The sequence below is a fragment of the Dasypus novemcinctus genome, chromosome 8, assembly GCF_030445035.2.
Source record: "Dasypus novemcinctus isolate mDasNov1 chromosome 8, mDasNov1.1.hap2, whole genome shotgun sequence".
In the NCBI taxonomy this organism is placed as follows: Eukaryota; Metazoa; Chordata; class Mammalia; order Cingulata; family Dasypodidae; genus Dasypus; species Dasypus novemcinctus.
In genome coordinates this window covers 30,595,913-30,740,091 of record NC_080680.1, presented here as the reverse complement: position 1 = coordinate 30,740,091, position 144,179 = coordinate 30,595,913, and the positions used below count along the sequence as shown (strand labels likewise).

General features: G+C 39.4%; 1 protein-coding gene, 2 non-coding genes and 1 pseudogene across 14 annotated transcripts; 2 read left to right on the top strand and 2 right to left on the bottom strand.

Annotated features, from left to right (window-relative positions):
* Window positions 1–66,973: 66,973 nt before the first annotated feature.
* On the bottom strand, window positions 66,974–67,080 carry LOC111760266 (U6 spliceosomal RNA). Its single transcript, XR_002794012.1, has one exon. It is a non-coding gene; the product is annotated as a U6 spliceosomal RNA (small nuclear RNA).
* A 4,090-nt stretch (window positions 67,081–71,170) lies between these two features.
* CEP78 (centrosomal protein 78) lies at window positions 71,171–118,230 on the top strand. 12 transcript variants are annotated; one of them, XM_058301623.2, is made up of 18 exons: window positions 71,212–71,722; window positions 74,937–75,109; window positions 75,199–75,271; window positions 76,214–76,317; window positions 78,556–78,730; window positions 80,438–80,551; window positions 82,091–82,155; window positions 82,450–82,561; window positions 92,216–92,233; window positions 93,503–93,638; window positions 95,177–95,222; window positions 96,697–96,825; window positions 106,955–107,032; window positions 109,090–109,256; window positions 110,562–110,733; window positions 111,051–111,098; window positions 111,583–111,844; window positions 116,424–118,230. In XM_058301623.2, exons 1-18 carry the CDS (start codon window positions 71,431–71,433, stop codon window positions 116,432–116,434), a joined length of 2,175 nt encoding a protein of 724 aa, XP_058157606.1. In that variant the 5' UTR covers window positions 71,212–71,430; the 3' UTR covers window positions 116,435–118,230. The 12 variants fall into 12 exon arrangements, with proteins under 12 accessions (XP_058157608.1, XP_023440162.1, XP_004477571.1 ...); XM_023584394.3 differs by lacking the exon at window positions 92,216–92,233 and having other exon boundaries at window positions 71,199–71,722; XM_071216667.1 differs by lacking the exon at window positions 116,424–118,230 and having other exon boundaries at window positions 71,206–71,658; window positions 111,583–112,212.
* On the bottom strand, window positions 72,664–72,791 carry LOC111760267 (small nucleolar RNA SNORA20). The gene has a single exon (XR_002794013.1). It is a non-coding gene; the product is annotated as a small nucleolar RNA SNORA20 (small nucleolar RNA).
* Window positions 118,231–123,431: 5,201 nt separating the features above from the next.
* On the top strand, window positions 123,432–124,358 carry LOC101417721 (homer protein homolog 2 pseudogene; annotated as a pseudogene).
* Window positions 124,359–144,179: the final 19,821 nt, after the last annotated feature.

Sequence of the window (144,179 nt, the reverse complement as noted above, 5' to 3'; positions counted from 1 at the left end):
ATTTAATCATGCCCAGGTACAGACAAGTTTACAAACATAATCCCGTATCTAATTTGGAATTCATGAACCATATCAAACTGCTACAGACTCAACCAAGTTCCAGGACCATCAAACCCTGCAAGCTTCATTTCTGCTCTAAGGGACAATAATACCACAGCCTTATTGTTTCAAGAGAAGTGTCCCATCCCCCAGTGCTGGGGCAGCTGTTGCCTTGAACTGGCTGAATGAGTACACCAGAAGGGAAACAGTTTGGCAGTTCCTCCAAAAGTTAAACATAGAATTACCATGTGACCCAGCAATCCCTCTTCTTACCCCAAAGAATTGAATGAAAGGACTCAAAAAACTTGTGTGTCAATGTTCACAGCTACATTATTCACAACAGCCAAAAGGTGGAAACAACCCAAGCGTCTATCAACTGATGCCTACACAAAGAAAATGTGGTATATACATACAATGGAATATTATTAAACTGTAAAAAAGGAATGAAGTTCTGATACATGAAGCAACATGGATGAACCCTGACAACATTATTCTATATGAAAAAAGACAGTCACAAAAGGACGAATATTGCTTGATTCCACTTATAAGAGATATCTAGAATAGGCAAAGTCATTGAGATGGAAAATAGATTACAGGTTACCACAGGCTGGGGAGGGATAAGAGTTATTACTTAATGGCTACAGAGTTCTGTTTGGGATGATGAAAATATTCTGAAAATAGATAGTGGTGATGATTACACAACACTGAGAACGTACTTAATGCCACTGAACTGTAAACTTAAAAATGACTAAAATGATGATTTTTATGTTCTGTATATTTTACCACAATAAAAAATGTCTGAAAATGGTGAGAGTGGAGAGGGGACAAGCCCTCTGATCAGTATGGTAGATGCCTTCATCCCTGAACACAATCCTGCAGAGTGGGAAATAAGCCCTCTACAATTCCTTAGCACCACTGCTGCTCATGAGTGCAGGATTTCACTGCAGCTTCCGCACCTCCTGCCCAAAACTAGTGCCTAGTGAGCAATGGTCCTGCCACAGGGGCAGCACACCAAGGTCCTTAGAACTCATCTAAGGATTTCTTCCTCAAGTCACTTGTAAAGCTTGTTATCCCTGGTGTATGAAGAGAAGCTTGGGTATTTGGAGGGAGGCATTTTAGAACTCCTGACTGCTGCCATTACTGGTACTTGAGGGGTCGTCAGTTTCACTCTGAAAACTAAGTGGTGAAGTCATTCTCCAAAAGTGGTGCTGAGAGGACTAAGAAATGCTGGCCTCTTATGTTCCTCTCTCAGGCAGGATTTCTCCATGTCAGCACTACTGACCCTTCGGACTGGATGATTCTTTGTTGTGGGGGAGGAGAGGGGAACAGTCCATGCATTGTAGGAGGTTTATCAGCTTCCCTTACTTACACCCACTAGATGACAGTAGCAGCCCCCTACAGTTGTGACAACCAAAAATGTCATCAGAGACTGCCAAATGTCCCAACTGGGGTGCAAAATTGCCCCAAGTTGAACATCTCTGCTCTAAGGTGAAAACCTGGTTATTTTGCTTTGTTGAAGATAAATTTGGTATGGTGCATCTAGGCTTCATTCAGGAAGACCCTAGTTTTAAACAATCCTTTTTAAAGCTAATTGAGAAACACTAATGGGAAGGAGGGAAAAAAGTCATATAAATAGAGGGTGGAAATAGAGTTGCAAGGCATCTTTCTTATGGGAAGAGGAAGAAGGCTCTTGAGCTGAGAAGCTGTGGAAAGACAAAGAGTGGGTGGAGTGTGAAAATGGAGTATGAAAATTCGAAATGAACTTTGTGCTCCTCTCACGGCTGTGGAAGACTTGAGGCTTTCAGTAAAAAAAAAAACCGCATGAGATTACAAAGCTCTGGTTCTTAACCTTGGGTTCATAGAGTTTATGGGCCTTCCTTAATCCTACAACTTCCTAGAATCTGTGGTTGTACTGAGTTTGAATGACTATTTTGGGGGGAAAGGACTTGGAAGAGTTAAGTAGATTTTCAAGGAGGGTCTTAACCTCACTGTTTCAGACCCAGCTTTTTGAAAGTATGTTCCAAGAATCACCCACATTGGAAACACCATTGGTGTTTATTAAAATGCAGGTTCTGGGAGTGGAGGTGGCTCAAGCAATTAGGTGCCTCCCTCCCAAATTGGATGTCCCAGGTTCAGTTTCCAGTGCCTCCTGACAAGACCAGCACACAACAAGCAGACATAGCAGATGCAAACAATGAGGGGGTGGGGAGAAATAAATAAAAATAAATCTTTTTTAAAAAATGTAGGTTCTAAGTTCTAAGTTTCTGAATTCAAGTCTACTACTAATTCAGATACACAAGGAATATATATATGTTTTTTAGTATAAGTAAGTCCCAAATACTATATGGGTCATACTTAGAATAAAAAATTATTCAGTGTTCATCCAAATTCAAATTGAAGTGGGCATCCTGCATTTGCTAACTCTGGCAATTCTATCTAGTAATGGAGTGGGAAGAAAATCCCTTTTTAAAAAAGAACCTTCAGTAATTTTAAGGCACATCATATACCATGCTAGAGCTCTTTTGTCACAAATGAAATTAACATTATACCACCAATTACTGGACAAGCAGATATCACTGGTTCTCCAGAGTCTGGATTAGATTCTAGTCTCTGCCTTGAGTGGATTTTTTACAGTTACTAGAAATAACTGTATATTTTTGACTGTAGGCTGGTCAGTTTTAAACTGTACAGTGGCTAGTAGAAAGTAATGTTTGTTTTTGATCATTCTAGACTCACAATTTTAGACATTGCTGGTGGTCTCTTTGTGAGCTGAAAATGGGAAATCTGTTTAAAAAGTTCCTAATGGAGAGGCAATAAGGCAGTGTCTGCCTTCTGTTTCAGCTTGAGACCGGTAGCCGCCAAGAACCTTCCTTTTACTAAAGGAACACTGCCACCTAGCAATAGTATTGAGTACTGTGCTCAGGCTCTAGACAAAGGATTGACTCCTGCTACCCATTTTCAAGTATTTAGATTTGCTTGTTCAGGTTCTGGTTGCTTTTCACTTAGCATTCAAGGTCTGTGAGCTTTCCATGGAATATAGGGAGAAAAAGCCCTTTACTGGTAGAGACCAGGTTTGTAAAATGCAAGGATCTTAAAAAAGGGATAGCAATATTAATATGGCCTGTGCATAAAATCAAACTTACTCTATATTCAAGTATACCTAGTTCCCAGAAAGCCAATTGAGAGGTTTAAGTTCTATAGGCTTTGGATATTCAGGGAGGATGCAAACTAAATGTGTTAATTCCAGCTTACCTAGAATATGTGCAGTATGTGTTAATTCAAGCTTACATAGAGGATATGTGTTAATTCAAAACCTTTCTGGTACTCAGATAAAACACTTGAAACTCTAAGAAACTAACAAAAAAAAAAGGTCCTTTTGCATATAAGCACCATTTGACTCCCCACTCCTACATCCTCTGTATAAAAGGTACCCACTGAGGGCTCAGTTTTTTTATTAGGACAGGAGTCCACTGAGACTGGCTGGCTGTTAATAAATCTTCCTTCTCAACTTCTCGTATTTTGGCCTTCAATACTGCGCATACCTGACTTCTCTCTGTTACATCTCTGGGGCTCATCTGGGATACACTGAGACAGCCAGAGGCAGTAACAGTTGATTGCCCCTCCCGGACTTCTCCAAGAGGTCCAGGAGGGCCCAGGCAAACCCCAGCCCTGGGCACCCCTGGACTCCCTTTAGTCCAGAAAGAGGTTGTGGACTCTGCCAGAGCCCTCCTGGAGAAACCGGAGGCCCTGGAGGGTTCAAGAGACCCTGAGAATGAAGCAAGGAGCTTTGCATGCCAGATGGGGCACAGCACAGGCAAAGCCTAAAAAATAAGGAGGGGAGCCTGATCAGTTCTCAAAGAAGACCCCAGTATTCCTGAGGAGAAGAAGAGAGGAAGCTGTCTTCTCTAGGTCCGAGAAAGGAAAGGAAAGGAAAGAGGATGGTTGTGTGTGTGTGACTGTGGAAACTGAGTGAGACTCAGAGACACACCTTTGGGGGGCAAGTACAGAGTCCCAATCCACAGTTCCGTGGTGACCTCATCTGGTCAAGGGCAGTTTGGAGGGTCTCCCTACAAAGGAACCCTCTTTCGAGTTGGGGGCAGCTTATAGTGACCTGCTAAGGCTAAGAGGTGCCATAAGCTCCCACAAGGGATGCAGCCGGAAACAGACAAAGCAAAAGGCCGAGCGAGGGTTGTACAGTGTTGACACAGGGTGGAAACATGGGAAACACATGAAGTAGGACCCCGTTAGGTTGAATGCTGAAAACCTTTCCCCAAGTGTTCCATGGAAATGTATACACCATAAAGTTCCAGCCAGGAAAGGTTAGAATGCTTTGTGAATTAGAATGGCCAACTTTCAGCATGGGCTGGCCCCAGGAGGGCACCTTTGACCTCTAGATCATCCATAAAGTCCACAATGTAGTAACCAGAAAACCAGGGCACCCTGACCAGTTCCCCTAAATTGATGCCTGACAGGATGCTGTGCGTCAAAGTCCGCCCTGGTTAGGGAAATGTACAACTAAAGAAGCCAGGATTTGCCTAATACAAAAGCCTAGACGTGCTGTCCCGGGAACCAAGTAAAACAAGCACTGTGTAATAGGTCCAGAAGAAGTGAGCCCCAAGTCTAGTGTCAACCCACCCACTCTAGAAGGGCCAGACAAAAATGGGCCTCCCACCACCTTATGTGATTACCTCCTACTGTGCCAGTGCCGAGAAATGGGGATGAGCCAATTTCCCTGAGCAGCACTCCTCCGTCACCATCACATGTAGGAAGTGTATCCACACCATCCCAGCAGCTGTCCTTGTCATTATCTGCACTGAGGAGTGCATCCACACCATCCCAGCAGCTGTCTTTGCTGCCATCCCCCCTGGGGAGTGCATCCACACCATCCCAGCAGCTATCTTTGCTACCATCCCCCTGGGAAGTGCATCCACACTGTCCAGCAGCTGTCTTTGCCACCATCTGTGCTGGGAAGTGTCCACACTGTCCCAGCAGCTGTCTTTGCCACCATTCACACTGGAAAGTACATCCCAGCTGCCCCCACAGCCATTTGCCCCTGGCAGCATAGTGCCAACCATCAGTCAGGAAGGACTCCCTCAAAGACTACAACTAAGACCATGGGGAGCACCAGGGGCAGGGGGAGCAGGGAGAAGGGTCTCAGAGTTACCTCTCTGACAAGCCCAAGGTCCAATTTATTATGAGGCAGATGGCCAAATCCAAGGAGGAAACCAAACATCCGTATACCAGCCCTTCACTACCACTGACTTCTTTAACTGGAAAAGCCACATACCACCATACTCTGACAAGCCTCAGACCATGATGGACCTCTTCCAGTCCATCATACAGATGCACAAACCCAACTGGGCTGATTATAAACAACTCCTCAAGACCGTACTCAACTTCAATGAGAGAATGTGAGTCACACAAGGGGCTCTAACCTAGCTCACAGGGCACCCACCTGAGGGAATCCTGGACAGTGACCAATACGTGCACACACAGTTCCCAGATGAGGACCCCCAATGGGATCCCAATGACATGACCAGGCTCAACTGACTAGAAACTTTCCATAGGGTCTTAGTTGAACGGTTCAGAGCTGGGAGCCAAAAAGCAGTAAACATGGCAAAGACCACCCAAGTCCTACAGACTCTCGATGAAAGTCTGGCTCAATTCTATGAGAGACTGTGTGAGGCATTTTGTGTATACACAACCTTTAACCAAGACGCTCCTGAAAGCCAAACCATGGTGGACATCTGAAGAAAGCTGCAGAAGTTAGCTGAGTTCGCTGGTATGAATATTTCCCAGCTCATGGAGGTAGCCACCAAGGTTTCAGTCAACTGAACGTAGAAACCAGGAGAGAAGAAAACCAGAAAATGAAAAAGAAAGCAGACCTTCTTGCAGCAGCAATAGTTGAAAGAAGCAGTCTATGTCAAGGAAAATAAACTGCAAAGCCCCTGCCCCAAGGAGCAGGCCCACCCCTAGGGCGAAATCAGTGTGCATACTGCAAGGAGGAGGGGCACTGGAAGCAGGAGTGCCCCAACAGGCCACTGGACCACATCGCCCCCAAGAAAGTGGCCAAAGCATTAGCCAGGAGAGTAGGCAGAGTGTTGCAAACTAAACCCTAGGTTTGCAAAAATTCAGAAGGAAAACGTGCAAATATGCTCATCAGACTTGAGGGAATAGAGGACTCTGATGGAGATTATTAGGACAGACCGGGCTCTATTCACTCAGCCCTGTAGAGCTTACAGTCAGTCCAAACTGGGGGCTGCACCATACATATGATGGTCAACAATGGGGCTCAACACTCTGTAATGACTAAGCCAGTTGGGCCTCTATCAAAAAGACAAGCCACTATTGTGGGGGCAACTGGTAAAAGCACCCAGTGGCCCTTCCTCCAAGCCAGGACCTGTGACATTTGGGGTAAAGAAGTCACTCATGAGTTCCTGTATCTCCCAGAATGGCCAGTCCCCCTCCTGGGTCAGGACCTGCTGTCTAAACTACAGGCTCAAATTACCTTTGATGTCCCACGGGGCAATCCTCATTAACACTGGGACCACCAAACCCTCCGAAAATAACACTAACCCTCCCTCTGCAGGAGGAATGGAGACTGTTCTCCCTTAGAGAAGCTGGCCAATCTACGGCCGCACAGTTCCCCTTTGAAGATATACCCAAAGTATGGGCAGAGGGCAACCCAACAGGGATGGCCCATGACATTCCTCCATTTATTGTTGAAATAAAGCCCAGAGCCAGCCCAGTGAGCATAAAGCAATATCTAGTTGCCCATGAAGTGCAAGAAAAAATCTGGCTACATATTCAGAGATTGCTGAATGAAGGCATACTAAAGCCATGCCAGTCCCCATGGAATACCCCACTCTTACCAGTTAAAAAGGCTGATGGGGATTACCTCCTGGTCCAGGGCTTACGAGCAGTCAACTCAGCAGTAATAACCCTACATCTGGTGGTCCCCAACCCTTACACCCTCCTCAGCTTAATACCCTCATTGGCAGTCTACTTTTCATGGCTGGATCTTAAAAACACCTTCTTCTGCATTCGGATAGCACCCCAGAGTCAACTGATTTTCGCCTTTATGCGGGACAATCCGAGCTCCGGTAAAAAGTAACAGCTAACCTAGACACAGCTCCCTCAGGGATTTAAAAATGTGTCCACTATTTTTGGACAAGCCCTAGCCAGTGATCTCAAATCCTTTAAACCAGAAAGCCATAGTTATTTTCTCCTCCAATATGTAGATGACCTCATCCTCGGAAGTCCCACCCACCAAGATTGTGCTAGCAGAACGCATGCTCTCTTAAAACATCTGCAACAAAAGGGGTATCGTGTGTCCAAGAGAAAAGTCCAAATCTGCCTACCTCAAGTCAAATATCTAGGTTATAAAATAGCACAGGGGCTCCATGAATTGGAACTTGAAAGAAAGGAGGCAATATGCAGCCTCCCTGAACCCAGCACTGGCTGGAAGTTGCAAGAATTCCTCAGAGCGGCTGGATTCTGCCATATTTGGACCCCCAATTTTGGGGTCCTCATGCGCCCTTTGTATAAAGCCACAAAGTGGGGAGATCGTGATTCCCTCCTGTGGGAAAGCCCACAGAAAGATGCTTTCACCACTCTCAAGCAGGCTCAGATGGAAGCACCGAGCCTCAGGCTTCTAGATCTCAGTAAACCATTCTACCTATACATCCATAATCACCAAGGCATAGCAGTAGGAGTACTCACTCAGTACCTGGGTTCCTGGCAAATACCTGTAGCCTATCTATCCAAACAACTGGACACTGTAGCCCGGGGATGGCCCTCATGCCTGCAAGCTGTAGCAGCTACAGCAATGCTAACACTAGAAGCCATAAAATTAACTCCTGGGCAGCCTAAAATTGTTCAGGTTCCGCATGCAGGAATTGCAATCTTAGAAGCCAAAGGAACACAACAACAGCTACCTGGTTAAATATCAAACCGTATTATATAAAAATCCATCCATACAACTGGAACTCATAAAAACACTGAATCCTGCTACCCTGCTACCTGTTGAGCCAGGGTTCCAACTCATAACTGCCTGGAAACATTGCAAGAAGTGTATTCCAGCCAGCCAGACCTCCAAAACCAGCCACTACCAAATCCTGACATGGAGTTTTTCACAGATTCAGGGCAGTGACCAACAAGCAGGATACACTGTAGTAACCTCCAAAACCACAGTGGAGGCCCACCGCCTCCCAGATAAAACCTCAGCACAGAAAGCTGAACTAATTGCCCTCACTCGAGCCCTATAATTTGCAGCTGGGCCAAAGGTAACATCTACACAGACTCCAAATATGCCTTCCTTATCTTGCATGCTCATGGAGACTTATATGAAAAAAAGAACTCATTAACTCAGGAGGAAAGAGCATTAAATATTGCACACAGATTCTGGAGCTACAAGGAGCAGTTCAGGAGCCCATCAAAGTGGCTGTGATACACTGCAAGGGACACCAGACAAGTCATAGCCCCGTCACTCAAGGAAATCGGAGGGCAGATGCTGAAGCAAAAAAGTGCGGCACAGGAAGGATTCCTATCTGAAAACCTAGCCACTGCCCTCATTCCTCAACCTCTTAGTCATCAGAAACTCCAGTATACACTGCTTGCTCTCATCCCACAACCTCTCAATCATGGGGAACTGCAATATACCCAAGCCGCGAGAGAATGGATATTCTCTGAGAGTGGGACACAAGGAACAAATGGGTGGTGGACATTGCCCAATCACAGAACAGTCATGCCTCAGATATTAGCTGCAACCATAGTTCAAGACTACCACAAAAACACACTTGGGAAAAACCCATCTAAAAGAAGTGTTAGAAAGATTCTTCTGCATCCCAAGTCTAGCCGCTATCACCCATGCTGTATGCCAGAGGTGCATGACATGTGCAAAGAATAACCCTTGTAAGGGACCAACAGGAGCCCCAGGAGTCCAAAGAATCAGCAATATGCCTCTTGAAGATCTAGTAGTTGATTTCACCGAAATGCCTCCATCTGGAAACTACAAATACTTCCTAGTCCTCATTTGCACCTTTTCTAGTTGGGCAGAAACCTTCCCCACTCGAACCAAAAAGGCTGAAGAAGTAGCCAAAGTTCTCCTCAGGGAAATCATTCCTCGATATGGGCTACCCCTGTCAATTGGCTCCAACAATGGACCTGCCTTTGTCTCCGAAATCACTCAAAAAATTGCCAAAGCACTGTGCATCCAATGGAAATGGCACATCACTAACTGTCCTCAAAGCTCAGGGAAAGTAGAGCAAATGAACCATACAATAAAAACTTACATTGCCACGATTTGCCAAGAAACTGGACTAACATGGGTGCAAGTACTCCCGAGTGCCCTCCTCCAAGTTTGGGACAGCCCAAGCTGAAAGCTAAGCCTAACCCCTTATGAAATCCTCTTCGGGAGGCCTTCTCACCCCAAATCTGAAATATTGAAGGGGATCTCAGAGAAAGAGGAAGTTTATCAATAGCTCCACAAATGATCAGCTTAGGAAAAACCCTACAAAACCTGCATCATTGGGTCCACAAAAGGGCCCCCATTAGTTTAAGCAGCTCCATACACCTGTACCAGCTGGGAGATGCAGTCTGGGTCAAAGATTGAAAATCAGCTCCACTAACCCCTTAATGGTGAGGACCCTATCTTGTCATTTTATCCACCCTCAGTGCAGTTAAAGTAGCTGAAATCACCCCATGATACACTATAGCCAGGTCAAGTGAGCTTCCCCAGAGTCCTGGACCTATATTCCGGATACCCACAACTCAACCAAACTCATCTTGCGAAAGAACAAAACACCAATCCCTGAATCCCTGCTCCAGTCACACCCCGGAAGCTGACTGGTCCATGCATGGCCGAAGGTTGAGGATGGAACACCAAGCTCTGTTCCAATCACACCCAGAAGCTGATTGGTCTATTCATAGCCGAAAAGTAGGAATCCAGTTTAATCCCAGTTACAATGCCCCTGCAGGTATTTTCCCTACTCTTAGCCCTGACCCTCTCCTGGTCCCAGGTCGGCACCACAGAGTGTAAGTCATGTATCCAAGAAGTGCAAACAAGGACCCAAGTAAATACCACATTAATATATCATAGCCATTACACCTGCAAGGGCCATATAACCACCTGCCAGTTTCAGGGAATCTCCTATAGTGTCTGTAACGTATCTGGCCAAATAACCTGCTACGACCCCAAGCCCCCAACAGTCTCCTATAAATGGGAAATAAGAGTGTTTAATAGAAATGGGGAGCTACTTAACTCCACCCCAGTCACTAGCCAGAACCAATGAGTGTCCCTCCTATTTGACACATGTCAAGTTATATACTCCAGGATACCAGGGAACATCAAATGTGGAGGGCTCAGCTGGGAGCAGAAATACATTCATAACAATAAGTATTTGTGTGCTCCAGAAATGAAAAGTGCAGCCCACAGAGGGGGCTTCTGGTGCAAATACATAGGTGCATACTACTGCCCCTACCGGTCCTGTGTCACCTGGGACACCTGGAATACAGACACAACTAAACAAACAGCTGTTCTCAGCAAAGAAATGGCCCCGACTAACTGTCCACACGGTCAATATAACCCCTTAAACCTCACCATCCTTAAACCTGAATATTGGCAGACTCAGGGAGTCCAAATGGGCCTCTGCACTGATGGTAAAGGAATAGACCCAGGAGCCTATATCTAAGTTGGGTATCAGGAACACCTACTCTCAAGTAAAGCCCACTCTGTGTTCCACTCCTTTTATGAAGAAATGGAAAAGCCCTATTCATTACACAAGTAGCAAAAAACCTCTTTATAAACCTACCTAAAGTAGTAGTGGCAGCCTTAAATGTCTCCTTATGCTATGTATGTGGAGTTACTAATATGGGAGAGCAATGGCCTTGGGAAACTAAAGAATACAATTACAGCCAACCATACACCGAAATTGGTGACCCGGCCATCCCCCAAGATAATATGTGGCCCTTTCAAACTTCTATCATAGGAAAATATTGTGCTTCAAGGGCCTGCCTAAACTCCTCTCTATCTGTTAGAAACCTAAAATGTATGGGGGAAAAAATTCTAAAATTACACCACCAATATAACAGAACCTTGGAGAACATGGAGTGAATCTGACCTCATACTCATAAATCATACTTTCCCCAAATTAATCACAGTGTGGAACTCTACCGCAAAGGGTCCCTATACTGCCCCAAAACAGTCTGTACTGGATTTGTGGAAAAGTTGCATTCTGAGAACTTCCCCAAAACTGGTGTGGTACTTGTATGCTTAGTACAATAAGACCCTCCTTCCTTCTCATTCCCTTAGCAGAACGGAAAGAGCTAAGCCAACTAGTATATCAAAACATAAGAGAAAAAGGAGCTGTCATTACCTGGGAAGGTGAAGAATGGTCCCCTCAGCAGATAATCCAGTACTATGGGCCAGCAACTTGGGCAGAGGATGGCATGTGGGGTTATCAAACCCCTATTTATATGCTAAACTGAATCATCTGCTTACAAGCCATGGTAGAAATAATAACTAATGAAACTAGTCATGCTCTAAACTTACTAGCCCAACTGCAAACTAAATTCAGAAATGCTATCTGTCAAAACTGTCTCACCCTAGACTATCTCTGGGCAGCTGAAGGGGGAGTTTGCGGAAAATTCAATCTCTCTAATTGCTGCCTTGAACTAGATAGCATTGGAAAGATTATCGATGAAATGACAAACAAAATGGTAAAAATTTCTCGTGTTCCAGTGCAGACCGGGAATGATTGGAATTTAGGTAATCCCTTTGAAAACTGGCAGTCAATAGCAGGCAATTTCAAGCTTCTAGTGGGAATAATTGCCTTCCTCATAGGAGGAAGCACCCTGCATCCTTGCCTCCTCCCTTTCATCTTAAACAGGATATGCGCCCGAATAAATGGTATAGTAAAAACGCAGACAGCTGCCCATCTCATGGCTCTGCATACATACCAGTCAGTCCAGAGAGACTCTGAAAATAGTGATATTGAAGCTTAATAACTTCAAGCATGCATCAAAGGGGGGAAGTAATATAGCCTGCGCATAAAATCAAACTTATTCTATATTCAAGTATGCCTAGTTCCTGGAAGGCCAACTGAGAGGTATAAGCTCTATAGGCTTTGAATATTCAGGGAGGATGCAAACTAAATATGTTAACTCAAGCTTACCTGGAATGTATGGGGTATGTGTTAATTCAAGCTTACCTGGAGGATATGTGTTAATTCAAGACCTATCTGGTACTTGAAACTCTAAGGAACTAACAACAACAAAAAAAGGTCCTTTTGCATGTAAGCACTGCTTAACTCCCCACTCCTACATCCTCTGTATAAAAGGGACCCAAAAATCCTTTTTGGGGCTCAGTTTTTTTATTAGGACAGGAGTCCACCTAGCCCAGCTGACTGTTAATAAATCTTCCTTCTCAGCTTCTCATGTCCTGGCCTTCAATACCACATACACCCGACTTCTCTCTGCTACAACAATATAAAAGCAAACAAAGGTATACAAATGGACTTTATTTAAAGGAATCTTCTCTTCCAAAGCTGAGTGGGTGAAATTCACATTTTTTTGCAGTTCATAAAATGTCTAACTTTTTTTTTTAATCTATGAACAAGCTGACTTTTTAAAAAATGAGTAAATAATACATAAGCTCTTATACATAAAAACAGTATTACTCAAAACATTAAGCTTGGCTCTGAGTTGAGATCTCAGGATCAACTAAGCATGCCTCAAGTGCAGCTAATTAACTCTGTAGTCTTCAAATCTAACCCAGCTAAATTTATGTCCCACGTGTTTGTCTAATATCAGGAATAATTCTTGCCATCAGAGAAGAGAAACTAGTTTGAAATTTCCCAAGTGTTTCACATAGATTCTTTTTGGTCTTCTTCTACTTTGAAAGGGGGCTGTCTTTAGTTAAAAAACGAAAACTCTTCCAACTTGTTAATTTAACTGTACTTCCTGGCTTAGTACTGCTATGTTAGTAAATATGTCCTTGAGAGCTGTGGCAATAAGAATTATGTTGCTGTTATAAACACTGTCCATTTTTTGGTGCTGAAGAATCTAGATTCCAATGTAGCATACTAAGCTACATGGTTACTAAGTATGGGTAAGTTTTACAAATTTGTACAACCTCCATCAGCAAGTATATTTTGTGTAGAAAAAAAACGGAACAATTTAATTTCCAGTCAAAACAGTTAGCTCTTACTTATTGAGCACTTACAATGGACCAGACATTGAGCTACCTGCTTACTCTAGTGACATAGGTATCATCCCCATTTTACAGATGAGGAGACTGAAGCTTGTAGAGTTCAAATAATTTGGTTCAGCTCATGCAGCTTGTTTATGTGTTAGAGCCACACTTCAATGCAGTTCCAACCATGTAACTGCAGAAAGTGGGAGAGATGCATCACTAGCAAAGGCAGTAATTCAAAACTTTAAAATCATTGGCCACATCTTCATTTAAGCCAAGTCAAATAACATAATACCCATGTTTCTGGCCAACCTGCTTCATGCTGTGTCCTGAGAGAAAAATGATTGACCCTAAAAGAAACCCACAGGCAGAACTCAAGGCTGTGTTCTCATTACAGAGGGTAATAATGCCAAAGAAGATTTCAGATGGTTCAAGTGCAACAGTGGAAATCAGGTAATGTTCCAGTTATCAAGTATCGTGTAACAAACTATCCCTAAACTTAATTGGTTTAAAAGAACAATAATTGAAAGCATGAACCCAAACAGATATTTGCACACCAAAATGTCCATAGCAGCATCATTCATGATCATCAAAAAGTGAAGCAATCCATGTCCATCAACAGATGAAAGGGTAAACAAAATGTGGTACATACCTACAATAGAAAATTATTTAGCTATAAAAAGGAATGAAGTTCAGATGCATGCTACAAGATGGATGAAACTTGAAGATACCATGTTGAGTGAAATAAGCCAGACACAAAGGGACAAATACTGCATAATCTCATTTATGTGAAATAAGCAAAACAGGCATATTTATGATGTCAGAAACAAGAACACAGGTTACCAGGGACAAAGAAGGAAAGAGGAGTGGAGAATTAATGTTTAATTGGTTTTGCATTTTGTTTGGGGTGATGGAAAAGTTTTGGCAATGGGCAACTGGGATGGAGACATAACCTAATGTATGTAATTGACATCACTGAATTGTGTATTTAAAGAAGAAAAAAATGGAAATTTTAGGTTATGTATGTTAACACACATACAAATCCATAAAACTCTACAATACAATGCAAACATTGCACTAAGGTTAATAATTATAATAATTTTTCATGAATTGTTAAAGGTACCAATAAGGAAAACTGTGTGTGGGAGGGGTTATATGGGAACTCTGTACTTCATGCATGACGTTTCTATAAACCCACAACTGTGCTAAGAAAATATTTTTAATTTTAAAAATTAAAAAATAATAGGATGTAGGAGGGCAAGGGACCAAGGAAGTATGGACTTGGTTTTGTGTTTTTTTTGGTACTGGGGTCAAGGATTGAACCTGGGATCTCTTATGTGGAAAGCTGCATGCAACCACTGAGCCACACTGGCTCCCCTGTTTTGGTTTTATTGCTTATTTGCTTGTTTTTTGTTTTTTGTTTTTAAGGAGGTATCAGGAACCGAACCTGGGACTTTCCATGTGGGAAACAGGCACCCAACCAATTGAGCCACATCCACTCCCATGATGATTCTTAATAACCGTTTTTAAATACTTAAGTCATAGCTAAGGGTGTTGACAAGAGTTGACACCATGAGAAAACAATCAGATAAATCTAAGATGTAAGAGATATCACAAGATAAATATTTTGTCATCATCTTTTCTCCATCATCTTGCTTTAAAGTTTCTTCCTAGGAACTTGACAACCTCAGGTATAGAGAGGGCCCAGGTAACACAGGTGACTGAGGAAGGAGAGGCAGACTGGGGAAGGGCCCAGGATGGGGCCTATAGCAGATTGAATTATATATCCCAGAAAAACACGTTCTTAATCCATTTCTGTGGGTGTGAACCCATTGTATATAGGGTACTTTGATGAGGTTCTTTTTAGTTAAGGTATGGACAACTGAATCAGGATGGGTCTTAATCCTGTTACTGGAGGACTATGGAGAAAACCACAGGAAGCATGCCGAAGCTGGAAGTTCATAGAACCCAGAAGAGAAAGATGCTGCTGCCATGTTCATTGCCATGTAGCTGAAGCACCCCAAAGATTGCCAGTCACAAATAAGATTCTGACCATGGGAAGAGGTAAGCCTTCTAGACTCTAGTACCATCAGCCAATAAATTCCTGTTGTTAAGCCTTCCCGTTGAATGTTACTTGTTTTAGCAGCCAGGAAACTAATACAGGGCCTGTTTCGACCTAAACAGTTTTATGGATTCAAGGACAGTGACTGGTTTTTTATAACTCTATCATACCCAAAACTGGATAAAATGAACTTCTAGTATCTTTCTTTTTTTTTTTTTAAGATTTATTTTTTTATTTATCTGCCCCCGTTGTCTGCTCTCTGTGTACATTCACTGTGTGTTCTGCGACTGCTTCTATCCTTATCAGCGGCACCAGGAATCTGTTTCTTTTTGTTGCATCATCTTGCTGTGTCAGCTCTCTGTGTGTATGGTGCCATTCTTGGGGGCTGCACTTTCTTTTGCGCTGGGCAGCTCTCCTTACAGGGTGCACCCCTTGCGCATGGGGCTCCCCTATGCGGGGGACACCCTGCGTGGCACGGCACTCCTTGCACACATCAGCACTGCGCATGGACCAACTCCACACGGGTCAAGGAGGCCCAGGGTTTGAACCACAGGCCTCCCATGTGTTAGGCGGATGCCCTATCCATTGAGCCAAGTCCATTTCCCTCTAGTATCTTTCAAAGACCTAGAACAAGAAAGGAAACATGTTAAAGTCATGTTCCTAATCCATGTAGGGCATCAAATTTTTAATTTTCTAGTGGTTATGGGGCTACCCTGAAGAGGCCAAAGTAGAGGGAGTAGAGTGGGATCATAGGGTTCTGGTCCCAATAGATCTGCTCAACCTATTCCCATGTGCACCTCTTGGGTGCTGCCCAGTTGCTTCTGGTCTAGGGTCTCCCTTTGCCCCTTTCTAATCTCTGAGTCTTTCCATAATTGACTTATGCAGTGACTTTTTGACTCCTTCTCAGAGCAGCCCCAGACTCTTCACTAGGTAGCATTTTAGCCCTTTGTGTTACCTTTTGGGCCTCTCCCCAAGCTATGTCCAGGACCCTTCCCCATGTTCCTTCTTAGCTGAAACTGGCCCCTCACATGAAAGCTTCCTAATTCAATTCAGTCTTCCCTATATTCTTTCTGCTCTGGCTCTTAAACTCAGATGACCAAGAAGGTCAATGTCTACCCTTGGCTGAGATGTCCCTGATAATTTGCCCTGAAGATATATCAGTGTAACTCTCAGACCTTGCAGGCCAAGTCCCACCAGTGTTGGTTGTACCTCTTCTGAAAGTAGTATGCTTATGTCTTTCCAGTGCTTCATGAGAAGCAATGCTTTTATATTGGTATCTTGAAATGGGCATTTATGGGGGTATTTACATCATAGAAATCAGCAAATGCTACAACTCAGGCCTTTTGTAAATAGCTGGTTTACCTCCACTGTATAAACTTATAATGCCAACAGTTTCATTAATGAGATGACACAATGCTGAATTCAATCATCTTATCATTTGCTCACTTTGATTCCTTCAATTCTGCTGCCAATGCTAACGAATAAGCCACACTCCAGAACACCTAAACCTTTTCCTCCCATATGATGAAACCTTATCAGAATTTTCTTTTTTTTTTTTTGCCTGTTTTCTACTGCAACAGCTTCTTCTGCATTGTCCTCTTTCTTTAAAGGACTTACATTTCAATACTTCCCTTCTCTCTACTCTCCCTTCACCACAAGGTTGACTCTCTGCTCAGCAGAGTCCCTCCATACATCCTAGTATCTCTGGCTTTAGCATTTATGGCCCTGAGTGACCCTAAAAACCCATCCCACATTGAAAAATTCCTTCCAAACATTTAAGCAGAGATAAACTCTAGAAAGAAAATTTCCTGAGAAGCGGCTATAAAATGGTCCATGGACTGTATTCCTCAAAAATATCAATGTTCTAAAAAACAAAGGTTGGGAAATTTTAAATCTCATGGGAGACTACTGTCCTATTAGGCTGCTATGCCACACAATGGATTGTCCTACCAACAGGAATTTAATGGCTCATGATTTCAGAGGCTAGAAGTTCAAAGCAAGGCATTGGCAAGGAAATGCTTTCTTCCCAAAGTAAGTGGCGTTTCAGTGCTGGCTTGTTACAGTCCTTGTGGTTCCTCAGTTTGCCTCCTGACATGTGGAGGTCTCTCACAGTTTCCCCTAGCTTCAGATTTATGGTTCCCCACTATGGCTTTCTTTGACTTCTGGCTTCTGGTTTTTCCTCTATAAGTGCCTGGTAAAATGGCTTAAGACCCATCTGATTCAATTGGCCTCACTTTAAGTAAAAACAACATCTTCAAAAGATGCAATTTACCCACAAGTCTGCATCCACAGGAACACAGATTAAGATTAAGAAGATGTGTTTTTTTGGGTATATAATTCAAATTACCAGAGAGACTTGTCATATAAATATAATACGCTTTTATGCAGGATCCTGTACTCAAGGAAAAACAACGCTGTAAAGGACATTACTGGTATTTTAGTTTTCTGGCTGTTAAAACAAATATCACACAATATTTGGCTTAAACAATGGGAATCTGCTGGAAAACAGTTTTTTGTTTTCTTTTTTTAGTAATAAAGTTTATTTTTAGAGAATTTCAAGATTTACAGAAAAATTACACCTACAGTAGAGCTAGGAAAAGTCCAAAATCAAGGTATCCTCAAGGTGATGCTTTCCTGAAGACTGTGGCATTCTGGGGCTGGCTGCCAGGATCCTTGGTCCTTGGCTTTTCTATCACATGGCAGTGCTTATGGCTGCCTTTCTCAGCTTCTCTGGGTTCTGATGACTTCTGGCTTTTCCCATGACTTTTTCTCTCTCTGTCTGCCTGAATTTCATTCTGCTTATAAGGGCTTCGGTAATAGGATTAAGACTCATCATAATTCAGTTAGACCACACATTAACTGAAGTAACCTCATCAAAAGGTCTTATTTACAATGGGTTTACACCCATAGGAATGGATTAAGTTTAAGAACATGTTTTTCTGGGGTACATAGTTCCAAGCCACCACACTAGCTAAAAAGAAAGAATTGAAATACAGAATTGAAATGAATTTTATGTATTAATATTAGATTTATCGACATTGCTAAGGAAAATGTGGGAATATACTATGAAGTAGTTAGGGAACTAAGTACTTATTCTCAATCACTCAGGAAAAAGATTAATAATTCTATGTATATATAAAGAGTAAGTAAATGTGACAAATGTTTTTTAAAACATACAGGAATTATTGCAGCATTTCTGTAAGTTTTCAATTATTTCCAAATAAGATATATTTTTTAAATTGTCCGCAAAACTCCTAGGAGTTTTAGGCCTTGTAGACACCAAATAAAAAAATAAAGTGGGAGTGAGGCATGGGACTGAGCAGGAGACTGGTTACAAATTTGGTCATCAGACCTCCTTCCTAGGTTCCCAGCCATATACTGAGCAGCTACATTAGCCTGTTTCTTTCTCCCTTCTCCCCATGCTTATATCCCTGCCTCAATGGAATGCAGAGTTAATGATTAATCTCTACAACTCCAGAGGCTCTGAGCACAGAAATCCAGGTAAAACAGAGGGTGGTGGAGGTACAGGGACTACCTGAAAGTGCATTCAGAACTAGAGTGCCATTCTTAACCACCCACCCTCAAGCACAAACCATTGTGTCAAAAATTCCAGCAGCCAGCTACATAAGCCAAGACAGGGGATACCTGGGTGCCTCTTCGTGGAAATTTCAGAGTTCATATTCCAAATATGAATATTTTAGTGCTCTCCCAAAAACATTCACCACAAAATCCCTGAAGTTAAATAAACATGCTACCACACAGAGTCTCCAAATATTTAAGGTCTTACTATTGAAGATGAACAGAAACCCAAAGATCACCATACATTTGAGAAACTCCTCCGTGTGAAAGACTAAGACTCAAACAAACAAAGAAAAGAACTCGGGAAACAAAGACAAAATGAAGCTGAAGAAAACTCTAAAAGGAAACTACAACTATTACCCTCAGAAGTAATAAAATGGACTGTATATTTGAAACATGAATAAACTATCACAAAAATTAAAGAACAAAACATAAGAAAGCATTCAAAATTTAAAAATCATTTCCAAAAGTAAAACTTTTATAGATAGCATGGCAAATAAACTTTAAAAAAATTTTCACAAAGACATGAACTAAATAAACAAAAAAGAGAGAAGACTAGAAGTTTAGGGGCTTGGTCCAAGAAGTCAAGCATCATACTAACTAGGTTGACATTTTAGAAACAGAGAAGGGAGAAACATTATTTTATAAACATATCCTATAGTGTGGTCAAAACTGAGGGGCTGAGCTCCAAATTTTAAAGGGGCCACTAAATACCATGAAAAATAAATTTAAAAATCCACAGCAAGACATGCCCACAGGAAACTTCAGAGAACCAAGAACAGAGAGAACACTTATAGTGTTAGGAGGAAAATCATATATAACCAATAATAGGGAAACCAAAATTGCACTGGATTTCTCAAAAATACCCATGGAAGCCAGGGTCCAGTGAAGAATGCTGTCAAAATTCTAACTGAAAATTATTTCCAACCTAGTATTCTCTACTTTGACAAACTGTGAGTTTCAGATAGTCAGGTCTCAGAAATTTTGCTTTTTTTGCACTCTTCATCAGGAAGCTTCTGGAAGATATGTCACTCCTAAAATTAGAGGAAAAAACAAACAAGAAAAAGGAAAACTTGGCATCCAGGAAATGGAATCCTAGTACAAGAGTACATGGAGCAAAAGTTCTGGGTGTCAGCTCTGAAGCAGGTCTAGAAAACAAGTACGCGATATTGAATAGGAGGATGAAAGACTCTAAGAGAGGCATTTTCAAGGATAAAGGGCTCTGAGTGCATGAGCACAGAGATGGAAATTCCTAATACACTGCAGGAAGTGGTATAGGTGGGAGTATTTGGAGCATGGGAGCACATGGCAGAGTGGAGGAAGTACAAGGAGGAGGAAGCAAGAATGGAGAAAGTGACCAGGTCACAGAGGGCCTTGCAGACTTATGTGGAATTTTGGACTTGATCTTGGGATGTCATGGAAGGAATTTTAGGAGATGGTGACATGGGCACATAGCCTTGTCAGAAAGACCACATTGCCAAAAAGGAGAGAATAGATTAGAGGAGGCAAAAACTGATAAAAGTAGGAAATTGTCACATCCAAGTATCAGTCAAGACAATGGCCTGAAGTAGAACAATGCAGTAGAGATGGAGAGAAGGAAAGACTACTAAAATGTAGAATCCATAGGACTAGAGGAGTAATTGGTTGTGGGGTACAGTGGTGAGAGGATGTTAACACAACTACAGCTTCTATTTCGGGCATTTGAGTGTCTGGTGGTGCCCCTTGCTGAGACTGGGACTGCAGAAGGAAGATCAATTTTGAAGGTGAAAAGGAGGGTCCAAATTCTGTCATATACCAGTGGTATATGAAAGCAGAGGTGACTACAGACAATGTAAGCACAGAGCTCAGAAGAACAATCTGGGCTAAGCATATAGAATGGGAAGTCATCAGCATATCCATATGCAGATTATTAGGGAAGAATGTGGGGGAGGGAAGAGAGGAGATGATTAAGGCTGGAACATGGAGAAACTCATGTTTAAGGAATGGACAAAAGAACTTGAAATAGACTCTGAGAATTAAATGCCAAAGGCTTGAGGTAGATGGACATCTAAGAGGATTTGCTCACTGTGCAAACTCAGTGAGCAACAATGTTTGAAAAAGAAGCTATGAGGGGAAGCAGACTTGGCCCAATGGCTAGGGTGTCTTCCGACCACATGAGAGGTCCACGGTTCAAACCCCAGGCCTCCTTGACCCGTGTGGAGCTGGCCCACGCGCAGTGCTGATGCTCGCAAGGAGTGCAGTGCTACACAGGGGTGTCCCTCGCATAGGGGAGCCCCATGCGCAAGAAGTGCACCCCATAAGGAGAGCCGCCCAGCACGAAAGAAAGTACAGTCTGCCCAAGAACGGCGCTACACACACAGAGAGCTGACACAACAAGATGATGCAACAAAAAAGAAACACGGATTCTCGGTGCCGCTGATAAGGATAGAAGAAGTCACAGAAGAACACACAGCTAATGGACACAGAGAGCAGACAACTGGGGGGGAAGGTGGGGAGGAGAAGAGAAATAAATTAAAAATATAAAAATCTTAAAAAAAAAACAACTATGAGGACTTTGGATGGATGGTACAAGGCAGGAGACTGTATAACACAGTGAAACCTATGGTGAATGATTAACAGCTTTTGCAGTACAAATATGACAACATTCTCTCATGAATTATAACAACATACAATATTAATACATGGTGTTAATAATGGTAGATTTTGGGGGAAAAATACACGAAATATAAACTATAGAGTATAGATAGCAGTAAAAACAAAAACAAACTAAACTAAACAAACAAAAAGATGCTGTGAAGGGGAGTTAAGAGTGGAGAATGGCTGACGAGAACAGGAGAGTGCAGTGGTTGGAGGTGAGCATGCTGAGCACTTGCTAGGTGCCAGGGTTCCATAAATTATGGAGCCATTTCTGACATTTCTTCACATAAATTTAGAAACTTGTAGGCTGAAAAATTCTGACAGGTTATCCTCCAACAAGCACAGATTGTTTTTCTTATTTTTTAATTATGCAATTGACTCAGATTGGGTCCCCAGAGGCAGACCCTGAGAGAGGAACTGTTCCAAGAAAAGCCAGGAGACCGAGAATGGAAGGAGGCCAGAAAAAGAGTATAATTTCAAGAAAAGCCCCTTGAAGTCAAATAAAGTAATTCAGGCTGTGCCTTAGTTTACCCCATGCTGCAATCACAAATAACACCATAAAAATAAATAAATAAATAAATAAATAAATAAATAAGTAAGTAAATAAATAAATAAATAAATAAATAAAATAACACCATGGGTTGGCTTAAGAATGGGAATTAATTGGCTCATGGTTTTGGAGGCTGAAAGGCTTGCTTCCTCCCGGTTGGGTGGCATTCTGGCTGACTGGCAATCCTTCAATTACTTGGCTTTCCTGTCACATGGTAATATCTTCTTCCTCTTCTGGGTTCCACTGACTTATGGCTTCTAGCTCCTCACTATGGCTTTCTCTCTATTTCTAAATTTCTTCAGCTTGTAAGCTTGTAAAGGACTCTAGCAATCAGATCAAAGATGACCCTCATTCAGTTAGGCCACACCCTAACTAAAACAACATCTCCAAAGATCCCATTTACAATGGGCTTATACTGTCAAGAAATGCAGACACAGACAAATAATGTGTTTTGTTTTGTTATGTTTAAAGATATTTTTATCACACCAATATAAATGTCATATAGCCTGCTACACTGTGTTGTATTTTTAGGAGTTAACAGTAGGTGACAAACTAGAATTTTAGGTATACATATAATTTATTATAAAATTGGGATTTTTATAGATAAATATACATGTAAAAAAGAAAAAGAAAATCCTTTTGTTTACCAAGGACTCAGCAAATGTGTCCACTGTCTGGCGCCCATGGTGACTTCAGAGGTGGTGTGCAGCTTCAAAACAATCATTTACTCAATGAATTCAACACAGAAGGTAAGCATTGCCTACAGGCAGGGAAAAAGTCTACATTTGGGTTTCCAAGTGGTTTGTCTTTCTTTGTGTGTTAGTCTTGCTTCAGAACACAGTGGTTTCCTTGTTCATCATCCTTTAAATTCCATTGATTGTGCATCAAAGGAAAGGAGGCCTGGACTAGGATGGTGAGAATGACATTTCCCTCCTCTTGAAGTGGAGGCCCTGATGAGTTTCACAGCATGTGGAGCAGAAACTGAAAATCTTCCTTTCTGGGGGGTGGTAAGAGTGGTAGAGAGCCATGCTCCTGTGGATCGTGATTCAGAAAAGGGTGTAAGTTTTACTGTAAATCTGTTGTTGGCAGATGTTGATTTAAAGTGAGGATGTTATGACTATAGCATACCCAGACCAGTGTGTTCATTGTGATCCTGGCATTTCCCTCAGTATGGGGCCAGAAAGAAATCTGAGTATCTACATACTATCCCCTACTTGGAGATAGTACTGTTGTCAAGTGATTCATTAGTGTCAGAAGTGAATTGAGAGTTCTCTCCTGCCTGCACAGTCTGGGTGAGCCAGACTCTCACAATCCCCAAAGGGATCCCCAGGAATAAAGGATATGTAGAACAGAAGGCAAGAATTTTGGTTGATGCTGAAAGAATTGGAGGGAGGAAAATTATGGGACCTGTTTGGGATGGCAGGAATGGTCATTCTGGTGCTGCTGAACAGTCAGCTCTTGACTCAGCTTTGGGGCATCTGCCAAGGAATTCACAGGTTCCCTTCTGCTCTGCCTTTGGTGCCGAGCTCACAGATTCTGAAACTGTATCTGAATTCCTGATTCTGGAATGCCTATATCTTTGGCCAGTTCTTCTCTTGTAGCAATACAGGGAATCAATTCTACTTGATGGCTTGAATGAGGATACTGATTCGAGATATTGTCATGTGTACCCAGTTTTGTCTGTATCCTGCTCCTAAATATTCTTGAGTCCTAAGTAAATGCTTAGGACTGAACCTGGGTTTGATCTCCTCCTAAGGTGCCTCCAGACTTCAGTTGTTGTACCTTTAATTGTCTTGCTCTGTAGTTTTGAAACCAAACCTGAATTCTAGATTCCAGAATATCAGTTTCTTTGGTTAGCTATTCCCTGGTAGATATGTCAGGGTAAGGGTTCCATATTACCGGCACCCACGACCCCACCAAGTTTCACCACAATCCTGACTTCTATCACCGTGAGTTTATTTTGCCTATTTCTGAACTTCAAAAATGGAATCTTATCATGTAGTAGGCAATTCCTAAATGACTCCCAGTGACCTCACCTCCTGGTGCTTGTGTCCTTGTGTAATCTCCTCCCTTTCCATGTGAACTGATTCTTTATTTCTAAAGAATCAGAAGTGGCAAAAGTGATGTTATTTTTAAGATTAGCTAACAAATAGCCTTCTTTCACTCTCTTGCTTGCTCTCTCTGATGGAACCTGCAGCGCTGTGAGCTGCCCTATGCAAAGATCCAAAAGGCAAGGAACTGAGGGAGGCAACTGGCCAACAATCAGTTAGGAATTGACGCCCTCAGTCCCATAGCCTGAGAGGAACTGAATTGTGCTGAAACCAAATTAATCAACTTGGAAGCAGGTCATCCCTCAGCTGAGTCTACAGATGAGACCGCGGCTCTAGCCAACAACTTGATTACAGCCTTGTGAGAGAACCTGAGATTGTTTTAGTTTCCTGGGCTGCTCAAGAAAATACCATGTAATGGGTTGGTTTAAATAATGGAAATTTATTAGCTTAAGGTTTTGAGGCTAAGAGAAAGTCCAAATCAAGTTGTCATCAAAGCTTTCTTCCTGAAGACTGGCATTCTGGTGCTGGCTGCCAACCAATCCTTGGTCCTTGGCTCCTGTTACATAGCAATGCACACGGTAGCCTCTCCTGGCCTCTCTGTTCTCTTCCAGGTCAGCTCTTGTCAATTTCTGCTTCTTGTTTCCCATGGCTTTTTATCTCTATCTGATTTCAACCTGTCAATAAAGGTCTCCAATAATGGGATTAAGACTCATACTGACTGATGTAGGCCACACCTTAACTGAATTAACTGCAACAAAGAGTCCTACTTACAATGGATTCACACCCAAAGGAATGGCTTAAGTTTAAGAACATATTTTAATGGGGCACATACAACTCCAAACCACCATACAGAGACATCAGCTAAGCCACACTTGGATCCTGACCTATTGAATTGTGATATAACAAATGTCTGTTGTTTTAAGTTACTAAGTTTTGTAGCAATTTTGTTTTGCAGCACTAGATAACATATTGCATGTACTCTTTTGTATCTTGCTTCTTTCACTCAACACTACATTTGTCATTCCATCATATTTCTGCATATAGCAAGAGTTCACTCACTCTTATTGTATAACATTTTATGCACTTATTACAATCTATTCCCTTCTTGGTAGACATTTGGATTGTTTCTAGTTTGGGGCTATTGTAAATAGTGCTGCTTTGAACATTCTTCAGCATGCTCCTTGGGACACATAAGTACACACATATGCTGAGTATAGACTAGCAGTACTATTGCCAGGTCATAGGCTATACCTATGTTTAGCTTTAAATGGTACTCCCAAATAGTTTTCTAAAGTGCTCAATTTCCTCTCTCACCAGCAGTGCATGAGTGTTAGAGTTGCTCCATTCTCCTCATTTTAGCCATTTTAATGGGTATGTAGTGGCATCACATTAGGGTTTAAATTTGTATTTCCCTCATGACTAATGAGGAAGAACACCCTTCCATATTTTTGGTTATTTTGGATATTCTCTTCTGTGAAAAGCCTATTCAAGCTTTTGCCCATTTTTCTGTTGGGGTGTTCTGTCTTTTTATTATTGAGTTCTTATATAACTGGAATTGAGTTTTTGTCAGAAACAGGTATAGAAAATATTTTGCCAATTAGTTTGCCTTTTCATTTAATAGTGTTTTCAATTTCTTTTTAATGTACTACAATTTATATATTTTTCCATTACATTTAGGGCTTGCTTTCTGTTCACAAAATCTTTGCCTAAAACACAGGTCATAAAAACAGTCTTACATGGGGAGTGGGTAAAACTCAGTGGTTTGAGTGCCTGCTTCCCATAACGAGGTTCCGGGTTCAATCCCTGGTACCCCCAAAACAAAAACAAAAACAAAAACAAAAACAAAACCTGTCTTACATGTGTTCTTCTAGAAGCTTTACTTTTACCTTTTACATTTAGATCAATATATATTTGAAATTTAAAAAAATTTCTTTTTATTGTGGTAAAACATATATACGCCATAAAATTTGCCATTTTAAACATTTTACATATACAATTTAGTGGAATTAATAACATTCACAATCTTGTGCTACCATCACCACCATCCATTACCAAACCCTTTTTCATTACCCCAAACAGAAACTCTATATTAAGCAATAATTCCCCATTCTGCACACTCCCACCTCAGCCCCTGGTAACCTCATCTACTTTTTGTCTCTATGAATTTGTATATCCTCGGTATTTCATAAAAGTGATATCATACAATATCTATCCTTTTGTGTCTGGCTTAGTTCATTCAAGGTATTTTCAAGGTTTATTCATGCTGTCACATGTATCAGAATATCATTTCTTTTTATGGCTGAATAACATTCCATTGTATGTATATACCACATTTTGCTTATCCATTCATCTACTGATGAACTCTAGGGTTACTTTCACTTTTTAGCTATTGTGAATAATGCTGTGTGAATATTGGTGCACAAGTATCTGTTCAGGTTCTTGTTTTTCAATTCTTTTGAGCATATACCTAGAAGTAGAATTAATTAGTCATATGGTAATTCTATATTTAACTTTCTGAGGAACCAACAAATTTTCCACAGCTGCTATATATCATTGTACATTCCCACTAGGAATATATGAAGGTGCAATTTCTCCACGTCCTCTCCAATACTTATTTAAAAATTTTTAATAGTAGCCATTCTAGGAGGTGTGAAATGGTATCTCACTGTGTTTTTTAAATTATTTTTTAAAACAGCAGGTTTAAAACCAGCCAGAAAGTCCAGAGTTCAATGTACTCCTCCCCATACACACAGTTTCACTATTATTAACATTTTGCATTAGTGCAGTATATTTGTCATAATTGAAGAACCAATATTGTTATAATTAGGTTAACTATCATTCATAGTTTACATTAGGATTCATTCTTTGTGTTGTAAAATTCTATGAATTTTTAAAAAATATTTTCATTGTGGTAACATATACAAAATTGAAAATTTTCCATTTTAACCACTAACAAAACATACAATTCAGTGGTATTAATTACATTCACAATGGTGTGCTACCATCAACAAAATCCATTACTGGAGCTTTTCCATCACCCAAACAGAAACTCTATACCAATTAAGCATTAACTCCCTAGCTCATTGATTTGCATCTCCCTATTGGTGAACAATGTTGAAGATCTTTTCACGTGCTTATTAGCCAACTGTTTATCTTCTTTAGAGAAATATCTACTCAAGCCTTGGTCCATTTTTTTTTTTTAAGATTTATTTATTTCTCCCTATCCCTTTGTAGTTTACATTTGTTGCGACTGTTCCAATGACATAATTGCGGTTGTCTTCCTTTTTTTTAGGAGGCACCAGGAATGGAACCTGGGACCTCTCGTTGGAGAGGAAGGCACCTAATCACTTGCACCACCTCCACTCCCTGCTACGTTGTTCTCTCATTATATTTTCCTCCTTGTGCCTCTTGTTGCATCATCTTATTGCATCAGTTCGCCACGTCCTGTTGTGTCAGCTTATTGTTTCGCTTGTCTTTTTTAGGAGGCACCAAGAACCAAACCCAGACCCCCCATGTGGCAGTGGGAGCTCAATTGCTTGAGCCACATTCACTTCTCCCTTTGCCCATTTTTTAACTGGGTTATTTGTCCTTTTGATGCTGAGTTGTAGGAGTTTTTTATATATACTAAATACTAAACCCAAATCGATACACTATTTTTTACCATTCATCTTGTACAAATGCTCCAGAGATTTAAAATTTCAAGACCACAACCTGGACTTTTAATTATACATACATATATACTATATTTGACTACACTTACAATATATTTATAAATGAAATACCTCATGAGTTTATATAGATAACCACAATTCAAATTCAGCACTTCAGGGTTTTTACTTAATCGCTTCTAAATTACCTCTGCATTCCTTTTCTTCCATTTTGAGAAGGCTGGTTCTTAAGTTCATAGAGGATGTTATAATTAGAATATTCCATAATCAATCATTTGTTCTATCCCACATTTTTCACAAAACAGACTGCTAACAGCAATTCCAATATTACTAAGACCAATGTGTTTACCAAAAACAGTTAAAACTTCTTTTGGCATTTGTTCATTCCTTTCCCCCTTATTTATAAGTGTGACACCTACATTTCCAGAGCATTTAATAATTACATACCACACACTCTCCCTTTAACCTTCATCTAGACCTAATTCTATAACTACACATGAATGCTCACCATGAGTACTTACACTGATTTCTCTTGTCATTTTGAAGCTTACTCAAAATGTGTGAAGCTTATTCTTTAGTAGATTTCTCAGGAAGGGTTAATAGGATCAAGATACCTTAGAATATGAAAGTGTTTATCTTGTCATAGTGTGTTAACTCAGTGAGTGAAGACCCACACAATAAACAAGAAAATATTAAACTCCCATCCTGGGGGGGAGGGAATAGACAGTTCATATTTTTCCTTGATAAAACTTAAATGTTTCTCCATTTCCTTCTGTTATAAAGCATTATGGTTGAAAATTCTGCTGAAATTTTTTTTCTTTCTTTTATTAGTCACTTGTTCCTTGTATCCAGATGCCTGAAGATTTTTTTTTTCTCTTTAAAATCTAACAATTTTACCATAATACATTTTGGTGCTGGTTATCCTGGCTTAATATTCTTGGGTACATGAGGATCTCTTTCAATATGTATTATAACCTATATATTCTAATCTTATTATTTCAGAAAAAATTTGTTTGAATTATACTATAAATATTTTTTTGTTTCCTTGCCTTAATTTTGCTCTTCAGGAACTCCTATAATTTGTATATTTGATCTTCTTTGCTGTTTTTGTTATTTGTCACTTTCTCTTGAATCTTTTCTTTTGTTTTAAAATTGTTTCTTGTTTTCATCGGTTTTTCATAAGGTATTATCTGTTGTGTTATTCATGCTCTTGTTTCTTCTAGTTAAGCATTCTTTTCTAAATCTTTTTTTTTAATTAATTCCTGAGATCCTTTTTATTTTTGAACCATTACATCAACCTTGAAATACTGGAATAAATTTAGTAACAATAAGTTATTATTCTATTTACCATGGATAATTTATAAGTTTATTTAGAGTTTTTGCATGCATATTCAGAAGAGAGACTGGCCTGTGATTTTCTTCTTGCAATATTATTTTCAGGATTGGTATGAAGTTTTCCTGGCTTCATAAAAAAGACATGAACAATGTATTCTCTTCTGTTTTCTGAATGATTTTTATTTAAGATTGCAGGAGTTTCTTCCCTAAATATTTGAAAGAATTTACTAGGGAAGCCACCTGTCCTGGGAAATCATTTTCTGGAGAGGTTTGTAATTATAGAAACAACTTTTGAATAGATATAGGAATTAGATACTTTTTTTTTTACTATATTCATAGAATTATGCATCCATTGCCACACAATTCAATTTCAGAACATTTTTATCACCCTCAAAAGAAACCCATTAAATTTTAGTAGTCACCTTCCCAGCCATAGGCAATCACTAATCTATTTTGTCTCTATAGATTCTATACACTTTAAACAAATAGAATCATACAATAGATTGTCTTTTGTAAGTGGCTTCTTTTATTTAGCATTATGTTCAATGTTCATCCATGTTATAGTATGTATTGCTACTTTATTCCTTTCCATAGCCAAATAATAGTTCATTGTATGGATATGCAATATCGTGTTTATCCATTCATCAATAGATTGACTATTTTCACTTAAATGTATTTTTTATTAAAATATATCATTCATACATGAACACGCATAAACAAGTATGTAGCAAAGACTGTGAACTTACAAAATAAACATGGGGTCATACCGGGTCTCATTTATCACCCCTCCACCAACATTTTGCATTGCTGTGAAACATTTGTTACAAACTATTCAAGAGCATCATCAAAATATTACTACCAACTATAGTCCTTATCTTACATTTGGTGTATTTTTCCTCCAACCCACGCTATTTTTTAAAAAATATATATTTTTGTTACAGATGTTGTGAACTTGCAAAACAATCATACAATGTGTAGATGTAGCAGTTTGATGTTATTGATCAATTCCACAAAGAAATATTGGATTATCTTTGTAATCTGGTCTGTACCTGGGCATGACTGAGTTATGATTAGGGCTTTAATTGGGCCACATCATTAGTGCATTGAGATAAAAGGCATGGCAATGGATAGAGTTGAGGGTTTCTGATGTTGGAGTTTTGATGCTGGAGTTTGATGCTGAAGCCTTAAGCTAAAGCCCCAGGAAGTAAGCTCACAGAGGAAAGAAAAGCCAGCCCAGGAAGAGAGGAATCCTAAGAGAAGAAACAAGCCCTGGGAAGAAAGGAACCTTGAATCCAGAAAGAAGCAAGACCCTAGAAGGGAGGAACCCAGGAAGCCTGAACCCTCGCAGTCGTCGGCAGCCATCTTGCTCCAAAACATGAAAAGAGACTTTGGTGAGGGGAGTAACTTATGCTTTGTGGCCTGGTATCTATAAGCTCCTATCCCAAATAAATACCCTTTATAAAAACCAATTTCTGTTATTTTGCATCAGCACCCTTTTGGCTGACTAATACAGTAGATTTCCCATACAACACCTCACCACAGTGGAACATTTGTTACAGATTATGAGATAATATCATCAGACTATTACCACCAATCATGGCCCATAGCATACATTTGGTACACTTTTTCCATACAGCTCATTATCAACACAGTACAGCTTTGGCATTGATGCAAGAATATTATAGTATTGCTGTTAACCACAGTCTACAGGTCACACCATTTGTAGTTTTCCCATGCTTCTTCAAATTCCCATCACCCTGCAATAGTGATGTACATCTACACTAGCTCACAGAAGGACTCCCTTGCATTTGTACCCTCAACCATTACCCTCATCCACCTCTTGGTTAACTATGTTATTCAGTCCCTAGATTATCTTTCTATTGACATTTACTTCCCCAGACTACGTTTTTCAGCCACAATTCCATTCATAAATCAGTTGCTACTCACTATAATGTGCTACCATCAACTCTATCCATTTCCACACTTTTATTGTCAAGTTAATTAAAACGTCTACATACATTAAGCATCAATAGTTCTCCTCAACCCTCCTCTTATTTCCTAATAACCTCTACTCTAGGTTTTAATTCCATGTGTTTATTATTCATATTTAGTTCATATTAATGAGACCATGCAATATTTGTCCTTTTGTGTCTGGCTTACTTCACTTAGTACAGTGTCTTCAAGTTTCATCCATGTTATCATGTGTCCCAATTTCATTTCTTCCTACTGCAACATAGTATTCCATCATGTGCATATACCACATTTTGTTTATCCATTCACTGGTGAATGGGCACTTGCATTGTTTCTATCTTTTGGCAATTGTGGATAACGCCGCTATGAACATCAGTGTGCAGATGTCTGTTCGTGTCATAGTTTGTAGTTCTTCTGGATAAATTCCTAGTAGACGAATTGCTGGATCATATCACAGTTCTATATTTAGTTTCCTGAGGAACTGCCAAACTGTCTTCCACAGAGGCTGCGCCATTTTACACTCCCACCAACAGTGAAGGAGTGTTCCTGTTTCTCCACATTCTATCCAGCACATATTGTTGTCTTTTAATTACGGCCATTCTATGTGGTGTTAGATGATATCTCATTGTTGTTTTAATTTACATTTCGCTAACAGCTTTTTCATGTGGTTTTTGGCCAATTTGTATTCCTCTTTAGAGAAATGACTATTTAAATCTTTAGCCCATTTTTTTTTTTTATTGGATTGCTTGCTCTTTTATTGTTGAGTTGTATGATTTCTTTATATAGAATGGGAATCTAACCTTTATCGGATAAGTGGTTTCCAAACATTTTCTTCCATTGACGGGGCTGTCTTTTCACCATCTTGATGAAGTCCTTTGAATCACAGAAGTGTTTAAGTTTGAGGAGGCCCCTTTTTCCATGTTTTCTTTCATTGCTCATGCTTTCAGTCTACGGCTTAAGAATCCAACACCGACCACCGGGTTTTGAAGATGTTCCCCTACATTTTCTTCTGGGAGTTTTATTGTACTTCCTTTTATATTTAGGTCTTTGATCTATGTTGAGTTAATTTTTTTATAAGGTGTGAGATAGGAGTCTTCTTTCTTTCTTTTGGCTATGGATATCTTGTTCTCCCAACACCATTTATTGAATAAACTGTTCTGCCCAACTGGGTGGGCTTGATAGGCTTGTCAAAAATCACTACGCCATAGATGTGAGGGTCTGTTTCTGAACAATCATTTTGGTTCCATTGGTCTATGCGTCTATCTTTATGCCAATACCATGCTGTTTTTACCACAGTAGCTAGGTAATATGTTTAAAGTCTGGAAGTGAGAGTCCTCCAACTTCACTTTTCCTTTTTAAGATGTTTCTGGCTATTCAGGGCCTCTTACCTTTTGAAATAAATTTAATAATTGTGTTTCCCACTTGCTTAAAAAATGCTGGCAGAACTTTTATTGTGGTTGCATTGAATTTGTATATCAATTTGGGTAGAATTGACATCTTAATGATATTTAGTCTTCCAACCCATGAGCATGGAAAATTCTTCCAATTATTTAGGTCTTTTTTATTTCTTTTAGCAGTGTATTATAGTTTTCTGAATACAAGTGCTTTGCATCATTGGTTAAGTTTTTTCCTAAGTATTTGATTCTTTTAGTTGCTACTATAAATGGAATTTTTTTCCTGACTTCCTGCTCAGATTGTGCATTATTGGTGTATAGAAACACCACTTACTTCTGTATCCTGAAACTCTACTGAACTCATTTATTAGCTCTAGCAGCTTTGTGTGGATTTTACGGGACTTTCTAGATATACAATCATATCATCTGTAAATACTGAAAGTTTTAATTCTTCCTTTCCAATTTAGATACCTTTTATTTCTTTTTCTTACCTGACTGCTCTAGCTAGAACCTCTAGCACTATATTGAACAGTGAGCATCCTTGTCTTGTCCCTGATCTCAACAGGAAAGCTTTCAGTCTTTCACCATTGAGTACAATGTTAGCTGTGGGTTTTTCATATATGGCCTTTATCATGTTGAAAAAATTTCCTTCAATTCCTACTTTTTGTAGCATTTTTTATCAAGAAAGTATTTGTCAAATGCCTTTTTTGCATCAATTGATAAGACTGATTTTTCTTCTTTGATTTATTAATGTGGTGTATTATGCTGACTGGTTTTCTTATGTTGAACCAGACTTGCATGCTTAGTATAAAACCCACTTGGTCATGAGGGATAATTCTTTTAATGTGTTGTTGGACTTGATTAGCAAGTATTTTATTGAGGATTTTTGCTCCTGTATTCATTAGAGAAATGGGTCTATAATTTTCTTTTTTTTTTTTTTTTTTGTAATATCTTTATCTGACTTTGGTATTAGGTTGATATTGGATTCATATTGTTCAATTTTTTGGAAGAGCTTGAGTAAAATTGGTATTAAGTCTTCTTTGAATGCTTGGTAGAACTACCTGTGAAACCATCTGGTCCTGGGATTTTCATTTTGGGGAGCGTTTGATGACTGTTTCAGTCTCCTGTGATTGGTTTGTTGAGGTCTTCTAGTTCTTCTAGCATCAGTATAGGTTGTTCGTACATTCCTAGGAATTTTCCATTTCATCTACATTGTCTAGTTTTTTAGCATAAAGTTGTTCATAGTATCCTCTTATGATTGCTCTTATTTCTTTGGGGTCAGTAGTAATGTACCCCTTCATTTTTTATTTCATTTATTTGCATCTTTTCTCTTTTTTTCTTAGTATGTCTAGCTAAGGGTTTGTCACTTTTCTTAACCTTCTCGAAGAACCAACTTTTGATTTCATTAATTCTCTCTACTGTTTTTTGTTCTCAATTTCATTTATTTCTGCTCTGATCTTTATTATTTCATTCCTTCTGCCTGCTTTGGGATTGTTTGCCATTCTTTTTCTAGTTCCTCCAGTAGTTAGGCCACTGATTTTAGCTCTTTCTTCTTTTTTAATGTAAGTCTTGAGAGCTATAAATTTTCCTCTCAACACTGCCCTCACAGCATCCCATAGGTTCTGTTACATTGTATTCTCATTGTCATTCATCTTGAGATATTTATTGATTTCTCATGAAATTTCTTCTTTGACCAACCGATTATTTAAGTGTCTTGTTTAATCTCCAAATATATATGAATTTTCCTGTTTGCCATTTGTGGATTTCCAACTTTATTCCATTACGGTCAGAGAAAGTGCTATGTATAATTTCAATTTTGTTGAATTTATTGAGATCTGCTTTTGACCCAACCTATGGTCTGGTCTATACTGGAGAAAGACCTATGATCATTTTAAAAGAATGTATATACTCCTGTTTTGGGGTGCAATGTTCTGTATATGCCTATTAGGTTCAGTCCATTTATCATATTATTCAAGTTCTCTGTTTCTTTATTGACTTTCTGCCCAGATGGTCTAACCAATGCTGAGAGTGGTGTACTGAAGTCTCCAACTATTATTGGAGAGATGCCCATTTCTTCCTTCAGTTTTGCCAGTGTTGGCCTCATGTATCTGGGGGCATCTGGATTGTGTATATATATTCATGATTGTCATTTCTTCTTGGCGAATCATCCCTTTTATTAATATGTAATGTCCTTCCTTGTCCCTAATAACAGTTTTGTTTTTAAAGTCTATATCATTTGATATATGCCGTCGGGCTGGAGGGCTTAGCCTCGCTCAGGCCCAAGAGTCGGGGGGGGGGCTCGCTCCTGCCAAACCGCCGGCGGGGGGTACTCCCGAAGGGAGCACCGGTTCTCCAGGCGTGGGGGACGCGCGGTTTGGGAAAAAACCACGGAGACCGCTTGAGCGCAAGAACAGGTCTGCTTTATTATGGAAGTGCACTAGGTTATATAGGGTTGAGAGGGAGGAGTAAGATGGAGGGAGGGCTAGCTACGGGGCAGTAGTGGACAGGCTGAAGCTGATGGACAGCCCCGAGGTAAGCAGTTACCAGGGAAGAGGGCAGATTGTACGTTGGCAATATGGGCGGGATTGGCGGGAAAGATAGCGACGGCTGGAAAGGGGAGGAGGGGTGGCGAGAGGCAGCAACAGATATAAGTATAGCTACTCCAGCTTTTTTTGGTTACTGCATGTGTAGAATATCTTTTTCTAACCTTTCACTTTCAATTTATCGGTATGCTTGGGTTTAAGGTGAGTCTCTTGCAGACAACATATAGATGGTTTATATTTTCTTATCCATTCTCCCATCTGTGTCTTTTGATTAGGGGGATAATCCATTAACATTCAATGTTATTACTGTAAAGGTAGTTCTAGTTTCATCCATTTTGACCTTTGCATTTTATCCCTCATTTTATTTTTGACACTTTTAGTTACTGTTACTGTTATAGATGTCATTTCTAGACTCTCTTCCAGGCCTCTCTCTCTTGTCTTTTCTTTTCAGGCTGTAACACTCTCTTTAGTATTTCCTCAAAGCTGGTCTTTTGTTATAAACTCTCTCAGTTTCTGTTTATCTGTGAATATTCTAATCTCACCCTCATTTTTAAAAGATAATCTTGCTGGGTATAAAATTCTTGGCTGCCAGCAGTATCTTAAATATACCACTGCCTTCTTGCCTCCATGGTTTCTGATGAGAAATTGACACTTAATCTTATTGGGTAACTCTTATATGTTATGCATTGCTTTTCTATTGCTGTTCTCAGAGTTCTTTTTGTCTTTGACATTTGACATTCTGATTAGTATGTGTCTCAGAGCTGGTCTATTTGGATTTAGTTGGATGGGAGTATGTTGTGCTTCTTGGATATGGGTATCTATGGGAAATTTTCCATTATTTCTTCAAATATTTCTTCTGCCCCTTTTCCCTTCTCTTCTCCTTCTGGGACACCCATGACACATATGTTTGCACATCTCTTAATGTCATTTAGTTACCTCAGACCCTGTTCAATTTTTTCCATTCTTCATCTGTTCTTTTTCTTTGTTTGCTTTCAGAGGCCATGTCTTTGAGCTCACTGATCCTTTCTTTTGCTTCCTCAAATCTGCTGTTATATGCCTCCACTGTATTTTTAATTTCATTTATTGCACTTTTATTACCATAAATTTTGGTATTTTTCTATGTATGCTTTCAAATTCTTTTTGCTCATCCAGTGTCTTAATATCCTTAATCTCTTTAGCCATCTCATTGAATTTATTAAGGATATTTGTTTGAACATGTAAGATTAGTTGCCTCAACTCCTTTATGTCATCTGCAGACTTATTTTGTTCCTTTAATTGGGCCATCTCTTCCCATTTCTTGGGATGGATTGTAATTTTTTGTTGGTGTTTCTGCATCAGGCTTGCTAGATGTATTTATTCTGGGTGCAGTTTCTCCCTTTAGTTTAGGGATTTCTTATCTTTTCTCCCTTGCTGGTTGTGTAGTAGGAGCCAAAGATGTAGTTGGTTCTGTAAGCTATGGAGGCTGAAGCTGCCCACATTACCCCAGGAATTGATGAAACTTCCCCCACCTTTCTCCTCTGTCAGAGGGATGGACAGAGCTGCAGCTGTGTATAATAATACAAGTTGGGCATAACAAGACTGTCTGTCATTGCCTGGAGACACTGATGAAGCTTCACACCCCTTCCTCCCCTACCTTAGGCAGGGATGGAGGTGTAGTTATGGTTAGCAATCTATGCTGTGTGGATCCAAAATGACCACAGTTGCTCAGGTAAACTGATATAGCACTAAACCCTCTTCCTACCAGGGGTGGAACTGGACTCTCTGGAGTGCCCAACAATCTAATCTCTTTGGGCCAAATATGCCTGAGGTTGTCCTGAGAGGCTGAGGGAGTACTGTCCATTCTGCCCTTTAGGAGGTGGGAACAGAACCACTAATGCTCAACAGTTCAGTCCCTGTAGGCTGAAAGTACCTGCCATTGCCCAGAGGGGCTGAGGAAGCACCAGCCCCCTCCTATCCTATTGGGTGGTGGGGGTGGTTCTATAGGTGCTCAACAGTTCAGTTCCTTTAGGTCAAGAATATCTGCTGTTGCCTGGAGAGGATGAGGAAACACCAGCCCCCTCCTATCCTATTAAGGCATGGGGTTGGACCCACAGGCACCCAATAGTTCAGTCCCTGTTGGCCAAAAGTACCCACCATTGTCCAGAGAGGCTGTGGAGACACCAGACTCCTCCTATCCTAATGGGGGTAGGGGTGGAATCATAGGCATCCAATAGTCCAGTCCATGCAGGCTGAAGGTCTGCCATTGCTCAAAAAGGCTGTGGAAACACCAGTCCCCTTATTTCCTATTGGGGGTGAGGGTGGGTCCACAAGTACCCACCAGCCCAGGCCATATGGGCCAAAAGCATCTGCAGTTACCCAGAGAGGCTGGGCAAACACAGTCCATCTCTTGTCCTATTGGGGATGGAGGTGGAGCCATAGGTGCCCAACAGTAAGGCTTGGGCAAGCCAAAACTGCCTAAAGTTGTCCTGAGAGGTTGAGAGAACATCATCCCCCTCCTATCCTATGGGGGGGGGGGGGGAAGGACAGAGGTGGAGATAGGATCAAAGGCACTCAACAAATCTGTTTGTTGAAAATTCTTGCCATTGTCTGGAGAGGCCAAGGATATCCAGCTCCCCTCCTATTCTCTTGCGGTACGGGGATGCAGCCCCAGGTGTCCAATTATTCAGCCTGTGCCAGTGGAGAACACTTGCAGTTGCCTGGAGAGCCTGGTGCAGGTCCCACCAGCTACCTCTCTGCTGGAGGTGGGGTTGGAGCCTAAGCTAGGGCTGCAGTAAGATCTTGGTGGATAAAAGCCGGTCCCTAACTTTATTGGATTTTCAGTCAGCCAGTCTTCCACTCATGCCAGGGCGTGGAGTCAAAATGGCGGCTCCCAGACTCTTTCCCGCTAGGACAGGCTCAGACTCTAGCTGTCTCGAGGACTGTACTTTAGCCAGCCAAGTCCACTAAACCATAGCTGAGGTCAGTGGACAACTGTCTCTTCCTCCACTGTTTATGGGAAATGGAGCTTCTAACTCCAGCCATGGTATAGCTCCTGAGGTGGCTAGTGCCCCTAGAGTAGGATGGGCACTAGCCTCTGCAGCATGGTTTGCAGCTTCCCAGAGAGGTGATGCAGGTCCCCACAGCTTTCTCCCTGCCAGAGGTTGGAACGAGGTTTAGCTAGACCTGCAATCCAACCTGGGTAGAAAGCAGCCGATCTTTACAAGCACTGAATTTCAGTCAGCCCCGCTTCCCCTCATACCCAGGGTGGAGTCAAATGGTGGCCATTGGCTTCCCTCTGACCTGGACAGGAGTTTAGCTGTTCCTAGTATTCTCCTTTAGCCCACTGAATCCACTAATCAGTAGCTGAAGGCAGTGCCACACAATGTCTTCCTCCCATTTGGGGGGGAGGGGCAGGAATGGAGCTTCCAACTCCAACCACAGAATAGGTCCTGAGGCGGCTTGCATGCCACAGGCACTGACCTCCATGGTGTGGAGGGCTCTACTCATGAATCCTCTGTGCAGATGAGCAGTCTCCTCCTTCTGCACTCTCAAGGATGTTGCAGGATACTCCTCTGGTCTCCTAGGTCCTCCAAACAGGTACTTTAGGAAGCTCTGGGTGACCACCAACTGCCCTGAATCACAAACTGACTCCAGGAGCTCCTTACTCTGCTGCCATCTTGGCTTCCCCCTATTTCCACTTTTTTACTATCATAAAGATGCTGCTATGAACACTTGTGCACAAGTTCATGTGTAGCCATATATTTCATTTCTCTTGGGAATTACCTAGTAGTTGAATTACTGAGTCATAGAGTAACTATATATTTAACATTTTGAGGTACTATCAAACTGTTTTCCAAGATTAGTGGACAATTTTACATTCCCATCAGCAATGTATGATGTTTTTGGTTTCTTGTCTTATGGTCTAGCATATGCTTTATCCAGAGACTATTTCGTATGAACCATAAAGACTATGTATTTTGCTGTTGTTGAGTAGAATGTTCTATGGATGTCTATTAGGTCTAATTAGTTTATAGTATGCTTTGAGCTTCAAGTTGTATCTGCCTAGTTGCTCAACCCATTACTGACAGTGAAGTATTAAAGTCTTCAGCAAATATTACTGAATTATCATCAATAATCCCTTCAATTTTCTGTGTTTACTTAATGTATTTTGTAACTTCTTACTTGGTGCTTATATGTTTGCTTATTGTGTCTTCCTAGTGAATTGACCCTCTTCTCATTGTGAAATGTCTTTTTTGTATCTAATAAATTTTGTTGTTGTTTTAAAGTCTATTTGGTCTGATATTACAAATATCTATTTGTATTATATCTTTTTTCATCCTTTTATATTCAATTTATTTGTAACTTCAAATCTCAAACCTACCTCCTGCAGACAGAATATATTTTCATCTTCTTTATTTTATCCAGTCCAACAATCTGACTTTGGATTGGGTTGTTTAATGTATTCACAATTTAATTTTATTATTAATATGGCTGGATTTATGTCTGTCACTTTGCCTTTCATTTTCAATTTCTCATGTCTTTAATGTTTCTCTATTCCTCCTGCACTGCCTTCTTTCATATGAAGTGTGTGTTAGTCAGCCAAAAGGGGTGCTGATGCAAAGTATCAGAAATCTGTTGGCTTTTATAAAGGGTATTTATTTGGGGTAGATACTTACAGTCATAAGGCCCAAAAGAGTCCAACTCACACTACCTTAAGAGGTACTTTCTCACCCAAAGTCTGTTGCCACGTGTTGAAGCAAGATGGTGGGCAATATCTGTGACGGTTCAGCCTTCCCCTTTCCTCTTAAAGATCCATGGTCCCAGCTTCTTCTGATCTCAGCTGTAGGCTGGCATAAGGCTCATCTCTCTTCCCAGGGCCTCTTTCAGGGCTCAGCTGCTCTGGTCTCTTTACAAGGTTAGCTGTAGACTATCAAGTTCATCTTTCTTCCTGGGGCCAGAGCTGTCTCTCTTCCTCTATGTTCTTCTTTTCTGTGTCTACTTCCATGTGAATGTCTGTTTTATCAGCCCAAGAGGGCTGGGAATAAACACTGAATCTCACTCTAATGACATAGCAGGATCAAAGCCTTAATCTTAATTTAATTAGACCTCTCAGCTGAATCTAATACAATCAAAAAGTATTATGCCCAGAGAAACAGACCAGTTTACAAACATAATCATTATCTCTTTTTGGAATTCATAAATAATATGAAACTGCCACAAAGTGGATATTTTCTAGAGCACCATTTTAATTAATGTAATGATTTTTAACCTATATATTTTTTGAGTTAATGTTTTATCTAGGGCTTGCCATATACATCTTATCAGAAACTACTTCAGATTTATAATTTCATTCCAATGAAATATAAAAACTTCTCTTATATAGTCACTTCCCTCCTCTACTTTTTTGTGCTACTATTGTGATATATATTTATATATGCTATATACTCAATAGTACATCACCATAACTATTACTTTATACGGTCTGATGCCTTTTAAAGAAGCTGAGGGAAGCCCATATGGCTCAAGCAACTGGGCTCCCATCTACCATATAGGAGGTCCAGGGTTTGATACCTGGGGCCTCCTGGTGAAGGCAGGCTGGCCCATGTGGAGAGCTGGCCCACATGGAGTGCAACCCCATGCAGGAGTGCTGGTCCACATTGCTAGCCCAAGCAGAGAGCTGGTGCAGCAAGATGATGCAACAAAAAGACACACAGAGAAGAGACAGTAAGAGATGCAGCAGACCAGGGAGTTGGGGTGGTGCAAGAGAAAGAGTGCCCCTCTCCCTCTCTGCAAGGTACTAGGATTGGTTTCCAGAGCCACCTAATGAGAATACAAGCATACACTGAAGAACACACAGCAAATGGACACAGAGAGCAGATGGGGAGAGGGATAAATAAAATCTTAAAAAAAAAAAATAAAGAAGCTGAGAGAGAAATGAGAGCAAATATATATTTCTAGAGTTTGATAGGTTAATCTAAAAAATTACTCTTTCTGGTTCCCCTCCTTTCTTTCTGTTGGTTCAAATTACAATCTGATGTCATTCTTACTCTAATATAGTTTTGTTCCCACAAACTCCTTTGTGCTATTATTGTTAAATATATTATATTTCTATATAATATACGGAAACAACCCAAATATAAACATATTGTTTTATGTATTTAAATTTTAATCCCATTAAGAGAAGAAGAACTAGAAATTATACTGTCGTTTATAATTATCTACATACTTACTTTAACTGGCACTCTTTTGCACATGGGAAGGGGCATAACTTGCTTTTAATCTGAAAAGCTTTATTTGATATTACTTATGAAAGAGGTACTGTCTGCTAGCAACAAATTCCTTCAGTTTGTGTTTATACGGGAATGGCTTTACTTAGCCTTCATTTCTACAGATTGCATTATTGGATGTAAGATTCTTAATTGACAGTTTTTCCCCCTTCAGCACTTTGCATACGCCATTGTACTGCCTTCTGTGCTCCATTGGTTTATTATTAGAGGAACTGTAGATTTACAGAAAATAAAGAGTTCCTGTATACACCCCCACCCCCACCACCAAACACCATTTTCCCCATTATAATACTTTTCATTAGTGTTGTACCTTTGTTACAATTGATGAAACAATGTATATTAATTATATTATTAACTATAGTCCATAGTTTACATAAAGGTTCACTGTGTTGTACAATCCTATTTTTCCCCGTCATTGTTTTTGATAAGTTTGTTGTTAATCTTATACTTTCTTTGGATATGAGTAATTTGTCTCCTGCTGCTTTAAAGATTTTTCTCTTTGTCCTTGGCTTGGTGTATCTATTTGCATTTTTCCTAGTTAGATTTCATTGAGCTGTTTGGATGCATGTGCTGGTTAATGTTTTTCAACATATTTAGAAAGTTTTCAGTCATTTCTTCTTCATATATGTTTTATGCTCCTTTCTCTCTTCTCCTTTTTTAGTCCCATTACCATTTGTTGGTGCACTTAACGGTGTCCCACATTCTTTGAGATTGTTCATTTTCCTTCATTCTTTTTTTCTCTATATTTAAAAAAAGCAAAAATTTATCTATTGATTTAAATTCGAGTTTGGTTATTATTTCTTCTGCTAGAGCCAACCTACTGTTGAGACCCTCTAGTCTGTTTTTCATTTCAATTACTATACTTTCCAAAACACAGGGCCAGGGGAGACAAGAAACATCACAGTCCTCCTACTTCTGGTGAGAAACTGTAGCCCTATACTGGGAGAAAGATACAGCAGGAATCCCATCTTCTTGGTTGCATCCATTTGGCATAAAGCTTCCTTTCTACTGAGCTAGGGGAATAGGGGAATGTTAGGAGCAGTTTGTGGCTCAAATGTCACAGACTATTGTTCTTATTGAGATTAAGGAGATTTTCTTTAATAAATGCTTTTGTGTATGCCCTTAGGACAATTTCCAGAGAAGTTAAAGGGTTCTTGGTTGTTCAGTTTTTTTCACCAGTTGAATGGCTGTTTCATGGGAGAGAGTATCCACCAAGTTCTTTACATTCCATTTTGGTACCTGAGCCCACCTGTTATAATTTTTAAATTTTTATAAAATCTCTAGTTGTATTCCCTTAAACCAGATAGGAATAATTGGTACCTTTTTATTTTTCAATTATCTTTTAGCCTTTATATAGGTCTCTCCCTTTTCTAAGTCTCTTCAAAAACTAGTTTTCTGCTTTTGTCATTTTCCACTAATATATGCTCTTATCTTTATTATTGCAATTATATACTTTCTTCATATTTAATTTGCTATTTCTCCTCTAACTTCATGAGCTGGATACTGTGATCACTGGAATTCAGCCTTTCTTATTTCCTAATATATGCATTCAAAGCTGAAAATTTCTCTTTGAGGTCACCATTATTTGAGAACCACAAGTTTGATATGTAGTTAATAATATCTTACAATTTCCACATAATTATTCTTTGCTTTGTAAGTTATTTAAACATGCACTGCTAGGGAAGCGGACATGGCTCAACTGACAGAGCATCCACCTACCATATAGAAGGTTCAGGGTTCAAGCCCTGGGCCTCCTGGCCCATGTGGTGAGCTGGCCCACATGCAGTACTGCTGCATGCAAGGACTGCCATGCCACACAGGGGTGTCCCTCACATAGGGGAGCCCCATGCACAAGGAGAGCTGCCCCGCACAAAAAAAAAAAAAAAAAAAAAAGTGCGGCCATCCAGGAGTGGCACCACACACATGGAGAGCTGATGCAGCAAGATGATGCAACAAAAAGAGACACAGATTCTTGGTGCTGCCAAGAATGCAAGCAGACACAGAAGAACACAGCAAATGGACACAAGAGAGCATACTAGAGGGGCAGGGGAAGAGGAGAGAAATAAATAAAAATATATCTTTTAAAAAAAAGTATACTGCTTAACTCACAAATATTTGGGGATTTTCACATATTTACTAGTTATTAAATGCTATCTCGATTACATTGTGTCATTTATTCTACAGTATTTTAATTCTTTGAAATTTGCTTAGATTTTCTTTATGGCTCCACATATTATCAACGTTGGTATATCATCACATGTACATCAAGTAAGAATATTCTGTCATAGATCCAAGAAAACAGGTTTTTTTTTTGTTTTTGTCACTGAGTTTTGGGGTGGTTTACTTCACAGTATTATTGCGGCAGAGTTGACTAATACAACATCATGCACATCACTTTCATAGATGGCTTTCCACTATGACCATATGTGACACAACTCTATACTCAGGAATTTTGAGAAGTTTTAAACTCTTGGTGCCTACTCAACACATTTCACATGGTTAAAGTCTCTCCAAATTAATGTGGCAATGTGCTGCTGCAAAACCATCTCCTTAAACTTTTAAATATGATATGCAAAATTGTTTCTCTTGCTCTCTGCACTTGAGAGGGAGAAAAAGCTGTCCTAAATGGGTGAAAGGATGCTCTTAGTAGCTTTTTGCAACTGTGTAATCTTGGGTATCATGTTACTATGAAGCAGCATATTGATTAAACACAGTCCAAACTACAGAACCTTGAAAGTGGAAAAAGAGAGAAAAGTCAGAGAACACATTCTCACATGACTTATTCATTTATTCATTCATTCACCAAATATTTATTGATCAAGTTGACTATGTGTATAACACTGTGCTGAGGACTGCACTGATCACAGAGGTGTATCCCAGTTCTCATATGTATGGAAAAGGATAATAAGGGTATGAGATAATGGTGGAAGGAATATAAAGTTGGATCAGGCTGAATTTATTGATATGAGCCCACTATGCAGAGATTCTGGATTCGGTGTTGTAGCTCAGAGAGTTAGAATGGAGTCTAACAGTTTATTTGAGTGGCAGGCTGAAACATGGGCCAAAAGATGACCTACAATGCCTGAGGTTGGGATGTCCAATTTACCCTGGTATACTGCAGATGAGGGGATCCAAAGACTTAGAGACTGGAATGGAATAACCATTCAAGACCTGCCCACTTACCCCAGGAATGTCCAGAGTACATACCTTTAACCAGGACTGTGAGTAATAAATTTGTGAGACTAACTCCATCTTCCCTGAAGAGCTTTGTGGTTGCTCTTCTCTGTAGTACAGATATTACTGTGGGAACTGCTCTCATGGAACTAGAATCCTTAAACACTATGGGCTTGATCAGATTGCAGACTGGCAGAAGCCAAGTAGCAGCACTTAATCTCCAAAGACAAGGTAAACGTGGCTCCACAATGAAAGGCAGACGCAGCAGCAATCAAAAGAACCTATGTCGCTGGCTAATAGATCACGGGGTACCTAGAAGTGAAATAGATGCCTTACTTGATCTGCATGAGGAGAGTTCTAGGTCAAGTGAACAAAACCCTAACTTGAATTACAGAAGAGAGATCATGGCCTCTTAATCAATTCCCAGACATGAGACAGTTTACAGACCCAGAGCCCCTTGAATGAGGGGAGGCCAGGTCCCCTTGGGGAAGGATCCTTTTACACTGCCAAAAATTTATATGTTAATCTTTCTCCCAATCTTCCTCGAAGAGTCCTTTTACCAGGGTAACTGTGCATTGGGGAAAGGGAAATGATCAAATATTTTGGGGATTATTAGACACTGGCTTAGAAGTGACATTAATTCCAGGAAACCCAAAACATCACAGTGATCTACCAGCCAGAGGAGGGGCTTTTGGAGGTCAGGTGATCTATATCCATCTCACAGTGGGTCCATGGGATCCCTGGACCCATTCTGCAGTTATTTCCTCAGTGCCATAATGTGTAACAGGAACAAACACACTCAGCAACTAGCAGACTCCCCACATTGGTTCCCTGATTGTGAAGTGAGGGCAATTATGGTAGGAAAGGCCAAGTGGAAGCCACTAGAACTGCTCCTTCTTAGCAAAATAGTAAATTAAAAGTAATACCAGATTACTGGAGGGATTGCAGAGATAATTGCCATCACTAAGAACTTGAAGGATGCAGGGGTGGTGAATCTCATCACATTCCCATTCAACTTTCGTATTTGGCCTGTGCAGAAAACAGATGGATTTTGGAGGATGACAGTGAATTATCATAAACTTAACCAGGTGGTGACTCCAATTGCAGCTGCTGTTACAGATAAGGTATCACTGCTTGAGCAAATAAACACACCTCCTGATATCTGGTACGCATCTATTGATCTGGCAAGTGCTTTTTTCTCAATTGCCTTTATTAAGGACCACCAGAAAGTTTGCTTTCACCTGAAAAGGCCAGCAATTTACTTTCACTGTCTTATTGCAGGGGTATATCAACTCTCCAAACCTATGTCATAGCATTGCCCACAGGGACCTTGATCATCTCTCCCTCCCACAAGCTATCACAATGGTCCATTATATTGATGATATCATGTTGACTGGACCTAGCGAGCAAGAATTAGCAACTACTCTAGACTTATTGGTAAGGTATTTGCATGTCAGATAATGGGAAATAAATCCAACAAAAATACAGGGGTCTTGCACATTGGAAAAATTTCCAGGTATCCAATGGTGTGGGACACGTCAAGGTAGCCCTTCTAAAGTGAAGGATAAGCTGATGCATCTGGTTCCTCCTACAATCAAAAGAGGCATAACACCTAGTTGGGTGTGCTGTTTAAGAATACATACATGCACGGCAGAAATATAAATACATACATTGTAATAATGAGTGCCAAGTTCAGAACTGTGGTTTTGTCAGGGTCAGTTAGAGAATGGATGTGACTGGGTGGGTGGTGGCAGAGGGTGTTTCTTAACAATAATGGTGTCATGTCTTGATTTTATTGTTAAGCATAAGAGAATTCATTATAATTTTGTCATTTGTATGGAAAAGTCATTGTTGACCAAACCTGGAGAATTTTAGTGGATTCTATGTGTGCATGTATGTGTGTGGTGTGTTTGCATGTGTATTTGGCAGTGGGGTGGGGTATCTAGAAGGCAGTGGGTAGAAGTTAAATGCTATAAATGTAATGCCTAAGGCATGGCCAGAAGACTGTCATTGTTCTATAGAGTGGCTACAAATACAGGTTCTGGGATCAATTATCTGGGTTCTTCAACTTACTTAAGCAGTATTTTACTTAATTTCTTGTGCTTCATGCTCACCATTTTAAAGTGGAGATAATAACAGTATAGTAAATATAGAGTTAAAGAGATTAAATTAGTTCATAATTTAACAGTGTTTAAAATAATGCCCAGGAGGAAGGACTTCTGCCATGTCAGTGTAAGAAGCTCTTAAGGTTAAGATGATTCTAAAATTCATATGGAACCCAGAATACATGGTTAATAGAATAGTCCAAACAATCTGAGAAAAGAAGAACAAAGTAGGATTCACACTTCCTGATTTCAGAACTTACTACAGAGCAACTCTTACTACAAAGTACTCATGACAGTGTGGTATCAGTACAATGACAGACATATAGAACAATGGAAAAGAAGTGAGAGTGCAGAAATAAACCCATGTGTCTACAGTCAAATGATTTTTGACAAGAGTACCAAAAAGAGCAATTGGGAGAAAGAACGTCTTTTCAACAAATGTTCTGGGAAAACCAGATTACCTCATGCAAAAGAATGAAGTTGTACCCACCTCCAACCATATAAAAAATTACCTCAAAATGGATCAATGATTAAAATATATAACCTAACACTATACAAACATAGGGGTAAATCCTTATGACATCAGATTTGGCAATGGAATCTTACATACAACACCAAAAGCACAAGCAACAACCAATAAAATTAATTGGTCTTCATCAAGTTAAATATTTATTTTTCACCTAAAAGGACATTATGAAGAAAGCAAAAAGAAAACTCATATAATGGCAGAGAATATTTGCATATCCTGTATCTGTTAAGTGATATGCAACATATGTGGAATTCTTAAAATTCTGTACTAAAAATAAAAATATAAGCAAAGGACTGGAATAAAAATTTCTCCCAGGAAGATCTACAAATAACCAGTATGCACATAAAAGATGTTGAATTTCATTAGTTATTGGGGAAATGCAAATCAAATTCACTGTGGAATACCACTTAAGTCACTAGAATGTCTGGAATCAAAAGGACAGATAATGCAAGCAGGAGAACTGCATCCATCATCCATGTGGAATCTAAGCCCCTCTTGAGATAGAGGAGAAGTGGACATAACAATCCCAGGGGGCAGTGGACTTGGCCCAGTGGTTAGGGCATCCATCTACCACATAGGAGGTCCGTGGTTCAAACCCCTTGACCCTTGTGGAGCTGGCCCATGCGCAGTGCTGATGCATGCAAGGAGTGCCCTGCCACACTGGGGTGTGCCCTGTGTAGGGGAGCCCCACGCGCAAGAAGTGCGCCTTGTAAGGATAGCCGCCCAGCGTGAAAGAAAGTGCAGCCTGCCCAGGAATGGTGACACACATGTGGAGGGCTGACACGACAAGATGACGCAACAAAAAGAAACACAGATTCCCATGCCGCTGACAACAATAGAAGCAGACAGAGAAGACGCAGCAAAATAGACACAGAGAACAGACAACTGGGGTGGGGGCGGTGGGGACGGTGGGGGCAGTGGGGGGAAAAGGGAGAGAAATAAGTAAATCTTAAAAAAAAAAAAGCAACCCGAGGGTCCACAGGCTGGAGGAATAGAGTATGGATTAGAGTGGACTTACTGATATTCTACTATGGAACTATTGTGATTGTAATGGAAGAAATTGTAGCACTGATGTGGAAAAAGTGGCCACGGTAATTGCTGAGGGTAGGAGAGGGAAGAAGAGATATGATGTGGGGGCATTTTCAGGACTTGGAGTTGTTCTGCGTAGTACTGCAGGGACAGATGCTGGACACTGTATGTCCTGCTATGGCCCACTGGGTGGACTGGGGAAGAGTGTAAACTACAACGTAAACCACTATCCATGTAGTGCAGCAGTGCTCCAAAATGTATTCACCAAATGCAATTAATGTGCCACGATGATGAAAGAGGTTGTTGATGTGGGAGGAGTGAGGTGAGGGCTGTGGGGGGTATATGGAGACCTCATATTTTTTTTAATGTAACATTTAAAAAAATAATAAAGAAGAAAAGAAGAAAAAAAGGACAGATAAGGGTTGGTGAGGATGTGAAGAAATCAGACCCTCCTATACTGCTGGTAGGAAGGTAAAATGCTTCAGCTGCTTGGGAAATAGTCTGCCAGTTCCTGAAAAGATTAAAAGTTATCATTTGACCTAGTAATTCCACCGTTAGGTAAATAATCCAAAAGAAATGAAAACATATGCCCACATAAAAACTTAATATATGAATATAGCAGCAAATATTCATCAACTGATGAATGGTTAAACAAAAGATATTATACATATAGTGAAATATTACTCAACCATAACAAATAATGACACTCTGATACATGCTACAACATGGATAAACCTCCAAAACATTACGCTAAGTGAAATAACCAGACACAAAGGTCAAATATTATATGATTACGATTCTACTAAATGCTTAGTACATGCAAATCTATAGAAAAAGAATATCGATTAGTAGTGGCCTAGGGCTGGTGAAAATACTAAATAGGTAAAAACTTATTTTGGGGATTATGAAAAAATTCTAAAATTCCTTGGGCTAATGGTTGCGTACATAATGGTATGATGGTTCTCAACATACTGAAAACTACTGAACTGTACACTTTACGTGACTGAACTGTAGGTATGTGGTTTATATTTCAATAAGGCTGTTTTTAAAAATTGTCCAGCATATAGAAATTTCTAGTCTACTGGGTAGGTAGCCGTAATTATTAACAGTACAAAACAAAGTGATTATTATTAATCACGGTAACACTCTATAGTTTGGAAGCAAACATGTGAGGTAGGCAGAAACTACAGAAATTGAGATTTATTTGTAGAAGTTAACAGAAATATTTAATGGACAGTGGACTGTCCCATTCGTTCATATATACCTTATTTCTTGAATGAACTATTTGTTCAGAGAGCTGCAAACACAAAAACACAAATCTCAGGATTTAGATTAAAATCACTCTGTTACTCGACATCTCTGTGATATGATGTAGAGGAATAAACCCTTCACGCAAACTCAAATTCCACACCGACCTCCCTCACCGAAAACCACTTCGCCTCTGCAGGGCCCGTTCCTCCAAAAGAGCGGGGCCTACGTGCCGACGCAGTGGCGAACGCGCCCACGCAGTGGCGAACGCGCCCACGCAGTGGCGAACGCGCCGACGTCTCCTGGCGCAGAGAGCGGCGGGCCTCCTGCCTGAGGCGTGAGCTCAAAGGACTACGAGGCAGGCAGTAGCCCGGTCGCGGGGCGAGTGGCGGCGTGGGAGCGTGGCGTCAGGGACTGGCCTAGCCTGGGCTGGGGCCTTGCGTCTTTGGGCAGAGCGTGGCGCCGCAGCTGGTCGGACCTTGGGCACCCGAGGGCGGCGAGCACGGGGCTCCTAGGTGGGTGCAGGGCGTCGCCTCCGCGGCAGTTGCCACGCTCTTCCCACTCACAGAGTTGCGTTGCTCGTGTGGGTGCTGCGGTGCTCTTCCTGGACTAGCCGCAAAGCGGGTTGTTAAGCGCACCCGTCCTGTGTGCAGGAGACAAGTTCTGCAGCCCAGAGCCCTTCCCAGTTGGAGGACCTGGGCGATCAAGATGTCAGTACCCAGGGATTCACCAACTGAATTCATGTTGGTACAGCCTTTAGCACAGAGTTTGGGACATGATTAAGCATTGCCCATTTTATTGAATGATGTAGCAGTTTGATATAGTTATGAATTTCAAAAATAAATATTGGATTATGTTGTTAACTGGTATGTACCTGGGCTGATTCAATTATGATAAGGCTTTGATTGGGCCACAGTAGTAGGGTGTTGAGTCCCTGTCCAGGAGGACTCACAGATAAAAGGCATGGCAAAGGTCAGAGTTGGAGCTTTTTGATGCTGGAAGTTCTTGAGGTTGGCATTCTGATGTTAGAGTTTGATGCTGAAGTCTTAAGCTGGAGTCCTGAAAGTATAAACACACAGAGGCAAGAGAAGCAAGCCCTGGGAAAAGAGGAACCCTGAACCAGAGAGAAGCAAGACCTGGGAAGAGAGGAACCCTGGAAGCCTGAACCCTGGCAGACATCAGCAGCATCTTGCTCCATTAAGTGGAAATAGACTTTGGTGGGAGAAGTAACTTATGCTTTATGGCCTGGTATCTGTAAGCTCCTACCCCAAATAAATACCCTTTATAAAAGCCAACAGGCTTCTGGTATTTTGCATCAGCACCCCTTTGGCTGACTGATACAAATGACTTTGCCTTAAAACAACAAAGCAATTAGGAAATTATACATCCCAGCTTTTTTTTTTTTTATCAAGACAGATTTATGTTAAATTTTTTAAAATTAGTGACATGATGTAGTGGAAAGAGCATAGGTGTTGGAGAGAGGCTGGATTGAATTTTCCAGGATTTACCCTCTATATAACCTGGGCAAGTTTCTTAATCTTTGAACTGCAATTTCCACACTTGTTTTTGGCATGAAAATTCTTCCCATGTGTCCTTTAGGATTAAAGGCCATTATGTGTGCAAATTATTCTAGTACTAGGGTGCGCTCACCTAGCCCTGCACTGGAGACACAACCTCTGACCTAAAGGATCTCTTCTTCTCTTGGGGGAGGCAGCAAGTAAATACTTACTGGTCAGTGCTGTGTAGAGGTGAGCTCCTGTGCTCTAAAATCATAGAGAGTGGAGGGGAGAGGTTCAGGGAAGACTTTTTGGAGGAGGTGCCATCTGAGCTATTTTTGAAGGATGTGCAGAAACCCTGATGAGAACAGAGAGAAACTTGTGTAAAAGTCATGAAAGTAAGAGAAATTATGGCAAGAGTGAGAAAATGGACTGAAACTTAGGGTTTGAGTAAGAACAGAGAGAACTGAGTATTGAAACCTGTTGGGGGTCAAAACAGTGAGAGGCCTTATTTGACTTGTCATGGACTTAGTATTTTATCCTGAAGACTGTGGGAAACCCCTGAGGGATTTTTAAGCCAGGGGAGTGATGAGATTGACTTCTGATTTAGCAGCTCACACTGACCTCCATGTGGACAACAGTGGATGGAAGCAGGCTGGATTCTTTCATCTAAGGGCCCTAGTTAGGATGTGGGGATGGTGAAGAAGGACTGGATTTCAGAAAAAAGACTGGGTGGGTCCTGTTGAGTAAGAAGGGGGAGGTCAGACATGAGGTAGAATTCCCAAGTTTCTTACTTGTATGACACTTTAGAGCAGCTCCTTTCCCTGAGATAGAGAGCAAACAAAATGGATTGGTGATGGGGAGAGAATATTAGTTCATCTTAAAAGTTTTTCATAGGGCCTTGTGGGGCATGCAAACTTGTCTGCTAGGCAGATCTGGAGCTTGGAAGGAATCTGCTCAGGATACCGATTGGGGTCTTATGAGGGGCAGTTGTTCAAAGACCTGGGCAGTTACCCATAAAGAAGATCTGGAAAGTGATTCATAGAAAAGATTATTTTGAGTCAATGAACTTGAGTGTGTTTATAAGGTACGGGAAAGGAGTCAGCCAAGAGGAAGGGTATGAAGATCTAGGAGAGGATATCTTGGTGATTTATTCAACAAAAACTGAACCTACTTCAGAGGTTCAGTTTTACTAATTGCACTCAGTTTGAATTGGCCTGCCAGGAGTCTGGAATATTTTTCTAGCATGCCAGGGGCATCCCTGATCCTTGTCACCTGTGAGATAAAAGCCATCCTCCCTCCTAGTCTGGCTTCAGCCTACCTCTTCATCTTAATTCCAGCTCTCCCCCATGTTGCACCCTGAGCTTTAGCTATACCCAACTTCAGCATTTACAGTGCCCAGCAGGGTCAGGCCTGGGTACCATTGCACGAATTGGTCTCCTATTGATATATGCTCCCCTCCTGCTCCACGTGGTCATCCTTAGGTTTCTAGGTTCAATTTCAGTGTTATATTGAAGCCATCAATTGAATATTTCACTTCCATAAGAACCTTTATGTAAATAATTTGTATTTACATATTGTATTGTTGAAGTTTTGAGTTACCTATGTACTTCTTTACAGAAAATGTTAAGGATCTGCTATGCTTAACACAGAGTAGATGTTTTTTATGTTGAACAAATGTATGAATGAAATCACTGATTTTTAAAAAAATGTATTGAAGTATATCATTCACACAGGAACATACATAAACAATAAGTATATAGTAAAACTTGTGAACTTGTAAAGCAAACATGCTTATCATTATATAGGGGTCCCCATCACCCTACCACCAACACCTTGCATTGTTGTGAAACATTTGTTACAAATTATAAAAGAAAATTGTCAAAATATTATTACTAACTTTAGTCCATATCTTACATTTGGTGTATTTTCCCCCAACCTATCCTATTATTGTTTTTAAAATATATTTTTATTACAGAGTTGTGAACTTACAAAACAATCATGCACATGTGTAGAATTCCCATATAACACCCCTTCACTAACACACCACACCATGGTAGAATATTTGTTACACATTATGAGATAATATCATCAGACTATTACTCACCAACCATAGCATATGTTTGGCACACTTTTTCTATGCCCCCCCCCCCCCATTATCAACACAGCACATCTTTGGCATTGATGCAAGATTATTACAATATTACTATTAACCACAGTATATAGGTCACATCTATTGTATTTTTCCTGTACTTCTCCACATTCCCACCACCCTACAATAGTGATGTACATCTGCTCTAGCTCACAGAAGAACACTCTTTCATCTGTACCCTCAACCACAATTCTCATCCACCTCTGGTTCACTGTGTTATTCAGTCCCTAAATTATTCTCCAGCTTTCTTTCAATTGGCATTTAAATCCCTTGACTACCCTTTTCAGTCACAATCTCATTTATAAACCAGCTGCTACTCACTATAATGTGTTAACCATCAACTCTATCCATTTCCACAATTTTACAATCAAGTTAATTAAAATATACTTACATTAAGCATCAGTAGTCCTTCTCACCCCTCTTCTTATCTCCTAATAACCCATACTCTAGGTTTCAACTCCATGCATTTATCCTTTGTATTTATTTCATGTTATGAGACCATGCAATATTTGTCCTTCTGTGTGTGGCTTACTCCACTTAACATAATGTCTTCAAGACTCATCCATGTTATTATGTGTCCCAATTTCATTTCTTCTTACTATTGCACAGTATTCTGTCATATGTATATACCACATTTTGTTTATCCATTCATTGGTTGATGGGCACTTGGGTTGTTTCCATCTTTTGGCAATTGTGAATAATGCTGCTATGAATATCAGTGTGCAGATGTCTGTTTGTGTCACAGTTTTCAGTTCTTCTGGATATATCCTAGTAGAGGAATTGCTGGATCATATGATGGTTCTATATTTAGCTTTCTGAGGAATCACCAAACTGTCTTCCACAGAGGCTGTATCATTTTATACTCCCACCAACTATGAAGGAGTGTTCCTATTTCTCCATGTCCTCTCCAGCACTTACTCTTTTCTATTTTTTTTTTCAAATAATGGCCATTCTATGCAGTGTGAGATGATATCTCATTGTAGTTTTGTTTTGCATTTCCCTAATAGCTAGTGATATGTAACATTTTTTTCATGTGCTTTTCGGCCATTTGTATTTCCTCTTTGGAAAAATGTCTAGTTAAATCTTCTGCCCACTTTTTAATTGGATTGCTTGCTCTTTTATTGTTGAGTTGTATATCTCTTTATGTAGAATGGAAATCAAACCCTTATCAGATATGTAGTTTCCAAATATTTTCTCCCTTTGAGTGGGCTGCCTTTTCACCTTCTTGGCAAAGTCATCTGAGTCACAAATGTGTTTAAGTTTGAGCAGGTCCCATTTATGCATGTTTTCTTTTGTTACTTGTGCTTTCAGTGTAAGTTTTAAGAATCCACCACCCACCACCAGGTCTTGAAGATCTTTTCCTACATTTTCTCTAGGAGCTTTATGGTTCTTGCTTTTATATTTAGGTCTTTGATCCATTTTGAGTTTATTTTTGTAAAAGGTGTGATATAGGGATCCTCTTTCTTTCTTTTGGATATGGATATTGAAATCACTAGTTTTATAAAGAACATATTGCTTTGGGATCTGACAGAAATAAAGTTTGCAGATGTTATGTTCCTTCAGTAAGATCCAAACATGTGACCTTCCAGTTATGGGAAAGCTCTTAAATCCTATTAAAATCCATCAGGTATTTTAAAGAAACTGGAGTTAAATGGGCTACTTCTGGGAGAAAAATTTAACTACTTTAACCAAAGTTAAAGATGTCTTTCAAACATTTGGGAATTGCTTTGGGGAAGGAAAAAGCTCATTAAATTTTTAACTTTTTCCAACCTGTTATATGGAATTGAATAACTCAGCTTCTTTGGTGTGCCTGTTTCTTTCAAATTGTCCAATCAGAGATGGAGGTTTAGAAAGTCAGTTTAAATTTTAACTCTTGTACCATCAAACTGGTCTCATAATTTCCTATGTGCTAAGCTACTTCTTATCTATAAATTTCTTGCTATTGCTTTTGTTTAGATTGTCTCTGGAACTGCAAACATTTTTCCATTTTATTATTCCTACAAAGATAGCTTAGATTTTCTTGATATTTTTTGTTATAAAGCCCTAGTGACATTTTAAATGTCACATCTTCCCATGCTAATTTTTTTTAAGATTTATTTTTATTTATTTCTCTCCCCTTCCCCCACCCTACCCCAGTTGTCTGCTCTCTGTGTTCATTTGCTCTGTGTTCTTTTTGTCCGCTTCTGTTATCATCAGCAGCACGGGAATCTGTGTTTCTTTTTGTTGCATCATCTTGCTGCTGCAGCTCTCTGTGTGCACAGTGCCACTCCTGGCAGGCTGCATTTTTTTTTCACGCTGGGCGGCTCTCCTTACAGGGTGCACTTCTTGCACGTGGGGCTCCCCTATGTGGGGAACACCCCTGCGTGGCACAGCACTCCTTGCACACATCAGCACTGCGTGTGGGCCAGTTCCACATGGGTCAAGGAGGCCTGGGATTTGAACCGCGGACCTCCCATGTGGTAGACAGATGCCCTATTGACTGGGCCAAGTTCACTTCCCTTCCCATGCTAATTTAATAAAATTTGCTGTCCAAAACACAGGGCTGTGGGGATTCTCGATCCTCTCCATACCCAAGGTGCCAGCCAATTCGTGCAATATGTTGCTCTGACATTAGATGTGTATGTGAGGTTCCATGTTGGTAATTTGAGGGAGTCCCATCATATTCAGTTTAGGTGACACCTGCTAAAGCACAAGTCTATATGAGACGAATGATGGCCCTGTGGAATCCCCACACAGTGAGCCCTGGGGATGGACATAAAACATTTGAACTTGTTTTCTACTTAAAACTATGTTCGGGAAGTGGACTTGGCCCAGTGGTTGGGGCATCCGTCTACCACATGGGAGGTCCGCGGTTCAGACCCCGGGCCTCCTTGACCTGTGTGGAGCTGGCCCATGTGCAGTGCTGATGCATGCAAGGAGTGCCATGCCATGCAGGTGTGTCCCCGCTTAGAGGAACCCCATGCGCAGGGAGTGCGCTCCGTGAGGAGAGCCGCCCAGCGCGAAAGAAAGTGCAGCCTGCCCAGGAATGGTGCTGCACACACGGGGAGCTGACGCAGCAAGATGACACAACAAAGAAACACAGATTCCCCTGCTGCTGGCAACAACAGAAGCGGAAAAAGAACATGCAGCGAATGGACACAGAGAGCAGACAACTGGGGGGGTGGGGAGGGGAAAGAAAGAAATAAAAAATAATAAAAATCCTTAAAAAAAAAACAACTATGTTCATCTCCCCTTCCTTTATTTACCTTTCCTCCTTGATGAAGATTCAGAAAGGGGATTGGGAAACACTGATGAAGCATGGCAAGACTAGGTCATACACCCCCCCATCCTTTTTGGACAGGTCTTGTACTAGAGCCTGTAAGTATGGAAATCTTGTCTGAATACTTAATCAACATTGAGTCTGAGGAGATACGCAAAGAAATGGGAGCCAGGAGTGACTTCCTGTGTGACCCAAGGCCATCTCTGAGCTCAATCAAGCCACATACTCTTCCTGAGTGAGAATTCCTTGAGCCTCAGGTACATGAAAAAGGTCACCAGCATGGTAATCCCAATCTCTGAATTCTCAAATTCTGGTTTTTCTACCTAATGAGTGATCGAGGATCTCTGAATTTCAGGTTGGAAAAATCAAATACAATGATGGATGTGTAGTATTATTAAACAGATATTAAAATTGAAATTAATCTTCTCAGACTCTGGGCTTTGCTTGCTCTCAAGCCTGCCCCACTCTGTAGAAGCTAAAGATTGCTTTCCTTGGACCATGATTTAGGATCTAGGGCAGGGTTAACAGCCTGGGAGAGTCAGGATGAACCACTCTGATTCTAGCTTCTCTAACCATGTAAGAGTAAAGAAGAGTGTTGGAAAAAACGTTAGTTCCAGTATCTTCTTTCATTATTCATTATACATACTAGGTCACCTTTGCCTTGTTCTTTGGTGTCTTTACCCTCTTAGAAATTTTTTGTCCTAGCTGACACAGATGTGGATGAGGATGATGCACTATTGAGTGCCTTGTCCAATCTGACTTCAGTCTGAGTAGGTGTCCATGAACCCTCAGCAAAAGGGGTGGGGCCCATGTTAGCTGTGGGTGTCCCTGGAGAACACCTATCTTGGTTCGTGAAGACCACAAGGTGACAACCCAATCTTGCTGGGTGAATAATTAGCACCAAGGGCAAGACTTAACTTATTATCCTCCAGCATGGCTGGAAAAGCACCAAGATCACTTTCTCCAGATAGACCAATGCCTTGTCTAACAACATCCATGTGTTCAGATATTGTTCTTATTTTCAAAGATAAAGTCATTCACATCCCTGCTGGGATGACACCCAAGTGCTACACATTGACCCCTATCAGGCACACATACATGGGGATCAGTGTTTGCGAGGAGTAGGGACAGAAAGAAGAGAGGTGGGATGGAGGCCATGATTATAAATATGATGGGGACATTCCCAATCCTTCCCCTATGCTTCCTCATTCTTTCTACTTCATTCCTCTTCTGCCTTTTTTACTCAAACAACTGTCAAGTTTTATGCATTCTCTCATTTATCCCCAGGCACTATGTGACTGCACCATGAACACTCCTACCATTGATTGACAGGTGATTCCTTTTTCCTGCATGAAGTCACAAGCTAGGTATCATGGAAAGACTCAGTGAGAAGGGTCTCCCCTGGGAGAAGATGCCCACCAATGGGGAAACTTCATGGGTGAGTTCAACTGGGTCCCCAGACACAATAGATCCTTTTCTTAGACTTTCCTGTGGTCCTCCCAGCCCAGATTTTTGGGCTATAAGGAGTAAACCCCACAAATTTTCTAGCTATTTTTGTAGCAGGCACCATTTAAAGTGTTCAGTGTCAGTCCGGTTGACAGCACCTTATTCAGTGCCCTGGAAAAGGGTACTCCATAAGCCCTAATTTGCGATGGAGGAGAAGTTGGGAGGAGTGAGCCTGAGGATTGAAGCTGGGCCTGGGTCCCATGTAGGGGTTGTAATAGGCAGGTTGTGACAGAGCTGTGGTGTGACTGTGGGGTGAGGCAGGCCCTGAGACAGGGACGCTGGAATGATGGGGATCCCTTAGCCTGCATCAGAAGTAAGGGGGCATAGGCTATCCCCTGATTAAGACAAAGAGTGACTCTAGTGGGGAAGAGCTAGGAGAGATGATGACAATTGCCACACAATTCTCTGTATGGACAGATGGCATCCTGGTAGAGCTGGCCCCATGTCTGCTGCACCTGGTGTCTCGTGGCCATGGGATTTGTGGGCTGCCATGGCCGATACTGCTGTTCTGGTTTGCCTTCCATGCTCCTGAAGGTTTGGAAAGTTGTGGTGTCCTGCTTTTCTACAAGTGACTCTTAAGTTGTCTCAGATTTCTCCAGGTAGCCTGATCTCAGGAGTTTTGGAAATGATCCCTCATCCTTCTTGTTCTCTTCCCCAATTCAGAAATCCCCTCTGTTGGTGACTTTTTTCTCTACATGCTTCTGGAAATCAAGGAGGAGGAAGAAGAATCTGGCAGCCTCCACATGCCTGCCTGCAAGGCCTCCGTAGAGAAAGGCCCCTGGTGAAGGTATAGAAACAACCTCTTGCAGGAGAACATGGGAAGGAGGAGTGTGGAGCAGGTACGTGTGAGGTGCCACCACTGGGAGAAGGCCGAGATAGGCAGGAATGAGGGGCCATTGCCTGAGATTGTAGGGACATAAGAGGTCAACCACCTGGGCACCTGGAGATGAGCTCATGAGATTGGAATTAAGTCAGATGGAGTCAAAGTTAAAGAGGAGACTGCCTGAGGTGAAGTGGATAGGGTGGGTGGAGGCAGATGGCAGTCAAATGAATCAGTGGACTTTCTTGGGGTGGGTCAAATTAGGTGAGAAATTGATATCCTGATAGGTGAGGAGATTTGGTCTAGGTACCAAATGAGGTTTGGTTGGGTGATAGCATCCAATGTCTGAGTGTGCTTTGGGGCTAGAGAGGAAATGTCAAATCATTGGGTGTAAAATGAGCTCTAGTGGTAAAATTGTGCTGTGGTTACATTGAAGTACCACATGGTAAGAAGAAAAGGACAGGTGGGGGTGTGGGAAGACCTGTGAGAAGGTAGAGGCCAGAGATGAAGAGTTCAAGGATAGAGAAGACTCCAGAAAGGGAGCTGGAGAAGGTGGGCAGGGGAGGGGAGACACAGGGAACAGCATCCTTCACTGGCTCCCATAACAGCAAGTGCTCAGTTTCTCTGGTCATCCTCTGGCACCCTTGTCTGCAGTGAACTTGATGGAAGGTTTGCTGAAAGCTGCAAACATTCAAGGGGTACCTTCTCTAGGTGTGCCAAGAGACAGGTGGTACACACTGTAGCTAGGAGCAGAGCAGGAGGACCTGGCAAAGTTCACATCATCAGCATCCATGACTTCAGAGTTTTCATTTATCCCAAAGCTTTCTTTCCCTTTTCCTACCCTATTGGTTTCTCCTCCCCTTTGAATCCAGACTGTACTGGATTGCATGTGGCCCTGGAGTTGCAAAGTCCATGCTAGGAAGGATAAAGGAGAAATGACAAATTAATCGTCATTTCTGAAGAGACGGTAGGTCCTGACTCAGCTCAGCTCTTTTCAGGCAAGTGTCCCAAGCTGGGGAAATAGAAGCCAAGGTTACATTTGTTGAAGGTAAGATCACTGGAATCTTAAAATAAGAGGCCCTTTAGAGAAAGATTCTTGCAAAATTAGACTCTGAGAGCCCCAGAAATTAGGATACAAGGTGAATTGATCAATGATAATAATAGTGGGGCTCATGTATATAAAGTGATTTATGATTTACATATTGGATTTATACATTATCCCAAGTGAGCCTCACAACTACCCTGTGGGTTATGCAGCCCAAAGGGGCTGCCTCAGAGAGGAATCTGAGACTTGAGAGATTTACACAACTTGTCCAAAGATGCTACAGAGAAGTTCTGTTTCCTGAACCAACTCGTAGTACTTCTGCTACATCTCACACAGTCATCTTTTAGGGCACCCATTGCCCAGGTCCATGATTAGTTCTCATGGATGGGCAGAAGGAGGATCTAAGGTGTATTCCAGGCTCTGAGGGTCTTGTTTTGTTTTGTTGAGAGAGACTTGTTCCAGCAACTGCTGCCCTCCAACACTCTGGACCTAGAACTCCATGGAAGGAGAGATGATGTATCACCCTTGGAGAGTCTAGGGATGAAGAGGCCTAAACTGACCTCTCAATTATTAACTTTTTTTCTGCTTCCTACCTCTGTCTTGATTCTCAGAGACAAGAAAAGAATGAAGGGTCTAGGCCCAAATCTCCTCTCTCTGGGCAAATGCAGACAGACATTCTTTATTCATGACTTTCTATATTATATTAATGGAGCTCTGTGCTCTTGAGCTGTTACTCATTTATAAGGGGAATAAAAATATCTTTCTATTTATGCTTCATTGAAAAGCTCAGAGTTTCTTCTCTACATGATCTTCAATGGCTATTTCAGCCAGGAGTCCCCTGCTTAAGAGGTACAGAACCTCGCAGTCCTATAGGTCAGAGTGCAGACTCCAGCCTTGGCCTGGTGGCCTTCAGATCAGCACTGCCCTCCGCATCAGCCTGAACAAAATGTATTGGCCCAGGGACCCCTAAGGTAGGAAGGAGAACACTTGGTTCTCCAGAATGTAACCTGAACCCATTTAATAATTACTGAATCACTGCATTTAGAATTTTATCCCAGAGACCTCACTACCTGGATAAGTGATCTCTGAGCTTCTTCTAGAAACACTTGACCCCACTTAAACCCATGTCGCACATTACCTGTTGCCCTTAACAGATGACATTTTCATCTGGCCTGAAAGTTGTTTCTCTTTGTGCCAACTTAACTGATTTAAGGAAGTGGGAAGAGGAACAGGAGAAATAATGGTCCAGCTCCTCTGGGTCTGGGCTAAGCACTCCCTTAATCACACTGGTCTATTTTTCCAAAGTATTGGTGAAAATGGATTCCATTTGAGAAGGTGGAGAGGAATAAACAGAAAATGGTACTAAGAACCCCACACCACATAAATAACTTGGCTTTCAAAAAGAAGAGATACTTCTCCATCAACTCAGTGCACTGCTGCCCCAGACAACTGGGCCTTGTGAAACTGAGCTCTGGACTAGAACTCCAGGCACGTGTGACAAAGCTCTGGCTCTGGGACAGTCACAAAGGGTTCCCAAGGATGGGGAAGGGGAAATTGGGTAAGTGGTCCTTCTGGCCCTACCCAACATTTGAGCCTAGTAGATATCTATACCCATCCTGGGGCTACAGCATCCCTCCACCTTTCTCTTGGTCTTCATATTTTCTAACTCATCCTTTCATCATTTCTGTTTATCTTAGTACCACTTTCTGTTTATTCCTTATATAATCAGCTTATATTGGAGTCCAGCTTGGCGATCATTGGTGATCTCAGTTCCACCAATTCAACAACTCTGAAAGTCGTGTTTTCTAGAGAATTTTTGCTAATTCCCAGGGAATTACACCCAGGCCCTCCTCTGTTCTCAACAGCAGCATCCCCATATAATTCATTTGGTCCTTACATCAGTCTAGACCGAACTTGGGAGCCTCCTTCCGGTTTACTCAAAAGAATCCACTTTCACAAAGACGCATCAGGGAAACGGACTTGGCCCAGTGGTTGGGGCCTCCGTCTACCACATGGGAGGTCCGCGGTTCAAACCCCGGGCCTCCTTGACCCGTGTGGAGCTGGCCCATGCACAGTGCTGATGCACGCAGGGAGTGCCATGCCATGCAGGGGTGTCCCCCGCGTAGGGGAGCCCCATGCGCAAGGAGTATGCCTGTAAGGAGAGCCGCCCAGCGCGAAAGAAAGAGCAGCCTGCCCAGGAATGGTGCCGCCCACACTTCCCGTGCCACTGACGACAGAAGCGGACAAAGAAACAAGATGCTGCAAATAGACACAGAGAATAGACAACCAGCGGGGGGCAGGGTGTGTGTGTGTGGGGGGAATTAAATAAATAAATAAATCTTTAAAAAAAACAAACAAAGAAGCATCAGTAGACAAAGTATCCTTTATTAAAGATACCATCAGGGTGACAGAGAGGGGGAGATGTCGTAGCACACCTGATGGCCAAAACTTTAAATCCACTCTTAGTGATTTTTCTCCTTCAAGATTCCCTGCTTGAGCTATTCTTTCCCCGAAGGATCCCAACTCTCGCCCCTCTGCCCCTGTGGGTTCCCACCCTGCTGGTCCTTCTCTTTACCAGTGACCTCCCCATAACAATTTAAATTCTCCCATTTTCATAGAGGACAATTTTTTTTTTTAAATCACACAATGGTTAATCCATCTATAAAGGGTTTCCTGTTTCTTCCCTCCTATTTTCTAATTTTTCACCAGAGTCCCTATAGGCCTTTCATTATTTTAAAATGTAATTAATGGAATCATTTATTGCATATGATATATACATGCATGTAAAAATGTGTTTTCTTATGGTAAACATATATGATGTATTTGCACCATAGAAATCAGCAAATGGTACAAATCTGAGGGGTTTTTCTTTTTTAATATATTTTTATTGAAGTATATTATTCATATACGAACATACATAAACAATAAGTGTATAGTAAATGTTGTGAACTTACAAAATAAACATGCATAATATCTTACTAGGGTCCCAAACATCATCCCTCCACCAACACTGCATTGTTGTGATACACTGGTTACAAACTATGCAAGAGTATCATCAAAATATTCCTACTAACTATAGTCCATATCTTACATTTGGTGTATTTTTCCCCCAACCCACTGTATTTTTTAAAATACATTTTTATTACAGAGGTTGAAAACTCATAAAACAATTGTGCACATGTGTAGAATTCCCATACAATACCCCATCACCAAAACACAACACACTGTGTTACAGTTTATGCAATAATATCATCAGACTATTACCACCAATGATGGTCCTTATGTACATTTGGCACACTTTTTCCATATCCCCCCCATTATCAACACAATATATCTTTGGCATTGATGAAAGAATATTATAGTATTGCTGTTAACCACAGTCCATAGGTCACACCAGCTGTATTTTTCCATTACTTTTCCACATTCCCACCCCCATCAATAGTGATGTACATCTGCTCTAGCTCACAGGATACTCCTGCATCTGTACTATCAACCACAATTCTCATCCACTTCTTCCCTAGCTTTCTTTCAGTTGACATTTACTTCTCCAGACTACTCTTTTCAACCACATTCCCATTTATAAACCAGCTGGTACTCAACTGTAGTGTGTTACTATCAACTCTATCCATTTCCACACTTTTACAGTCAAGTTAACTAAAACTTTTACATTAAGTATCTGTAGTTCTTCTCAACTCCCCTCTTATCTCCTAATAACCTATACTCTAGGTTTTAACTCCATGTGTTTATTCATCATATTAATGAAACCATGCAATATTTGTCCTTTTGTGTCTGGCTTACTTCACTTAGCCTAATATCTTCAAGATTCATCCATGTTATCATATGTGTCCCAATTTCATTTCTTCTTACTGTAGCATAGTAATCCATAATATGTGTATACCACATTTTGTTTATGCATTCATTAGTTGATGGACACTTGTCTTGTTTCCATCTTTTAGCAATTGTGAATTACACTCTGTGAACATCAGTGTGCAGATGTCTGTTCATGTCATAGTTTTTAGTTCTTCCAGATATATTCCTAGAAGAGGAATTGCTAGATCATATGGCAATTCTATATGTTGTTTCCTGAGGAACCATGAAACTGCCTTCCACAGAGGCTGCACCAATTTACACTCCCACCAAAGTGAAGGAGTGTTACTGTTTCTCCACATCCTATCCAGCATGTATTGCTGTCTTTTAATTATGGCCGTTCTATATGGTGTTAGATGATATCTCATTGTTGTTTTAATTTGCATTTCCCTAGCAGCTAGTGATATGGGACATTTTTTCATGTGCTTTTTGGCCATTTTTATTCCTCTTTGGAGAAATGTCTATTTAACTCTTTCGCCAATTTTTTTTATTGGATTACTTGTTCTTTTATTGTTGAATTGTATGATTTCTTTATATAGAATGGAAATCTAACACTTATCGCATAAGTAGTTTCCAAACATTTTCTCCCATTGACTGGACTGCCTTTTCACCATCTTAATGAAGTCCTTTGAATCACAGAAGTGTTTAAGTTTGAGGAGGCCCCTTTTTCCATGTTTTCTTTCATTGCTTGTGCTTTTGGTCTAAGGTTTAAGAATCCAACACTTACTACCGGGTTTTGAAGATGTTTCCCTATATTTTCTTCTAGGAGCTTTATTGTACTTCCTTTTATATTTAGGTCTTTGATCCATGTTGAATTAATTTTTGTATAAGGTGTGAGATAGGGATCTTCTTTCTTTCTTTTGGCTATGGATATCCAGTTCTCCCAGTACCATTTGTTGAATAAACTCTTCTGCCCCAGCTGGGTGAGTTTGATAGGCTTGTCAAAAATCACTAGACCACCTTTCCTAGTACTTTACTAGAATTGTAGTTGGTGCTGGGGTTTAATATATACCCAAGGGATCTGAATCTCTGGACTGACCATATGATAGCCAGGCCCTGAGCCTCAACAGACTTCAGCTCCTACACTCTGGTTTATTGGACTTACCACACTCAGCTAACATGGAGTTGAAGAAGGTCAACTACCACACCATGGAGCCAAGAGTGCCTACAACTGAAAGCAGGAGGATTGCATCCAGCATCCATGTGGAATCTAAGCCCTCTCTTGATATAGATGTGGAGTGGACACAATCAATCCAAGGTCCACAGGATGGAGGAATAGAATATGGATTAGAGTGGACTTACTGATATTCTATTCATGAACTATTGTGATTAGTAATCGAAGAAAATGTGATATTGGTGTGGAGAAAGTGGCCATGGTGGCTGCTGGGTGTGGGGAATGAGAGGAAGAGATGAGATGTGGAGGCATTTTTGGGACTTGGAGTTGTCCTGGGTGGTGCTGCAGGGACAATTACCAGACATTGTATGTCCTCCCATGGCCCACTGGATGAAACGTGGGAGAGTGTGGGCTATGATGTGGACCATTGACCATGAGGTGCAGCGATGCTCAGAGATGTATTCACCAAATGCAATGAATGTCTCATGATGATGGAGGAGAATGTTGGTATGGGGGGAGGAGTGGGGTGAGGGGGGTGGCGGGTATATGGGGACCTCATATTTTTTTAATGTAATATTAAAAAAATAAACACACACACACAAAAATAAGGGGCATTTCCATCTCTAAAAAAAAAAAAAAAATCACTTGACCATAGATGTGAAGGTCTGTTTCTGACATCAGTTCAGTTCCATTGTTCTATATGTTTATCTTTATGCCAATGTCATGATGTTTTTACCACTGTAGCTAGGTAATATGATTTAAAGTCTGGAAGTGAGAGTTCTCCAACTTCACTTTTCCTTTTAAGATGTTTCTGGCTATTTGGGGCCTCTTACCCTTCCAAATAAATTAGATAATTGTGTTTTCCATTTGTTTAAAAAATGCTGTTGGAATTTTTATTGGAATTGCATTGAATCTGTGTAACAATTTAGGTAGAATTGACATCTTAATGATATTTAGTCTTCCAATCCATGAGCATGGAATGTTCTTCCAATTATTTAGGTTTTTTAAAAAAATTTATTAGTATGCATTGTAGTTTTTTGAATATAAGTACTTTATATCCTTGGTTAAGTTTATTCCTAAATATTTGATTCTTTTAGTTGCTATTATAAATGGAATTTTTTCCTAACTTCCTTCTCAAATTGCACATTACAAATGTATAGAAACACCACTGATTTTTGCGTATTGATCTTGTATCCTGACACTCTACTATGTAATCTTTTATTAGCTCTAGCAGCTTTGTTTTAGATTTTTGGGGACTTTGTAGATATAAGATCATAACATCTGCAAATAGTGAAAGTTTTACTTCTTTCTTTCTGATTTGGATACCTTTTATTTCTTTTCTTGCCTGATTGCTATAACTAGACCCTCTAGCACTATATTGAACAACGGTGGTGACAGTGGGAATCCTTGTCTTGTTCCTGATCTCAATGGGAAAGCTTTGTCTTTCACCATTGAGTACAATGTTAGCTGTGGGTTTTTCATATATGACCTTTATCAGGTTGAGAAAGTTTCCTTCAGTTTCTATATTTTGTAGTATTTTTTTATCCCCCCTTTGCAACTTTTTGTGTGCTGTCTGCTCTGTGTCCATTTCCGCTGTATGTTCTTTCTGAGTCTGTATTTTATTTATTTCCCCTCCCCCCTTGCAGCTTGGTTGCTGTCTGCTCCCTGTGTCCATTCACTGGGCTCTTTCGTGTTCTTGCTTGCCTCCCTTCTTTTTGTTGAGTCACCTTTTGCTGAGTCAGCTTTCTGTGGCACCTGCAGGCCAGCTGCATGCGGGCAAGCCTGCCTTTCACAAGGAGGCCCCAGGATGTGAACTGAGGGCCTCCCATATGGTAGACGGGAGCTCATCTGACTGAGCCACAGCCGCTCCCTTTTGCAGTATTTTTATGAAGAAAGGATGTTGTATTTTGTCAAATGCCTTTTCTGTGTCTATCGATAAGATCATGTGACTTTTCTTCTTCAATTTTTTAATGTATATTATGCTGATTTTCTTGTTGAACCACCCTTACATGCCTGGTATAAAACCCACTTGATCATGATGAGTAATCCTTTTAATGTGTTGTTGGATTTGATTAACAAGTATTTTATTGAGGATTTTTGCATCTGTATTCAGTAGAGAAATGGGTCTGTAATTTTCTTTTTTCCTAATATCTTTATCTTACTTTGGTATTGGGTTGATATGGCTTTGTAGAATGAGTTTGGTAGCGGTCCTTCTTGTTCAATTTTTTGGAAGAGCTTAAGTAAGATTGGTATTAAATCTCTTTGAATGCTTGGTAGAACTCTCTTGTGAAACCATATGGTACTGGGCTTTTCATTTTTGGGAGATGTTTAATAACTGTTTTTAAAATATGGAACACATCACAAATTTGCATGTCATCCTTGCGCAGGGGTTGTGCTAATCTTCTCTGTATCATTCCAATCTTAGTATATGTGCTGCTAAAGCTAGCACTCTTTTGTTTTTGAGAACTACGTTCCATCATTCCATAGGGTTTTAATGCTTATAGCTTCATTATTAAAATATACACTACTAAAATCAAGCACTGTAAAATTTCCTCACTTTAATTTCCTCAAGTCCCCTGCTATGTTGTAGATCATGCATACTCCAGGATAGACAAATAGTTCCTACCACATGAAGAGGCCTTACCAGAGATGATGGCTTCTTCTTACCTAGCTAAGTTCTCAAACACCAACTGTTTCTAAAGTCCAGCCACAATGTGCTATGCTCTAGGATGACTTCCTCCATCCTAGACCCCCTCCCACAGTAAGTGTGACCTAGTTCTGAGACAGGATTGATGTTCACAGCCCAGACTCTGCAACCTGACCTGTGGGTTCAAACCTTACCCCACCACTTACTAGCTATGGGACCTTATTACCTGATCTCTTAGGCCCCTGCTTCCTCACCCTTGAAAGAGCTTAGACAATAGTGTCTAGCAATTACATAAAACCCTCAGAATGGGCGGAAATAGACTAAACTAAATAACAAAATAAAATGATGCTTGGTGTGTACCTGGCAACAGTTTAAAATGCTTTATGTATTTAATTCTCACAACAAACTTATGATGAAAACACTATTATTATCCTCATTTTTCAAATAAGTTAACTGAGATTTAAGAGGTTAAGTAACTTGCCAAAAGTCACACAGCAAAAAATACATTTGACAGTAGTATTCTCCTGTCCCCAGCTCTACAGAACCTTTATTTCTTCTGTAACTTAACCCGAGTACATGTCTCATTACACTGTGTGTCATTAGTATGTGCTTTTCTCTTCTCCTGGGCTAAGCAAGGCCTAGGTTTTATTCACCTTTGTACTCCAGCAGAACTGGTTTGGTTAGCAGTTTCCCAGAGTCTCACACTCTGAAGGACCCCATGCTTGATTTAATGCTTGGCTGTTGCCATCTTGGAATTCTGGGTTATTTTTACCTTTGACCTTGCGTTTGCTATGTGAACTCTAATGGAGCAATGCAGCAGGTATATGAGCAGAAGAGAGCCACACAATATGTATGCCCACAGTTCTTGCTGCTCCGCTCATATATAGCAGTCACAATGCCCTCAACACAGAACTCAGCCCGGAGAGGCCATGCTTTACCTTCTAATCAGAGCATGATTCAAACACAAAGACAAGGCACCCTGTCATATCCTTCTTTACTCATTTACTTCCCTGTATTAGTCAACCATTTATGCTGAAAATGACATAGAAGGAAAGGCAAAGATAAGACAATCTATAGTCCCTTTTCATTCCCTTAACGCATCAATAGAGTCATGATAGAAAATGCACATATTAAGAAGTAAAATTAAAACTTAGTTTTATGCAGCACTTCTGGTAAGAATGAAATACATGTCCATGTATGATCTACAGAATATGCATTGTATAATTTTGGAGTTTTCTCATACAAGTGAAAAGCTCTTATGTTTGCATTTAAAACTGGCATTGCACAATATAAGGAAAACTCAGGCTAATGTAAAATTTTAATTTTTCATTACTTTGAAAGGCAGTTTATAGTAGATAAAAAACATAATGACATTGTCAGGATTTGGAGTTGTCCTAGGTGGTGCTGCAGGGGCGGATGCTGGATGTTGTGTGTCCTGTCGTGGCCCACTGGGTGGACTGGGGGAGAGTGTGGGCTACAATGTGGACGACTGTCCAAGTCCTGTAGCAGTTCTCCAGAATGTATTCACCAGGTGCAGTGGATGTGCCACAATGATGGAAGAGTTTGTTGATGTGGGAGGGATGGTGTGGGTGGGGTGGGGGGTATATGGGGACTTCATATTTTTTTTTTTTTAAAGATTTATTTATTTATTTAATTTCACCCCCTCCCCTGGTTGTCTGTTCTTGGTGTCTATTTGCTGCGTCTTGTTTCTTTGTCCTCTTCTGTTGTCGTCAGCGGCACGGGAAGTGGGCGGCACCATTCCTGGGCAGGCTGCACTTTCTTTTCACGCTGGGCGGCTCTCACGGGCGCACTCCTTGCGCGTGGGGCTCCCCCACGCGGGGGACACCCTTGCGTGGCACGGCACTCCTTGCGCGCATCAGCGCTGCGCATGGCCAGCTCCACACGGGTCAAGGAGGCCCGGGGTTTGAACTGCGGACCTCCCATATGGTAGACGGACGCCCTAACCACTGGGCCAAAGTCCGTTTCCCCATATTTTTTTAATGTAACATTTAAAAGAAAATTAAGAAGGGAAAAAAAGTGGGAAAGTGTGGGAAGGGGAGGGAGTGGGGCATATGGGAATTTCTTATAATTTTTATGTAACATTTATACAATCTAAAGTTTTCTTAAAAATAAATAATAAATAAAAGAAAAAAACCCATAATGACAAGTCAAGATACTTCAGAAGAAAAAAGTTGTATAATTTGGTACCCTTGACCCACTTTTGTCTGTACTTTGAACAAGGGACTCCACATTTCTAGTTTCTGATGGGCTCCATAAATATTAGAATTGGTCCTGGACATTTCTTCACAGAAATTTTGAACCTTTTAGTTGAAATGGTTTGAGGAAGTTATCCACCTCATTCTCCAATAAGTGCTGATTTTTTTTTTTTTTTAATTACTCAGGTGGCTTAGGTTGGATCCCTCAAAGTAGACCATGGAAGGAGGAACTGTTCCAAGAAAACCCAGGGGACCTGGAATGGAAGGAGGCCAGTAAAAGGGTGCAACTTCAAATAAAGCTCCCTGAAGTCAAAGTAATTAGGTTAAATATCAGGGAAGCTATAGAGAGAGCAAAATGTATATCTCTGCTTTGTGCAAGGGCTAGGCTGTTGGAGCCTTTATACCCATGACATCAGTTACTAGTTAAAAGCTGGGAAAGGAGGAGGAGGTTGAAAATGACTGGTAACTTCTGGCTCTCTAGGCCATCAGCAAAGCGGTTTCTGGTAGCCTGAGAGCAGCCTAGCAAAGAAGCCTTAGGTGCTGTCGGAGTTACAAACACCTAAGGAAACATAAATGCATTCTTCAAAAACTACTTTAAACATTAGAAATTTAGAGTACAAAAACCAAGTCTTCACTGCCTCTCCATCCTGCTCCCCCTATTGTGTGGTAACCACTGATAACAACGTGATGTTTATTCTTCCAGGTCACTTTCTGTGCACTAACATTGAGTCCACAAATATTTATGAGTGCCCACTATGGATCAACTAGATGTTGCAGGTAAGTAAGTCTCTGCTGTCATGTATCTTACGTTCTCATGGACATACACTTATACATGGTATTTGTCTCTCTATTCTCTAACTTGCTTGTTTCATTTTACAATATATCACAGATATCTTCCTTTATCAATATATGCAAGTTTATCAAGTTTTCTTTTTTACTGTGCCCAGTTTTCCCTATTATTAATATCTTATATTAATATGGTACTTTTGTTGCAATTAATGATCCATTGTTGATACATTATCATTTCCTAAAGTCCATATTTCATTCAGATTTCTAAAGGTTACATATATAGTGTCCTTTTCTGTTCCAGGATCCCATCCATTGTGCCCCATAAAATTGAATTGTCATGTCTCTTTAGATTTCTCTTGGCTATGACAGTTACTCATACGTTCCTTGTGTTTGATTACCTTGACAGTTCCGAAGAAGCCCAGAAGGTGTATTGTAGAATGACCCTCTATGGCAGTGTCTTGGTTTTTTTTCATAATTATACTGGGGATATCTGTAATCACAATAATTATTCACAATATCCAGAACCAGAGAACACTTTATAAGTTGGCAGCAACGTGCAAGTTAGGTAGAAACTACAGAACTGAGAGTTAATTTGTAGAAATTAACCCAGATATAGAGGATTTAGTGGATAACAGTGAACACTGACGCAGTCGTTCATCCATATCTTGTTTATTGAATATACTCTTTGTCCAGGAGCTGCAAACACAAGAACATAAGTCTCCGGGTTTAGACTAAAACCGTAAAAACTGTTACGTCTGTATATCACTTGTATTCTGCTACATTAGTAAACGCTTTTTGCAAACCCTAAATTCCCCTCAACCACCTCCCGCCTGACCTAAAGAGCTGCACCGCCTTACAAGGCCCGCCCCCAAAGAGGCGTGGCCTGCGTGAGGACGCAGTGGCGAACGTACTGGCGTCGTTTGGCGCCGACAGCGGCGGGTCCTTTCCCACCGGCTTGAACTGCATCCCCGCGCTAGGAAGATTTTGAGGCGGGCGTCAACGTCCGGGGCCGCGGGGCGGGAGGCGGCGCGGGAGCGCGGCATCGAGGGGCCGGCGTATCCCGGGCTGGGGCCCTGCGTCTTCGGACCCAGTGTGGCGCCCCAACTGGCCGGGCCGTGGGCTCCCGGGTGGGTGGGTGCGGGCGTCTATGCAGCGGGTGCCTGCCTGTGAGCCCGCTCCTCTCGCCATGATCGACTCGGTGAAGCTCCGGCGCGACAGCGCGGCCGACTTTTTCTCGCACTACGAGTACCTGTGCGCGCTGCAGGACTCGGTGCCGCTGCCCACCGTGCGCGCCTGCCTCCGGGAGGGCGTGCTGGACTTCAACGCCGACCGCCTCCGAGTGGTGGACTGGGCGCCGCTCCTGAGCACCCTCAAGGTTAATAAAGATCTGCCTTTGATCTCTATAAAGAGCTACTTCCAACCGTGGCTTGGGGAATCAGGTTGGTAGTTCCCGCTAACAGTGCCCCTCGTGTGGGTGCTGCGTTGCTCCTGGACTAGCCGCGAAACGGGTTGTTAGGCGCGCCCAGGCTGCAGCCCTGGAGTCCCAGCACCCGGCGTGTGTGCAGGAGACGAGTTCTGCGGCCTAGGGCCCTTCCCAGCTGGGCGACCTGGGCGATCAACATGCCGGTACCCAGGGATTCACCAGCTGAATTCATGTTGGTACAGCCTTTAGCACAGTGCTTAATGGACATTAAGCATTGGACAAACGTTAGCCTATTTTACTGAATAACTTTGCCTGACAAAGAACAAAGCAATTAGGAAATTATACATCCCAGGCTTTTTTCTTGATTTTTAAATCAAGACAGATTTATGTTAAATTTTTAAAAATTAGTGGCATGATCTAGTGGAAAGAGCATAGGTGTTGGAGAAAGGCTGGGGTTGAATATTCCAGGATTTACATTCTCTATAACCTGGGAAAGTTAAACCTTTTGAGTTACAATTCCCACCCACATAAATTGGTATGAAAAATAACTCTTTCCATGGGTTCTTAGGATTAAAGGATGTTGTGTGGCAAAATATTTTGGCGTTAGGATGAGCTCATCTAGCACTGGGGACAGCTGTTGACCTAAAGGATCTCTCCTTCTCTTGGGGGAGGCAGCAAGTAAACATACTGGTCAGTGTAGAAGTGAGCTCCTGTGCTCTAAAATATCAGAGATTGGAGGGGGGAGGTGCCATCTGGGCTATTTTTGAAGGATGTGTAGAAAATCTGATGAAAACAGAGAAGAATGGAAGAGAAATGATGGCAAGGGAGAGGAACTGAACAGGAATTTAGGGATTGAGAGAGCAGAGAGAATTGAGTATGGAAACCTGTTGTGGCGCAAAACAGTGAGGGGTCTTGTTTGACCTGTCATAAACTTCATAATCTTTTTTTTTTTTTAAACAATGCCTAGACCATGCAGAAGAGATGAAATGGTTATTCCATCTCAATTTACAATAACCCAATGTTATTTTATCCCATGTGTAACTGCTCATATCACTGAGAGAAAATAGCGGCAAATAAATGGGAACATGTTCTATCTTGAAGGCTGTGGGGAACCCTTGAGGGATCTTTAAGCCAGAAAAATGATGAGATTGACTTCTGATTCAGGAGCTCACGCTGACCTCCATGTGGAGGACAGTGGATGGAAGCAGGTTGGATTCTGTCATCTAAAGGCCCTCGTTAGAATATGGGGGGTGGTGAGGAAGGACTGGATTTCAGAAAGAAAAACTGAATGGGTCCTGTTGTTCAGTTATAACGGGAAGGTCAGACATAGGCAGAATCTCCAGGTTCCTTACTTACATGACACTTTAGAGCAGCATCTTTTCCTGAGTTGCTAAGCACAACAAAAATGGATTGGTGATGGGGGGAAGATCTTAGTTCACTTTTAAAGTTGTTCATAGGGGCCTGTGGGGCATGCAAACATGTCTGCTAGGCAGGTCTGGAGGTTGGAAGGAATCTGGGCCCAAGACACAGATTGGGGTTTTAAGGGGTCAGGTGTTTGAAAGCTTGGGAATGGACTGAGGCTTACCCACAAAGAAAATTATAGGTCTGAAAGATGTTTTTAAGTGAATGGACTTGAGTCTGTTTATAAGGTGAAAGGAAGGGTAAGAAGATCTAAAGGAGGAAATGATTATTGATTTACTCAACAACCAGTGAATATCTGTCAAGTTCTTGGACCTCTTCTAGGCCCTGGGGGTAGCACCATCTATTACCTCTACAGCAAGGACAGGTCAGCGCCTCCTCTGCCGAAGAGAAGTCGGATTATTCTCTGTGTCTAATTCAGGTGTAGGAACTGTTCTCTACCTCTGAAGGGACTTCACCAATGTAATAAACTTAGAAATAAAAAAATTCAATTTGGAAGGGACCTTAGCAGCAATTTCTGTCAACCCCTTATTTTCATGAGGCAGCAGATGCATGGATTTCAGTGGATTGCTCACAATCATATCACAAAGTTAGTCTTGTTAGAGTCAGGCTAGTATTAGTCTTGCCTAATATTTTACATTTAACTATAAAAAAATGCATTACATGGACCATTTCTCTTCAGATTTCCTTAACTGCACCTTTTCTGTCTCCCACATGCAGTTTATCTAGGATGTAGATTTTCACCTCTTAAATATCATTTGTTCATCCTTAATTAGGTTTTGCCAAGACTAGTGCAAAAACTCCTGGCCGGTTTTGCTACCCCAAGTTGTTTCTCACAGTTCATCTCTCTATCTCAGCCCAATAGATGAGCCCAATAGGTTAATGTACTCAAAATGACACATTCTTATCAGGACCAGTGTATATCTGTGGCTTAGCATGTGCTGTGAAAAAGGCACCCTGCAGAAGTGGGTGGTAAAATCCAAGCTGTGCAGGCCATACCTTTTGGGGCCTCTCACCCCTGAGGAAAAGGTGCTTTTTCTAATTGATCCCTCTAAAGTAGTTGGCTTTTTCTGATTGTTCTTTGTTTGAATTGGCCTGCCAGTAGTCTGGCACTTTTTTCTAGTAGGCCAGGGCACCCCTGATCCTTGTCATCTGTGAGATAAAACCCGTCTTCCCTCCCAGTCTAGCTCCGGCCTACCTCTTCATCATAATTCTGACTAGTCCCTGACTTGTACCCTGGGTGTTAGCCATACCCTACTTCAGCATTCACAATGCCCAGCAGGGTCAGGCCTGGCACCTTTGCACACACTGGTCTCCCCTCTTGCTCCACATGGTCATCCTCACCTCTCTAGGTCAATTTCAGTGCCATTACTTGAAATTACTTAGTTGCCATAAGAACCTTCAAGTACATAGTTTGTGTTTACATATCACATTGTTGGAGCTTTGAGTTACCTGTGTCCTTCCTCACCGAAGATATTGAGGGCATGCTATGCCTATCAAAGAGAAGATGGTTTTTTTGGTGGTGGTGGGGTTGTTTGTTTTTAGAGTCTAGGGATTGAATCTGGGACCTCATGTGTGGGAAGACAGCGCTCAACCACTGAGCCACATTGGCTTCCCTGAGTTGGTTTTTTCATTTGTTTTACTTGTTTTTTTTTCTTTTTTCAGGAGATACCGGGAACCAAACCTGGGACCTCCCATGTGGGAGTAGGAGCTCAACTGCTTGAGCCACATCTGTTCCCAAGAAGATGTTTCTTGTATTGAATAAATGTGTGAAGGAAATCACTAATTTTACAAAAAATATTTTGCTTTAGGTTCTGACAGAAATAAAGTTTGCAGACGTCGCATTCCTGCAGTCAGATCCAAAGATGTGACCTTCCAGTTATGTAAAGCTCTTAAAAGCTGTTTAAGTGTATCAGGTGTTTTGAAGAACCTGGAGTTAAATGGACTAGTACTGAGAGAGAGAGATTTAACTACTTTAACCAAGGTAAGCTTTTTGAGGTGTCCTAAAAACTTTGATATTTGCTTTGGGGGAAAATAAACATAATAAAATTTTACCTTTTTCCCCCATTATAGGGATTGAATAAATCAGTTTCTTTGGTGTGCCTGTCTCTTGCAAATTGTTCAATTGGTGATGGAGGTTTAGAAAGTAAGTTTAAGTTTTGTTTAATTCTTGCCCCATCAGACTCTCTCATGATTCTCTACATGCTACGTTACTTCCTGTCTGTACCTTTTTCTTGTTCCGCTTCTGCCCAGACTACCTCCTATGCCTATCTAAACCTTGGTCGAGCCTCACTTGTACCATGAAAGATTTTCATGCTGATTACTTTCAGAACTAATTTTGCTGAAGATTGTGTTAAGCCACATATCACACAAATACATACTATTTATGTATTTATGTAGTCTCTGATTTTTGTGTTTGTTCATCTTGTTAATATCCTTTTTGAACAAATATTTATGGAAGGAGGCTGTAAGAAGATGTAATGAAAAAACAATTATCCTTCAATCATTCAAACTTCTTAGGAAAAGGCGTATATATACACACAAGCATATTTACAATGCATTGTGGTATGTGCTAAAATGAAGAAAATAAGCTAAATTGCAGTTCAGTTTGAGGGAACAGAGTTTGAGGTTCCCTTATATTGCTCTAGTATATTTCATAGCACCTAATAAAATTCTGGATTTATAGCTGATGCTTAAATTGTTGACATTAGTGATCAAGGTATGTCATTGGAAATGAAAATAGAGCCCTGTGCTTTTTAGGATTTTTATTCATTCATCTGTGTGTAAAGGTATAGGGTACTTAGCTGTTTGGTTGGGAATAAATTTTGTAATATTCAGAATATTCCATATTGGTGTCTAAATAGAATTATTTACTATTTGCTATTGTTTGTAAACTGGAATTATACTTTGTTAGTGATATATTTTAGAATCCCAAATAATCTTTCAGTTGTCTGGGAGGATTTGTAGATAGAACTCAGCTATAACCTAGAGAGTAGACATAAGAAGAGTGAATAAATCAAGACTGACCTGGCTGTATAGCCTCTTCATCTTAATTTGTGGGTGTGGTTTTTTTTTTTTTTCCTTTCAGTTATTTGTCAAGGTATAAAGAACTCTGTCACTCTTAAGACTGTAAACTTCACAGGGTGTAATCTCACATGGCAGGGAGCAGACCACATGGCCAAGATCCTAAAGGTAATTATAGTTTAAAATTTCATGAAAACATATTATATGATTGAAGCACATTAGTATTTTGATAAAAGATGGCAATTATTTTTATCTTTTAATGCATATGGTGGTTGCAGTTTTTGTTTTGTTTAAAGAATGTGACCAGTTTTCAGTTTAGGGTTCTACCATTTAGTAAAATTACTAATTAATCTTGAAAGATTAAGTAAGTAATGCATGATTAATAATACTTTTATGTATTTTTAGTTATGGACAGTTTTTATGAAGGCACTGTGAAGAAATATTTTTGCTTTTCCAATCATTTGACTTAAATAGACTCAAATGTCCATTAACTGCTATAATATATAAACTAATAAAAATCTCTATGCTAACATTTTGTAAATATAGTTTTAAAACATTTTTAAATTGATAACTTTATAATTTTAAATAATGCCTTAGCAACTTTACAGTATTACAACTATTCTCTTTGGCCCTAAAATTACTTAATAATTTGGCATGAAACATTTTTAATTGTTTAATGGTACAAATTAAGATATACAAACTGTGATTTGTGGGGTAAATCCAGCCCATCTCCTGTTTTTGTAAATAAAGTTTTATTGGAACACAGTCACACCCATTTGTTTACTTAGTAATTAGAGCTGCTTTCCTGTTACCCAGGTAGAGTTGAGTACCTGTATTCAAATTGTATAGCCTGCAAAACTGAAAATATTTACCATCTGGGCCTTTACAAAATAAGTCCGTGGACCCCTGGTATAGATAGTGGTCATGGGTATGGATTCTGGAGCCCAACAGCCTAGATTCAAATAATAGCTCTCCCACTTAGCTTGTGACCATGGTCAAATTACTTAAACTCTGTATGTCTGTTTTCTCATCTGTAAAATGTCTATAATAAGGAAACCTATTTCGTGGATCATTGTGAGGATTAAATGAGCTAATTTGTATAAAATAGTGCCCAGCACATAATAAGAACTATATCAGTGCTTACTGTTATTTCTGCTTTTGCTTCTACACGTATATTCCTAATAATGACACTAACAATATTTCTTTTAGAATGTCATAGGTGCTTTGACTCTTTTGTTGCTCAAGATTGTAATAGAATTATTTTATTTTAAAGTCAGTTTTCCCTATTACTGAATTTGCTTTATGAGTAATGATAACTGATTATAATTTGTTTTTAGAACAATACCCATTGTTAAATATAAACCATACATTTCCTAAGGCATATCAAAATGGATCAGGTCTCTCAAGTTGGCATGCGTACCCTAAGAAATACGTGAGGTTCATTGGGTTAGGAGAAGAAAATATTAGAACCTCTATTTATATTTATTTTTGTATTGTTTTTAAATTTTCTAATGTTTCTAAATAATTTATAATGTACATAAAATATTCATTTAGAGCTCATATATTTGATTTATTAATAAATAAGATATATGTTCAGGGAAGCAGATATGGCTCAACCAATAGAGCATCCGCCTACCATATAGGAGGTCCCGAGTTCAAGCGCAGGGCCTCCTGACCTGTGTGGTGGGCTGGCCCATGCACAGTGCTGCCATGTGCAAGGAGTGCCATGCCACGCAGGGGTGTCTCCCGCATACAAGAGCCCCATGTGCAAGGAGTGCACTCTGCAAGGAGAGCTGCCCCATGTGAAAAAAAAAAAGCATAGCCCTCCCAGGAGTGGTGCCGCACACACAGAGAGCTGATGCAGCTTAGATGACGCAACAAAGAGACACAGATTCCTGGTGCCACCAAGAATGCATGCAGACACAGAAGAACACACAGCGAATGGACATAAAAGAGCAGACAACAGAGCGGGGAGAGGGAAATAAATAAATCTTAAAAAAAAAAGATAATATGTTCAAAAACTGTTCATTTGTGGGGTACGCAATCAAAAACTTGTGGAGACCACTGAAGGACAAAGCAATAGAATATAAAGCCTCAGCAATGGTAAGATTTAGGGCCAGTTCTCTGACTTGGCAGATAAGGAAAATAAAATCATAGCTGCCAAGGTTTTGAGCTGCCAACTAATCAGTGACAGCTCGTCCAGTGGCTAAGGTCACATCACTAACCAGTGACATCTGGGCCACTTGACTCCTCAACTAGAATCTACTGTTAAATCTCTCCTGTTGACTCTTCTGGTATATGTTCTTGATATGCGTGTGTAAATCTCTGCCATTATAAACCCTACATAGTAAGTATACCCTGCCCCTTTTCCAAGTACCTTAATTTCATCCTATTAAATCTTTAAAGTATCAGACCATGAGAAGGCATGAAGAAACCTGGGCTGAGAGTCTTCGCTATAGGAGACCTGATCTTGACTGTATGGCTGGCTTAAGGCGCATCACTTTGAATTGCAACACACTCATTGGCGACCTAGGTGCAAGTGCTTTTGCTGAATGTCTTAGAGAAGATTTATGGCTTAGAGGTAAGTTAAACTTCTAAAATGGAAAAGATTGCATTTTTTTATATTTTATATTCTCATCTTTTAGCATAATAGTGTCATCATAGGATTTTATTTTATTTTTTTAAAGATTTATTTTTTATTTCTTTCCCCTTCCCCCCCAAGTTGTCTGCTCTCTGTGTCCATTCGCTGTGTGTTCTTCTGTGACCACGTCTGTCCTTATCAGCAGCACCAATCTGTTTCTTTTTGTTGCGCCTTCTTGCTGTGTCAGCTCTCTATGTGCATGGCACCATTCTTGGGCAGGCTGCACTTTCTTTCACACTGGGCAGCTCTCCTTATGGGGTGCACTCCTTGCACGTAGGGCTCCCCTACGCAGGGGACACCCCCGTGTGGCAGGGCACTCCTTGCGCTCATCAGCACTGCACATGGGCCAGCTCCACACGGGTCAGGGAGGCCCAGGGTTTGAACCGTGGACCTCCCATATGGTAGGTGGACGCCCTTCCATTGGGCCAAGTCTGCTTCCCATCATAGGATTTTAAAAAGCTGCTTTTTTTTCCTTAGTTTTTATTGTTTTTATTTATTTTATTTTATTTTTTTAAAGATTTATATATTTTAAAAATTTATTTCTCTTCTCTTCCCCGCCCCAGTTGTCTGTTCTCTATGTCCATTCACTGTGTGTTCTTCTGTGTCCATTTCTATTCTTGTCAGTGGCACCAGGGATCTGTCTCTTTTTGTTTCGTCATCTTGCTGCATCAGCTCTCCGTGTGTGCAGTGCCATTCCTGGCTAGGCTGAACTTTCTTTCACGCCAGGTGGCTCTCCTTAGGGGGCGCACTCCTTGTGCATGGGGCTCCCCTATGCAGGGGACAGCCCTGCATGGCACGGCACTCCTTGCGTGCATCAGCACTGTGCGTGTACCAGGTCCACATGGATCAAGGAGGCCCTGGGTTTGAACCATGGACCTCCCATGTGGTAGGTGGATGCACTATCCGTTGAGCCAAGTCTGCTTCCCTATCATGTTTTTAGAGTTATAAAAATTCATGTTGGATAATTTATTGGTACTATAAGGAAAATAATCATGGCCAAGCCAATAAGAGTTTTTTATTGGATATTGAATTATATGTATGCATATGTTTTCTTTTGTTTTTTTTAAGATTTATTTATTTATTTATTTCTCTCCCCTTCCCCCCCACCCCGTTGTCTGTTCTCTGTGTCTGTTTCTTTGTTCTCTGTGTCTGTTCTCTGTGTCTGCGTCTTGTTTCTTTGTCCGCTTCTGTTGTCAATGGCATGGGAGTCTGTGTCTCTTTTTGTTGCGTCATCTTGCTGCGTCATCTCTCCGTGTGTGCGGCGCCATTCCTGGGAAGGCTGCACTTTCTTTTGCGCTGGGCGGCCCTCCTTACGGGGTACACTCCTTGCCCGTGGGGCTCCCCTACGCAGGGGACACCCCTGCGTGGCAGGGCACTCCTTGCGCGCATCAGCACTGTGCGTGGGCCAGCTCCACACAGGTCAAGGAGGCCCCGGGGTTTGAACCACCAACCTCCCATGTAGTAGATCGACACCCTGTCCACTGGGCCAAGTCTGCCGTCTGCATATGTTTTTATTTTTTCAAAAGCCAAACTTAAAACTTGCCATGACTAGTCTTGTGCAGGAATCTCCACACATACATAAGTGATAGTTGTCTGGACACTAAATCAGCATGGAGCTGGAAAGTGACCTTTTGTCTTTCATTCAAGCACTCGACCTGCAGCAGTGTGGCCTTACCAATGAAGGAGCAAATGCTTTGCTAGAGGCCCTTGAAACCAATAGAACTCTGGTCGTTCTGGATATAAGAAAAAATCCACTAGTTGGTATGTCACCACAATTTTTTTCATTGATTAATAAATGGCAAAGCAAAAGGAGTTTGATTATATTGGCAACTTTTTAAACGTTATGTGTTTACTCTCCTATGCTTTTCTAATCTTGTGTTTCCCTTTATGTTTTTAGCAGATAATTTACTGATTAAAATGGGTTATATTCATAAATTGCTCTTGGCTATACTCTGAATAAAGGTGAACCTAGATAATAAGCCTGCTATCACCAAGATCATTATTTTCTTTTGGGGGAACCTCTGAATCCTCAGAAAGAGCATTTCACTCATTTGTTAATTCGACAAGCATTTTTAAAATACCTTCTATGTTCTAGACACTGACTTAGGCACTAAGAATATAGCAGTAAATCAGATAAACAAATTTTGCCCTCATGGAGCTGATATTCTAGTGGATAAGTTCAAATATAAATGAGTAAACAAGCAATGTTATTTTAGATAGAAGGAAGCACAAAAAAAAACCCACCACAGAGTAAGGAAATGGAGGGAGACAGATGAGACTATATTAAATAAGTTTGTCATGGGACAGCTTCACTGGAGAAGTGACATTTAAGCAGAGACCTGAGTGAAGACAGAGCAAGCCTTGGAAGATCTGGGTGAAGTATATTCCAGGACAAAGAACCAGTGAGTACACAGACATGTAGGTGACAGGGTGGGTGGAGTGTTTAAGGAAAGGCAAGGAAGCCATCATGGCTGGAGCATGAATAAGGAAGAATATGGTAGGCATTGTGGTCAGAAAGCTACCCAGGGGCTTCAAAGGCCAGACTAAGGACTTGGATTACTCTGAGTGAGCTGCAAAAGACATGATCCAAGTAGTGTTTCAAAAAGATGACTCTGATATGGAAAGTAAACTGAAATAGGGATAAGAAAGGCAACAGGGAGACCAGTTTGGACAATATCACAGTGATCAAAGCAAGAGATAGTTGTGGCTTAGAGTGTTGGGTTGGAAGCAGTGAAAAGTTGTGGAATTCAGGTTAGATTTTGAGAGGTCAGCTGACAAAACTTGCAGATGGATTAGATGTCAGATAGGAAGGAAATAGTAATAAAATAACAAGTTCTACATGATTGTGCATGCATGGGTGGTACCATTTATCCAGAAGAAGGAGGCTGGGGAAAGGAGCCACTCTAAGGGAGTATCAGCACTTTCGTTTGATATCTTAAATTTGAGATGCCCATTAGGTATCTTAAGTGTCTGGGTAGTGCCCAGGCCCTTGACTTTCTAGCCACTGGTATCTGAAGCCTCTTTAGATCCAAAATGTGCAGATTTGATCTTTGCTATCAAATTAGTAGCCATCTGGGGCAGTATGCAAGGTGATACACTTTTATCCTGTTTCTTCAAAGAGGAAAATAGGTATATAATTAAATTATATTTTTATACCTAATTAAATTAATTACTGTACTTTAATGTAAAGTGAATGTTTTAATTTTATGGGAAAAGCAAATATTAGTTGACTATGATTTTAAAGGGGAATCATCATTCACTGAAAATAATTACTATAATTTAATATTTATTTTACTTTAGATCATTCTGTGATGAAAGCAGTTATCAAAAAAGTTCTCCAGAATGGAAGGAGTGCTAAGTCAGAGGTATAACATATTTCAGTTTTCTAGAAAGAATTTCTCTTTAATTATCTGTTTTTCTTCTCTTTTTAATGAAATAAAATTGCCAGGGCATATTTCTGCTATCTTAGGTTCAGTTTCCAGTCAAATCAATTGGCTTTTCTTTTTTTGAAAATATTTTGATTCTTTAATTTGGGGTCCTAGAAATGCAGATTTTAAACCTTTTTGTCCCCTAAAATATCTTAATAATTTCCAATTAAGGTGGAATCTTATATAGATTTCCTGTTACTAAAACTTGAATACCTATTATCTCTTTTCCAGTACCAGTGGATAACTTCTCCATCAGTGAAGGAACCATCCAAAACTGTTCGACAGAAAAAGAGAACTATAATTCTGGGAAGTGGTCGAAAAGGAAAAGCTACTATTCGAATTGGTAACCTTTTCTATTTTAGCTTTGTAATCTACTAGAACTTACACCTCTTCTGTGTTCTAGTGTGTTAAAATATCTTCTCATTGTGTGATATGGAAGATAACTAATATTGACGGCATGGGCATTATGAGCACTGTAATTATTCTGACACAGATTCAGAGAATTTATGAAATAGAGAACTAGTAAATGGACTATTAGAAAATGGAGTCTAATCTTTCCATTTATTTTAACTAACCATCTTTTTTGTTTGTTTTTTTTCATAAAAATTTCATCATTTTGGATAAGTTTCCTGGTTAATGATTACTTTTAATAGTTTGCTATTGAAATTTGGAGTATGCTTTGATAATAATTTTAGTAGTGTTGCTTTTAAATAATGATATCTTTTAATGATGAATTAATCTATCATGCTATATAGGAAACAAAAATTGTTCCCCGTTTCATTATTTCCCCTTGTTCCATTCTTCTTCCTTTCAAATTTTTAAACAAAGTTACTGAATCAGATAGCACCTTGCTTGCAAACAACTAAAAATATATTCTTACAAAAGAATGCCATTAATACATTTATTGAACCTAGATGGAACATTTTAGAAAAACATTTCCTAAATGTCTGCTAAATTAATTCAGGGTTTTAAAATTAAGCCTATAATTTTGTGACCAAGTTTAATTTATTGTATCTAAAGAGACCTTACTTTCATTTTCTAGAACACCTTCTATCTATCCATCCATCTATCTGTATGTCTGTCTACCTATCCATCTTCTAAACATTTGACAGTAGGTTGTTTACTTCATGCTCTTTGAACATTTAAAACATCCTTGTATATTTCCTGAGAGCAAGGATATTCACTTATTAACTACCTTCAGTACAGTTATCAAGTTCAAGAAATTTAGTATTGATATAAAGCTTATAGTCTATATTCTAATATTAATTTTCCTGTATGCCAATAATGTCCTTTTAGACATTTTCTTCTCCATATTAGATTCAGCCCAGGATCATATATTGCATTTCATTCTCATTGTTAATTTAGTCTCTCTCACTCAATTTTTTTTTTTTTTAAATTTGTGGAACATAAATACAGCATAAAATTTTCCATTTCAACTACTCACAAGCTGTCAGAGTTTGCTAAAAGCTGCTGGGAGCAGTATACCAGAAGTGGGTTGGCTTTTATAATGGGAATTTATTAGGTTAAAAGCTTACAGTTTTGAGGCTGTGAAATTGTTTGAATCAAGGCATCATCAGAAATACTGTCTTACCGAAGGTCAGCTCCTGTCAATCCTGGACTCTTGCCACTTGGCAAGATGCAATAGCAGTTCTGCCCGACTGGGTCTCTGCCTTCTTTTCCAGGGTTACTTTCTCCCCAAGCTCAGCTCTGGTTAGTCAGGCAAATGGCTTATCCCTCCCTTCTCCTCCAGGCCTTGTCTCTTTCAGCCTTTCCAGGGCCTCTTTATGTGCTTTTGTGCTTCACTGATTCAAGCCTCTGGCCTCTGGGACCTCTCTCTGAGCCTCAGCATTTCTCTCTCTCTGCTGCTTTTTTCTTGTGTGTCTGCATGTTTCTTCCATTTATAAAGGACTCATCAAGAGGTCCAAGACCCATCATGAATCACCCTCACTGAAGTAATCCATTCAAAGGGTCCCACACCCACAGGAATGGATTAGCTTTAAGAACAGCATCTTTTTTGGGATCTACAAAAAGCCTCAAACTGTCACACAAGCATACAAGTCAGTGAGATTAATCACATTCACTTTATTGCACCACCTTTACCACATCTATTACCAGATCATTCTCATCAGCCTGAAAAGAAACCTTGCACTCGTTATACATTAACTCCCTATTTCCCCTCACCTCTATCCCCTGGTAACCTATACCCTACTTTCTATTAATTTGCATATTTGTAGTTATTTCATATAAGTGAAATCTATAATATTTGTACTTGTGTCTCACTCAATGTGGTATCTTCAGGGTTCATCCACATTGTAGCATGAATCAGGACTTCATTTCTTTTTAAGGCTGAATAATACTTTATTGTATATATATACACCACATTTTGTTTATCCATGCATCTATTGATAGATATTTGTGTTGCTTCCATTTTCTGGCTGTGTGAATAATGCTGCTGTAAATTGGTGTATAAATAACTGTTCAAGTCCTACTTTCAGTTCTATTGCGTATATACCTAGAAGTAGGATTGCTGTGCCATATGGTAATTCTATTAACTTTCTGAGAGTCCACCAAACTGTTTTCCACAGTGGCTGCATCATTTTACATTTCCACCAGAAGTATACCTCAGTTCTTATTTCTGCAAATCCTCACCAGCATTTGTTATTTTCCATCTTTTTAATAGCCATTTTTTAGATGTGAGGTCATCTCATTGTGGTTTTGATTTGCATTTCCCTAATGGCTAATGATGTTGAGCCTCTTTTCATGTGTTGATTGGCCATTTTATTTGTCTTCTTTGGAGAAAAGTCTATTCAAGTCCTTGCCCCCTTTTCTGGTTTTGTCTTTTTATTATTGAGTTATAGGAGTTCTTTATATATTCTGGATTTTAAACCCTTATTAAATATATGATTTTCAAGTACTTTTGTCCAAATCTTATGGTTATCTTTACATTTTCTTGATAATGTCCTTTGATGCATAAAAGTTTTGTAATTTGATGAAATCCAATTTATCTAATTTTTCTTTTGTTGCTTGTGCTTTTAGTGTAAAACCTAAAAAAAACTGGTCTAGTACAAGGTCCTGAAGACATTTCTCTGTGCTTTTTTCTGATAGTTTTATTGTTTTCACTTTTTAATTTAGGTTGCTGGTCCATTTTGAGTTAATGTTTGTATGTGGTGTGAGATAGGGGTCTGCTTTCATTCTTTTGCATGGTATACTGTTTTCCCAGGACCATTTGTTGAAGAGACTTTTCTTTCCCCACTGAGTGGACTAGGCACACATATCAAATATCACTTGGCCATAGGGTTTATTTCTGTACTCTCAATTCTGTTCTATATTTCGGTCTTTATGCCAGTACCACATTGCTTTGCTTACTGGTAACCTTGTAATAAGTTTCTAAATCAAGCAGTGTGAGTCCTCTGTTTTAGTTTGCTAAATGCTGCCAATGCAAAATACTAGAAATGGGTCGGCTTTTATAATAGCAATTTATTAGGATAAAATCTTACAGTTCTGAAGCTGTGAAAATGTCCAAATCAAGGCATCATCAGAGATGCTGTCTTACCAATAGGTCAGCTGCTGGCACACCCTGGACTCTGCCACATGGCAAGGCAAAATGGCTGCTAGTCTCTCTCTCTTTTGTCCAGGCTCTCTTTCTCCCAGAGCTTAGCTGTGGATGATCAGGCATGGCTTGTTTCTCCCTGGGATATTTCTCTTCAGCTTCAGGCTGATCACTGATTCCAGCCTCCAGCCTCTCTCTCAGCCTCTGTCATTCTTTGGTTGTAGGCAATCTTGGAGTCCTCCCTCACATGGCAGCTCTTTTTCTCTGTGTTTGGTTTATATAAGATTCCAGTAAAAGGATTAGGACCCATCCTGGGTCCTGCAATCTAATCAAAGGCCCTTAATTAAAAGGATCTAATCAAAAGGTCACACATACAATAGGTTCACATGCACAGGGTGGGTTAGCTTAAGAACATAATTTTCTGGTGTCCACAAAAGACATAAACCAGGATATCCTCCAACTTGCTTCTACTGTTTCTAGATGGTTTTGGCTATTTGGTGTCCCTTGACCTACCATATGAATTTGATGATTAGCTTTTTCATTTCTGTAAAGTCTGTTAGAATTTTTATTAGGATTGCATTAAATCTGTAAATCATTTTGGTTGGCTTGGCATCTTAAAAATATTAACTTTTCCAGTCCATGAGCATGGACTGGCTTTCCATTTATTTAGGTTTTCTTTAATTTTTTTCAGTAATGATTTGTAGTTTCCATGTAGAAGTCCTTTATATCCTTGATTAAATTTATTCCAACATATTTGATTCCTTTAGTTGCTATTTGAAGTAGAATTTTCAAAAAATTTCCTTTTTGGATTGTTCCTTACTGGTGTATAGACACACCAGTGTTTTTGTATCTTGATCTTGTATCCTACCACTTTGCTAAAATCATTAATTAGCCCTAGTAGCTTTGTTGTCGATGCTTCAGGATTTTCTATATAGGATCATGTCATCTGAGAATTGGAATAGCTTTACCTCTTCCTTTCCAGTTTGGATGCCTTTATTTCTTTTTCTTGCCTAATTGCTCTGGCTAGCACATTCAGTAAAATATTGAATAGATATAGTGAAAGCAAGCAACATTGTCTTGTTCCTGATCTTAGGGGGAAAGCTTTCAGTCTTTTGCAATGGAGTATAAAGTTAGCTGTGGGTTTTTCATATATGCCGTTTATTATGTTGAGGAAGTTCCAACTAGTCCTAGCTTTCTGGAAGGTTTTTACTGAGAAAGGGTGCTAAATTTTATCAAATGCCTGTTCTGTGTGATTTGAGATGACCCTGTGTTTTGTTTTGTTTTTCATTCTCTTAATGTAGTGTATTGCTTTAATTGATTTTCTTATGTTGAAGCAGCCTTGCATTATTGGGTTAATTCTACTTGATTACCGTGTATAATCCTTTTAATATGCTATTGGAGTCAGTTCACTAGTATGTTGTTGAGGATTTTTGCATCTATATTCATAAGGGATGTTGGTCTGTAATTTTCTATTCTGTGGTACCTTTACCTGGCTTTGGTATCAGGTGATGCTAGCTTCATAGAATTAGGAAATGTTCCCTCCTCTTTAGTTTTTTGGAAGAGTTTGAGCAAATGAGTGTGAATTCTTATAATATTTGGTAGAATTCACTAGTGTAGCTGTCTGGTCCTAGACTTCTTTCTTGGAAGATTTTTGATGGCTGATTCAATCTCCTTACTTAATATTGGTCTGTTGAGTTCTTCTATTTTGCCTTGAGTTTAGGTAATTTGTGTATTTCCAGGATTTGTCCATTTCATCTAGGTTATCTAATTTGTAGGCCTACAACTGTTCATAATATTCTCTCATAATCCCTTTATTTCTATGAGGTAAGTAGTAATGTCCCCCTCTCATTTCTAATTTCTGTTGTTTCCTTTCTCTTTTTTTTTTTTTCTAGCTAAAGGTTTGTCACTTTTATCGATCTGTTCAGAAAACACAACTTTTGTTTTCATTGATACCCTGTTATTTTCCTGTTCTCTATTTCATTTATCTCTGCTTTAATCATGCTCACTTTGGGTTTGGTTTGCTCTTCTTTTTCTAGTTCCTCCAGGTGTGAGGCTAGGTTTTAGATTTGAGCTCTTCTATTTATGTAAGCATTTGGAGGTATAAATCTCCCTCCATTCAATACCGTTGTTATATCACATAGGTTTTGTTATGTTGCGTGCTCATTTTCATTCATCTCAGTATTTCCTAATTTTCCTTGTGACTTCTTATTTAACCCATTGATATTTTAAGATTTTATTGTTTAATTTTCTGCTATTTGTGAATTTTCCAGTTCTCCCTCTGTCATTAACTTCTGGCTTCATGTTGTATGATTTAAATCTTTTTTTACTTTATTAAGACTTGTTTTGGGACCTAGCACATGGTCTGGCCTAGAGAATGTTGCATGTGCACTTGAGAAAAATGTGTCCTGCTGTCATTGAATGAAGTGTACTATATATGTCTGTTAGGCCTAGCTGATTTATAGTATAGCTTAAGTTCTCTATTTCCTTATTGTACATCTGTCTAGATGGTGTATCCATTATTGAAAGTGGTGTTTTGAAGATTCTGCTCTTAATGCAGAAGCAGGTATAGTTCCTCTCAAATTTGTCAATGTTTGCTTCATATATTTGGGGCTCTATTTTATGGGGCATATATATATGTTTATAATCATTATATTTACTTGATGAATTCATCTGTTTATAAATATATAGTGACCTTCAAATGGTTTTTTACTTAAAGTTTATTTTGTCTGATATTATATAGCCACTCCTCTTTTGTTTACTAATTTCATGGAATATTTTTTCTATCCTTTCACTTACAACCTTAAAGTCTCTTACTTTAAGGTGACTCTCTTGTAAATAGTATATAATTGGGTCATGATTTTTTATCCATTCTGCCAATCTCTGCCTTTTGACTGGAGAGTTTAATAACTCATTTACATTTAAAATAACTACTGATAATGCAGGACTTGCTGTCATTTGCTCTTTGTTCTCTTTTGAGTCTATACCTCTTTTGTCCCTCAATTCTTTCATTACTGCTTACATCTATATTTAGTTGATCTTTTGTAGTGAACTCTTGAGAATTCCTTCTTGTTTCTTTCTGTGCATATTTTGCCCGTTCCCATTCCTTATCCCCATCCCCTGGTAACCTATGTTCTAGACTCTTGACTCTGTCTTCATGTGGTTTTGATATATTATCTATTGTTGTTTCATTTCAACCTGCTGAGTTCTCTTCAGCATCTGTAGTAGGAACGTCTAGTGATGACGAATTCCCAGAGTGTTCGTTTAACTTAGAATGTTTTTATCTCTCCCTATTTTTGAAAGGCATTTTGCTGGGTATAGAATTCTCGGCAGTTTTTTGCTTTCAGTACTTTAATTTTGTCGTCTTATTGTCTTTTTGCTTTCATGGTTTCTGATGAGAAACTGGCACTTAATCTTATTAAGGCTTCCTTGTAAGTGACACGTTTCTCCATTGTGGCTTTCAGAATTCTCTTTATTTTTGCCATTCATTAGTTTCATTGTAATATGTCTCAGTATGTGTCTGTTTGGGTTTATCCTGTTTGGAGTTTGTATTGAGTATCTAGGGTGTGTGTATGTATCTCTTTTATCAAATTTGTGATGTTTTGAGCCATTATTTCTTCAAATATTCTTTCTGCCCCTCTCCCTCTTACTTCTGGAGATTCCTATAATGTTAATGGTGGTATGCTTGATGGTGAGATCTCCTGGGCTTTATTAACTTTCTTCATTCTTTTTTCTTACTGTACCTTGACTGAATAATTTCAGTTGTCTTCAGGTTCACTATTTCTTTCTTCTGCTAGCTCCAAGCTGCTATTGAATCCTTTTTAGTTTCCTAAGCTGTACAAAGCCAATACCTTGAAAGGGGTTGGCTCAAACAATGGAAGTTTATTAGCTTACAGTTTTGATACCAGGAAAATGTTCAAGGCATTATCAAAGCAATGCTTTCCTTTCAAAACCCAGCTATCAGCAATCTTTGGCTCCCCTGCCACATGGCAAGGCACATAGTGGCATCTCTTGGTTTCTTCTTTCTCTTCTGGGTTCATTTCAGCTTCTTGCTTTCTGTTGCTTTCTCTATCTGTGTCAAAATTTTATTCTCTTATAAAGGACTCCAGTAATAGGATTAAGACACATACTGGTTGAGGTGGGACACACCTTAACTGAAATAACCTAGTCAAAGGTCCTATGCAAGGGTTTATACTCACAGGATTGGATTAGATTTAAGAATATGTTTTCCTGGAGTACATACAGCTTCAAAATACCACAAACTGTTCTGTGGAATTTTTTATTTCTGTTACTGTGGCATTCAGCTCTGCTTGCTTCTTTTTCATGATTTCTCTTTCTTGGTAGTCTCTTTATTTTCATCTACCATTTTCCTGATGCCCTGTAGTTCTTTGTTCACATTTTTTTTTACTCTTTAAGCATATTTAGGAATATTTTTTCAAAAGTCCTTTTCTGGTATGTCCAAGGTGTGATTTTTGCTGATGGTTTCTAATGGTTTACTTGGCTCCTTCACATAAGCTATTTTCTGTTTATTTGTATATTTTATAATCTTTTGTTGCAACCTGGACTTGTTATTTTACTTTATTATCTCTGGAATTTAGACACTGAGGCATCTGTTCATAAGATTGTATACAGCTACTGTTAGGACAGAGATTTCCTTGAACACCGGGAACTAACAAAACAAAACAAAAATAACAACCAACCAAAAAAAAAAGAGGTAGAAATAAGAAAGCATTTTTCCCAGTTTTTGCAGATTTGCTTGTGTGAGTCCTTTCCTTGAGAGCTTCATCTTCCTAATACTGAGTTTAGAGAGCAGTCCAAGGTGAAAACTTGGGATCCTCTGCTGTCTTTTCTGAGCATGCATCTTATCCTGGGTGAACACACGTGGTCCTAGGAATTCCTGCATTTTCATGGATCCTAATACCCCCTCTTCTCCCCATGAAATAATCTTTCTTCCCAGTACCAGGTGCTCTAATGTATATCTTTTTATTTATTTATTTATTTTTATTTATTTCTCTCCCCTTCCCCCCTCCCCAGTTGTCTGCTCTCTGTGTCCATTTGCTGTGTGTTCTTCTGTGTCCGCTTTTATTCTTGTCAGCAGCACCAGGAATCTGTCTCTTTTTGTTGCATCATCTTGCTGCATCAGCTCTCCATGTGTGCGGTGCCACTCCTGGGCACATTGCACTTTTTTCACTCTGGGCAGCTCTCCTTATGGGGCACACTCCTTGCGCGTGGGGCTCCCCTATGCGGGGGGCACCCCTGTGTGCATCAGTACTGCGTGTGGGCCTGCTCATCACACACATCGGGAGGCCCTGGGTTTGAACCCTGGACCTCCCATGTGGTAGGCGGACGCTCTGTTAAGCCAAATCCGCTTCCTTCTGATGTATGTCTTATAGCTGGTCATCCTTTGCCCCATGCCCCTATGATTTGATTGTTTCTTATTTAGCTGTCTGCGAGGTGCCTCTTTGGGCAGGGCAAGTTCTGGAATGGTGACCTGCCACAAGTGTCCTAATTCAGTCCTTCATGTTGCCACCAGATTAGCACAGGCATACATGTACTCTAATATGTGCCCAAGGGTTACTTTGCTCCCTCTGGAACCCGGACCAGGAACCTGCACTAGGAGCTCAGGTTGGCTCATGACAAGTTCATGAGGGCTAGGAAAAGGCCAAAAAGTGTGCCACAAGATTTTTCTATGATGTTTGAGCTATCTTTTTCTTAATTTGGTGCTCATCCGATAAAACACTTTATAGGATGCATATTCTATCTAACGAATTTATAAGGTTCTTTGAGTTGATAAGTAACTTTTTAAAATTGGTGGAAATTTAGAAATAACCCAAGTATCAAATAAATTTTTAAATGCTGCTGTAGCAGGGCAGGTGTAGTTCAGTGGTCGAGCACCTGCTTTGCATATTGAGGTCCTGGGTTCAATCCCTGACACCTCCTTAAAAAAAAGAAAAGAATGAAATGCTACTATAAACATCATGAACACAATTTCTTTTTTATTAAAATTTAATTGTGTTTGATTCATCATTAATCACCTTGCTTGGTCAGTAATTGTTAAGAGAGTTAAATAAAAAGAAACCTTGGGTTTGTCTACTAGTTTTTATTTCAAAATAATGATATTTAAGTAGGTGATCAAAATTGAGATTTGTGATATCACACTATTGATGTATTATTAAAGTTCATATCGTGTAAAATGTTTGTTAAAGGAGCTAAGCTGGTATTTCAATTTAGAAATATATAGCATTGGAAATTATGTAATTTTAACATCTGGTGGTATATAATAGTACATAATCATGGGGTGAGAAAAAAAATTAATTTTTTTCTTACTTAGCATGTTTAAACAAAATGTAAATGTAACTAAACTTTAGAAGCTCCCTAAGCTATTTTAAGAGTAATTTTTTCTTGGGTTTTTTGTTTTGTTTCGTGTTCTGTTTTTTGTATTTGCTTCAGTTATTTGGAGAAATAGAGGTAAGCCCAAACAGCATCTGGCTGCATAGTTAGATGATGGTGAGTATAGATAGGTTAAATAATTTATGTGAATCATGTCACATTCATATTGTAATTAAGTGTGCACAAAGAAGACAGGAACTTTTATTAGTGTTTTTTTTTTCATCTCCTAACTAGAAAAGTGTAAACTATATTGGTTTTAATTAAAAGTATATTTGTGTAAGTTTCTATAAATACAGGAAAAGATATAATGCATACTCAAACCACATACACCTGAATATTCTTTATTCGAGGGTAATTAAGAAGTTAAAAAAAAAAAACCAAAATAGTACTAGATAAACCAAACACCTATATATTTTAAGAGGCATGTAAATGTATCCAGAGAAATCACACAGGACTATGTGATGATTATCAATAAGCAACAGTATATGAAATATTTGTCTTTTTATGCCACATACACTTTATTTTTTATATACCATCTAATACTGCTAAAACAGATTTTGTATAGTAATATAGATTTGAAAGATAAATATCATTTTAGTAAACATTATTTATTCTTAGTAATATTAGAGAAAATTAAATATTTAAATATGAAATTGAATATATGTTCATATGGTTGTTCTAAATAAAGTGTCAACATGTAGTTCTTGCTTTATAAAGATACCTGACTCTTTGGTATTAAATTGTAGAATAATTCTCCACATTTCACTCTTTTATTCAAGAGGTATTGTTTCTTTTGTGTTTTCTGTGTGAAGTCAAATGAGCACTGAAGGTCAACAAACTTAGAGCAGAGTAACATTGACTCACCTGCTACCCAGCAATCTTCAGTCTTGTACTTTTAAGAATTTTTACATAGAAAAATGATCATAAATGGAAAATTTGGTCTAATTTAGAAGATTGTTTGGCAGGAGTCTGTGTTTATCTGTTTACTACAGTATATTTGTGTTGGTCCTTGAGATTAAGAAATACCAAAAATATTCTAAAATTCAATAAACAATATTTCTGCATGATATGTAATAAAACTTGTCAGATATACTCTTTCATTCTTTAGGATATGTTTTAATTTACTTTTGCATGTTCTACACATCTCATGCATAAGTTATATTTATATTTATAACTTGTTTCTAGAGAACTTAAGTTTTTAAAAGTTTACTGGCCTATATACATTTTTCCAAAACAATCCTGACTTTGATGGCAAGGGCACTTTCATGTTCTTGTAGGAGCGTCCCCAAGTGATAATTCCTCTAGACCTTCAGAACATTTTTTCTTTTAACATTTCCTCAAACATAGGATTGGCTACAAAGAAATCTGTAAATAACGGAAGGAAACACACCCTTGATAAAGAATACTATGCTCCAGAACCTCTACCTCCTGGTGTGTCTGGTTTCTTGCCATGGCGTACTGCAGAACGTGCAAAAAGGAATAGGTAAAGCATTTTTATTCTCTATCTGTAGTCATTCAGGAGTATTTATTTTGCAGCTGCTATTATGTAAGAAATCTCTGTGGTTTCTATAGGGCGGAAAAGGCGATGCAGACATGGCTTCTGCCTAATGAATCCCTTATGGAAAATAAACAAAAAATAATTGCTTTTGGGAGCTTAAAGTGATTTCTTAAATGTCACAGCCAGGGTAACCCTGTGGGAGTGTAGAGGAGGCTGAAATGATCTCCTTTTGGACAGATGAAAAATGGTATTAGTAGAGGTATGTGTAATGAGCCAGGCCCTATAGGAAAGAAGTAGAAATCTGGATACTAAGGGAAAGGGAAATGGGTGTTTTAAGCATTGGGAATACTTGAGTGCAAAATGGACTTAATCTAATTCAATGAACTTACCTAACTCTAATTTTAGTGAATCAAACCAGTTACTAGATTTAAACATTTTTAGCTGATTATTTACCCAAGGGATAAATGTTCACAGTAATTTTTTTCAAAAAAGTATAAATTCTTTTAAAATTGTTGCACTATAATTTGGGCTTGTTAAGTGAGTTAGATTGCTATAAATTATTTTCAGATGACTTACTTGGAAATAGTGAAGAAATTGAGAGTCATCAATTGCTTAATAAAATAGAACTTGAAATAGGTCATATGTAAAATATCTGTTCAGTTGCTCCCATTACTTTGATATGCAGTTTTCATTAGATAATTGACTACTTTTTTAGAAGCAGTAATATGAATTATTCTTGTATAAGCTATAGTGTTAACAGCCAAGTCTTTATATTTTAGTTTTATAATTTTGTGATTTCACATCTCCTTCATGAGACATTAATCTGAAGTCCATTCTGATCATAAGAAGTTGTAGAGAAAGATTAATGTCACGAGTTAAAGAAGTTAGACTGGAAATCTTAACCATCCTCAACACATGAGGCTCAACGTGCCTCTCAGCAGTTCAGAGAGTTATCACAAAGCCAGTCTGCTTAAATTCTGTTCAGTTTTCTTCATAGCAGGGTCTTCCAGGTCCTTACTTTGAGCTTACTTAATTCTGTACACAGTTCCATATGGATATTGTACATAATACAAGTTTTGTTAATTGGTTTTTAAGTTTTAGCAGGTAACAGCAAACTAAAAGTGGCAAAGATGTTGTTAGATGCAGGCCATTGGCATTGTGATTATGAAAGAAGCATCCAAAAAAGTTAAAAAGTACTCATAAAATCTCAATGTGGAAGCTTCTAGGGGCGTTTATTGTAGGCACAAAGCACTCTGTAACTCTGTAACTTGAAAGCCCAGGAGACTTCCATTGCTCATAATTATTGTCTAATAATTGATGTCCTTAATGGTGATTTAGTAAATAAGAGAGAGCGATGATACCCTCTGTGTCAGAAGGTAAGATTTTGATTCAGAATGATAAAGGAAGAATATTGGCACTTTTAAAGGTATTAAAGGATAGGTATCTGAAAATGCATTTTTGAGGATAAATTGTGAATCTATTATACATCAAAATATGACTTAATTTTTTTTATATCTCTTTAGGGGCTTTCCATCAATCAAAACTCGAGATGTATGTAACCAGTTGAAGGTATGTAGTTACTGTATTTGTAATATGTAGGAGGTTGGGTTGACGAAGGTGGAAGATCATTTTCTTTTTGCTTTTTAAACTGAACAGAGCCTTAGAAACATGAAGGTAAGTCCATTAAAATCTTTCCAGGGAGCAGATGTAGCTGAAGTGATTGAGTGCCTGCTTCCCCTGCACTGAGGTCCCAGGTTCGATCCCTGTTACCTCCTAAAAAATTCTTTCCAGGTGGTTCTCCCAGTACCAGTGTATATGATACACACTGAGACCTTATAGTTTCATTTGCAAACAAGTAAGCTATTTCTCCAGTCCTCATATAAGCTGTTACCCAGTGAAACAAATTTGACTGCCATTTCTGACCTGACACATGGAGCTGTCATACTCAAGAACATTATGCTTTTAAGAAGTAGTTTTTGAGTCATATATGTGATATGTATATATATATATTTATATGTAAAAATTCTAGACCTAAGCCAAAACAAAGTAACAAATCCCAAAGCCTCAGCTTTCTCAGAGCACTTTTCCCTCTCTCACTAGTGCCTCACACATTGTGTTATACTTATTGCCTCTTGGCCTAGGAACGAGCTAATCCTTTCAGACTATCAAGTTCTCTTTCCCAGTTTTCTTGGGAGACTATGGATATTCCTCTGTAAAAGCTACTATGATTGAGATTGAGACAGAACCCCTTATATATCATTATAGTATTGCCCCCTGCATGCCTGCAGGAAGGGTACACATCTGGTCCACCCTTTATGGGTTTTTTTTCCCCCCCATATACTGCAAGGTTTGCTGCTTGTGGTAGAAATTATATCCCAATAACAGATCACACTTTGATCTGTAGAATTGTTATGACATGGTGACCAAGTTAGTTTTTAAATATGTGGAAATGTCTTCTTGAATGACATTCCAATGGCAGTGAACTTGATAGGAGAATTGTGTTGTTATTATACTACTTTTGACTTAAGGATAAAATGAGATTTTTGAGGGGTTCATTTTAATTTTGTGTGTTTATAAGAGAGTGATCTTTTTTTTTTAAATCTTTCTAGTGTTTATTATTCACAGTTGTGGTATTTTGACTTTTGTAATTCTTCCTTGGTCCTCTAATGATGGAATGTCTTCTTAAAAATTACATTTTCTTCTAGACTCTCTGTGTCTGATGGTGAAGAATAAATTTCTCTTCTGCAGCATAAAATTTCTGGGAAAAAAATTTTTACACTGTCCCTTGGCTCCTCTCTTGTTCATGTGAAAGAAACTTAGTAAAATAATAGGGCATAACCCAGCATGACAGTTCTATACAGTAACACAGCAAGGATAAGTTACTCCATTTTACTTTGTTACTGATTGTTTTAGTTAAGGAGTAGTGAAAGACATTTATAAATAATAACTTGTTACTTCAGGAAGATCACTTTTGATTAGATGTCTTTCAATATCTAATATTTGATTTAGTATTACTTATACAATCTTGTCCTCTTTCTTTAAGCAATCAGATTTTCCTGTGACTGTCACAGTAGAGAGTCCTTCATCCTCAGAAATTGAAGAGGTTGACGATTCTTCAGAAAGTGTCCATGAAGAGCCTGAGAAAACCAGTTTAAAACAAGAAGCATTACAGGTTCAAAGTTATGATCTTTTTCCCAAAGCAATTTTATTGGATATATTCACATACCATACAATCTGTCCAGAGTTAAAAATCAATGACTTTTAGTTATAATCACAGTGTTGGGCATTCATCATGACAGAAAATTTTACAACAATTTCATTATTCAAAAAAAGAACTCAAATCCCTTAGTAGTCACCTCTCAATCCCTCTATCCTTCCCCAGCTCTACATAACCACTAATCTAATTCCATTTTTATAAATTGATTTATATTTATATTTTATATAAATGGAATCATACAACATATAATACTTTGTCTGATTTCTTTCACTTAGCATAATTTTTTTTACCTGATATTAACATCTTGTAACATTAACATACATTTTTTCAATTTCAGAGAGAGAGAATCTTATATATGCCATATTACCTATATTCATATTTCACATGAGGTTTTACTATGCTCTACAGTCCCATGACACATTTTTTCTCTTCCATTTTAGTAATTTACATGACCTTAGACTTTCCCTTTCAACTACTGTCATACCTATATAATATCATTGCTAGTTGCAAACACTATGATACGCTTTAACCATTTCTGTTCATTTCCAAAGATTTACAAACAACTTTTTTTTAACAACTCTGCACATATTAACCTTCAGCTTTCCATTCTTTACTCTCTTACTTTTTTTCTGGTAACTATATTTTAATTATTAGCTCCATGAGTTTATACAGTATATTTATTAATAGTTCATAATAGTGCAATCATACAGTATTTGTCCTTTTATGTTTGGCTTGCTTCACTCAACATAATGTACTCCAGGTTCATCCATGTTGTGATATACATCACAACTTAGTTTCTCCTTACAACTGCATAATACATATACACCACAGTTTGTTTATCCATTCATCAGTTTTTGGACACCTGGGTTGTTTCCATCTTCTGGCAATCATGAATAATGCCTCTATGAACATCAGTGTGCAGATGTCTTGTTTGTGTCACTGCTCTCAGTTCTTGTGAGCAATACCCAGTGGAGGTATTGCTAGGTGGCATGGCAAATCTATATTCAACTTCTTTAGGAACTGCCAAACAGTCTTTCACAGTGGCTGTGCCATTCCAACCAACAGGGAAAAAGTGTTCCTATTTCTCTATCCTCTTCAACACTTATATTTCTCTGTCTTTTTAATAGTGGCTGTTCTAATAGGTGTGAAATGATATCTCAGTGTATCTTTGATTTGCATTCCCCTAATGGCTAGTGAGGCTGAACATTTTTTCCTGTTTTTTTTTGCCATTTGTATTTTTTCTTTGGACAAATGTCTGTTCAAGTCTTTCACCCATTTTTTAATTGGGTCATTTGTCTTTTTATTGTTAAGTTGTAGCATCTCTTTTTATATCATGGCTTTTAAACCATTATCAGATATATGATTTCTAAATATGTTCTCCCATTGAGTTGGTTGCCTTTTCACCCTTCTGACAAAGTCCTTTGAGATGCAAAAGTGTTTAAGGTGGTTCCATTTATCTTTTCTCTTTGTTGCTCATGCTTTGGGTGTAAGAGCCAAGAAATCACCACCTACCACAAGATCTTGAAGATAGTTCCCTACATTTTCTTTTAGTAGTTTTTTGTATTTATTGATTTTAAATTTAAGTCTTTCATCCATTTTGAATTTATTCTTGTATAGGGATTGAGATAGGGATCCTCATTCATTCTTTTGGTTATAAATATCTGGTTTTCCTGGCACCATTTGTTGAAGAGAACATTTTGTCCTGTTTACCTGGACTTGGTAGGTTTGTTAAAAACCAGTTAGGCAGGAAGCAGATATGGTTCAAACTTTTGGGTGCCCACCAACCATATGGGAGGTCCCAAGTTTGCTTCCCAGTGCCCCCTAAAAAGAAGACGAGCACACACACAATGAACAGAGACAGCAAGCACAAATAATGGGGCGTGGGGGAATGGGGGAAATAAAATGAAAATAAATCTTTAGGAAAAAACAAACCACTTGGGGGAGCAGATGTGGTTCAAGCACTTGAGAGCCTGCTTCTCACATGGAAGGTCCTGGGTTCAATTCCTGGTGCCTCCTAAAAGCAAACAACAAGCAAGAAAATGAAAGAAACAACTCAGGGGAGCCAATGTGGCTCAGTGGTTGAATACTGGCCTCCCACATACAAGGTCCCAGGTTCAATTCCTGGTCCTGGTACCTCAAAAAAAGAACACCAGTTGGCTCTAGAGGTGAGGGTTTATTTCCATACTCTCAATTCTTTTGCACTGATTGATGTGTCTATCTTTATGCCAATACCATGCTGTTTTGACAGCTTTGTAATATGTTTCAAGTTGCAATGAGAATCCTCCCACATTGCTCTTCTTTTTTAGGATGTTTATGGCTATTCAGGTGCCCTTTCCCTTGGAAATATGTTTGGTAATTGTCTTTTCTATTTCTTTAAAGTAGACTGTTGGAATCTGGGTTGGTATTGCATTGAATCTAGAAATCAGTGTGGGTAGGATTAAAACCAATCTCACAGTATTTAGTCTTCCAATCCATGAATACAGAATGTCTTTTCATTTATAGGTTTTCTTTTATTTCTTTTAGCATTGTTTTGTAGTTTTGGGAATATAGGTCCTGTACATCTTTGGTTAAATTGATTCCTAGGTATTTGAGTCTTTTTCTTGCTCTTGTAAATAGAACTTTTTTCCTCATTTTCTCCTCAGATTGTTCACTACTAGTGTACAGAAACATTACTTATTTCTGTGTGTTGCTTTTGTAGCCTGCCACAGTGCTGAATTTATTAGCTTGAGTAGCTTTGTTGTAGACATTTCAGAATTTTCTAAATACAGGATCATGTTAACAGTGAGAAGTGAGAGTTTTACTTCCTCTGTTCCTGTTTGGATGCCTTTTATTTTTTTTCTTGTTTTATTGCTCTAGCTAGAATCTAACACAATATTGAATAACAGTGGTGACAGTGGGCATGCTTCTCTTGTTCCTGATCTTAGAACCTTTCCCACTGAGTACAATGCTGGCTGTAGGTTTTTCATATATGCCCTTTATCATATTGAGGAATTTTCCTTCTATTCCTATCTTTCAAAGTGTTTTTTATCAAGAAAGTATACTGATGTGTTTTGTTTTTTTTTTAAGATAGATCATACAAAATATTACATTAAAAAACATACGAGTCTCCCATATATCCCACTCCCCACCCTCACCCCCACTCCTCCCACATCCCCCACTTTCATCAGTAAGGCACATTCATTGCATTTGATGACTACACCCTGGAGGACTGGCATACCACATGGACCATAGTTTACATTGTAGTTTACACTATGTGTGAACTACTACTGTATGGAAGTCCCAGTCCATACAGTGGGTTATGGGAGGATAAACAATGCCCTGCATCTGTTCCTGCTATATCATTCAGGACAACCCCAAGTCCCAAAAATGCCCCATGTCACACCTCTTCCTCCCTCTCCCTGCCCTCAGCAACTCCCGTGGCCACTGTCTCCACATCAATGATATAGTTTCTTTCATTGCTTTAGTCACAACACTTGTGTGGTAGAATACCAGCAAGTCCATCTTCCCCAAAGTCCAAATTATCATCTTAAAGCTATGGAGATGATACTTTCAAAATGTGATTGGTATTTGGTGGGAAGCTTGATAGTGAATCTCTTTGTATGAGATTGTTTTCTCCAATATTCTCTCTCATGTTTCCTTGAAGAGCTCCTTAACTTAGACCAAGATGACTTTTAAACTCTTAAGAAATAAAAATGTCATCAGTAAGGTATTTTCCTTTTCTTAGGATCTGGAGAGAACCTTAATAATCACAAGATAAAGTCAAAGAAATGAGTACTGACTGAATGTAGTCAGCTGCTTCAGTGCTCTCATTTTGCAGAGCAGGAAATTGTTGGTTCTAGCAGAACTCTTTATAAGAAGAAAACATGTTTTCAGTTTCAATAAAAGAAAGGGGAAAAATAATCAAATTTTTAAAATGGTGTTCTCCTTTTATAAAATAAAAAATTTCAGTAAGGTAAATTATATTAGTTAATAAACCTGTAAAATACCTGACCTCTAATGTCATGGCATATTTCTATTTTTGAGTGACAAAAAGAAAAAATGGATTTTCTAACAAACATTTTTGCATTTTAAAGATACTATGATACTATATTTTATTTCTACTATAATGTACTCTTAGGGGGGGCATGTCTTTTGCTACAAAGTTCACATTTAAATTTTAAAATATTTAATATTTTGTTTTAGCGTGAAACTTGAGCCGATATAGAAATAGTTATCACATTATTTTTGGACAAGGAAAACTATTTGATTTTCAAAATAGAAAGCCAGATTTTCAATTTTTAATTAAAATTAACAATAAAATATTATATACAGAAGTATTATACAAAGTACTGCATACACTATGATTCCCTTTACATAAAGTTAAAAATAGGCAAAATGCTCTCATTTCCCTCAAAAGTCTTGCTTGGGAAGTAAGCCAACAATTACAGTAGAGGTGATAGAGCCAAGTTATATACGTGTACATTGCTGATAACAGTATAAAACCTTAGAAATCTTAGAAGTTTTTTGGAAAGGTGTTTGGAGCTAGGTATCTCAGAGCATTCAAAATGTTCATTTACTTTGACCTGAAATTCCTTTTTATTGATACGTTGAAAGAAAATTACTCTAAATGTAGGATAAAGAGAACCTTTATGCATAAAATGCTTAATTTGTCTTATTATATTGAAAAGTTGGAACTAATCTAAATTTAGTGAAGAAAGAAATGATTAATTAAACCAGTAAACCCACTTAATACATACTTTGTGGCCCACTGAAAAAAAATCAAGGTTATGAATCTTCTGATTGTGAGAAATGATTTGGTTTAGTGTTAAATGGGAAAAAGTTGAACATAAAATTCAATAAACAGTATGATAGCTGTGTTTCAGAAAAAATAAACTAGCCAATTTATAGGTGGGGGTGGGGGCAGTTGACAGAAAATAAAATTACTCGAAAATCTTATTGTAGATGTATTTAGGTAGTGGATTATTGAGTAATTTTACTTTCTAATTTTTTTTGTTCCATATTCCTTTAAGGAGCCTCAATTACTTCAAGAGAAGGGACACTTTTTCATCAAAATTTAACATTCTTTTCTAACTTCCTCCACTAGAGGGAGAAACTGTTTCTTTTAACTATACTGTGATGTGTTTAACTAGTCTTCCTTCTCCAACATGTGAGGGGATTTTGTTTGTTGGCTTATTTCACAATTTTTGTGAAATAACTATTAAATAGTAAAACCATTATATGAATAATAAGTAGAAGAATTTTGTTTTTCTATTTTTCCATAAAAATTTAGTTAATTTTAGTAATAAAATATCAAAAGAATATGAAATTATTAGAGTGTTTATTATTTTGCTTTTTTCAAACATAAGTCTGTGTTCTGAGTATAAAAATACACGTTCAGGGAAGTGGATGTGGCTCAAGTGATAAGGCCTCTGCCTACCATATGGAAGGACCCAGGCTCCATCCCTGGGGCCCCCTGGTGAAAACGAAGACAAAGTGTGCCTGCGTGGTGAGCCAAGTGCCCATGCAGTGAGCCGAGTGTCCGCATGGTGAACTGAGTGCCCATGTGGGTGCCTGCACAGTGAGCCAGGGTTCGAACCCTGGACCTCCTATATGGTAGGCGAACGCTCTATCAGTTGAGTCACATCTGCTTCCCAGGTATTACATATTGTTTCTCAAATGGATTGCTATTATAATACTTCTGCATTCTTTCCTCATGTACTTTAATGATTACTACAGAATTTTCTGTTGTTGCCCAAATCCTTTATAGGATAGGTTAATCTTGCTCCTGAACTCATTTTTCCACATGACCCTTTGTAATTTCTGTGAAAGCAGTAAATGTTTTTATACCTTTTGGACTTTTCCTACTTTATCCTTAGTTGGCTTAAACATTACTCTTTAAAACATCACTGTCCTGTAGAATTTGCTTCAGTGATAGAAATGCTTTATATTGCATTATGCACTACAGTAGCCACTAGCCACATGTAGTTATTGAGCACTTAAGTTATTATTATATTGCACCATCCAGTATAGTAGCCACTAGCCACATGAGTTATTGGCTAGTGTGACGAAGAAACTGAACTTTTTATTTTATTATTATTTTTATTTAAATAGCCACATGTGGCTATTGACTGCCATATTGGACACTACAGCAGCTTTAAAAATTGTGTTAGGGAGTGGCTGTAGCTCAAATGGTTTTGTGCCTGCTTCCCATGTACAAGGCCCTGGGTTGGATCCCCAGTACCTTTTAAAAATAACAAACAAAAAACAAACTCTCATTGTAGTTCAGTGGTTGAGTGCCTGCTTCCCATGTACAAAGGCCTGAGTTTCTGGTAACTCCTAAAAAAATAAGATAAAAATTAAAAATTGTGTTAAAAAATTTTTACACATTTGTTCTAGGCGTGATGAAGGATTTCTTGAGAACTATGACTTTCTTACTGAAAATAAGGGGTTCAGTATTAAATTATGTAGGAGCTAGTTTATAGTTGTGTTTTTTAATTCTTTCCTAAGTTGCTTTTTTTTTCTTTGCACTTACTGGTTAAAAGCAAAAGGCTTGAAGTCAGATCTTACAAGTTGCTTGCGCATATTATTTAATAATATCCCCAGCGATATGGGAATATTTATTTGTTTACAGAGTTTTATGAGAACTGTATGCTCTATTATATGTAAACCACTTAGCATAGTCCCAACCTGTATTATCCTCATTATTAACTTATGTGAAATCCCTATTTTATTTCTATGTAATTTATTACTAGTTACAGCTAAAGCTTAATAAACAGATATTGTATAGAAAGAATCCCATTTGATATATGACCCAAAAAGTCTGTTTGTCATTCTCAAGGGTCATAATATTAAGAATATTTCTTTTTTTTGTTTTTGTTTTTATTGTAATTGGGGTCACTTATTCAGAACACCATGTTCATAATGTCCAAGGTCAAGAATCAGACACTGTTTGAGATAGTGGTAGTGTTATGCTTTGTTCTGGGTCCACAGACTAAACACCTGATGAAGTAGGTTGCAAATAGGTGAGTGGAACAGTTAAAGAATGCTAGTGCTACTGAAAGAGCTAACACAAAATCTGTTTGGTATTAAAGTTATATTAGAAAGGTCTTTCTCATCTTAAACCAAGGATAGCATATCATATGTGAATAAATGAGTACAGGTTTGTTTGCTTGCTTTTAAAAAAAATAGAATCCTTTTTATGGAGGCCATTGTTTTGGTTACTTATAGCCAGAAAGTCTACTCAAGTAATTTTTTCAAGTATTTTTAAAATATTTGATGATGCTGACCTTATTGAAGGAAAAATAGCACCTGAGAGCAGAAAGTACAGAGGGCTAAATTTGTAGGTACCAATTGCAAATGAGGGTAAACTAAAAAGGAGGTTTTGGGCAGGTTTCAATAGGTGAAAGGATTTGGAGAATGGAGCAGAATTAACAAAGTAGTGGAGGAACTTTGATTTGACAAAGCAGAGTGCTTCCTGTTGGGAAGTAAATAAACATAAGGGTGAGCCAGGTAGTGAAGTGCTTTGAAAATTAACTGTGAATAAACTGAACTTTAACTTGAAACTCTTTGTTTCGTTTAAATGATTGCTCAAAAGCCTTTAAAATATGTAAATAGACCTGCTATTTCAGTTAAGTATAGGTGTTCTGTTCATTTATTGCTATATAACAAATCATGCCAAAAACAGTGGCTTAAAATAGTAACAATCATTTATTTTGCCCATGAACTTCAGGGTGAAATGGTGTATTAATTTTCTATTACCGGGAAGCAAACTTGGCCCAATGGATAGGGCATTCACCTACCACATGGGAGGTCGGCAGTTCAAACCCCGGGCCTCCTTGACCCATGTGGAGCTGGCCCATGCACAGTGCTGATGCACGCAAGGAGTGCCGTGCCACGCAGGCGTATCCCCTGCGTAGGGGAGCCCCACGTGGAGGAGCACGCCCCTTAAGGAAAGCCACCCAGCGCGAAAGAAAGTGCAGCCTGCCCAAGAATGGTGCCGCACACACGGAGACCTGACACAGCAGGAAGATGCAACAAAAAGAAACAGATTGGTGCTGCTGATAAGAAGTGGTCACAGAAGAACACACAGCGAATGGACAGAGAGAGCAGACAACTAGGGGAGCAGAAGGGGAGAGAAATAAATAAAAAATAAATGTTTAAAAAATTTTTTTCTATTACCACAACAACTCTTAGCTCACAGTTTTATTTATTTATTTATTTATCCCCCCCACACACACATATATACCCCTTGCTGTCTTGTTCATCCGGGACCTCCCATGTGGTAGGCTGGTGCCCAGCTGCTTGAGCCATATGTGCTTCCGAGCTCACAGTTCTGTAGGTTAGAAGTCCATGCATAGGCTTGGCTGGTTTCTCTCTGCTCAAGATGTGTTATCATCTGGATGCTCTGGGAAAGAGTTCAGATACATGCTTTTATAGGTTGTTGGTGTAATTCAGTTCCTTGCTGTGGGAGGACTAATCCCCATTTCCTTGCTGGCTGTTAGCCAGGGTCACTCTCAGGTACAACCTAGAGGCTGCCCTCCTGCATTTCTTGCCACATAGCTCACACCATACTTGATTTTTTCAAGGCTAGCACAGAGAGTTTTCCTCAGGTCAAATCCCATGAATCCCTCTCATACTTCAGATCTCCTTGTTAAGGGAAAGCCCAATGCCTCTTAATGGATCATCTGATTAGATCATATCCACCCAGGATAAACCTCCCTCTCTTAATTAAGGTCATCTGATTTAAGGTTTTAATTATATCTGCAAAATCTCTTCACGAAAGCAAACATTTTAATGTTTGATTGAATAAATAGGAAGTATGTATTCTACAGCAGGCAGGAATATGGGAGGCCGTCTCAGAAGACTGCCTCCCACAAGTAGTGTCCTCTGCTTTCAAGGACCTTAGAGTCTTAGTTGTTAAAAATCATAAGGTGGTCTACCAATGCCCATCCTCTTTTTCTGAACTTGATGAATGGAAGGATCACCACCTCTGTTACCAGAAATGGTGGCATAGTTAGCATAATGGCTAAGGTACAGACTCTGGCACCCGACTTCTTGAGTTCAAAGCCTGGCTCTACTATTTAACTAATGGTGTGACCTTGGATATGATGTTCCACTTCTCTCTGACTCAGTTTTCTCACCTGTAAAATAACATCCATTCTTTCCTTGTAGGGTTTTGATGATCAAATGAGTTGATACCTAGAAAATTTAGAATGATCATTGGCATATATTAAAAACACTTTTATTTAAAAGTTTTTACAGGCAGCGGACTTGGCCCAGTGGTTAGGGCATCCGTCTACCACATGGGAAGTCCATGGTTCAAACCCCAGGCCTCCTTGACCCGTGTGGAGCTGGCCCATGCGCAGTGCTGATGCGCGCAAGGAGTGCCCTGCCACGCAGGGGTGTCCCCTGCGCAGGGGAGCCCCATGCGCAAGGAGGGCGCCCCATAAGGAGAGCCGCCCAGCACAAAAGAAAGTGCAGCCTGCCCAGGAATGGTGCCGCCCACATGGAGAAATGACACAAGATGATGCAGCAAAAAGAAACACAGATTCCCATGCCGCTGACAACAACAGAAGCGGACAAAGAAGACACAGCAAATAGACACAGAGAACAGACAACCGGGGTGGGGGAGAAAAGGGGAAATAAATAAATAAATAAATAAATCTTTATAAATAAATAAAGGTGTTTACATTCTTAAAATGTGTTTTAATCTGAAATTACATAATTCAGGTGTGTTAAGGCTGTTAATAGGACTTCCTATTATAAACCCAGAAATAAGAATAGAATTTTCCTTTTATGGCATTAATTTTTCATATCTGATATATTAATATCATAGCATATCATATTCCTTTTATGGTGAGCTACTGCAAATCTGTTTTGGAAAGAATGGGATTTAAATAAATCTGCTAACCAAATATGCTAATTTGCTATCTTGGTAATTAATTTTACTAGCATGGTGTGATATTCAGGTAATGAATTATAATCCTGATATCTGCGTTTACTTCTGCTGTGCCTCTAAACAGCCGGTGAGATCTATAACTGGAAGGGATTTTGAGGATCATATTGTGAAATAGCCATAATATTTACTCTTATTTCTTTGCACTAGGAAAAACTGGATGAGTGCCTAAAGCAGTTAAAGGAGGAAAGAGTAATAAGGCTTAAGGCTGATAAAAGAGTCACTGAGGTAAGTAAAAGTTTTTTCTTTTTAATATTAGAGAAGTATAGGTTTATAGAAAAAAAATCATGCAGAAAGTACTGAGTTTCTATATACCCTACACACAGACACACGTTGTTTTCCATATTGTTAACACTTTGCGTTATTGTGGTAACCTTTGTTACAATTGATGAGACAATATTGCTATAATTATACTATTACCTGTAGTCCATAGTTCACATTAGAATTCAGTGTGTTGTACAGTCCTATGGTCTTTTATTATTATTATTATTATTATTATTATTATTATTCTAGTACCATATATACAACCTAAAATTTCTCCTTTTAACCATATTCAAATAAATAATTCCATGGTGTACATTACAGTCACAATATTGTGCTACCTTCACCACCATACATTACTAAAACTTCTGTTTTTTGTTTTGTTTGTTTTTTAAAGATTTATTTTTTACTTATCTCCTCAACCCCTCTGCTGTTCCCCCCCATTGTCTGCTCTCTGTGTCCATTCACTCTGTGTTCTTCTGTGTCTGCTTGTATTCTCATTAGGCGGCTCCAGGAACCAATCCTGGGACCTTCCGGAGTGGGAGAGGCGATTACTGTCTTCTGCAATCTCGGCTCCCTGTTCTGCTACGTCTTCCCATTTTCTCTCTTCCGTGGCTCTCTTTGTGTCATCTTGCTGCGCCAGCTTTCCATGTCTGCCAGCACTCCTGCGCGGGCCATATTCCCATGTGGGACGGCACTCCTGCATGGGCCAGCTCACCGTAGCCCTCACCTGGGCATCGAACCCTGGACCTCCTAAATGGAGATGGGAGCCCAGTTGGTTGAGCCACATCCATTTCCCTGTTTTGTTTTTATTTGATTTTAAGATACACATACATTTTGTAAACTTTAATCAAATGTAGTGTATTGCAAATGGTTGTACCATATTATATTAGCCTTTGTATTTACTTATATTTAGTGGTCATATGATATATATTCTAAAAAGTGGACTGTAGAAAATAAAAATGTTAGGGTTTCTTTTCTGTGCCTTTATATGACTTCAGCTTATATTCTGTTCATGATGCTTCAATTCAAGAAAGCACTTATTAGCGTATACTGTATATACAGTAAGATAAAAGAAGTAACCACCTACCAACAATAAATTATAAGCTAAGATAATGGAATACTTCTAAGAATTCAATGAAAGATAAAAATCTTATAGTATGAGGATTGAATTAGGTATTTGCATGAAAGCAGAACATAAACTAGAAAGATATATAAATATAATTATTACAAGGTAAGTTTAGGAAGGATTTCTTGAAAGGGTCTGAATTAGATTGGAGGACACTTAACTCAAATATTGAGCATCCGCTTATATAAGACAAAAGATATTGAACAAAATTTTCTTTTTGAGAAATACTATCATTGGGCATATATATGCTTTTTGATAAATCGATGACAGAAGAGAGTGAGAAGTAAATATTTTCAAGAAGCCAAGGGGAATAGTGGTAACTGTACAATTAATAAATTAGTTGTGATTTGGAACTTTTAAACTTAAACTTCAAAAATTTTGCTCACAAAAGTTAATCCTTAACATTTAGCAGAATTGTGATATACTTTGTTCAAATCACACTCTGTATTTCATTTTGTATTTTAAGGGATTAAGTAGCTAATTTTCTAATGATTGAATGAGAACCAGTGTGAATTAGCCAGTTAGAAATGTGATCTTTTCTAAAGCTCATTAATAAAACTATATTTTGGCTTATCTATACAGTATACCCTCTAAGTATTATGGAGGAAACTTTATCAGGTGTCTCTGGGTTGTGACTGTTACCTAATATGGTCTGTCTTCACCATCAGTGGATAGTTAAATTAATTACAAATTAATTACCCTTTTTTTTAAAGAGGTATTGGAGATTGAACCCAGGACTTTGTACATGCAAAGCAGGCGTTCCACCACTGAGCTACACCCACTCCACAAATTAATTACCTTTTAAGTATATAATTTTAGTTTTGAGACTAAAACCTGTTTTCTTTTGATGACAATTAATGGAAATTAATCACAAACTTTAAATTTTCTTTTATAGCTGGAACATGAAAATGCCCAGTTAAGAAATATAAATTTCTCTTTGTCTGAAGCTCTTCATGCACATTCATTGACAAGCATGATGCTGGATGATGAAGGTGTTTTAGGCAGTATTGAAAATTCTTTTCAGAAGTTCCATGCTTTCTTGGATCTCCTTAAAGATGCTGGGTAAGTTCATTTCTCTGTGGCCTTCTTTCCTCCACAGATTTAATGGTTTGCTGAGGAACCTGAGCAATTGCATCACTTTTGCAAGGCATATTTTATATGTAATTATATGTAATATATGTAACTTTTTTTTAAAGGGGAATTAATTCTAAAGGAAATACAAATGGCAAACCTGCCTTGGAAATAGGGTAGAGAGCCTAGTATCAAAGAGTATAACCTGTAGATAAAGTAGTTGCTGGGTATAACTCTTGGGATAGACTCAGCTGAAGGTACTTCCAGTTGAAAATTTTCAGCAGTATCTAGAAATTTCCATACCTTTTTTTCATTTTCCTTCCTTTTTAAATAAGTTTGAATTAGAGTTATTTTTGTCCTAGACATTAAAAAAAATGTTACTCTTATTAATCTGAATGATAGGTATAGATCAGTGTTTCTCAGCATAGGAGCAATTTTGCTGAAAGAAGATACTAAAAGAGAGAGTTGGAGATAATTGATGGAGTGAGGATGGGTGGGTTGGATTGAAAAGGAGAGAGATAAACCACGTTCTTGGAGACTGGAAGAAAGGTGGTAAAGATGTGTAGGGATGGAGGGGGAAAAAAAGAGACATGGTGGAAATTGAAGCTTCTAGTAAGACAGCGTTCAAAAGAGATAACAGGAAAGCGGACTTGGCCCAGTGGTTAGGGCATCCGTCTACCACATTGGAGGTCCGCGGTTCAAACCCTGGGCCTCCTTGACCCATGTGGAGCTGGCCCATGCGCAGTGCTGATGCTCGCAAGGAGTGCCCTGCCATGCAGGGGTGTCACCCGCATAGGGGAACCCCACGTGCAAGGAGTGTGCCCCATAGGGAGAGCCGCTCAGCATGAAAGAAAGTGCAGCCTGCCCAGGAATGGCCCCGCACACACGGAGAAGTGACACAAGATGACGCAGCAAAAAGAAACACAGATTCCCAAGCCACTGACAACAACAGAAGCGGACAAAGAAGACGCAGCAAATAGACACACATTACAGACAACCGGGGCGGGGGGTTTGGAGGTAAGGGGAGAAAAATAAATAAATAAATCTTAAAAAAAAAAAAAAGGAGATAACAGGTAAGGAAATGAAGTCAGGTGGGATTTAATACATCGCTGAAAGGATAAGATTTTCCCAGGGCATAAATAGGGAAAGATTTGAGAAGTTGGGAAAGACAGGGTTGTGGTCTGGAGTCAGCTATTGGCTTTTAAGATTTTACAAGTTATCTCATGATGGTAGTTACAGTGAAATCAGTTACAAGCTGTTCTTACATGATTATAATAATCCTTTCCTCTTGTCTAGGCTTGGACAGCTTGCCACAATGGCTGGTATAGATCAGTCAGATTTTAATTTGCTAGGTCATCCCCAGATGAATTCTACTATTAGTAGTCCACCTAAAGAAGAAAAGAAGGCCCTTGAAGAAGAAAAATCAGAATCAAAGCAGAATTCTGTAGGGCAAATGCAGAATATCCAAGTAAGTGGTACAGAACAAGACTTAATGAAATAAGAGTGATTAGTGAAAAGGGAATTACCAAATCAGAGAGAAAATAATAATCTATCTCTAATAGGTCACATGCTTGGGATCCAAAAGCCCCTTGTGTGTCATTTCCAAATCTGAGATTAGTAATTTTATGCACATTTCATGAATACTTGTATTGTTGTAATAAGAAAACTGAAGTTCTTTTGCAAAGTTAATGATCAAAAGCAAACTATCCTCCGTAAAGAAAAATTAGAGAAAATATACCAAATTTTAAATTTAGTAAATCTTTATTCTATTCATATTTCATCTAGGTTTCTATTTGTATGCAGTCAGCTTATAATGAAGGAACACTAATGAAGGTACAAGTACTGATAGAGATAATTTTTAAAAATAACTAATCCAGACATATTTAATAGGCAATATATTATAAGTAAGCACCTGGTTTGGGGAATGGGGGACAGAAACCTGTTCTGCCACAGGAATTCCCTGCTGCTTTTTCCTCTAGCCTTACTTGGAGTCCTCATCTCCCATCTCAGCCAATGTCACCCTTACCTGGGGAACTGGTGACTTAAGAACACGGTCTAGTGTCATTTTGATACTGCTTTCCATGTGCCTGGAGAATAGAAAATAAATTAATTTTCTTTGGGAATAGGATCTTATTATTTCTTCATGAGGGAAAGGGAAACATAATTATGCATAACATGAAAGTCTGAAAATATGGTAGACAATTGTGTGCCTTAGTAAAATCACAGGGTAACATTGAAGTTTTGGACTCTACTTTTTATAGTTAGCTTTTGTTCATCACTGAATTTTGGTTTTGTTTTGCTTTGTTTCTCCTTCCAGTTTCAGAAAATTACAGGTGATGCTAGAATTCCTTTGCCTCTCGATTCCTTCCATGTTCCAGTTTCTACTCAGGAGGCCTTAGTAACTTCCAGAGACAACCTGGGAGTCCCAGTCATTGAGCAGCAGCAAGAGTCTTTTGAAAAATTCATTGCTAGAGCAATTTCTCCTTCAGCAGATGTGATTTCTAGAACTGGAAGTCAAAGAAGAGAAGAGGAGTTGTCCAGAAGTAGCAGATCTACTTCGGAGAAAATTACCAAAACAGGTGAATATACCAAAAAACACTCTGCTAAGAGACAAATTGGAAAGGATCTGCATTCCTACTCTGACTCTGCTATAAACCGGAAGAGCAAAGGAATCAGGGAAAATAGTTCTTTGAGTAATGAACCAGTTAATAAAAATGAGTCTTTGAAAAAACACATTTCTGCCAAGAAAGAAAGTGGAGTAGTGACTGTTTCATCCAAGTCAAATAAAATTAAACCAAATCCACTAGAACATTCTGAAAGTGATACTCTTGGATCTGATTTTGAATTTGAAGAAAGCATCCATGTACTATCACACCTGACATAGGTCTAAATCTTTTGAAATTACGTTTTTGCCTTCAAATTTTAATAAATTTTCTTATGTTTTTCATTGTGTTATATGGTGTTTTAAAATATAGGACTGTAAGCCACTAGAGAAAGATTAATTTATACTTTTTATTATAATGAAACTTTCAGTGTGTATTTCCTTTTGATACTTTGCACCATTCATTCAACAAGTATCTATTGAGGGCCTAATATGTACTACTGTAGGTGCTATGCTTTGCAACAATAAACAAAACAAAGCTGCCCAAGCCTAGACAAGGCTTATAATCATGTAAGAACAGCTTAGATTTCCCTATAACTACCATCATGAAATACTTGAACTCATGAACTAACACTGTGGAGGGAGAAAAAAATAATAAAGCAAGATAAAAGGAATAGAAAGAGGTGGGAGTAAATAAAAGGAATTGTTTTATCAGTTAAATGTGAGGAAATCATTGATTTATTCTTTTTATAAGAATAAATGCAGTAGACATTACTGAGATATTTATTTTTGTATTAAGTTTATGGATTCTGCAATCCTATGAGGTAGGGAACTATTATTATTCCCATTTTATAGATGAGGAATGTGAGGAGATAGGTAATGTGAATTGACCAAAGTTACTCAGCTGTAAATAAGTGGTAGATCTGGAATTTGAACCAGAACCCATACTTTTAATCATTTTGTTATCCTGTTTCCTTGAAGAAATTAGAGGACACAGAGAGAAAAGTCAGTAAGCACTAGAAATGCAAAAAAGTGGGACTATCGGGAAACGGACTTGGCCCAGTGGTTAGGGCGTCCGTCTACCACATGGGAGGTCCGCGGTTCAAACCCCGGGCCTCCTTGACCCATGTGGAGCTGGCCCATGCGCAGTGCTGATGCGCACAAGGAGTGCCCTGCCACGCAGGGGTGTCCCCCGCGTAGGGGAGCCCCACGCGCAAGGAGTGCACCCGCAAGGAGAGCCGCCCAGCGCAAAAGAAAGTGCAGCCTGCCCAGGAATGGCGCCGCCCACACTTCCCATGCTGCTGACTGACGACAACAGAAGCGGACAAAGAAACAAGAGGCAGCAAATAGACACAGAGAACAGACAAACGGGGGAGGGGGGGAATTAAATAAATAAAAATCTTTAAAAAAAAAAGAGTGGGACTATCTAAAAACTCACGTGTCCCCTCCCAACATCTGAGTAGAATTTTTAGGAGACAGAGTAAGTAAGAGTATAAACACACATCTGTGGACTAAATTATCCCTTCCTGGTAAAGCAAGATAAATCTTTTAGTACAACCAGACTGTGACTGAAGTAAGATCAGAGAAAAGCTGGACTGTTGACTGTCTTCTAAAAAGTCCTGCCTGATTGTTATCAAAGAGGCTACTACTACTATTTAGTTCATTACTCATGGATTGAGTGTTATGGGAATAAAACAACAATGCAGTATAGGCCCTTTAATGGGGGGAGAGGGGGTACAAAACAGATGCTTTAATAGTATGTGTTGCATTCTATAATGGAATTTAGCCAGTGTTTGGGGAAGAAGAGAGGGAGTTGCATGGCTAAGAAAGACTGTGCAAAACTAAGTCTTGAAGTAGAGACCAGTGAACAAGATGAAGGGAAAAGCTACTCAAGTCAGAAGGCAAAGGCTTATACCCATGTGAGCATGATATGTTTGGGAAAACACACATATAAGTAGTTTAGAATTATTGGAAAGTCATCAGGCAGTGACAGGTCTTACAACCCATGTTGTAAAAAGCTGGTTCTTTTTTTCTAAGGAAATAGCTAAGAAAGGAGTTAAAGAAGGAAAATGACATGTTCAGGTTTGCATTTTAGATCAGCTTCATTATGAAAGATAGGTTTGAAGGAGCATGGAGATCAACTATGCCCCTCTCTTGTAAGAAGCATTAGGTTTTTATTTATTTTTTTATTATTATTATTTTTTTTAAAGATTTATTTATTTATTTAATTTCCCCCCCTCCCCTGGTTGTCTGTTCTTGGTGTCTTTTCGCTGCGTCTTGTTTCTTTGTCCGCTTCTGTTGTCGTCAGCGGCACGGGAAGTGTGGGCGGCGCCATTCCTGGGCAGGCTGCTCTTTCTTTTCACGCTGAGCGGCTCTCCTCACGGGCGCACTCCTTGCGCGTGGGGCTCCCCCACGCGGGGACACCCTTGCGTGGCACGGCACTCCTTGCGCGCATCAGCACTGCGCATGGCCAGCTCCACACGGGTCAAGGAGGCCCGGGGTTTGAACCGCGGACCTCCCATATGGTAGACGGACGCCCTAACCACTGGGCCAAAGTCCGTTTCCGGTTTTTATTTTTAAATGGCACACCACCATTTCCTCTCTGTCCACTGAAGGGGTTCTGTGGGCAAACATTTTGGGGATGCTGGGCTAAATAAAGTTAAGCGGGTTTGTTTACCATAGGACTTATAAGGGCTATTGTAGGCTAATATTCATTCTGTATGTCGTATGTAGTGGTTCTCAAATACATTTGACTGTAGAGTCCTTTTTGTATAGAAGTGTCTTAAAACTTGCTCCACCAAACACTGATTTGGTAAATTCTGAGTTTAAATGAGTTAGGCAACAACAAGAATAGAAAGGGGTCTGAAATCAGGTATAGATAAAAGGAGGAAAAGGGTTTGAATCCTATTAAAGACAGAAAACAAGAAAGTAATTAGTTTGGGAAGTAAGGGTGAAGTGGAAGTCAGATGCTTGACTCCCATTTGCGTGACTAAAGTTGTGTTGTGCTATGACTGAGGTTGGGAATACAGGATAAAGACCAACTTTCAGGAAAAGAATTTAGTTTTAGATTTGTGGAATTTAGAAGCACCTGTAAAATTCAGAGATGACTAGTAGATTATTAGACATGCGTGTGAATTTGGAAAATTTGGAAAATTGTTCGCATATAACTAGTTGAAATCCTGAAAGTAGATGAGATCACAAGAACTCTGTGGACTGTGAAAGTTCAAGAGATAAACAGAGTAAGGATTCTGAGAAGGAGTGGTGATTGCATTTCAAGAAGGAAGAAGAAGATACAGTGACATGCTACACAGAATATATATCCATTGGATTTTGGTAATTGGGTCTCAGGTGATCTGAGAGCAATTCAGTGAAGTGGTAGACAAGAAAGCCAGATTGTAGTAAGTTGAGGGGATAAGGGCAGGGATCGATGAAGACAGTGGGTATATGCTACTCTTTGAAGGAGTTTGGATGTGAGGAGGAAACAATTGACTGAGGAGGAATTTTATAGAAATTTAGAGTTGTTTTTTCTAGAATGTTTATAGTTGAACAGAAGAAACAAAAAGAAAGACTGAAGATGCTGGAGAGTGAAGTTATGCAGCACAACATCAGTGGGAGTGTGAGACACATTATTGCTCTCAAGTCTGGAAGAAAGAAATTTGAACAAATGGAGATGTAGATTGATTTCTCCTGAATTTGAGGTGGCTCAACTACATACATGAAGTGTGAAACCGTTAGATAAATAATTTAGAGAATCAGGGAAACAAATATGGAAAGGAAAAGAATAAAATCAGGGATGGAGTTCACATTCCAAAATATGTAAAAATGATTGTGTACTAAGAGTTGGATGGATATTGGTAAATTTGGATGGAAATAAGGGTGGGTTGAGTTAGAAGTTACATGAGTTTATTCCTGATATCCTCAGTCTTCTTTGAATTTTTTTTTCTTTTCTTTTTTCATTATTTTTTTTTGGACCATGGAGTTTTAAAAGGACACTTGCACACCCTCCATTATAGTTCTTTCATATTTTATGTATGTTTATCAATCATTTGAAACTATTCCATTAAGCATTATAAATATGGATACTTGGCTGCTTAATGTTTGTGAGTTTAGTCCTTTGAATGATTGTTATACCTTCAATACTATACCTGAGGCAATATCATAAAATTAAAATACAGTATTTTCATTTGGGTTGTAGAGGGTGATGAGCATGTACCTTTACTGAGTGTTAACTGGAATATATTCCATCCATATACAAACTGGACCTTTTTTTTTTTTTTTTTAAGTGTCAGGTATAAGATGTGAAACTATAGAGGAGAGCTTGTCATCCTGCCCTACATCCACCTGTGATTAATAGTGGTCAAAAATTACAATTGCATGTGTATCCAGTTCTATAGTCAATAACCAGCTAGACTAATTTTGACTATTACAGAATAATACCCAATCTTAAAACAGTAGTAACTCCTGCTACTCAGAAGATCAGCAAAATAGATGATTTTTTAAAAAATTCTAATTATAGATTAATGTGGATGACTGAACACATTCTTTTACTCTTCCAGAATCCCATTGAAATGACTGAAGAAATATTAAAATAAAAATAAATTAATAGCAGAGTGGAAAACCAGAAACCGGACAATGTGGAATTTCTGGAAGATATCAAACAGATTATTGATGGACCATTTAACTAGGTAAAGAGTGGAACAGCTGAGCCATTCCACTCATCTTTGGAACATCTAATTCTGGAGTTTGCCATCAGGCTAAGGCTAAGAAAAAGGCTCTCTGAAGTGGGAGTTCTGACGCAGGAAACCCTGGGATTGGAAATAAGGGAGTTACCCGAAATGGCCACAAGGAGGAATCAAAGATAAGTTACCCACACACTTTTCTCTGGCTATATGGCCTGCCACTCCCCTTTCAATCACCAGAAGTACCTATAATCAGAACCTTTTCTTTTGAAAGTGAACCAGAATTCTCATTTGGCTGAGGAAAGGCATTCAGTTAACAAAATGTTAATCTTAGTTCCTCATCTATAAATTTGAACAGACAGCCAAGAATCGTGAAATTTGAAGAATACTAGAAACATAAAAGGCATCAAAATAAAACAAATGAATTGTCCTCTTTAAGAAAATAGTTACTAGGAGAAAAGAAATTTTTAAATTAATACAATTAAGATCTTAGATTCACAAGACATGCATCTGTAATAGGATGGATGCTAGGAAAAGAAATATTTTGAGTTTCTGGAAATTAAAAATGTGATTGTGGGGGAGCAGATGTAACTCAAGTGATTGAGTGGGTACCTCCTAAAAACAAATGAAAAAAACAGCTCATTGAGAAGTGGTAGCTCAGTGGTTGAGCACCTGCTTCCCATGTACAAAGTCCTGGGTTCAATCCCCAGTACATCCTAAAATATATAGATATAGATATGATTGTGGAAATAAAAGGCTGAGCAGGTGGGCTAGATAGCTTGTGGAGTCAGTTGAAAAATTTGTGAAATGAAACATTCAATCAAGGGCTCTCAACATGTACTGCAAAGGGACAAAAGGTAAAACTTAAGAAAAAGAGAATCCAGGAGAACACTGTTTGGCATATAATATGGGCACAAATATTTATTCAATTAATGAGACAAAAAATACCAGGTAAGCATTAGATTTCACATCATTAACCAGATTACTTAGAAAATCTTTCACTAAGAATTACTAAAGCAAACTGAACCATGAATCCCTGAAAGAATTTAAATCAAAGAAACAGTGATTAACAAAGACACCAGAGAAACTTATAAATCTAAATAAATATTAACATGCAATGTGAAAATAAGACAAAGTCCAAAACTAAAAACCTAGGTTTTGACGTGAAACGAGGCACGGCAGAGTGTAGAAAGGAAAAGTATGCTCAGGATCTTGTCTTATTCAAAAGAAATAGAGTACTTGCTCTAGGAGCTGATAGACAAATATTTAAAAGTTAAGGGTTCATCAGTAAGGATAGGGTAGCTGATGCTCTAGTAATATCTCCAAAATCTTAGTGGCTTAACACAATATCGGTTTATTTGTGTTCATGCTGTATGCCTTTGGTAAGTTGGGTAGGGGCTCTTCTCCGTATCACAACTCAACCTGGAAACAGGGATGGTGGAACATCACTATTTGGAACATTGCTGGTTGCGGTGCTTAAGGGAAAAGAGAGTGTAATGTAACATATACTGGGATGTAAAACTTCTGCTCACGTTTCATTGGCCAAAGAAAATCATGTGGCCATGCCTGAGTTTAACAGAGCAGGGAAGTGAAGGAGAGAGAACCAAATATATGTGAACAACTACCAAACTACTGTGAAAGAGAAGATGGAGTTTAAAAATTTAATAAAAACAGGAAAGAAAAATGAAACAAGTTGTTTAGGGGAAAAAAACCCAAATAGCAAGTTCTTTTCTCACAAGCATGAGTAGTTTAAATTCTGTTAGACAACATCCTTAATTTTGGGTAAGAACACAAAATCCAGTTATGCCATTTGCAAAAGACAAACTAACTGTCACAGCTTATAAATATAGGTAGGTGTGGCTATGTTAAATTTAGATTAAATAGAACCCAAGGTGACAACCATTAAATGGAACAAAGTGAAAAATTGGGGTGGGGAGGGCTTATTTAAAAGTACAGTTTTGCAGAGAGTTTTTTTTTGGGGGGGGGGGCGGTTTTAATTAGAGAAGTTGTAGGTTTGCAGAAAAATCATCCACAAAACATAAGTTCCTTTATACCAGCCCCCATTTTGAACATTTTGCATTACCATGGGACCTTTGTTACAACTTTGATGAAAGAATATTATTATAATGTACTATTAGCTATTAGTCCATAGTTTATATTAAGGGTCACTGTGTTGTACAGTCCTATGGTTGGTTTGTATTTAAATTTTTGTTCTAACAACATATATACCATTTTAAATTGCCCTTTTTAACCACGTTCAGATACATAATTCAGTGGTGATAATTACATTCACAATTTTGTGTCACCATCACCACTATACATGACCAAAACTTTTCCATCTCCAAATAGAATCTCTGTACCAATTTAGAACTAAGTCCCCTTTCCCTAGTCCGACCCCACCCTTGGTAACCTGCACCCTAGTTTCTGACTCTCTGAATTTGCTTATTCTAATTATTTCATATCACTGAGCTCATACAATATTTGTCCTTTTGTGTCTAGCGTATTTCACCCCATGTTATGTCTTCAAGGTTCATCCATGATGTCGCATGTATCAGAACCTTGTTCCTTTTCATGGCTGAATAATTTCCATTGAATGTATACAACACACTTTGTTTATTCATCTGCCGATAGACACTTGGGTTGCTTCCATTATTGTGAATAATGCCACTATGTGCATCAGTGTGAAAATACCTGTTTTAAGTCCCTGCTTTCAATTCTTTTGGGTATATACCTAGAACTGGGATTATGGTAACTTTATACTTCACTTTCTGAAGGACTGCCAAACTGTTTTCCACAGTGGCTGCACCATATTACATTGCTACCAAGAATAAATTAGTGTTCCTATTTTGCAGAAAGATTTTAAAAAGATTTATCTGCATTCTAAAAACTTGGCTGCAAAGCAAATAGAGCAAAAGTTTAGAAATATATTGAAAAATGGACAAACCAATTAAAAGAACCATTAACACACCTCTCTTCAAAATCAGTGGATCTACCACTTATTGGAATGGCTAAAGTTAAAAAAAGAAAGAAAAAATATATAAAATACCAAGGGCTGTTGGGAATGCATGGCAACTTGGAATTCTCATAGATTGCTGATGAGAATGCAAAATGGGGCACTCATAACAGTTTGGAAGATTCTTTAAACATCAAGCATATACATATTATTAACCCAGCAATTCCACTGCTGGGTATTTACCCTAGAGAAATAAAAACTTATGTTTACACAATAAACTATGTGTGGATGTTCATAGCAGCTCTATTCCTAATCACCAAAATGTCTTCTAAAGGTGAAGGAATTAAAAAAATGGTGGTGATAACACCCAGACAATGGAAATACTACTCAGCAATAAAAAGGAATACCTTATTATACAAGTAACAGTTTCACTAAATTTCATAATTATTATGCTGAATGAAAGAAGCTAGTCTCAAAAAGGTTACATATCTTATGAATTAGTCAGCCAAAGGGGTGCTGATGCAAAATACCAGAAATCTGTTGGCTTTTATAAAGGGTGTTCATTTGCGGTAAGGTCCTAAAAGGTCCTAAAAAGTCCAGCTCAAGGTACCATAAGATGTACTTGCTCACCCAAAGTAATTTGCCACGTGTTACAACAAGATAGCAGGTAATGTCTGCAAGGGTTCAGCCTTCTTGCTCTTAAGGCTCCTGGTCCCAGCTTCTTCTAATATCAGTTGTAGGCTGGCATAAGGCTCGTCTCTCTCCCTGGGGCTCATTTCTTTCTGGGCTCAACTCTTCTGGTCTCTTCACAAGGTCAGCTGTAGACTACCAGGTTCATCTCTGTACCCGGAGCCTCTGCCATGTCTAATAAGCTGTCTCTCTTCCTCTGTGTTCTTTCTTTCTGTGAGTTTGCTCCTGTGTGAGAGGCTGTTTTGTCAGCCCACCAAAGGGTTGGGCACTCAAGGCTGAGTTGCACTCTAATGACACGGTTGAATCCAAGCCCTAATCTTAACAATTTAATCAGACGTCTCAGCTGAATCTAATACAAACGAAGGGTATCATGCCCAGAGGAACAGACCAGTTTACAAACATAATCTATATTTCTTATTGGAATTCATAAATAATACCAAGCTGCCACATCTTATAATTCCATTTTTGTCTAGACAAAACTAGAGCAACAGAGAAAAGATCAATGGTTGTCAGGAGTTAGCAGTGGGGTGAGGGCTTACAATGAGGCACTGCAAGGGAGTTTTTTGGGGATATGGAACTGTTGTGTATTCTGATTGTGATGGTAGTAACATGAGTCTATGCATGTGATAGAACTGACAGAACTTTGTACCTTTCAGTTTCACTGTATGATAATTTTAACTTTTTATTTTGAAATAATTTCAAACTTACAGGATAGTTACAAAAACAATACAAACCCATATAGGGAACTCCAATTTATGACACCCCCCCCCAATACCTAGATCCATCAACTTTAACATTTTGCTGCCTTTGCTATATTATTCTTTCCATCTACCCATCTATCTATTTTCTGAATATTTGAGGGCAAGTTGCACACATCGTACTCCTTGAATACATAATACTTCCATGTAGATTACCTATAAACAAGGATATTCATTTATGTGACCCACTTAAGTGCTGTTATCAAATTCAAGGAATTTGACATTGATATAAAGCTTAAAGTCTGTTCCAATTTTTTCTTATATCCCAACAATGTCCTTTTGAACCTTTTTTTCTCCATATTTAGATTCCATTCAGGTGGCATGTGTTGCATTTATTGTCATCTCTTTCTTTTTTTTTAATTATAAGAACATATAAAATTTCCCCTCCTAACCCCTCACAAGTATACCATTCAATGGGATTAACAGCATTCACATTGTTGCACCATGGTTCAATACTAGAACTTTCCCTTCATCCCAAACAGAAATCCAACACTTATTTTGCATTAACTCCCCATTGCCCTTGCCTCCCACCCCTGGTAACTTGTACTCTACTATCTGTTCCTATGAGTTTGCACATTCTCTGTTAATTTCTCTGTGGTTACAGTGGGACTTAAATCTCTAACATTCTTGTATGCTTTGATACCAATTTAACTCAAATAGCAAACACGGGAGGGGCGGGCAGGGGAGGCGGCGGCCATGTTGTCGCGCGCCTGTGTCTCGCCCTCGGTGCTTCGGTGGTGCAGAGGAGCAGGGGAGGAGGAGGAGGTGCGGTGGCGCCGAGGCAGGTGGAGAGGGAAGAGGTTGCCGCTACCGGAGGCGGAGGAGGGGACGGCGGCCCACAGTGACTCCGCCGTGTGCCCAGTGGTCGGTGTCCCCGGCTGCGGTCGCAGAACCCCGTCTGATTTGTGGATGAAAATGAATCATGATTTTCAAGCTCTTACGTTAGAATCTAGGGGAATGGGAGAGAGGCAGAGAAAGAGTCCAGTGACTCCTCTGGGCCACAAGAGGGCACCCTGCAGCTAGCTAGCCCTCCCCTTCTTCAGGACAGCGTTTTCCAAACAGTTCGTCATTTTCAGAGGACTGATTTAAGGCTTTTACGTACCAAAAAGTCTTGGGAACCTGATGATTCAACAAAAGATGACAAAAAGGCATACTACTTGGGGATGATTAATGGAGAGAGACTGCATGGGGAACGTCTCACCATTTAATTTCCCAGCGTATTGTGGTACGGAGATCTGGACAAGGTTTTCATGGAAACAGTGAAGTAAATGCAGTACTGTCTCCGGGATCAGAAAGTGGAGGCCTTGGTGTGAGCATGGTAGAATATGTATTAAGTTCCTCTCCTGCTGATAAATTGGATTCTCGATGTAGGAAGGGAACTTCTGTAAGTATTTTGAATAAAGAAATACTTCATATTTGAAAAAAAAAAAGTAAACACAAACTATTTTCCTGTACCTCTCCATCCCTCCACCTTTAGGTAGTTCTTTTCAGAAATTACATATGTATATATTATGAGTGCAAAACCATTCATCACTACATTTTATCCATTTGCTTTTTAGATCCTGTAAGAAGTAAAAAATGGAGTTGCATATCAGAAGTACAGTAGTACTAGTATTTATATTTACCTGTGTCATTATCTTTGCCAGAGATCTTTAGTTCTTCATTTGGCTTCAGTCAATTTTCTAGTTAACTTTCCTTCCAACCTACAGAACTCCCTTCAGCATTTTTTAGTGGTGATGAGCTCCCTCAGCTTTTGTTTATTTGGGAATGTTTTAATCCTGCTCTCATTTATGAAAGACAGTTTTGCTGGTTATAGAATTCTTGGTTGGCAGTATTCTGCTTTTAGTACCTTAAATATGTCTTCCCAATGCTGTCTTGCCTCCATGGTTTCTGATGAGAAATTGGCACCTAATCTTACTGAGGCTTACTTTGATATGACAAGTTGCTTCTCTCTTGAAGCTTTCAGAATTTATTCTTTATCTTTGGTATTCAGCAGTTTAATTAAAACATGGCACAGTGTGGGTCTATTTGGGTTTATCCTGTTTGGAGTTCATCAAATGACTTGGATGTGTATATTCATGTCTTTCCTTAAATTTGGAAAGTTTTCACCATTATTTCTTTAAATATTATCTCTGCCCTTTCTCTCTTCTTCTGGGACTCCTGCAATGCATATGTTGGTAAGCTGAATGGTGTCCCACAGGTTTCTCAGGATCTGTTCAGTTTTTTTCTTTCTTTCTTCCTTCTCTGTCCTCCATTGGGATGATATCCATTGTCTTTTCTTCAAGTTTACTTATTCTTTCTTGTGCCAGCAACAATCTGCTGTTGAACCCCTCTAGGGAACTTTTTAATTCTCTTTTTGATGTCTTTAGGGCTGTTTGGCTTCTTTTGACCGGCAAATTTTTCAGTCTACTTTATATCACAGGAAATTTTTATGATGGAAAGGTCTGATGATGCATGCATCCAATCACATTATGATTTACATTTGAAGTATGGATTTGTTGGATCTGTGTATTTTTTTGCTTAGCTTTAAATATATATTAGTAAAGGTTCAGAGGAGAATTGATGATTTTGAGTCTAGGAGAAGTCGAAGCTAAGGTGATCGTGAACAGCACAATCACACCAAATGTGACTTTCACCAAAATGTCGCATAAGTTTGGGCAATGGGCAGACAGCAGAGCCAACACGGTGTTGGGTTTGGGATTTACCTCTGAGCAGCAGGTAGCAAAATTTGCAGAAAAACTCCAGGAAGTGAAAGAAGCTGTCAAACTAGCCACAAACAAGTTCCTGGAGAAAATCGAGACCCCGAGCAACCATTCCCAAGATTCTGGGTGTGAAACCCCATTGTCTTCCTACTCAGGCATCCAGTGTCAATGAGACATCGATGAAAAGCCTTCTCATGTGGGTCCTGCTGACACACTTGAAATCCGAGAATGACAAGCTGCCGATCACTTTGACACAGAGTGCTGCCAACGCGAAGAAATGGAGATGGAGCTGCAGACCCTACGCTATCAGAGTCAGCAGCCAGTGGAAGAGATAGTTCTCCATCTGCCGCAATGAGATCCTCTGGCTCCAGAACAAGAATGACAAACTGGAAGAAAAATGCAATGAGAAAAGCAGAGAGAAGAATACCCAACTGAAGAAAATGAGGAGCTAGAGTTGGAACTCCCAGAAAAGCAGAGGGAATTAAAAAATCTCCAAAAACAAAGTGAAATCATGCCTCAGCTCAACTCAGAGTGTGAATACATTTCTGAAAAATTAGAGGCAGCAGAGTGCACTCTCCAAAGACAGACACTGAGGAGTGTAAATACTGACAGCATCACCTGAAGGTGGTGCTGAAGGAAGTTCTTCAACCTCTGGAGGTGCTGGAATCCATGACTTTCCATGAGGCCACTCCAAGCTGGGCACGGACAACCAGGGCATGGCCGAAGCCTGGGCGCCCATCAGTAGTTCCCAGTGTATATGGGAGACAGAAGAGAGCGAGGGTGTTCTACCGTTTGCATTGCTTCTGTAGATGCAGGTGCAGTCCTGCTTCCAAACCAGTCGTGCCCTCCTCTCCTCTTTGGACTAGAAATCTCCTCACTTCCTCTGACCTTGTGGGGTGTGGAAAAGTACAAGATTCTGACTCAGGAATTTAGACATAGGTCTACATTAAGCATTTATATAGTCAGGGCAGGTACTTCCTTAAGGGCTGTTGCAACCATATGAACAGAACAAAATATTTTCTAGTTCCAATATGAATACCCCTTACACCAAACTGTCTTGTTCCCTTTTTTGGATAGCATTCAGAGTAATCGAATGTCTACCAGGTACCAGTCTATAAGGCCATGAATGAAGTCAATAAATATTGAACAGCTTTAAAACAACCACTTAGTAGAGAGTTGTCCAGAGAAAGAAAACAAGTTTCTGGTGGGCATGCCTTCTCTGTCATATAAATTGCCTGTATCCACTGTGTCCAGCCCCCATTGCTGTTTGTAGGTTGGAACCATGTTTCTTTTCCTCTTTTTAATTTCTGAGTAAATGACTGCTGTGAGGACAGCACAGTGAGGGCACCTAGCACAGTGAGTGTCTGGGACAAAGTAGGTGTTTAGTAAATGTTAAATTTTAAAAGTATGTATATGTAGGGAAGCAGATGTGGCTCATCCAATTGGGTTCCTGTCTACCATATAGGGGGCTCTGCGTTTGTGTCCCAGGGCCTCCTTGTGAAGGCAGACTCGCCCACGCCTGTGGAGAGCTGACTGCCCATGCCCATGAAGAACTGGCGCAGCAAGATGATGGAACAAAGGGAAACAAGCAGACATAGAAGAATGCATAAGAATGCACAGCAAATGGACACAGAGAGCAAACAGCAAGGAAGCAGCGGGGGGGGGGGGGGGAAGGGGCGCAGGGAGGGGGTGGGAGGTGTGGGGATAAATAAATAAAATAAATCTTAAAAAAAGAAAAAAAGTACCAGTATTGTGCTGGGTATTAAAAAAAAGTGTATATATGTATACACACACACACTTTTTGTATATATATATATATATATATCCAGCATTAGGAATAATTTTTAGGAAGATACCTAATATAGAGAAGACTTTAACAGAGAATACTCTTTACAATTTAATACCAATATGACTGTATAATTTTATTCCAATAAATTTGAAAGGCTAGATGAAGTATGATGACTTTTAAAAATATAGAGATTGCAACTGATGAAAGTATAAACATAAGGTGGTATGTCTGTACATGGAATTTATTCCACCCTAAAAAAGGAATGAAGTACTTATGCTTCAACATGGCTGAACTTTGAAAACCTTATTCTAAGTGAAAGAAGCTAGTCACAAAAGACTGTATTGTATATATATTAGTCCGCCAAAGGGGTGCCGATGCAAAGTACTAAAAGTCTATTGGCTTTTTTAAAGGATATTTATTTAGGGTAAAACTTACAAGTTACAAGGCCCTAAAGAGTCCAGCTCAAGAATGCCTTCTCACCAAAATCAATTGCCACTAACGCTGATTTCTGCAAGGGTTCAGGCTTCCTCTCTCTCAGCTGCAGGCTGGCGTACGGCTTGTCTCTCAGGGCTTTCTCTCTCTTCTGGCATAGGGCTTGTTTCCTTCCAGGCTTTCTATATCAGTCTCAGCTCTTCTGGTCTCTTCACAAGTTCAGTTGTAAACTATCAGGTGAATGCCTCATCTCTCCCCATGGCTCCAGGACCAAAATGACAGAGCTCTCTTTTCCATTGTGTCTTCTTGAGTGAGTGTCCATTTTATATTGACCCACCAAGGGGGTGGGGACTCAACCTGAGTGACACCTTACTGATGTGGTCCAATCAAACCCCTAATCTTAACAGGTAATTTAATCAAAGACATCTCAGCTAATCTAATGCAATCAAAGTGTATTGCACACAGAGGAATAGATTAGTTTACAAACACCATCTTTCTCTTCTTGGGATTCATATAATAATATCAAATTACCACTCTATATGATTCTATTTATATGGAGGTACAGAACAGAAGACTCTACAGAAAGTAGATTCTTAATTGCTTAGGGCTGGGGGTAGGGGATAAGGAGGTAAGAGGGTGCTAACAAAAGATAAGGGGTTTCTTTTTGAAATGAAAGTGTTAGAAAATTTATTGTGGTCACTGTTGCACACATCTGTGAATATACTAAACAGCATTGAATTGTACACTTGAAATGGGTGACTTGTATGCCAATTATATCTTGATACAGCTGTAAAAACTACAGAGAAATAGAAAAAATTGAAGGCTTAATTAAGAAATATAAATAGACCCAATATCATAGGAGAAATTGAAAAGGTAGTACAAAAACTTCTCCTTTAAAAAAATAGTATTAAACATGCAAGGAACACATTTATTATTTGTAAGCCTTTCCAGAGTTTAGAAAATGATGTAATGTTTCCTAATTTATTCCTCATCCTGATACCCAAACTGTACAAACAAAGAAAACTGTAGTCCAGTCTCCCTTAACAGAAGTGCAAAAATAAAAAATAAAACTAGAAATTTGAATTCAGCAGTACAGTAAAAATATGTCATTTTCAAATAGATTTATAAAAAATATGCAAGATTTATTCAACATAAGAAAATATATTAGTATATCTCACTAAATTGACAGGTTAAAGAATTACACAATCATCTTCATATGCTGAAAAAGCATTTGATAAATTCAACATCCTCTGTGCTCTTAATCTAGAAATAGAAGGAAACTTCCTTAACTTCCTTAGCTTGATTAAATGTACCGATCAGAAAACTACAGCATTCCAACTTGGTGAAAAGTTTGAAGCATTCTTGTTAATTCTGAAAGAAGACAAGAAATAGTACTAAAAAGTACTACGATTGAAAGTGAGACAAGATTATAAAGATGTTTTGTTTTGTTTTGTTTTTGACAAAAAGGAACCTATGATTATCTATTGGTATGCTATTACAACTGAGAAAGCTTAGTAAGGCAGCAGGGCGCAAACCCTATGCACCAAAATCAAATGCTTTTTTATATACCAACAATAATCAGAAAACGTACAGGGAAAAAAAGATCCCCATTTACAATAGCTACAAGTTAAAAGTATTTCCTAGAAATAAGGTTAACGAGAAATGTAGAGAGTGATAAACAGAATAAACTACTGACAGGCGTAAAAGAAGACCCCAAAAATGGAGAGGCACACTATGTTACTTTACAAGAAAACTCAACATTATAAATATGTCATTTCTACTGAGTTAATTTGTAAGTACAAAGCAACTTCATACAATCACAACCAGTTTTTATTTTTAGGTACCTTTTTTTTAGGTACCAGGGTGGGAGATCGAACCCCAGGCCTCTTATGTGGGAAGTCAGCGCTCAACCACTGAGCCACATTGTTTCCCCTGAGTTGGTTCCTTCCTTTGTTTGCCTGTTGTTGTATTTTTTTGTTTTTAGGAGACCCAGGGACCAAACCTGGGACCTCACATGTAGGAAGCAGGTGCTCAACTGCTTGAGCCACATTCACTCTCCAGATTTAAAAAAATTAATATAATAACCCAATTATAAAGTTCATGTGGAGGAGATAACACACAAAACAAATTTTGACTATATGTTAGAGCAATTCATGGAGGTAGGTCACCCAACAGAGAATTCAGGAAGAGAGCAATGTGTATTTGGGGATTTAATATCTGAAATTGATGGCATTACATACAAGTAGGAAATCCAAAAAAATGATGCTGAAATTATTGACTAGTTGGAAAACATATTTCATATTATGGTCAAGAAATAAAATCCAGATGGATTAAACATGAAATTTCAAAAGAACCACAAGAAAATATTGGAATTTTTAAAAATGTGATATGGGGAAGGTTTTCCTGAACAAGACACAAAACCCAGTAGTCAAAGGGGAAAAAAGATAGGTTTGACTACATTTTAAAAATGTAAAATTTCTGTATATAAAATCAGACATTTAAATAAAAGACAAACTGTTGGGAAAATATGAGTAATGTAACAGAAAGGTTAATATCCCTAATATAAAGGGGCACTTAGAATCCAAACAAAAAATGGATAAAGGATATAAAAGTATTTTTGTCAAGGAGAATAAATATAGACACTAAACAGGTAAAGATATTCAACTTCATAAGCAACTAGGGAAATTAAAATGATGCTATTTTAAAATCCACTGAAATGGCAAATATTAAAGTGTTGGTAATAGCTAATGCTGGGGATAATGTGAGGAAGTAAGTGCTCTCAGTTATTATTGAAAAAAGTATCAGTTGATACAACTTTTGAGATAGACAGTTTGGCAGTATATATCACTATTTAAAATGTGTCTAGACTTTGATGTAGTGGCTCTAATTCTAGACATGCAGCCTAAAGAAATATTCGTGCAAGTGTCCAAAGAAATCATATACACAGGAACATATACTGAGGCATTTTTTGAAATAATGAAAAATTAGAAACAACATAGTTGAACCCAAATGAAAATTGTTGAATTGGTATGCCAGTTCCTACCATGTAATATGCTGCAGCAACAAGAAGAATAGCTCTATGGTTTGGGCATGAAAATATTTTTAAAACACATTGATATGAAAATAAAGCAGGGAAATGGATGTGGCTCAAGCGATTGGGCTCCCATCTTCCATATGGGAGGCCCCAGGTTCAATTCCTGGGGCCTCCTCGTGAAGGCAAACTGGCAGCCCACAAGATGATGCAATAAAGGGAAACGCAGAGGTAAAAAGCAAGAGATTCAGCAGACCAGGAGATGAGGTGGCTCAAGCAACTGAGTGCCTTTCTCCCAAGCTAGGAGGTCCTGGGATTGGTTCCTGGTGCCTCCTAAAAGAGAAAGACGAGAAGAAAAGACAAGCAGACATGGGAAGAACACACAGCGAATGGACACAGAGAGCAGACAGTGAGTGCAAACAAAAACAAGGGGGCAGGAAAAGAAAATAAAGCAAGTTGCACAGTAATATTTATCCTACAACTCCTGTTTAAATAGTTAAAAACCTATTTACATTTGTGTACTGTAGACCTGTGTCTGTGCACATCTAGACAATTGTCTGTAATGGTAATATATCAAGCTATTGACAGTGGTTAGCTCTGCAATGGGATTGGAAGGGGAGGAATGAAAGGAGGTTTTGCATGTTTTACTCTATTGTATGTTTGAATTTTTGTAAAACCATGTTTTTGTGTATGACTTAAGGTAATTTGTTAAGTTCTTCGTCATAGAAAACTTAGAAAATACAATTTAATCCATTCTATGCTCCTTGTCTATTTTTTTTTCCTTTTGAAATGGGCCTGTCCTTATTTCCTTATTTTCATGAATGAAAATGGGCTTTACTATGTAACTTCCTCTGAAGAGCTTTGTTCCCCTGAGGAACTGTTGTAGCCTAGGCAGTATATTTCAATGTTTTTTAAAAAACCACTACCGACAGTAAAAATTTTATTTTATGCAAGGTAAAATGCAATCGTCCTGGCATACACCCAACCTGTATGTACACATACTGAATGAAAAGTCTCATAAAAGAGTTCCTACTGTACTTCTAGTGACTCATTCTATGTTCTGTTCTATTTCATTCCTTTAAAGAAAACCCTGTTTGCAAGCCACTGGTTAGGTTTCACAATCCACTATTGGGTTGTGTCCCTACTGTTTGAAAACACTGGCCAAAGTGTTTCAAACATTTATCTATCCCTGACAAAAAACTATTAGGAGGCATAGAATGCAAGTCTTTCTCATTTGTGCAACTCCTCCAAAGCTTAGCCTTCTTGAGTTCTTTATTCTCAATGGTCTTAAATTCCCTCCTCCCCTCTTTTAAAAACACTTTCGTTACACTGAAAGCCCGAGTTTTCATATTGACACTACTTGAGAACTTTTTTTTTTTTTAAAGATTTATTTTTATTTATTTTAATTCCCCTCCCCTCCCCCGGTTGTCTGTTTTCTGTGTCTTTTTGCTGCGTCTTGTTTCTTTGTCCGCTTCTGTTGTCGTCAGCGGCACGGGAAGTGTGGGCGGCGCCGTTCCTCGGCAGGCTGCTCCCTCCTTCGCGCTGGGCGGCTCTCCTTACGGGGTGCACTCCTTGCGCGTGGGGCTCCCCTGCGTGAAGGACACCCCTGAGTGGCAGGGCACTCCTTGCGCGCATCAGCACTGCGCATGGGCCAGCTCCACGCGGGTCAAGGAGGCCCGGGGCTTGAACAGCGGGCCTCCCATGTGGTAGACGGACGCCCTAACCACTGGGCCAAAGTCCGTTTCCCTACTTGAGAATTTTAAGATGTTAGATGGTCACAGATTAAAATAAAATATAAAGGTTTGGCTTACCACCACCCACCCCTCTTGTTTTAGATAGTCACTGCGGGCTCTGCGGCTCTCAAAGGCACCTTGTGCCCTACAGAGGCATGAAAGTACTCAGCCTAATGCCCCTGTTCTCCTGGTCCAGTTTGTAAATGTTAAATCAGTGTGATAGGAAAAACAAACAAACATCCCCTGGTAGTTTAGAAGTAGACAAGGACATTTCCTATAGATTAAACAATCATTAACTTTGTTTCTAAATGACCAGTGAGGATGAGGTGAGCTATTTCATGCCTTAAAAGATAGTCCCTAAAATCCTTGAAATAAGAAGTCTAATCTCTTGGAAACAAGAGAGCAAATAAACAAAAACCTCAGCTCCACAAAATCTTTAAAACTAGAGAATCCCAGCTCAGTATTTTAAATGGTAAAATTTGAGTAGTTTGAATACACCAAAAGGAATTGGCTAAAACAGCTCTAATTTCTTTATACTAAATTCAGATTTGACCTTGTTGCATAACAGATGGGAGACATTTTCATACATTATTTCGAGTCTTGCAAGCCTGTAAGGGACAAAAACTGGTTTTTTTCAGATGAAGAAATTCAGGAGGCTTCAATTAGCATGAGGTAGAAGTGGAGTTATTTCCTTCCAAATCCATTTTCTCCCTACAGTGTGTAGTATGGCCTTTTGCCTTCCCTCTGAACAAATATTTATTCCACAAATATTTATTGTCACTGATTATAGCAAAGGAATGGAGCTAAGCATCACAGAGGCTTCAGCAGTATATCATACCCTAGTATAAGTTGCTGCCTACAGTCTAGACTAGTCTCACTGCTTCTGTCCAGACAGTGGCTAAAACAATAGCAAATGTGAAGCTATGAACATGTCATTCTTGGTTTTCTTTTCTTTATGGGCACTTTGGTTTATATCACCCTCTCTAACTGTCTCTTCCCATTTTAATGATTATAATAACTATACATTTAAATTGGCAAAAGACCTCAAAGAATTTAGTATAGTTTTCCATTTATTTTGTTTTTAAAAATTAACTATTAAAATTTTTAAGTAAAAAACTTTTTGCTGAAATTGCTCATCTTAAACAGAGTAAGTTCATAGTTTTAAGGCCTAGATTTTGAATGCAATTAATAAGATATACTGATAGAGTAGATTTGCCCTGTATCTTTTACTTGGATTTAACATTTTAAACCTTTTACTTTATGTTAACATAGAGTTTCAGTCCTAAAGGACTCTCAATTGCCTGTGATTTTGCCATGTCTTTCGAGTGATTGCTTTAACAAAAGGACCAAGGTCAAACTTTCCACAACCCTGAGGTAAATCTTCACAATTTTCAAAGAGACATTGTAATCATTTAGGGTGTCTCCATGTTTGGTCAACCTGAAACCCGTGATTCTTCTTTATAATAAAAAGATTTTAATTTGGCCTATAGTTAATAGTAATACATTGATGTTGCTCTTTCATAATTCGTTACAAATGTTTCACAAGAATGCAAAGTATTTGTGGTAAGATGATTATGGGAGCCCTGTATCATCTTACGTATGTTTGGTTGTTTCATAAGTGCACAACTTTTGCCGTGCACTTACTGTTTATGCATGTTAATGTATGAATAATATACATACATTATTAAACTTAATTTTTAAAAATTTATTAAATTTAAAAAGAAAGATTCTTTCCTCCTACTGGTTGCATCATTGTCTTTTTGGTGCATCCGCTGTTCGCCTCTCTGAGCTGTTAGGTACCCATTCTTTCTTGAAGGAAGGTCTAATTAGCCTTTGCCCTTAGGTTGGAAAGCATTGACCTTTCTGGTCCTTGGCCTTCTGGGTCTGTGGTAGCTTACTGGCCCTGCAAGCCTGTCTCAGAGTCACAGGACTTGCCAGCGACCTTTGCACCAGCAGGCCTGACTCAGGAGAGACTCTGAGGGAAATTAAGAGCCACTTCATTTCTTTAGGACCTCAGCGTTCCCATGTTGAAAAAGCAAGGTGCTTGCTAGAGCTGGGAGTCTAAATTACCTCAAAACTGGCCGAGATGCCTCTAAGAGACAAGCTAAATTTTAATGATTTTGAGGAGAAGCAGCATCTTAGGAGAGCCACTCCAGCGGCAACACATGCCTCAGCAAGCTTTGGCCTTCTGCCAGGTTTGGGATGGGCCCAGGGCAACAGGACCACTTCAGGAGGGTGGATTCTCCCAACTGAGTCTAATTTCACAAGTCATAGACTCCAGACAACTGGCCACAGACTGACGGGAGTAAAAGCCAGGAATTTTCTGTAGCAGGCTTCAACCACAAAAGGAACCAGACGCTACCAAGATAGTTAAGTGAGGACTTCTCACTGACCCTGCACAGAAAGAAACTGGGGAGAAAATAATTTTGAACTTTAAATTTCTTTAGACTTCATCCTTCAGGAGTAAAGACATTTAATTTTTCAGGCTTTAATTCCTCCCTGAGAATTTAATAATGTGAGACATTTCATATAGTTCAAATGAGGGCATTTTAATTTTGCTGGCATTGTATTACTTAGAATAGTTTTATGCTTTCGTTTGAGTTCATTGCATAATCTCAAGTGACCTCCACGGAATATTCTACCTGGAAAAATTTAAGATGAAAAACAGATTGGGGAGTGAGTTTTCAGACCAGGGCAGGGTGTGATGTTGAATACATTTAATCAGTGTTCTATTCAGACCCATTTCAGAGCCTTCAGGGGCCAATCCCTGACCTCAAGAGGATTCACAAAGGAATCGTGATTACGTTGGGGGGCAGCCTCACAAGGGCTGGCTCCAGGGCTGTTTGGATGTACGCAGCATTCTTTTCTAGGAAGAATCGCCACCTTTGTGTGTGGTGAACCAGCTATGTTAAATAAAGCAAATATGAAGGGTGTTTTTCAGCCTCAGTACTTGAAAGAGCGGTTTTTGCTGTCTCAGGTTTTGGGGACTAAGCTGTCATTCTTCTTTGTGGATTCCCTCCTTTCTCTTTCTCTCTTTTTGGTGAGGTTGGCAAAAGGAGTCATTATGTGGGCCTGGCTCCTCCCTCTAGTTTTTCTTTTTTTTTTTAGGTACCCAGCACCTTGTATGTGGGAAGCTGGCACTAACCCCTGAACCACATTATCTCCCAGTTGGTTTCTCCTTCAGATCACTTCTTTCTTTGCCCCTAGGAGGCACCAGGACAAACCAGGATCTCCCGTGTGGGAAGCGGGCACTCAACCGCATAAACCACATCCACTCCCTCTCTGGTTCATCTCCTGGCAGCACATAACCTGCCCTCTGGGCTTGTCTTGTTTCCATAATAAATTCACCAGGGCCTGCTCTCCCTCTGCGGCAGGGCAGTAAATTCCATCTGGTGCCTGGCAAGTAAATTCCATTTGGTGGGGAAAGAGGAACTATAATATTCTCCTGAACCTGGATTCCAGGCATAGTTTCCAATCTACCCGGATTAGCCCTGAAGCTGATATATATATATATATATATATATTTTTAGATGTATTATTTATTTATTTATTTCCCTTTCCCTGTGCTCCCCACCCCAGTTGTCTGCTCTCTGTGTCCAGTCACTCTGTGTTCTGTGTTCATTTGTATTCTTGATATTTTGGTCCCTGTTGGAGCCTATTGGGCTTTTGTGGATAGTTTTAACTGGGTTCAGAACTTTGGAGAGGAGAGGAGAAAGATTAATTAGTACCCTAAAAACTCAACACAGGATTACAGCAAGATGGTGGCAGACTAAGGCGCTCCTAGAGACATCTCCTGCCACAGGGCAGTTAGTAAACACCCAGAGCTCGCTGGAGTTAGCTGAAGCACCTGTTTGGGGACTCCAGGAGGCCAGAAGAGCATTCTGCACCATACTTGAAGGAATGGAAGGAGGACACTGCTCATCTGCAGAGAAGACTCGTAAGGACAGCCCTCCAGGCCATAGAAGCCGGTGCCCATCCTCCACTGGAGGCACAAGCCGCCTCAGGAGCTGTTCCGCGGCTGGAACTGAAAGCTCCACTTTCCCGAGGCGGTTGGGCACCAACTTCAGCTACTGATGAGTAAAATTCAGTGGGCTACAGTATAATCCTGAGAACAGCTAAAGTTTGAGCCTGTCCAAGTCACAAAGAGGCTGGGAGCTGCCATCTTAACTCCTCGCCTGGCACGATAGGAAGCGGGGCAGACTGAGAATCCCAGTGCTGGTGGGGACTGACTTCTTTCCATCCAGGTCAGATTGCAGGTCTAGCGTAAGACCCAGTGCCACCTCCAACAGGGAGGAGGCTGCAGGGACCTGTGCCAGCCTCTCCAGGAAATTGCCGGCCAAGCCGCGGAGGCCAGTGATTGTCCTACTCTGGTGGTGCAAGTCACCCCAGTAGCTGTTCTGTGACTGGAATTGGAAGCTCCATTTCCCAAAAATGGGGGGGAGGAGACGGTTGGCTGCTGATTTCAGCTAGTGATTGGTAGACTGGGCTGGCTAAGGAATAACCTGTGAACAGCTGAGGTGTGAATTTGTCCAAGTGAGAAAAAGGCTGGTGGCCACCATTTTTACTCCACCCCCAGCCTGAGGGGAAGCCGGCTTGACGAAATATCACAGTGACGGTAGCAGTTTCTTTCACCCGGATCAGCCTGCAGCCCTAGCCTAGGCTTCAGTCCCACCTCTAGCCTTTGGCTGGCACAAACTGAATAATTAAAAGTCTACTTGGGGAAGCAGACTTGGCTCAACTGATAGAGTGTCCATCTACCATATGGAGAGTCCAGGGTTTGATGCCCAGGGCCTCCAAACCCATGTGGTGAGCAGGTCCACACGCAGTGCTGTCGCGCAAAGAGTGCTGTGCCACACAGGGGCGCCCCTGTGTAGGGGAGCCTCATGCGCAAGGAATGTGCCCCGCAAGGAAAGCCGCCCCATGTGAAAAAAATGCAGCCTGCCCAGGAGTGGTGCTGCACACACAGCTGATGCAGCAAGATGACACAACCAAAACAAAAAAAGACGCAGTTTCCCAGTTCGCTGGATAATGCAAGCAGACCCAGAGCACACAGTGAATGGACACAGAGACCAGACAACAGGGGGGAGGAGGAGAGAAATAAAATAAATCTTTAAAAAATAAATAAATAAAATAAATAAATAAATAAAAGTCTACTGGGGCAACTGCGGTCATCTTGGACCCACATTGCATAGATTGCTGCCCACACCTGCAGCTCATCCATGCCCCAGGCAGGGGAGAAAGGGATGTGAATCTTCATCAGTCTCTCTGGGCAACTTCAGTCTAGGCCTGCACGACTTGGATTATTCCATACAACTGTGACTCTATCCCTACCCCTGGAAAAGGAGAAAGTTGGGAGAAACTTCGTCTGTCCCAAGGGCAATGAGGGCAGCTTGAGCCTCCACAGTTTATAGCATCAATTACATCCTTGGCACCTAATGCACAACCAGCAAGGGAGAAAAGGCAGGAAGCCTAAACTAAAGACAAAAACTGCACCCAGTATAAATATTCTAGTAATCCAGATGCTAAGACACCAACCAAAAATTACAATCCACACCAAGAAACAGGAAGATATGGCCCAGTTAAAGGAACAAGATAAGCCTCCAGATGACATAAAGGAGGTGAGACAACTAATCATAGATGTTCAAACAAATTTCCTTAATAAATTCAATGAGATGGCTAAAGAGATTTAGGATAGTAAGAAGACACTGGATGAGCACAAAGAAAATTTGAAAGCATACATAGGAAAATAGCAGATCTTATGGGAATGAAAGGCACAATAAATGAAATTTAGAAAACATTGGAATCATAATAGCAGATTTGAGGAGGTAGAAGAAAGGATTGGTGAACTTGAATGACCTCTGAAAGTGAACATACAAAAGAAAAGAATGGAAAAAGTTGAACAAGGTCTCAGGGAACTAAATGACAGCCAGAGATGTGCAAACATACATGTCATGGGTGTCCCAGAAGGAGAAGAGAAGGAAAAGGGGCAGAAGGAATATTTAAAGAAATGATATTAGAAAATTTCCCAACCCTATTGAAGAACATAGATATCCATGTCCAAGAAGCACAACGTACCCCCATCTGAAAAAATCCAAATAGACCGACTCCAAGACACACACTAATCAAAATGTCAAATGCCAAAGAAAAAGAATTCTTCAAGAGAAAAGCAATGCATAACATAAAGGGATACCCAGTAAGATTAAGTGCTGATTTCTCACCAGAAACCATGGAGGAGTATTTTGATATATTTAATATACTACAAGAGAAAGTCTTCCAGTCAAGAATTTATATCCAGCAAGACTGTCTTTCAAAAATGAGGGCAAGATTAGAATATTTACAGATAAACAAACTGAGAGAATTTCTAAGCAAGAGACCAGATTTTCAGGAAATACTAAAGGGTGTGCTAGAGCCTGAAAAGAAAAGACAGAGAGAGAGGCCTGGAAGAGAGTCTAGAAATGAAGATTATATCAATAAAAGTAACTAAAAGTGTCAAAAGGGTGGTGAAAAATATGACAGATAAAACTCAATTAGTCAAGAATAAACTTAACCAATGATGTAAAGCACTTGTATTCAGAAAACTGCAGCCCAATGTTAAAAGAAATAAAAAAGTCCTAAATAACTGGAAGAACATTCCATGCTCATGGATTAGAAGACTAAATATCATTAAGATATCAGTTCTACTTAAATTGATATACAGATTCAATGCAACCCTGATAAAAATTCTACCAGTATTAAAAAAAAATGGTAACACATTTAGCAAATTTATTTAGAAGGGTAAGGGGTCCTGAATAGCCAGAAACATCATAAAAGGAAAAGCAAACCCTTGTCTCTAGACTTTAAATCATACTATCAATCTTTAGTGGTAAAAATAGCATGGTACTGGCATAAAGACAGACACATAGACCAATGGAACCAAACTGATGGTTCAGAAACAGATCCTCACATATATGGTCAAGTGATTTTGACTAGCCTGTCAAACCAACACAGTTCAGGCAGGACAGTCCATTCAACAAATGGTGCTGAAAGAATTGGATATCCATAGCTGAAAGAAGGAGAGAGGACCCCTATCTCACACCTTATCCAAAAATTAACTCAGAATGGATCAAAAACCTAAAAATAAAAGGAAGAACCATAAAACTTCTAGAAGAAATTGTAGGAAAGTATCTTCAAGCCCTGGTGGTAGGTGGTAGATTCTTAATGGAGATAAGAAAAGGACTGAGATGGACTACTAATGTTTAATGTATGTAGAAGTTTTAATTAGCTTTACTGTAAAAGTGTGGAAATGTATAGATGGATGGTAAAAATAGTAATAGCTAGTTTATAAATGGGGTTGTGTGGCTGAAAATGGTAGTCTAGGGATGTAAATGCCAACTGATAGAATGCTAGAGAATAATCTAGAAACTGAAAATAATCTAGCACAGTAAACCAAGAGGTGGATGAGGATTGTGATTGGTGGTACAGATGCAAGAGTGTCCTTTGTGAGCTAGAGCAAATGTATATCACTACTGTAGGGTATTGGGAATGCATGGGAAAAATACAACTGGAATGACCTTTGGACTGCGGTTAGCAGTAGTGATATAATATTCTTGCATCTACGCCAAAGATGTACTGTGTTTATAATGGGGGAGTATGGAAAATGTGAGCCAAATGTATTCTATGGACATGGTGACAATCAGATGATATTATCTTATCTGTAACAAATGTTCCACCACAGTGTGGTGTGTTGATAGAGGGGTGTTGCCTGGGAATTCTGCATATGTGCATGATTGTTTTTTAAGTTTACAACTCTGTCATACAAAATATATTTTAAAAATAATATTAAGGTGTGTTGGGGGAAAAACACACCAAATGTAAGATAAGGAATATAATTAGTAGTAAGATTTTGACAATATTCTTTCATAATTTGTAACTAACATCTCACGACAACGCAAGGTGTTGATGGAGGGTTGGTGTAGGGGACCCTGTATGATGTTATGTATGTTTGCTTTGTAAGTTCACAACTTTTACTATACACTTAATTGTTTATGCATGTTCATATATAAATGACAAAGATAATAATAATAGGGAAGGTTGGGGGAAATACTTTGGTTAATAGTAATATTTTGACAATGCTCTTTAATCATTAGTTTAAAAGATTTAACAACAATGTTTTAAGGTATTGGTGGTAGGGTGAGTTATGAGAGTCCTGTATGATGTTATATATGTTTGTTTCGTAAGTTCACAACTATTACTATACACTTATTATGTATGTTTGTGTGTGGGTGATATATTTCAATAAATTAATTTTAAAAAACAAAGCAAACAAAAACAATTCAACATAGACTGTCTTCCTTCACATGTCAAGAAACATGGCAATTAACTCTAGAGTCCTATCACCGTATTTTCTGTCATGGGAGAGACTGACTCCCTAAATTCCAGTTAAAAATCCCCACGAGCTCTTTCAGCGTCATTTGGGTCAGAGGATCACTCCTGAAGCCATCAATTTTAGCTTACAGGCAGGTTCAACTCAGAACATATAAGTCTTCACTTAGGTGGAAGGAAAAACAGAGAATGTCTGCTACCACGGGGCTTCATATAATTTGAAGACCAGTGAAACATTGGAAAGCACTGGAATCCTGTGCCTGAAAAATATGCAAGGCAAAGAAATACATAAACGGAACTAACTGAGGTTTTTGCAGAAGCAACAATTCTGTTGTTTTCTTTCTTTTAAAGTTTATTTATTTTCCCCTCATCCCCCCTCCCCCCCTGCTGTTTCTGCTGTCTGTGTTGTCTTCTCTTCTCATTTTCTCTCCTTTAGGATTCACTGGGATTCAATCCTGGAGACCTCTGATGGGGAGAGAGTTTCCCTGTCTCCTGCACTATCTCAGTTTCTGGTTTCTGCTGCGCTTCACCTTGATTCTCCCATTGTCTCTCTTTTGATGCGTCATCATCTTGCTGCTTGACTCACTTGCGCAGAGAACTGGCTTACCATGTGGACACTTGCATGGGCACTGGCTCACCACATGGGCACTCATGCAGGCACTGGCTTTCACATGGTCATGGTTTCTCTTCTTCATTTTCACCAGGAGGCCCCAGGGATTGAACCCAGGTCCTCTCATATGTAGATAGAAGCTCTATCAGTTGAGCCACATCTGCTTCCCATCTGTAGTTTTCTTAACAGTCATTAAGGGGTGATTTTAATGATGTTCTTTCATAATCTGTAATGTTTCACAACAATGCAAGGTGTTGGTGAAGGGGTGATGTATGGTAATGCTACATGTTTTGCATAATTGTTTTGTAAGGTTACAACTTCTCTAATTAAAATACATATGTATTTAAAAGAAAGATAATGAAGATATACCCCCTCAGCAGGCCCTATCTGAGAATAGATGAAAGTCTATTTTCCAACTATAACATAGTTATTTGCATAATTCCCCTAATCATGATTCTTCTACTCCTTGTATTTGAACCTGTAATTTGCATTTACCTGTTAAATATATTTCTCAGAGACTTAAATGTTTGGATTGTTTGTGTGCCAGTTGAGCCCTCAAACCCAGCGTTTGCAGCCAACTCCCACTCTCCAGTTCTTTAGCCTTGCCTTGGACAAATAACAAGATGATGATGGACCAGTCCCATCACCAAAACAAGGAGTATCTTCAACTGCAAGCAAAACATAGTATCTATCTGTTTCATACCTTCATAATGTTTACGTGCCTTCTCAGTCTGAAGCAGTCAGAGTGGATATCATCCCAAGTCCCTCAAGAATGAGGAATAACAAAAATAAGAGGGGAGTATAACCACAGACCAAAGTAGATTTATTTTTATTGTAATTATTATCTTGTGTTAATGGAGTAACTTGTAACATTGATATAAAAAATAAAATTAATTAAAAGATAATGAAATTTTTAAAGAGGAAGAGGTGAAATATCTCTTCTTTTTGAGATTTACAAGATCAGAAGAATAAAATTAATAAATCTCAATTTGAGATGACAGGATGGGAATTGCAAAAACGATTGATTTTTGCTGAAGTTTGGAGGTAAAGTGTTCATGCATAATATTGCCCAGTAATTCATGCACGTCTTCTGAATTCAGTCATGTAAGTTCATGTACAATTTGCAGCAATAGGATTTAGTGATTTTAAAATAAAACTTCTTTTGCAAGCTCACCTAGCACTTTGATTCACGATAAAATGTTAATCATTGATTTTCTGTTGAAATTTGGATTTCATCCTAAGTAATCTATCTCCATGGATGGTGAACTAGAATGTATAGGAGACAGGACACATCAGCAAAACCATCCCAGATATCTGATTGTTGATGCAAGTTAAGATGAGGTCATTGGGCAAAGCTGTGTAAAGGAGAGGGGGAAGGTGAGGTAGAAGTCTTTGCCTTCCCAGTTCTCTGTCTTTCTTCCACCAAAAGCAACCTCTCTGGGGGCTGACCTCTTCCCACTTCACTTCATTATCGTGATTCTATGGGAGCTGCCAATCCTATTGCTTTTGTACCCAGGGCGCAGGAGATGTGTGACCCAAAGGCGCTGGAGTCCTTCCAAGATGATTTTCAAACTGGAAATGAGCAAAGGGAGCCCCTTCTTCTCTAGTGGCAAAGATGGCATAGTCAAGGCTTGGGGAGAAAGCCAGGTTGAGAGAATGGAATGATGTGAAGAGAGAAGCAGTAAAAGGAGAGAAAGATACAAATATACATACACAGCATTTAGGTTTTTGTTCCAGTTTTCCCTGAAGCACAGTCCTATCCTTGTCCATCCACCCTGAAGCTTGGTTCCACAAATCTGATGCATTTCATTTCTGCCTAAGCTGGCCTAAGTTGGATTTCTGCCACTTGCATTTAAAAGAGATGTAGGAGAAAAGCGGATGTGGCTCAACAGATAGAGCATCCGCCTACCACATGGGAGGTCCAGGGTTCAAACCCAGGGCCTCCTGACCTGTGTGGTGAGCTGGCCCATGCACAGCGCTGACGTGTACAAGGAGTGACCTGCCATGCAGGGGTGTCCTCCATGTAGGGGAGCCCCAAGCACAAGGAGTGCACCCTGTAAGGAGAGCTGCCCAGTGTGAAAAAGTGCAGCCTGCCCAGGAGTGGCGCTGCATTCACAGAGAGCTGACGCAGCAAGATGACACAACAAAAGAGACACAGATTCCCAGTGCTGCTGACAAGAATACAAGCAGACACAGAAGAACACAGCGGATAGACACAAAAAGCAGACAATTGGGGTGGGGGGTGGGGAAGGGGAGAGAAATAAATAAAAAATAAATCTTAAAATAAAATAAAATAAAAGAGATGTAGGGAATGGATGTGGCTCAAGCAAAAGAGAGCCTGCCTCCCACATGGGAGGTGCCAGCTTCAGTGCCCTATGCCTCTGAAAGAAAAAACAAAAAAACAGACAATGAGCAGACAATGAGCAAAAATAAAACAACAAGGAACAAAGAGACAAGGAAGCCATGTGTGTGTGGGGGGAGGAAAAGATGCAGCACAAGGCCTTGAGTACAGGCCACCCAGAATTCCTAGGTGGAGGAAATGTCCCTCTGTAGGTGGAATAGTTAGAGGGTTATGCTACTGCTTTGCCTTCATGAGAAAGCAAGGAGTAGCAGGACAAGGACTCTTGACCACTAGACTAAGAGCAAGAGAGAGAGATTTGGTTTCTACTCCCACCATTACTGTCCTGTGTGATCTTGGATGAGTTACTTAACCTTTTTGATCCTTCTGTAAAATAAGGAGCTAGGTGACAACATCCAAGGGGCACTTTCTACTCCCATAGTCTTTCAAATACCTAAATATTGATTTGATTTCTGCTACTGAGTCTCCTCTTTGTTTTAACTCCAACCCAGTCTTCAAGTTATTTGCTCAAGTCTTGCTCACTTCTTTCATCGGGTTTAACATTTGGTCCTTCCTGAGTTGGCTAGAGGAACTAAGGCAAGGGGGAAATAGCATATCCTACCTCTCCCCAGTTAAACTGAGCATTCAAATATTTAATAAAGAAAGGACATAGCTGTATTGTCACTGTAGGGCATCAAGAAGGCAATAGAATCAAGAATCCCAAACTGGCCATGGCATGTCCTGGTACCAAGGCTAAATGTTGTCACTGTTATTTGCCACAGGATAGAAGAGGCCAGAGATAGAAGTGATATGTTGCCAGGAGTTGAATTCTGCTGTTTGAAGAGTGGTTGGAGTTGCTATTATGAAAGACCCTTGGAAAAATTCCCTGCACCAGTCTGGGTTCCCCCAACATAACCAAATAAGATCCTTTAAACACATTGTGACTATTGTTCTTAAGCAAAATACACAGGGGTTTTGCGTTCCTTTTAGGAAATACCTTGCGTTTGTTGTGAGAATTGAGAATAATTTATTGTCTCTTGAAAGGATTCTCTTGGGGGGAAAATAATGCTGTGACCAAAGGTTCTTTGTCCTAAGTCCCTCGGAAAAATATGCTTGCTTGTTCCTTTGAAATGTGTGTGTGTGTGTGTGTGTGCGCGCGCGCGCGAGCACATGTATCCAAAAGATGGAAGAGAAGATGGTGATTGGCTGATGCCATGAACCGCTACTTTGTGCGTTGGGAGAAATAACAAAATGGGTCAGAGGATTTCTTGGAACAATTGCGCTTTTCCGGGCCCTGCTGAACTTCTCAGGAAAACCCTTCCTTGGTCACCCAGCTAGAGAGTGAACCTCATCAACTCTGGGCCCTGGGGCTGTTGGGACTGTTGAGAAGTCTTGCTCTCAGACAGATGGTGAGTACTTGTATTGATAATGGCACTGCACTTAATATGGAATAAAGAAGAAAAAAACCCATTTCATAAAGATTAATTTCATTGAAACTAGGTATATATTTGATTTTTGAACCATGTGACTATAGTACCAATTTAAAAAATATGTCCAAGCCATATGAATGTATTGCTAATTCAAAAAATATACCCAAAGTAAAATTATGCTGAAGGCTAAACATACTCTGTCTACACTGAATTTTACATTCTGAAATTTTATTATGTGATTTTTACTATTTTAACATGATCTTGCTATTAAACTTGTCACTAGAAAAACTTAAAAATGGAGAAAATCATTATGGAACAAGAAATGCTATTAAATTTTCTTCCTATGTAAGGAGATCTAGGAAAACAAAGGCAGAGTATCAGATTTATCTCCAGGGACCAAAACAATGAGTAAAAAGCTAAGTTGAAAAAGGAAGGAGAGACTCACCAGCCCATCAGTTCTGTTATATAAACATGTCTCAAAACTTATATTGCAAATGAATCAGAAAGCTTTTCCTCTGAGCTCTGCCCTAGGATGGCTTAAAATTTCCTTATGACACTAGGCAAATGCAGAGTTAAAGAAGACCAGGATGATAGGAACAGCTAACTTGGTGGCAAATAGAGGGAAAGAGGTGAGATATTGCTTGTAATAAATAGGGACCACAGATGAAAAAAAGTAACCAAGACTATTTAAGATACCATGGATCAAATCTGAGGCTGGCAGAATAAATGGACCTGGTCACAGGAACACTCTTTGAAGCCATTGCCTGCTCTTTTTTTTTTTTTTTTAATTTTTTTATTTTTTATTG

Coding starts and splice junctions, on each gene's coding strand:
- CEP78 (XM_058301620.2), top strand. CDS start 71,431: ATGCAGCGGGTGCCTGCCTGTGAGCCCGCTCCTCTCGCCATGATCGAC. Junction 78,731..80,437: donor AGAAGATTTATGGCTTAGAG/GTAAGTTAAACT, acceptor CTTTCATTCAAG/CACTCGACCTGCAGCAGTGT. Junction 95,223..96,696: donor ATGTATGTAACCAGTTGAAG/GTATGTAGTTAC, acceptor TCTTTCTTTAAG/CAATCAGATTTTCCTGTGAC.